Source organism: Pelobates fuscus, chromosome 10 (genome assembly GCF_036172605.1).
Source record: "Pelobates fuscus isolate aPelFus1 chromosome 10, aPelFus1.pri, whole genome shotgun sequence".
Classification (NCBI taxonomy): Eukaryota; Metazoa; Chordata; class Amphibia; order Anura; family Pelobatidae; genus Pelobates; species Pelobates fuscus.
The window spans coordinates 8024161-8168339 of NC_086326.1; the positions used below are offsets into that span (position 1 = coordinate 8024161).

Here is a 144179-nt window from a genome sequence, read left to right on the forward strand (position 1 = left end):
GAGATAGAATCCATGATGGTGGGTCTAGATGTCCCCCAGTTTACCTTATGGGTCCCGAAGGACAAAAGGCCGATGATAAGGGTAACATGCCCGGCCATACTTAATTCCCTTTACCTATGGGATGCTAACAGCGTCAAATATGGGCTTACTTCATCCCCCTCCCCTATGGCTCCGATACTCAGGAACAGAGACTTTCCTCCTGGGATGTCCCCTAGAAACTTCTGAAACATTGAAAAGACTGGATTACAACGTATCCACCAACTATATAAAAACGGGGAACTTATACAATTCAAAGAACTTCAGCAAGGCAACCACTTGACCCCAGCAGACTTTTTTCGCTATATCCAGATACGAGACTTCGCTAGGAGACCTTGCATTAAAGCAGCAGCCCAGTGTAAGCTGTCTTTCTACGAAAGATTATGTCTAGAGGGTACCACACCCAAGGGCATGATCATGATCCTATACGCTCACCTTAGCACTGAAACTAAGGAATGGGGCAGATTGAAATACACTGATAAATGGGAAGCAGACTTGGGGGAGGAATTGGAAGGCATAGAGTGGCAGGAGATATGGGAAGCAAACAGAAACGTCTCCATCTGTGTTACGATGCAAGAACAGGCATGGAAGACCATGTTCAGATGGTATTCTACACCGGTGACCCTACACAAAATGCGGAAAGTAGATACAGACGACTGTTGGAGGGGATGCGGATTAAGAGGCACTTACATCCACATGTGGTGGGAATGCCCCAAAATACAAGGCTTTTGGAAATCAGTAGAAGGTCTGCTGAAACAAACATTCGGTAAGCCTTTGGTCATGAACCCGTGGATCTACCTACTCAACAGGTCCATCGAGGGATGGACGAAGAGAGAACAGAAACTGGTGCAGAGCGATAGCTACGGCATGGCTCTCACCCGAGGGACCAGAGTTCCGAGGGGTCATATCCAGGATACGGGAAAGCAGAGTCATGGATGACCTGACCGCGAGATTGAAGGGGATGGCTATATCTTTCCAGAGGACCTGGGAACCATGGGATAACAGTCTGGTGGGCTCCAGTAGCGACTGAAGGGATACGAACGAGTGAATAACTGGGCGCCAGGGCCGCGGGATACTGACGGTGTCCCGGACTCTGTCGGCCTTGACCGGCCCTCCCCAGGCCTCCCCCCCCCTCTTTTTTCTTTCCCTGCCTACACCTGCTTTTTCTCTTTTTCCTTTTCTCCCTATTCTTCTTCTCCTAGTCTTCTCTCTCTTCTTCTAATTTAATCCTATTTCAGGCCTTGATCTGGCCTGTATGGGCTTCGGCCCATTAGTATATAGGGGTATATTTCCTTTTTAGGTCTCATTCTTCTTAGTATTTTTCCTTTTTTTTTGTATATTATTTTATCTGTCTCCCGGGCATGTTTCAACAAACGGAGAAACGAGGATGCCTAAAGGTAGACCTGGCGCATACAGAGTTAGAGCTCCATATTCAGCTGCATAGCCTGGAATAATTATAAAACCCTAGATAGGTAGCAAAGAACAAAGAAACCAAAGAGAGGCTTATTTATATGTACTCTTGTGCACTACATCACTGTAAGATTCTCTTCAAAGAGGGCTTCTGCGCTAACCTAAACATTACTAAAATCTTGCTGCTCATATTTTGGGTAAAAATTAAGAATTAAAAAATTAAAAATCCTCGATGGGAGGCAAGTGATGTAGGAAGTATAGAGTGGCTTGTCGGGTGTGCTGATGTTAATCGTTATGGTTACACTATTGTTCTTTGTATTTCGGCTTCTGCGCAAGCCACACGGTTGTATTCCTCTTGCCTTACCTATCGTGTGCAAAAATAAAGAATAAAAAAAAAAATAATAATATAAATTGTAGGCTGCAAACTGCTCTGTGTATTACCTTGTTTGCATCTACTGATAAAGCATGCATATAAATACGTGTGGATATTGTCAGAAGGAGTGTAGCTGTTTATTTGCGATTTAGTGTTTTAGTATCCGAGTGCGCATATGGACAAATATTTGTGTGAATAATGAAAGTTGTAATTGTATGCATATTTGTATATAACTTAACTAAGTGTGCATGAATGTAGGAGTGCAGCTGTGTATATGTGTGTGAAAGATGCAATGTCAGGATGCAGTAATGTAAGAAGTGTCAGTGTGTGTATATGAAGGCAATTATTTGCATGGACTGTGAGAGTTTGTGAATGCAGGATTACATGTTAGTCTGAGTTTGTGAATGCAGGATTACATGTGTTAGTCAGAGTGTGTGAATGCAGGATTCCGTGTGTTAGTCAGAGTGTGTGAATGCAGGATTCCGTGTGTTAGTCAGAGTGTGTGAATGCAGGATTACGTGTGTTAGTCAGAGTTTGTGAATGCAGGATTACATGTGTTAGTCAGAGTGTGTGAATGCAGGATTACATGTGTTAGTCAGAGTGTGTGAATGCAGGATTCCGTGTGTTAGTCAGAGTGTGTGAATGCAGGATTACATGTGTTAGTCAGAGTGTGTGAATGCAGGATTACATGTGTTAGTCAGAGTTTGTGAATGCAGGATTACATGTGTTAGTTAGAGTGTGTGAATGCAGGATTACATGTGTTAGTCAGAGTTTGTGAATGCAGGATTACATGTGTTAGTCAGAGTGTGTGAATGCAGGATTACATGTGTTAGTCAGAGTGTGTGAATGCAGGATTACATGTGTTAGTCAGAGTGTGTGAATGCAGGATTACGTGTGTTAGTCAGAGTGTGTGAATGCAGGATTACGTGTGTTAGTCAGAGTGTGTGAATGCAGGATTACATGTGTTAGTCTGAGTTTGTGAATGCAGGATTACATGTGTTAGTCAGAGTGTGTGAATGCAGGATTAAGTGTGTTAGTCAGAGTGTGTGAATGCAGGATTACGTGTGTTAGTCAGAGTTTGTGAATGCAGGATTACATGTGTTAGTCAGAGTGTGTGAATGCAGGATTACGTGTGTTAGTCAGAGTGTGTGAATGCAGGATTACGTGTGTTAGTCAGAGTGTGTGAATGCAGGATTCCGTGTGTTAGTCAGAGTTTGTGAATGCAGGATTATATGTGTTAGTCAGAGTGTGTGAATGCAGGATTCCGTGTGTTAGTCAGAGTGTGTGAATGCAGGATTACGTGTGTTAGTCAGAGTGTGTGAATGCAGGATTACGTGTGCTAGTTATCTGAGTTTGTGAATGCAGGATTGGCAAGATATTTAGCAGTTAATTAGCATTGTTCGGGGACCGTATTTGGCAGGTAATTAGCATTGTTCTGGATATTTAGCAGTTAATTAGCATTGTTCGTGGTATTTTCCAGGTATATAGCATTGTTCGGGGGATTTGGCAGTCTAGTGACAGTACTTTTAGGATTCCAGGGTCCGCAGTCACTTAGTCTAGCACGCAGTCATATCGATGATGCGCATGGATCGAAGACGGCTGAATTGTTCCCTTGTAGAATCATGAAGTGACAGCCAATATGCCTGTTGTGTGCATTTACTGGCAGTAGATAAACGCAGTGTTTCCAATTTACGACAAAGAGCCACTGTGCCCTCATTGCATTATGGTGCTCCTGGCCTCCAGGGTGCACAAAGCAGCTGTAGCACATATGTGGTTAATGGTCACAGATTATTTACATTGGCACAGTGTTACAGGATCATTGCACCAGTGCCAAGACAGACTGGCAATCATGGGTGCTAAACAAGAGAGGTCTCTCCGCTCTTGGCTCTGATACACACACACAATGAGTTGGCATGAAGAGTCACTGATTAAATGGATGCTCTAAACCAACCAGTGTTCTCCAACCCAGTCCTCATGGACCACTAACAGTCCAGGGTTTGTCAGTATCTCCTTTGGAATAAAACAGAGAAATACACAAATCCTGGACTGTTGGTGGTCCATGAGGACTGAGTTGGAGAACACTGCTCTAAGCAACATGCTGCCGTGATTATAGTAACATTTGTTTAGTTTCACTTTATTTATTTTCACATTTCAGTTTGTTTGCTGTTAATTTTAAAAATTGGGACACACATTATTCCCTTTTGTAGAGTAAAGAAAGGAAGCAGTCATAAAGTACCGATTTAGGGAGTTATCTGCTAAACTGCTGAACAACTTTTTTTGTTGGACTTTTATTTAATGAATAATGACCTATTGGGCATTATTCTATGGTTCCCCCAACATAAACACTAATAACGCTATAACATTAACATTAACTCACCCAAAATCATTCACTACTAAATGGGATCATTCACTGTATTATAGGGGGGGTCATTCACTGTATTATAGGGGGGATCATTCACTGTATTATAGGGGGGATCATTCACTGTATTATAGGGGGGTCATTCACTGTACTATAGGGGATCATTCACTGTACTATAGGGGGATCATTCACTGTACTATAGGGGGTCATTCACTGTATTATAGGGGGTCATTCACTGTATTATAGGGGGTCATTCACTGTATTATAGGGGGTCATTCACTGTACTATAGGGGATCATTCACTGTACTATAGGGGGATCATTCACTGTATTATAGGGGGATCATTTACTGTATTATAGGGGGATCATTCACTGTACTATAGGGGGATCATTTACTGTACTATAGGGGGATCATTCACTGTACTATAGGGGATCATTCACTGTACTATAGGGGGATCATTCACTGTACTATAGGGGGATCATTCACTGTACTATAGGGGGATCATTCACTGTATTATAGGGGGATCATTTACTGTACTATAGGGGGATCATTCACTGTACTATAGGGGGTTCATTCATTGTACTATAGGGGGATCATTCACTGTACTATAGGGGGATCATTTACTGTACTATAGGGGGGTCATTCACTGTACTATAGGGGGGTCATTCACAGTACTATAAGGGGATCATTTACTGTACTATAGGGGATCATTCACTGTACTAAAGGGGGTCATTCACTGTATTATAGGGGGATCATTCACTGTACTATAGGGGGATCATTCACTGTACTATAGGGGGATCATTCACTGTACTATAGGGGGATCATTCACTGTATTATAGGGGGATCATTCACTGTACTATAGGGGATCATTCACTGTACTATAGGGGGATCATTCACTGTACTATAGGGGGATCATTCACTGTATTATAGGGGGATCATTCACTGTACTATAGGGGGATCATTTACTGTATTATAGGGGGATCATTCACTGTACTATAGGGGGATCATTCACTGTACTATAGGGGGATCATTTACTGTACTATAGGGGGGTCATTCACTGTACTATAGGGGGGTCATTCACAGTACTATAAGGGGATCATTTACTGTACTATAGGGGATCATTCACTGTACTAAAGGGGGTCATTCACTGTATTATAGGGGGATCATTCACTGTACTATAGGGGGATCATTCACTGTACTATAGGGGGATCATTCACTGTACTATAGGGGGTCATTCACTGTATTATAGGGGGGTCATTCACTGTACTATAGGGGGATCATTCACTGTATTATAGGGGGGTCATTCACTGTACTATAGGGGGATCATTCACTGTATTATAGGGGGATCATTCACTGTTCTATAGGGGGATCATTTACTGTACTATAGGGGGGTCATTCACTGTATTATAGGGGGATCATTCACAGTACTATAGGGGGATCATTCACTGTATTATAGGGGGGTCATTCACTGTACTATAGGGGGAACATTCACTGTATTATAGGGGGATCATTCACTGTACTATAGGGGGATCATTTACTGTACTATAGGGGGGTCATTCACAGTACTATAGGGGGATCATTTACTGTACTATAGGGGATCATTCACTGTACTAAAGGGGATCATTCACTGTATTATAGGGGATCATTCACTGTACTATAGGGGGGTCATTTACTGTACTATAGGGGGGTCATTCACTGTATTATAGGGGGATCATTCACTGTACTATAGGGGGATCATTCACTGTATTATAGGGGGGTCATTCACTGTACTATAGGGGGATCATTCACTGTACTATAGGGGATCATTTACTGTACTATAGGGGATCATTCACTGTACTATAGGGGGTCATTCACTGTATTATAGGGGGATCATTCACTGTATTATAGGGGGGATCATTCACTGTACTATAGGGGGATCATTTACTGTACTATAGGGGGATCATTTACTGTACTATAGGGGGGATCATTCACTGTACTATAGGGGATCATTTACTGTACTATAGGGGGATCATTCACTGTACTATAGGGGATCATTCACTGTACTATAGGGGATCATTTACTGTACTATAGGGGGATCATTCACTGTATTATAGGGGGGATCATTCACTGTACTATAGGGGGATCATTCACTGTACTATAGGGGATCATTTACTGTACTATAGGGGGGATCATTCACTGTACTATATGGGATCATTTACTGTACTATAGGGGGATCATTCACTGTATTATAGGGGGGATCATTCACTGTACTATAGGGGATCATTCACTGTACTATAGGGGGGATCATTTACTGTACTATAGGGTGATCATTTACTTCTAACGGGGGTCATTTACTGTATTATAGGGGGATCATTTACTGTACTATAGGGGGATCATTTACTGTATTATAGGGGGATCATTCACTGTACTATAGGGGGATCATTTACTGTACTATAGGGGGATCACTTACTGTATTATAGGGGGATCATTCACTGTACTATAGGGGGATCATTTACTGTACTATAGGGGGATCATTTACTGTATTATAGGGGGATCATTCACTGTACTATAGGGGGATAATTTACTGTATTATAGGGGGATCATTCACTGTACTATAGGGGGATCATTTACTGTACTATAGGGGGATCATTCACTGTATTATAGGGGATCATTTACTGTACTATAGGGGGATCATTTACTGTACTATAGGGGGATCATTCACTGTACTATAGGGGGATCATTTACTGTACTATAGGGGGATCATTCACTGTATTATAGGGGATCATTCACTGTACTATAGGGGGGATCATTTACTGTACTATAGGGGGATCATTCACTGTACTATAGGGGGATCATTTACTGTACTATAGGGGGATCATTCACTACTAAAGGGGATCATTTACTGTATTATAGGGGGATCATTCACTGTACTATAGGGGGATCATTCACTGTATTATAGGGAGACCATTCATGGTATTATAGGGGGATCATTCACTGTACTATAGGGGGATCATTCACTGTATTATAGGGGGATCATTCACTGTATTATAGGGGGGATCATTTACTGTACTATAATGGGATCATTCACTACTAAAGGGGGTCATTTACTGTATTATAGGGGGATCATTCACTGTACTATAGGGGGATCATTCACTGTATTATAGGGGGATCATTCACTGTACTATAGGGGGATCATTCACTGTATTATAGGGGGATCATTCACTGTATTATAGTGGGATCATTCACTATACCATAGGGGGATCATTCATTGTATTATAGGGGGGATCATTCACTGTACTATTGATGTGGAATTATTAAAAATTATTATTGTACTTGTATTGAATTATTGTACTAACTCCATTTTAACTTTATACTGTGACTTCCTCCTCCATTTTGTCCCCCTAACCTGACTTCTTCAATCCTCCATTTTGTCCTCATGACTTAACTTGTTCATTTTAAAACTACCTTACGTGACTGAACTTCTCAACCCAATTAGTATAGTAGACAAAGACTGTGTTTCCTGCAAGGACAAGCACCAGGAGGTGCTGGCTACTCCTTAAACCTTGCTGGCTACTCCTTAGAACTTGTAAGATAATGTAGTTTGAAGGCCACGAGAACACAGTAGTAATGAAATGTTCTATTCATAAGAGACCTTGCACCTGGACATGAAGCCTGATATCATTGACCGTGTAAAATGACGCTCAAGACCCCCTTATCCCCACCCGTGTCCAGAATAATCCCACCTCTGATGGGTGGGCACGGGACTAACCTCTTAATTTTTCGAACCAATAGGTAAGACACTAACCCCGACACTTAACAATTAATCCAATTGATGATGTTTATTTGCTGATATTCTAATAATCAATGATGACGCAAAATGCCTCTTAAAAGGGCCTGCGCGCCCGCTTTTACTCCACTTGCCAATAAACTTTCTCGAAGTTATTTTAACCTGAACCTTGTGTGTCAGACTTAATTACTTCAGCGTATATACGCAATTTAATTTTATTGATTTGGACAGGAACAGATAGACATTTGAACATTTTGGTTTACTTTCAAAAAGTACCATAACAATCTTGGCGCCCAACGTGGGGCATCGGGCTATGTCCGGCCGGTGAGCCGTCCTAAGGAAGACAAGGGTGGACGGAGGAATCCGGGGGGAAGGAAAGGAGATTGATCACCTCCAGGTACACGGTAGAGACTTCTGCAGAGCCACCGGTATGTTCCGGCCCCTTTGATTGACCCGTCCACGTGTCTGTGACTGCTTCCCGGGAGGACATCAAAGACAGGTAATATCTTGCCCGGTGCCTCGTTACTCACTTGTTTACCTGCATTTTAGTCTATCTGTTGCCTGGGTGTGTCTGAATTGTTTGCCTGTTTCCCCATTTTGGGATAAAGGGGGGCGGACCTGAGGGGACTTGCCTGGGTCTTCAGTATATCTGTCTATCTGTTTGTATTTTACCCCTTTTGGGATAAAGGGGGGTTGACCTGTGGATGTGTTCCTGGGGGTCTTCTGTTGCCTGTTTACTTCTTTTAGGAGCCTCGTGGCTGTGGCTGTATGGAAAAAGAAGTTTGTGGAACTGTGGGATCTGTGTAGAATCATAGTTTCCTGTGATCCAATTTTGTGTCACTTTGATAGCCTAGCTAGCTTCACTGTGCGCTTTCGGACCATCCAGCTCTAGTTGAGTTGGGGACGTCCTGACCCGGACCATCCAGCTCTAGTTGAGTTGGGGACGTCCTGACCCGGACCATCCAGCTCTAGTTGAGTTGGGGACGTCCTGACCCGGACCATCCAGCTCTAGTTGAGTTGGGGACGTCCTGACCCGGACCCTTCGGCTCTAGTTGAGTTGAAGGTCCACTGATTATTTAATTGTGGTAGGAGACTTAGCCTTGTGGCAGGGGACTCAGTTTCCTGGGGGGATTCAGGCAGGCATTGCTTGTTTTCCGCATCACGTGGTAGTGAGACTTATAAAGTGGGTTTTATAGGGGCACTACGGGAGTGAGGGTGGCGCGGCCACTTTATGTGGACTGCTGTAACGAGGGAGGCTAGAAAGGATTTCGGACCGGTGTTAGCTGTTATCCTTGGCCGCTGGTAGTGAGACTTGAGGAAGTCATTCTCCGAGCGGGGACACTACGAGGTTGAGGGAGGTGACTTTGGAGTAAGCACATGTAAAAGGAAAGGGATTATTGTTGATTTCATTCGAACTGTAATGCATGCATTGTATTTCAACTGTATTGTTGTCCTGTTTGTTTAATAGGAGTCTTATGAACTCCTGTGTCTGTCTCTAAGAATTTTCCTTGCCTTTCATCTTTTCTGTACTTCCTATATTATTATACTATCCACTCCCATTCCTCTTAAAAGAGAAGTGATTGGTCACACACTTCTCACCTCGCTCCAATCCGTGTCTACCACCCCGGGTAGGCGGATTCAGTGACTAGTCTACGTTTTGGGAAGACGCATCTGAGAAAGTCCCACGGTTCTCAGGTGGCAGTCGAGCATTGTAGACGTTCTTGTTCAGTTTTCTCTCTCTCTCTCTATATCTAGGACGCTGGTATAGGGGTAGGGGGATTATGGGGCAGGATTTGGGTAAGCCCAGTAAGGGCTGGTTAGCATGTGATTTGGTAGAAAACAGAGAGGGTGAGGAGATGGTTAAAGGTGTTGTAAAGATTGCAAAAGTATGTAAAATTACTGTACCAACGGGTGGAAGATTGCAACCAGAAAGTTGGCGTAAGTTACTGGCAGAAATGAAAGGCAAGCTTACAGATAATGGTTTATTAAAGACTGCTGAAGCATGGTACAGAGTAGCGAAGGCTATTCAGCTAGAAGGTTGGGTTGAGGAAGAAATAAATCACAAAGGTGTGAAATTGTTTGTGTATCATAATAATTGTGTTACTGGGGTTTACCCTCAGCCAGCGCCCCAAAATGGCACCCAGGGGATATTTATCCCCAAGGTTCAATCAGCTATAAGTGATAGTCAGCTGACTATGTTCCCCACTCCCAATCCTCCCAATACCCTTCCCATCACCTCCCCTGTCTGCCCGGTCCTGAATTCTGACGGATCTTTCTTTTCCCCTTCCCCGTCTCTAACATTCCCATCATCCTCATCCATCCCTACGCTACCTACTGTACCTTCCCCTAACATTTCATCTGCCATTCCTTCCCTACGCTCCCTCTCCGTTCATGATCCCCTCCCCTCCTCATCCGCCCAGCTAACCACCTCTTCCACCCTCGCCCCGGCTCCTCCCTCTACACCCACCCCTACCAATCCCTCTCCGTCCCCTCCCATCTCCACCCCAGTCCAATACCCCACCTCCTTCCCCTCCCCAGCCTGGCCCTACCCCTTCCCGTATCCCATGACCCTGCCCTATCCCGGATATCCACTACCCCTTCCCCAAGCCACTCCCCAGGTTCCGGTCATGCCCAGTCCGACACAGTCTGCTCCGGATGTGCCCACATCCAACATGGCCACCACTTTTTCCCTTAACCCTAATACAATACCCTTTCCGGCCACTAATATGGCGGCCCCCAGTACAGCCCTGATGCCGGTAATTCCCGGTGACTACCTATCCCCCGGTTATGACTCGCTAGCCACCCCCGCATCTGGGACCCCCGCTCATCCTCCGGTCCTGTCACCTTACCCGGGCCCTGCACGAAAGAAAGCTCAGATCATAGAATTAGATGAGAGAGATGAGGATAGTTCATCCCAGGACTCGTCGGAGGCTGCAGGAGCCGCTGCAGGAGCCTCAACTCATCGTTCCATCGATGATCCCTTTGGACACAAGGGCCGGGGTGAACGGACCCCTCCTAAATATGTTGCCTTTAACCCCACTCAAGCTAGCGCATTAATGAAATCGCTCCCTGACCCAGAAAAACAGCCTATGCCTTTTTACCGAGGGATAGTTCAAATTCAAAAGACCTATTCCGCCGCATGGCGTGATTTGCTGAGCATTTGTGCTATTAAAGCAGGGGATGCATACTGGCCGAGCATGGCCCGTCACCTCAGTACAGATCTGCTTTCCAGTGATGTTGATTACCCCTCCGGGGTAACCTTTTGCACCCAATTAAGAGAATGGGCTAAAGACAAACTTGCAGATCAGGCTGCTGGCCTCACTGATGTTATTCAAGATAAAGGAGAATCAGTAGAAAGGTTCCATGCAAGACTGTATCAAATGTTTACAGATTTAGGATTTGATCTTACTGACAAAATTCATTCACAAATGCTGTCAGGTGCGTTTGTCCAAGGTGTTAAAGATATACGTAAGGGAATCATTGCTGCACGCCCTGAATATAAGGTTGTTCCCCTGGATACCCTGCTTTTAGTTGCTAGAGGTTTGGAATCTGTTCAGACCCCAAGGAGACCCAATCCAGCTCCCCTCATGGTGGCCCGCGCTACCCCCATCACCTCTGGCACCAAGGGAGTCAAGTTAGAGGATGTAATTTGTTTTAATTGTGGGGCTCAGGGACACTACAGAAGTGACTGTCCGGAACCTAAAAGGGAACCAGGGGCACCCAAAAAGTTCTCCAAGCCTGCCCCAGGCCCCAAGACCGAGAAAAAGGTTCCAATTGTTGAAGAACCAGATGATTAGGAAGCTGGCAAGCCTGTGTCTGTAACCCCTGTAATGGCAGTGTCTACAGGGGATAAAGGGGGGCCACTTGCCACAGTGACTTTGCCCATTGAAGGCCACCCTACCGCATTCCTTGTTGACACAGGTGCAGCCCGTAGTGTTCTGCGAGAACAAGACCTGCCAGACCCATCTTTTCTGTCAAATATTGATGTCTCTTGTGTTGGAGTGGATGGCCAGCCGAGACATAGCCCTCTAACAACTCCACTACGAGTTGGTTCTAGCCTGCTCGCTCGCTTTGTAGTATCCTCCACATGCCCAATTAACCTGTTAGGTGCTGATGTTCTCTCACGCCTGCAAGCATCCATCACCTTTACCCCGGATGGACAGGTAGAAATGTTTACACCTCTATCTGTATCAGACACTTCAGCCCTGTGCTCCTTGCCTCTGATGCTGCATTTAGAAAAGCCCCGTGAGGAAGCAGCAGAATTAAGGTCTAATTTCCCAGAGGAATTAAAAACACAGGTGCCCGCCAAGTTATGGTCCTCAGGCCCAGAGGACATAGGTCACCTAAATGTTCCCCCTGTGGTGGTAAAGCTCATTCCAGGAGCTAAGCTACCAAGAAAACCACAATATCCCTTAAAACCAGCACAGTCTGCTGCCATTTCTATCCACATCAAGGCACTCTTAGAGAAGGGTGCCCTGGTAAAATGTAAATCTGAATGCAACACCCCATTATTTCCTGTGAAAAAGAAAACTCCAAAGGGTGAGCCAGAGAAGTACACGATGGTCCAGGATCTCCGTGCTGTCAATGAAGCTACCGTCCTGGATACCCCTCTTGTACCAAATCCCCATACTCTGCTCTCTGGAGTCCCACCATCTGCAAAATTCTTCACAGTCATTGACCTGGCCAATGCCTTTTTCAGTGTCCCCCTGGACCCTTCCTGTCAATACCTGTTTGCTTTCACTCATGAGATGCAACAGTATACCTGGACTGTCATGCCCCAAGGGGCACGAAATTCTCCAAGTCAATTTGCAAAGGCCATGGGTACCATCCTTGATCCATGGCAAGCCGAGCACCCAGAAGTTGTTCTGCTCCAGTATGTGGATGATTTGTTACTCTGTGGAGCTGATATACCCACTACTGAAAATTGCTCAATTAGTCTCCTTTGCTATTTGGCAGAACAAGGATGCAAAGATTCGCTCATCAAGCTACAATTCTGCCAACCTTCAGTAATTTTCCTCGGGCATTGCCTATCTCAAGGTACCAGACATCTTACTCGGGACCGGGTGAGAGCTGTGCTGGACATTCCGCCTCCAAGGACTTCAAAGTCTCTTCATGCCTTCCTAGGCCTCATTTCCTACTGCAGAGCATGGATCCCAGAAGCCTCTCTGCTTATGCAACCTCTCTATGATGCTCTTAAGTCTGACCCATTCTGTCTGACCAATGAAGCTCTGGACAATTTCAATGCTCTCAAACGTGCCATTGCTTCTGCTCCTGCCTTGGGCCTACCTGACTACTCCAAACCTTTCAAATTATATGTCTCTGAAAGACAAGGCCATGCAACAGGAGTTCTCACCCAAACTAATGACTTAAGAGGCCGCCAGAGGCCTATTGGATATTTCTCATGTCAACTGGACATTGTGGCCAGAGGGACTCCTTCCTGTCTCAGGGCTGTTTTTGCTGCGAGAGAACTCATAGAAAGAACCTCAGACCTGGTCCTTGGCCACCCTCTGGTTGTTTTGGCCCCTCATGACATTTCTGCTATTATCAACCAAGTCCAGCTCAAGCACGTGTCTCCAGCCAGACACCTGCGCCTACAGTGTCATCTTCTTTTGCCTGACAACATTTCCATCCAAAGATGTCAAGTGCTTAATCCGTCCACTCTTCTTCCACTCCCTGAGGGGGGTATCTATTATGGATTTATCACAGATGAAACCTACATCTACCTGCTCTGTGGATGTATCAAGAAAGTCATGCATCCACATTTGTCATTTTATGAAGATGAGACACCTCTTTGTGAAGGCCCGGATTACGCCTTCTGCACCATGTGGTACAAGCCGAACATTACTCCTGAACCTTGCTATGAAGATGAGCTTTACCACTGGACCGATGTAAAGCTCACTGCACAAGACTTCTATTGTGACTCTGAAGGCAATAGCATGGTCTTGGTCCAGCTACCTCAACAACTTAACTACCTTTACCGTCATTGGGATACCGCTATCCCACATATTCCTGTTACCAAGTTGAAGACAAGGTCATGGAATGATCTTGGGCCCATGGCAAAACTATGGGCCACCATGAATGAAGAACAGCTACAGGAAAATGGTATTGTCAAATACCCAACAACTGACCTTCTAGAAGCATGGCCACGCCATTTCCTGGAAAAGGAATTTCAAGATCTGGTCATAAAGAATGATTATGACCCAGAAACACCTCATGACTGTTTTGAACAGATGAAAATGGAAACAGTGCACTTACCAACTGTGCATGAGAATCCATTACCAGATCCGGATTTTACCCTGTTTGTGGACGGTTCAAGATATGCTGATGAAGAAGGAAGATACCATACAGGATATGCCGTAACCACAACAGATGAAGTTATCAAATCATCATCCTTACCGCCAGCAATGTCTGCGCAAGAAGCTGAATTACAGGCTCTGACCTCAGCATGCAAAATTTCCGAAGGAAAACGTGCCAACGTCTATACAGATTCAAGATATGCTCTGGGTGTGGCACACGACTTCGGCCTAATTTGGAAGACAAGAGGATTCCTTACCACCGCCGGTACACCAGTCAAGCACAGCACTGCAATCAAGGAGCTAATGGATGCCCTCCTACTCCCCAAAGAGGTGGCCGTTTTAAAAGTCAAGGCCCATGGGAAATTGGATACAGATGAAGCAAAGGGCAACCATTTGGCTGATCAGGCTGCTAAGCTAGCGGCCAGGGATCTGCAGGAAGTGGACGAAGAAGTGTCCGGACAAGAAGAAGAAGAAGTTCCTATTTTTGCTCTGCAAACTCTTCCTACTGATTTACGAATTTTGAGAGAACAGCAAGCTGCAGTCACTCCTGAGGAAATCCAGAAATGGAAAAAGAAAGGAGCTGTCCAAAAGGACGGAATATATTACAACAACTCCAAATTTTGTCTTCCCAGAAATTTATACCCAGCAGTGGTCCAATGGGCACATGGGCCTGCACACCTGTCAAAAGAACTGATGGCCGCCCTCATACAGAAGTATTATGAAGCACCTGGAATTACAACATTGATCAGCAACTTCTGTAAAGCCTGTGTCATTTGTGCAAAATGCAATCCAGGAAGACCAGTCAAGGTGCCTGCAAAACACCTGGCAAAGCCCATGTACCCCTTCCAGCGAATTCAAATTGACCACATCCAAATGCCCAAGAGTGGGCCCCATGAATATGCACTAGTCATAGTGGACATGTTCTCAGGATGGCCAGAGGCATACCCAGTGGCCAATATCACTGCAAAAACAACCGCAAGACGCCTACTTACCGAGATAGTATGTAGGTTCGGACTTCCAGAAGTCATTGAAAGTGACCAAGGCCCAGCCTTTACAGCAACAGTGACTAAAGAAATTTGGACTGCTCTAGGGGTGACTCTAGCCTTCCACACCCCTTACCACCCACAAAGTAGTGGTAAAGTGGAGCGCATGAATGGCACTCTAAAAACCAGAATGTTAAAAATGTCACAAGAAACAAAGATGCCCTGGCCAGAAAGCCTGCCAATAGCTTTATTTAGCGTTAGGCACACACCTAGAGGGAAGCATTCACTGTCCCCATATGAAGTTCTATTTGGGACAGCACCCAGACTAGGTTGTTATTATCCGCAACAGTTGCAGCTCCAATCAGATGTTTTAGTAGATTATGTAACTGAACTTGCAAGTGCCTTAAACAAAATACATGCCCAAGTTTTCTCTTCAATTCCAGATCCCGAATTGGATACAGGTTCCCATAACCTGCTTCCCGGAGATTGGGTCCTGGTCAAGAAGTTTGTGCGGAAAAATACCCTGGAACCAAGATTTGACGGTCCATTCCAAGTTCTTCTGATTACCGCAACCTCCGTCAAACTGGCCGGTAGGCCAAATTGGATCCACGCTTCCCACTGCAAGAAATCTCCTGCCCCAGAGGAAGCGAGTACCGCACAAACATGTATCTCTGGTACACCTTCTCCCTAATTAGCCTTATAAAGGCCCAGCAAGTAGCCATTACCAAAGATATTAGTGGGTACACCTTCTGGTATAATTCATCGTGCACCCAGGTGGCTACTTATACCTTTGATTACTGTGATATTGTAGAATGCCCATTTCCCACACCACAAATCCAGAGCATCTATAGAGATATCCCTCATTCGAAAGACCCATATGTTTGTGTAGTTGACAAGCAATGGGGGCACAATTGTGACCATTGGGGGGCGGCGGGATGGAATGCCGGGCCTGCCTGGGGTTACAAACCAAAAAGTGCCGTAGCTAAAGTAGATGATCATGGTAGATCTCTTCTCCAGAGAATGACTTTGAGAAAGCCTGGGGGGAGTACACCAATGAAATTAATCCTTAACATTGAGCATCCAAGCCCAACAGATGCAGACCAGTATGTGATGGGAATGTATTGGAAAAAGGGTTCCTACCAAAAATTAGGGCATTTCTACCTCAAAGATATGTGCAACTCTTCTGAGTGGCAAGGGGCCACCCATATGGTCCCTAACCCATTAAAACCTCATATCCAGACCTTTCAAGACATGATGGCCATTGCTAACCCCACCTTTGAAGATACCATGGCCGCTGAAACAGGTTTTAATGATGTAAATCTATGGTTAGAATGGATGAAATATAATGCTAATAAGCATAATAGAACTGCATGTTATGTGTGTGGCGGTGCCCGGCCTCACCTGGGTACTGTGCCTTTAATCCTGCCAGTAGATATAGAAGAATGTGTTTTAAGCCTTTTTGCCTATCACCATAATTTTAACAGGTCCATATGTATTGCATGGACAAAAGAGTATCCTCTCCTAACCCAGGATGTCAAACCCCCAGATGGTATTACTGTGTATAAAGGTAATTACACTTGTTATGCTAATTACGATGGAATAGGTAAATTCTTGGGTAACTTCTCTAAGGGGTATTGTGCTACCTACAGAAATGTCTCTATGGACTTGTTGCAGTTTCACACCAGGTCATTAGGGGATATTTACTGGTTGTGTGGGGATTTACAGCTAAGATCCAGAATGGACAAGCAGTGGTGGGGGGAGTGTACTCTAGCTAAAGCTATTATGCCTATACATATCATCTCTGACACACACCTCGTCACCCATGGGTCCAAACACACTAAGGTTAAACGTGACGCCCCAGTGAAAGGAAGTTTTGATCCTCATGTGTATATTGATGCCATTGGAGTGCCTAGGGGGGTGCCCAATGAGTTTAAAGCAAGGGATGAAGTTGCTGCAGGATTTGAATCAATTTTTACCATAGTTACCGCAAACAAGAATTTAAATTGGATAAATTACATTTATTATAACCAACAGCGTTTTGTTAATTACACTAGAGACGCCCTCCAGGGGTTGGCCGAACAGTTGCAGGCCACATCCCAAATGGCCTTCCAGAATAGAATGGCCCTAGATATGATCTTAGCCGAAAAAGGAGGGGTTTGTAAAATTTTGCCCGACACCATGACATGTTGTACCTACATCCCAGAAAACACAGGCCCTAATGGTAAAGTTACATTAGCCATAGAAAAATTAAATGACCTGTCTGAAGAGTTAAAAAGGAATTCTGGGATAAATGATCCCTGGGAAAGATGGTTTGGTTGGATGACAGGATGGCAAAAGGCTTTAATGCAGATTGGTATGGCTATACTAATTTTCCTTTTTATTTTTGCTCTTCTCTTTTGTTGTATCCTCCCCTGTCTGAGAAAATCCCTCATGAAGACTGTTGACCAAGCGGCACCCACTTTCACCCATCTCGAAGTTGATGACCAAGAATCCCAAGACATCAACTCACCCTGTCTGCCGCTGCAAACATTCCCTTTTGTTGATAAAGTGCAGGAATTCTAGGAAGGGACTAGCTTAGGGATAGCATCTGTCAGTGAATGGTAAAGGCCCCGTGTGGAGAAGTGGTGGGTTAGCTGCCGTGGGACACCCATGGGTGTGAAGTGTTCGAGAGCCATACTGACGGATGAGTTAGCCTATTAGGATCAGCTCTAGGGACAGACTTGCACTTTGCATTAACACCTAGATAGCGGCCACGGGGTTTCTGTGCCTTTGGGTTAACACGTCTTCTGATACTAACATAATAAAGTTTTATCTCTTAGAATCTAACATTTCATAGGGGGGACTGATGTGGAATTATTAAAAATTATTATTGTACTTGTATTGAATTATTGTACTAACTCCATTTTAACTTTATACTGTGACTTCCTCCTCCATTTTGTCCCCCTAACCTGACTTCTTCAATCCTCCATTTTGTCCTCATGACTTAACTTGTTCATTTTAAAACTACCTTACGTGACTGAACTTCTCAACCCAATTAGTATAGTAGACAAAGACTGTGTTTCCTGCAAGGACAAGCACCAGGAGGTGCTGGCTACTCCTTAAACCTTGCTGGCTACTCCTTAGAACTTGTAAGATAATGTAGTTTGAAGGCCACGAGAACACAGTAGTAATGAAATGTTCTATTCATAAGAGACCTTGCACCTGGACATGAAGCCTGATATCATTGACCGTGTAAAATGACGCTCAAGACCCCCTTATCCCCACCCGTGTCCAGAATAATCCCACCTCTGATGGGTGGGCACGGGACTAACCTCTTAATTTTTCGAACCAATAGGTAAGACACTAACCCCGACACTTAACAATTAATCCAATTGATGATGTTTATTTGCTGATATTCTAATAATCAATGATGACGCAAAATGCCTCTTAAAAGGGCCTGCGCGCCCGCTTTTACTCCACTTGCCAATAAACTTTCTCGAAGTTATTTTAACCTGAACCTTGTGTGTCAGACTTAATTACTTCAGCGTATATACGCAATTTAATTTTATTGATTTGGACAGGAACAGATAGACATTTGAACATTTTGGTTTACTTTCAAAAAGTACCATAACACTATAAGGGGATCATTCACTGTATTATAGGGGGATGATTCACTGTATTATAGGGGGATCATTCACTACTAAAGGGGATCATTCACTGTATTATAGGGGGATGATTCACTGTATTATAGGGGGATCATTCACTGTACTATAGGGGGATCATTCACGGTATTATAGGGGGGTCATTCACTGTACTATAAGGGGATCATTCACTACTAAAGGGGATCATTCACTGTACTATAGGGGGATCATTCACTACTAAAGGGGATCATTCACTGTACTATAGGGGGATCATTCACTACTAAAGGGGATCATTCATTGTATTATAGGGGGGTCATTTACTGTACTATAAGGGGAACATTCAGTACTAAAGGGGATCATTCACGGTATTATAGGGGGGTCATTCACTGTACTATAAGGGGATCATTCACTACTAAAGGGGATCATTCACTGTACTATAGGGGGATCAGTCACTGTACTATAGGGGATCATTTACTGTACTATGGGGGATCATTCACTGTACTATAGGGGGATCATTCACTGTACTATAGGGGGTCATTCACTGTATTATAGGGGGATCATTCACTGTATTATAGGGGGGATCATTCACTGTACTATAGGGGGATCATTCACTGTACTATAGGGGGATCATTTACTGTACTATAGGGGGATCATTTACTGTACTATAGGGGGATCATTGACTGTACTATAGGGGATCATTTACTGTACTATAGGGGGATCATTCACTGTACTATAGGGGATCATTCACTGTACTATAGGGGATCATTTACTGTACTATAGGGGGATCATTCACTGTATTATAGGGGGGATCATTCACTGTACTATAGGGGATCATTCACTGTACTATTGGGGGGATCATTTACTGTACTATAGGGGATCATTTACTGTACTATAGGGGGATCATTCACTGTATTATAGGGGGGATCATTCACTGTACTATAGGGGGATCATTCACTGTACTATAGGGGGATCATTCACTGTACTATAGGGGATCATTTACTGTACTAAAGGGGGGATCATTCACTGTACTATAGGGGATCATTTACTGTACTATAGGGGGATCATTCACTGTATTATAGGGGGGATCATTCACTGTACTATAGGGGATCATTCACTGTACTATAGGGGGGATCATTTACTGTACTATAGGGGGATCATTTACTACTAAAGGGGGTCATTTACTGTATTATAGGGGGATCATTTACTGTACTATAGGGGGATCATTTACTGTATTATAGGGGGATCATTCACTGTACTATAGGGGGATCATTTACTGTACTATAGGGGGATCATTTACTGTATTATAGGGGGATCATTCACTGTACTATAGGGGGATCATTTACTGTATTATAGGGGGATCATTCACTGTACTATAGGGGGATCATTTACTGTACTATAGGGGGATCATTCACTGTATTATAGGGGGATCATTTACTGTACTATAGAGGGATCATTTACTGTACTATAGGGGGGATCATTCACTGTACTATAGGGGGATCATTTACTGTACTATAGGAGGATCATTCACTGTATTATAGGGGATCATTCACTGTACTATAGGGGGGATCATTTACTGTACTATAGGGGGATCATTTACTGTACTATAGGGGGATCATTCACTGTACTATAGGGAGATCATTTACTGTACTATAGGGGGATCATTCACTGTATTATAGGGGGGATCATTCACTGTACTATAGGGGATCATTCACTGTACTATAGGGGGGATACTGTACTATAGGGGATCATTTACTGTACTATAGGGGGATCATTCACTGTATTATAGGGGGGATCATTCACTGTACTATAGGGGGATCATTCACTGTACTATAGGGGATCATTTACTGTACTATAGGGGGGATCATTCACTGTACTATAGGGGATCATTTACTGTACTATAGGGGGATCATTCACTGTATTATAGGGGGGATCATTCACTGTACTATAGGGGATCATTCACTGTACTATAGGGGGGATCATTTACTGTACTATAGGGGGATCATTTACTACTAAAGGGGGTCATTTACTGTATTATAGGGGGATCATTTACTGTACTATAGGGGGGTCATTTACTGTACTATAGGGGGATCATTTACTGTATTATAGGGGGATCATTCACTGTACTATAGGGGATCATTTACTGTATTATAGGGGGATCATTCACTGTACTATAGGAGGATCATTCACTGTACTATAGGGGGGATCATTTACTGTACTACAGGGGGATCATTTACTACTAAAGGGGGTCATTTACTGTATTATAGGGGGATCATTTACTGTACTATAGGGGGATCATTTACTGTATTATAGGGGGATCATTCACTGTACTATAGGGGGATCATTTACTGTACTATAGGGGGATCATTTACTGTACTATAGGGGGGGATCATTCACTGTACTATAGGGGGATCATTTACTGTACTATAGGGGGATCATTCACTGTATTATAGGGATCATTCACTGTACTATAGGGGGGATCATTTACTGTACTATAGGGGGATCATTTACTGTACTATAGGGGGATCATTCACTGTACTATAGGGGGATCATTTACTGTACTATAGGGGGATCATTCACTACTAAAGGGGATCATTTACTGTATTATAGGGGGATCATTCACTGTACTATAGGGGGATCATTCACTGTATTATAGGGGGACCATTCACTGTATTATAGGGGGATCATTCACTGTACTATAGGGGGATCATTCACTGTATTATAGGGGGATCATTCACTGTATTATAGGGGGGATCATTTACTGTACTATAATGGGATCATTCACTACTAAAGGGGGTCATTTACTGTATTATAGGGGGATCATTCACTGTACTATAGGGGGATCATTCACTGTATTATAGGGGGATCATTCACTGTACTATAGGGGGATCATTCACTGTATTATAGGGGGATCATTCACTGTATTATAGGGGGATCATTCACTGTACTATAGGGGGATCATTCACTACTAAAGGGGATCATTCACTGTACTATAGGGGGATCATTCACTGTACTATAGGGGGATCATTCACTGTACTATAGGGGGATCATTCACTGTACTATAGGGGGATCATTCACTACTAAAGGGGATCATTCATTGTATTATTGGGGGGATCATTTACTGTACTATAATGGGATCATTCACTACTAAAGGGGGTCATTTACTGTATTATAGGGGGATCATTCACTGTACTATAGGGGGATCATTCACGGTTTTATAGGGGGATCATTCACTGTACTATAGGGGGATCATTCACTACTAAAGGGGATCATTCACTGTATTATAGGGGGATCATTCACTGTACTATAAGGGGATCATTCACTACTAAAGGGGATCATTCACTGTACTATAGGGGGATGATTCACTACTAAAGGGGATCATTCATTGTATTATAGGGGGATGATTCACTGTATTATAGGGGGGATCATTTACTGTACTATAATGGGATCATTCACTACTAAAGGGGATCATTCACTGTACTATAGGGGGAACATTCACTACTAAAGGGGATCATTCACGGTATTATAGGGGGTCATTCACTGTACTATAAGGGGATCATTCACTGTACTATAGGGGGATCATTTACTACTAAAGGGGATCATTCACTGTACTATAGGGGGATCATTCACTGTATTATAGGGGGGTCATTCACTGTACTATAGGGGGATCATTCACTACTAAAGGGGATCATTCACTGTACTATAGGGGGATCATTCACTGTATTATAGGGGGGTCATTTACTACTAAAGGGGATCATTCACTGTACTATAGGGGGATCATTCACTGTACTATAGGGGGATCATTCACTGTATTATAGGGGGATCATTCACTGTACTACAGGGGGATCATTCACTGTACTACAGGGGGATCATTCACTGTATTATAGGGGGATCATTTACTGTACTATAGGGGGATCATTTACTGTACTACAGGGGGATCATTTACTGTACTATAGGGGGGATCATTTACTGTATTATGGGGGATAATTTACTGTACTATAGGGGTGTCATTCACTGTATTATAGGGGGATCATTCACTGTACTATAGGGGGATCATTCACTGTACTATAGGGGGATCATTCACTGTACTATAGGGGGTCATTCACTGTATTATAGGGGGTTCATTCACTGTATTATAGGGGGATCATTCACTGTACTATAGGGGGATCATTCACTGTACTATAGGGGGTTCATTCATTGTATTATAGGGGGATCATTCACTGTATTATAGGGGGTTCATTCACTGTACTTTGCAGCATTGTGATTGGCTCAGACCAACACTACTGATGATGTCAGCAGGCAGGTCAGAGGCAGAAAGGGGCAGAGCCAGCAGCTGCAGACTTGAATACATGTTAGATTTTACTATGTTTAGGGAGGCAAGTCGGGATCAGGGGGCTAGATGGTGGTTTTAACACTATAGGGTCAGGAATACATGTTTGTGTTTCTGACCCTCTAGTGCACCTTTAATAGATTATATTTATTCCCAAAAAAATCTAGCACTAATACAAGATAACACTTTTAATTTATGTTGGAGATGTCATAACATAGGCTCAATGGGACACATATGGTGGAAGTGCTCCAATATAGCTAACTTTTGGAAATAAATAAAAAAAATTTATTAAGATTTGTACCAACATTATTCTCCCTTACAAACCGCAATCCTTCCTCCTACATTATTACCTGCAAAATGTGACACGTGCAGATAAATACTTAATTTACGCCTTTACAAGAGCGGCTACAAGTAAGAATTGGAAATCTATTCATACATCAACAATGATTTTCTGTATATAAAGTATCAACCAGTCTAAAATGTACCAAAGTAAGGATAGAAATACTCAAAAAATAAACCCCTACTGGTGTAAAGCATGGGAACAATGGGAAAACCAGTATGATAAATGATAATCTACAATTAGTTATTATAAAGCAGACGGTGTCCGACAGCCGCACTCATAATGTAAAAGGCTTATATCTGAAGTTTGTGCAATTGAAAAGAAACATGATAAACATGTTCTATTAAGTTATTAATGAATCCTAAACCGGAGTCCAGCAGAAATGAATTAAAACACGATTTGCCTTTGATCATAACTCTTCTACTTGCGGACTTGTTTACTTAAAACACTGCGGGTATAATATAATTTAGATATACAAATTCAAGGAATTCTTAATTGCAACTGAAAGCACTTTTCCAACCCACTTGCAGTATAATCATTTATCCGAATGAATTGAAATGGATGGTTTCAGCTTCTTTTTCTCATCCTACTTAACTCTTTCACGTTAGTTATTATTTGTTACCTTTCTCCTTTTTGTTTGTTTTTTTTTAAATCTCTTTTCTTAATCTAAATAAAAGAAAACAAGTTGACACATGTATGTCAGACATATAGACCAGATAAATGAGCAGGAGGAAATCATAATACAATCTGTTCTTTGAATTAAGATATTATATAAGATGTGTCTAGGTATGATGTAGTAACAAACCTGTGAACTATTTAAAGCTGAATAATAAAATAAATTTTTTTAAAAATCTTTAAACAAAATTTACAAGAAAATGGAGCATTGTACGCAGAAAATGACACAAATGATAGGTGATTTTCAGTGTTATATTCCATGGTGTAATTTACAGCGACAGGAGATTCCTCTGAGCAACACCATATTCCATAGCGCAGTACAATGCTTACACGATATATGAGGTGTGAACACGCACGGCTGGATTTATTGTTCCCCGACGCATTTCGCTTCACACAGATTATCTTAGTTATTAAACCAGCTATTTTGGGGACTGTCGATACAGTGTAATAATTGTGCGGCTCGGTATCTGTGTGTGCTTACACCGATTCCCAGTTTAGCGAATGGACGGATTGTGAAACGCGTCGGCTGTGAGTTCAATGGCTTTATTATTGCTCATTGTTACAGGCACTCAAAGGGTTAACTGTCTTTATGCAGTCAATCCTCCTTCCTGTTGGCTGTTAAAGGGTTAACCCTCACTCCTCCAGGCCTGGGCTCGGTCAATGAAGGGTTAACTGCTCTCCTGACTCCGGCGGTCACAGGGTTAACCCCTCCCCCTCCCCTCCCCTTTCCAGTCACCTTGGAGGACTCGCAAGGTGCGTTCTGACGTCACGCCGCAGCCGCGCTCTGATTGGTGGAGGCGGAGCTAGAGCTGACGGCACGGCCGCCATCTTTGTTGATGTGTCAGTGAGAGCGGAGCCCGAGCTTCCCGCAGGTAAATACCGATACCGGGGGGATACCGATACCGGGGGAGGGGGATACCGATACCGGGGGATGGGGATACCGGGGATACCAATACTTGGGGATACCGATACCGGGGAAACCAATAGGGGGGGATACCGATACCGGGGAAACCAATAGGGGGGGATACCGATACCGGGGAAACCAATAGGGGGGGGATACCGAGGGATACCAATAGGCGGGATACCGATACCGGGGGATACCAATAGGGGGGGATACCGATACCGGGGAAACACTTCATGCTTCCTTCCACAGACGAGGTTTATGGGGATGCTGACTTCATTTTCCAGCAGGACTTGGCAACTGCCCACACTGCCAAAAGCACCAAAGCCTGGTTCAATGACAGTGGGATTACTGTGCTTGATTGGCCAGCAAACTCACCTGACCTGAATCCCATAGAGACATGAGACTGAACAAGGCAGAAGAGCTGAAGGCAGCTATTGAAGCATCCTGGTCTTCCATAACACCCCAGCAGTGCCACAGGCTGATAGCTTCCATGCCATGCCTCATTGAGGCAGTAATTGCTGCAAAAGGGGCCCAAACCAAGTACTGAGTCCATATGCATGCTTATACTTTTCAGAGGTCCGATATTGTTCTATGTACACTCCTTGTTTTATTAATTGTATGTAATATTCTAATTTACTGAGATTGTGGATTTGGGGTTTTCAGGAGTTGTAAGCCATAATCATCGCACTTATGACAAATCACGGCTTGAACTATCTTGCTTTGCATGTAATGCGTCTATCTCATATATTAGTTTCCCCTTTTACGTTGCATTACTGAAATAAATTCACTTTTGCACGATATTCAAATTTTTCGAGTATCACCTGTACAGAATAACACCGTGCTACATACATAATAATTGTTGTATGGAGGGTAATACGGGGGGGTTGAGGGGCGGGCGCCGGGGTGTTGTTGTATGGGGGGGTAATATGGGGGGAGCGGGGGGGATGTTGTTGTGTACCTATGTATCTGTATTTGTGTGTGACTGTGCTTTTTCTGTGAGTCCATCAGGGATATTCGTTAAGTCATGAGGACTGACCAGGAATTTGCAAATTTTAGGGAAATTAGCAAAGCAGGAAGGTTTGCCAGGTTGAAGAATTTTTAAAATTGTAATCGTTATCTCAGATGTTCACATTTTCTACTTCTACATGTAACACAATTTAATTATTAACGGTGTAAGTGTAGTGATTGGGTTTGTTCACAAATTTGCCAATGGAATTGAAACATTTAGACCCTGACTTGCACAGGTTGTGTGTCTGTGTCAGTAATTGCATGTCTGTCTGTTGCAGGGTTCTGTAGCTTTGCATGTTAATGGAACTCGGACCAGAATAGATTACATTTAAACTGGAGCATCCGTTTCAGTTTTTTGGCTACCACGTTGCACTTTTTGTAATCGTAGTGTAATAGTGGGGGTCATTATACAAAGACCATTGATAGGGAAAGTGGTGCGATAAAGAATTGATTGAAACAGAGCCTTTGTTTCCATAGTAATTGCTCTGACCTTTTGGTTTCCCCTAGTTGCCATTTCCATACACATTCTCTGGGTGATAGATACTCGGAGAGTCACGGTGATAATACATAGCAAAGAGAGTCCCAGCTACAATTCAATGTGAATTTCTAATTTAATGTCAAAATAACGGAAATGGAAAGATTCTGTAAAATCACTCTGCTTTCCGTCCTGACACTCTGGGCTTACATTTCACATTCCCTTTTAGTAAATTGCTCTGGATGTTCTTGAGTTTAGCAATCGTAGCCGTTTTTTTCATTATGTAGAGTCTCTATATAATAACTCATTTACATCTATATTTATATTTGCGTTTTGTAATTTAGAACCTCCCTTTGTCCATACCCGTGATGATTTAGTCCACCCATTAATTTACTTGAGGGAGGGAAGGTGTGTAGAGTGTAATGGAAACATACCTGTATGTCTAGATCTGTTATAGACATCGTTTTCTATTGACAAATACTGGCTACTATACAAGATAGTGACCGTTTATCCAGGAGCTTACTTAGTAGTGTTGAGTGAAATAAAATAAATAGAAAATTCGTCAAATTTAACTGAAAAGTGAAAAAGTAGTGATCTAGAGTGCAAATTACGTGACGTCCTATGATATGTTTAAAATGGATGTAACCCTTAAATTGGATTATCCATGTTAATCCAATTTAAGGGTTACATCCATTTTAAACATATCATAGGACGTCACGTAATTTGCACTCTAGATCACTACTTTTTCACTTTTCAGTTAAATTTGACGAATTTTCGATTTATTTTATTTCACTCAACACTACTAAGTAAGCTCCTGGATAAACGGTCACTATCTTGTATAGTAGCCAGTATTTGTCTATATATTCTTTCATAGGTTTTTTGGTGAATCCCTATATCTTTCCAGTTTCAGAGCTTTCTGTCTAACAGTCTGACTCCCTCTTTTCTGTTTTCTATTATAGTTAACATTTGTGTTCCCCATCGTTTTCTATTGGTTGGTTATTCATGTTTTGTTTTATAAATTTGAAGAATTATTACAGAATTAGCCCACATTATCAATATGGCTTTTGTCTAACTTGGGCAGCATTGATTGGCTAAGACGGTGGTTCCTAAACTTCTTAGATTCAAGGCGCCTTTAATAGTTCAATATATTTTTTAAGACGCCCCAAGTCAAAACAAAATTCTAGGTTGTGTATATGTGCAGTGCTGCGGCATAAACTGGGCCCCTGGTCTGCAGAAATGTTTCCCAGTCAGGGACGGATCCAGAACTAAATCTTGGGAGGGCCACTGTATGTGGGGTACAGCGGCACACCGTTAGGGAACCGCTGGGCTAAGATTAACATGCTCAGCACTCAGCCAATCACTGTTTAGATTGGATGAAACTGATGCTAAATGTAATAATGTGGTCATTTGGTATTAACAAGCAGCCAAGATGACATGGTCCCGCAGTTCTGAAAACTGTCCAAATTGTGTCAAACGACTCTTAAATAGTTTGATACTAAACTTGGTTACACTGTGAGAGACTATTTGGGCACACTACTACTAACGTGATCTCTAGTGGTATATAGAGTTATCCTTTACCAGCCCTTGGCATGGACCTCATACTTGATATTCAGTCTTGCAGTATGCCATGGCACTTCTTTTACGTACCACCTACCGATCATGGCACTTACTGGGGCTACTGCTGACATATTGACTCCTGTATATCGTTCACAGTGCAGTATGTGTATTTTTATGACAGGACTGTATTGGTGTAATGGAAACAGTCCAACCCTTTCTTATGTAGGGGTTTGATTGTTCAAACAGTTCCTGAAGAGCTAATTACCAAAGAAGTTTTATTTTGTTCTTTTCCCACAAGCAGATTAACTTACATTCTCCTCTTCCTGCCCCCTGGTGTGAATCTGATCCGTCCTATCAACTTTTTGTGGTTGCACTTGTGTGAATTACTCTTTACGCAGTGAGAAACCCAGTCTGCTCTAAACAAATCTTGGTCACTGTGGTAATTTACACTTGGAAAGGGTGTCGGAGTGCTTTGCTACAATGTATTGCTTTTACATGGACCGTACACTAGAAGTTGATTGTCCGCTTGGACTTACTTTGGTTCCATAACCTCCGGCACTGATGTGGTTTCTCTTTGCTTTAATGTCAGATGCTGTTTTTGGACACGCTTGTAACGCTGTGTATTCCCTGCCAAGCATGCTCTCTTCTAAGTAATAAATATGGATGTTTGCATGATCCTCTGTCTGAAAGGTTCTTGTATCTATATTTGCTTAGCGTTCCATTAAAGCATGCGCAGCATTGGTGAAATAGCTGATGTATACATTAACATGCATCCCTATACACAGTCAGTCAGATGTTCCATTGTGGCAGAATAAAGTGCAGGCCTTGCCGTCACGTGCCATCTCGCCAGTTCTGCTCGATGTTTATGGCATCTTGATTCTGTTATGTGTTTTAATACTGAATGGCTCGCCTTTTATTAGAAAATCATTTTAAGACTGCACTGCTATATTTTAACATTAGTGTTTCTTAATGTGTTTTACTCCTGGCATGCCCCTCCCCCTCAATACAACACCCCCAGGGTCAGATCAGACTCTGTTCCACCGACGGTGAAATACTCATATCTGTATACCTTTTGTACAATGCTACTTTACTTATAGAAAATCTTTGGAGCATAGGGTGCATGTGTGTCAATCGCATAGACGCATTTTGTATTCTCGTACACTGTGTGTTGATGCCAAATGTGAAGCCTTCATTGAGGAAGTGCCTCTGCTTGTTGTCAGCCTGACGGCCAATAGAACTGTGTTATCTGACAATTGGAAACATTGCTTGTTCTCAGAATTGTTTTACGTGGTAAGATAACAAGAGGAGCATCTATACACAAAAAACACTTTAAGATGAAGCGGTTTTGGTGGTTTGTTTTTTGCCGGAGACGTATAGACGGTAACTGGCTATGGTAGAGTCTGAGAGCCCTGTCCACAGATATCATGATGTGCCAGTGTGCCCAATCGTCGCAGCCTTAATGTTGATTTTATTTTAATCTAGAATGCGGATCTTGTCTGTTTGCATACAAAGATAATCAGGTTTGTGGTTTTATGGTTTTAACACTGCATTTAAAACATATACCCTCCCATCAGTAGCAATTTGAGATACTTTGAAGTCTCACATGCAGCTTTAACTTTGTATCTTGGTTTGTGTTTTTATTTAATTTCTTGCAATGTACTGTTATTTTTGTATAAGTTTGCAGTGATCGTTACAGGGTATTCCCAACACCATATCCTGTGTTTGTGCTTTGCTCGTGCCTTAGCGGGGTCTTATGCAAGGTTTGTATGTATGTGTTTATAAACTTGATTCTATGATTTCGCTTGCTAGCTGCTCTGAGGCCAGCATGCATTTTACTTTCTGTTTTTACTGTTTATAGCTGTTAATAATAGCAGGTAAAATTGCACCTGATATGCCATTTAATTTCCCAAGCATTGTGCAAAGCCTTCATTTACTGTAAGAAAATGGCTCTGCTTGTGAGCTCGGTTACACAGGCGTTAAGGGATCCTATAGTGCCAGGAAAACACACCCGTTTTCCCTGCACTATAGGCTCCTGGAGTGCCCCCCTCCTTCAGCGTTGAAGGGGTCAAAATCCCTCCATCCACTTACCTGAATCCAGCGCCAATGTCACTCTGCGCTGGGTCAGGCTACGCACACGCTCCTCCCCCACCATCAGCCGGCGGGGGAGACCTAATGCGCATGTGTGGCAATTGCCACGCATACATTAGACCTCCCCCTAGGAAAGCATTATTGAATGCTTTCCTATGGGGAAAATCTGACGTTGGAGGTCCGTGAGGACCAAAAGTCCGTTTGGATTCCGGAAGCCCTCTAGCCCACAGAGGGCAGACTTAGAGCTGCAATGTAAACATCACAGTTTCTCTGGAATTACAATGTTTTACATTGCAGCACTAACTGCAAAAGGGTCACAGCCCCCAGACCACTTCAATTAGCTGAAGTGGTCTGGGTGCCTACAGTGTCCTTAGTGTGTGACATGTTTTAGTAAATATCACAGATTCTCCTTTTTTGTTTTGTTTTTTTAAATCTAATTGTTTTTCAAAATAAAAAGGATACATCAAGCACTGATTACTGTAGAAATTGTAGGATGGGGATTTTTTTATTTTTTTTTGGTGAATTATTATTATTTTTGTAATTTTATTTTTTGTGTGCAAGAGATTACAGCACTGCTTGTATAGCCACAATAGCTTTTACAAGCGCGGTTGTCATTGAATATAGCATAAACATGGCATGCAGAGAACTTGCACTTTTTTTAGTGTTTTATATATCGTTTAAACTAGCTGGACTATTGGATCTCCGTATGGAGGTTTGCTCTGTGTGTGTAGCTTATAACAGGTTTAGCTGTTGTGTGAGGGTTGGCAACGTTTAATGCGTAGTGTATAGATCTCATTCCCGCTATTGGTTTCCATTGGGTTACGCTAGGTGTGAGAAGGAGAATCACTTAGTGGTCCTAGATCATGCCTGTTCTAGCATATTTGCATTTAAACAAAATAAAAAATATGAGTTGATCATGTAACAGATCAAACGCTGACAGTTTAGGCGTATGCCTACTGATTGCTGTGTAGTTTTTAGGACCTTAAGAGTGCAAAGACCTATGTCAGTTCGCAGTGATGACACAACAGGCTAGCAAGTGAAGGTGCGCTAAACATTCATTGGAACGGTAGTGTATCGATCGGCTGAACTGCTAAAGTCAATAGTCTGTGTACACAATGGTCATCATAGAAAATATAACTGGGTAGCCTGTGTACGGAGCAGGGTCGCTGGCTGTGGGCATTACAATGAATCAGTCCAGACTGCTTCAGCCAATGCCCGTTCTGGAGGCCTTGTCGGCATACCTAGGACGGTGATCAGGGCTTTTCTGCGGACACAGTCCGTGAAGGTAGGTGATCGTGCGGATGTGGTGTGTATGGTTACACCCTCCCTTTAGCTTGTATCAGTATCATAGCCTCTCTGCCGTGTCCTCGGTGACCGCTGGGGTGCCTCCTCATTCCAATCTTGGGACTCTCGCCGGGGCTCCATCCCAGCCGGGTGGAGTCGTGGCGTCTCGGAGTTGGGTCCCCCCTTCTGCCCCAGAGCTGTGCGAGAGCGGGCGCTCTCCTGCCACTGACCTGGGAACCATCGTGGTTCTGGGTCTTCCCTTTTGGGGTTAAGCGGTGAGTTGTGGTAACCATGTTAGGCTGTCGTTTTGCTGCTCTCCGCATGTGTGGCCAGCACCTCTGGGGTATACTCTTTGCTGCTCTCAGCCTGGGAGGGCCCATGGTGTGAGTTGCTGTAGTGCGGGGCTTAGTTGTGCCCTGAAGAGGGGTCCCAGACCTCTGCTCGCCATCGGACTTGTTCCATGGGAACGGTTTGTGGCGAGGTGCCGTTGGCTGTAAGTGCTCCATCAACTAGGCCCAAAAACGATCGAAGATTGCTGCAGTGGAGTCTCCGGCGTGCCCCCTCGTGTCTGATGTGGCCATTTGATGTGGTCGCTTGTCTTGTTTGGTCGGGTCTGATAGGTCCGCAATTTTGGAGGCCTCCGGTCCCACATTGCTTAGGGAGGTTGCGGGTCTTGTCGAGTGGCGTGGGGTAAGGGGCACTCCGCCAGACTGGGACCGGCATATCCCCCACCAGTCCACGGTAGGGGGGAAAGCCGTTCCATGCTTGTGTGGGACTTTCAGCATCAGGCGGGAAGGCGGCTGTCCTTCCCCCATGCTTCTCCCGGTAGGCCCCACTGTGCCTCTGCGGTTACCGGTCGAGCCGGTTGTAAAGTGTGGTGTTGGTAGGTTCCTGCCTGCTTCCCCAGTCCGATGGGCTGTGTTGTGGGTACTTCACAGCACTGTACCCCCAGATATCGGCAGAGTTTGGGCTGTACGGCAGGAGCTCATGCTGGATGCGCATTGTTTGTTTGCCAATCAGACTCCGCCCCCTTTTTTGGTGAATTTTGATGGAAACCTTAAAATGAGACGATCCTTATACCCAAACCTGGGCCTTTGCTGCCCCACACAGAATTCTTACATTTGACTTCTATATCATCTGTCCCAGTCCGTCAACCTTGGCAGGTTGTGACAGATTGCTAGTGATGGGCTGATCTATCCTCCAGAGCTTACAGTCTATGATCATTACTTAACATTTGACATAGGATGTTACAATGTCTTCGCTGATTATTAATTTTTTCCCCCTCAAAGTGCTTAAATGCTTTGACACATTTTCTGCTGCCACAAGCCAGAAATGTCGCAACTTTCTTGTGTGGTTAATGCTGCAGACGTTGGAAATCGTTATCTACCTTGAACCAGCTTAACTACAGTTGTCATTGACCATATCTATTGTTCCCATTAGAGAAAGTTACCAATATAAAAAGAAACCAATCAGAACACCATTTTCCCTCATTTTCACTGATTAGTTCCTAATAGTGTACTGTGAAGGGATGTAGAAATTCCATGGTTAACCTCAGATTGCCCTATAATACAATGTCTTATAATTCTATGCTATTTCAATAAACGCCAGTCCAGGCTAGCCATTCGAGAAGTAAAGACAGATACCAGCTTGCAGCAATCTCCCCTGTACTACGTGGGCATGACCCACAGCTATCGCTTTTGTAGTTATGTAATTAATTGGGCCAACCACATCAGACAAAAGATCAAAGTTTCCGTCTCGTGCCAGGTAAATCATTTATTTAATTTGGTAAATGTTCTATTCAGCAATAAACCTATTGATCGATTGAGCATATTTACAGAGTGCTGGACATGTGCTGTCTTTAAATTTCTTCATGATTTTTATGCAGACAAAACCACTTTCCTGTTTTTCTTTTGCGTCCTCAGACCTAATGGGTGTATATTTACCCAGATCGCTTTCCTGGGAATTCATACTACTGTTTCATGTTTGAGGGGGTGTATAGCTTTAACCTGCCAGAAAATAACTACATTCTTTACTAAAAGAGACACTCATTGAAAAGGTTATTTTTTGGTACCAGCTTAGTAGATATACACCAAAGAAATCAAGGGGTCTATGGAAAAAGCAGCTTCCTAAAGATGCAGGCCTGCTGTCTGCAGCCCGTGCAAGCTCTTCCCTTAGCACCAATCAGAAACTTCTCTTTGAGAATTCTCTGTGCTGGAGCTGTGAGCGTGTGGGCATGCAATCACCACTTTCGAATGCTTCTATGGAAGACCGCTCGTTGAGAAGGGGGCACCTCTGTCAGCTCTGTGAAGCTAATGGATAAGGATGAATTCTTCCCCCCCCCCCCCCCCCCCCCCCCGTCGTGCTGTCTAACAGCTTGGGAATCATTTCAGCAAGTTTTATAAAAGTGCTGATTTATTTGGAAATTTACATTTTTGAAAATTGGCAAAAATGTGACAGACTCCAGACAGATAAAGCACCTCAGATAGTGTCCATTTCAAATGTACAATATGTAAAGTACATACCTCCCAAACATTTAAGTAGAGTGTGATTCCCTTGGTGGCATTTTTCTTGGTGTGCTGATAAAGGATGTTCCTTAGGAACAGTAGGTGGAGTTAGTCGAGAGTTGGAGCGATATGGATTCATATGGGTGAACCGTGTCACAGGAGGCGGGTTCAGAGGTTAACCAAGTGATCGGGATGGGGCTCAGACTATTTTAAATTGGTGTTTTATTGCACATGATTAAGAGTTTTTGAGCTTCATTTGTTGTAAACTCAATATTTTAATGTGTTTTTTAATCCAAGGCTAGACAAATCCTAGGTCGCCATGGTGACTAAGAATGTTGTCCCGGCACCTGTATTTGTAAGCCCCTTCCCTCCACCCCTGTGTAACTCTCTGTGCGCCGGGAGGAAGAAAATAACTAATTATTTCCTCCCAGCACTAAGGCCGTGCAGAGGAATGGTAGCTTCACAACAAATGAAGATCCCACAAGCTGCACAGGAATACAGAGTGGTGGGGGGTCAGGGGAGTCTGGACCAGGAACAGCCCACTCCCATCAGCCGCAGCAAGCTCCACTGTCGCCTACTGTTGCCTAGTTCCACTGGACCCCAGGGAAAGCCTCCCTTCTGTACCCAAAAGGTAGGAAACAGGAGGGTGGCTAAAAATATGTATTTAATTTTGTTTTATTTCTGTGACAGTGTGTCAGTATGTGTATTTGTGTGTATCTATGAATCTGTGTGTGTATCTATGAATCTGTGTGTGTATTTATGAATCTGTGTGTGTGTATCAAACAATCAAATAAACAAATACTTTGTAAGTGTGTGAGAGAATGTGAGTGTGTGTTTCGGTCACCAGCCTCCCTCTGATCGCATGGGAATGGTGTTTTTACTTGCCTTTTTTGATCATCATGCCGGTCTTGCCGCGGCTGGCCTGCCTCCATAGCCAAGGTTTTCAATCTTGATTTCATATAGGAAAGCATTGGGAAGATATTGAACGTGTGCTGCAAAATGCAGCACCAATTCACAACCCCTCATAGAGATGCATTAAATGAATGCATCTCTACGGGGAATGTTCAGTGCCTCCATGCAGAGGGTGGAGACACTGAATGTAGGTGCTGCACGATAGGAGAGACTTTAGTGGCCGGTTGAGTGACTGCCACTAGAGGTGTAGGTAGGCAGCAATGTAAACACTGCCTTTTCTGAGCATATAGACACCAGAACCACGTCAAGCTGTAGGGGTTCTAGTGACTATAGTGTCCCTTTAAGACTTTTATTTTTATTTTTTTTGTGGGGAAAAAAATGGGCTCCTAACTTTTTTACCTGGCTCCTAGATTCAAAGCAAATTTGTCATTCCCTGTTCTAACTGCACATTTGTAAATATGTCAGGCATGCATACTTTTCCGGTATTCCTAGGGATTGGATACTGGTTAGATAGGTGTACCAGCTGGTATTGTGGTGCAAAGAAGCTAGTAAATATAAAAAAAAAAATCCTGCTTACCTTATTTTTATTTTTTTCAGCCTTCATAGTGAAGTAACTATCTCATTCAAAACTGAAGCTTGCATGTCTCTTTAAATCAATTTGCATCAGCTCTATGATGGTCTAAGATTCCTAGATCCAAAGAACTGATCCTACTGCATGTGTTTACAGGTGCACAATGAGAATGGTTTCTGTTAAATGCTGACTTTCAACCCAAGTTTGCTAATCTCTCACAATCCCTTTGTAACATTTATCTTTTTCTTTATAGACTTACATTTTACAAACAGTATGGACAGTTGTCCTCCAGAAGAGCCAGGAGGTCAATCTCCAGAGATTGATACATCGACAGATGAAACGCCTGAACTCCTGTCTACAGATGGACCTAACCTTGGAGCAGTAGATCCCATTTTGGAAATAAAAGCGGTAACTGGGCCTGATTCTCCTGTAGAAGAAGACAATGACTGTGAAAATCAATCCCTGTTTGATAAATTGGACAATGAACACTCAGACCCTGATCCAGCAGAGGCACATAGCGTATGTGAGGGGCAACCTGTGTTTTACGATTTGACTGACGGAGGTAACGTTTGTTCTAATAAACCTTTTGATCCTCCACTGGAGGCTGCAGCTTGTTGCGATGGCACCAAGCCCTCGTCAGATATTAATGGACCTAAAACGCTCATCACAGAACAGTTAGAGGAACTCTGTTCACCAGATGTCATGGGAAGATCCGTTCCAGAGCTGAACACAGAAAAGCAATGTGAAGTGGTTTGCACCAAAAATGAACTTACTGGAACCCATGTTTCACCTCCAAATGAGAGTTTACTGGACGAACTAGAAACCGAGCTTTCTTTGACCGAAATGGATTGTAAACTGCCTAATGGATTGAATAAAGGGGAATGGACTCTAAATATGTTGGAAAAGTGTGTCCAAGATAAATACTTGTTGCAGGAAGACACCATTAGGAGGTAAGCATATATTGTATCTGTGTTGTGGGATTATTGCACCAGCAGCAGTAACCATACGCCGTGATAGTGGTCCTGTTAACGAGAGAGCTGCAGGTGCTTATCATGCGATATCCAAAAACCATCCCAGAGAACGATTCCATCTTATTTATTCCCATTGTTTGTGTCAGTATAATACTGCTTAAAGCGGCACTGTCATGCCGAACTTACCTTTCCTCAATCTCTTCCTCTTCTCCCCCTCTCTCAGGATCTGTTATTCTTTTCTTCCTGTCTTCTTTAGTTTTCTTTAAAACCATAAGACAAAGTAGGGACTCTTTGTCTTATGGGATTCCTCCGCTTGACCAGCTCTGACCAGCGGAGGAGCAAAGTGTGCTTCATTTCCGCTGGTCAGAGCAATTTTCCCATGATCCCTAGCTTTCCTCCCAGTTCCCACAATACTTCCTGTCAGTATTGCCGAAAGTCCTGTCACTTAGACAGAACGCCGGCAAAACTGCCGAATTGCATCCTAACAGAATGAGCACCGTTTCTCCATTGGTGTTAGGATGCAATTCGGTACTTTGTTCGGATCGGAATTTCATTCAAATGAATGAAACTCCGATCCTATTCATTGCTGTGGCTGCATCTTGCAGCCGCTTAGTAGATAACTCCCTAATTCCCACGGTATCAGGGAGCTATCTACTAAAAGGCTGAAAGACCTAAATTGGTCTTTCAGCCAAATTTACTAACACCAAGTAAAAATGACTTGGTATTAGTAAATAATATGCCCCTACTCGCTATACCGCGAGTAGGGGCATGTCTAGTAAGCAGTGAGCAGCCTGTGGCTGCTCACTGTAGAAAAAAAATAAAAAAAATATTGCCCCCCACCCCTAAATGACGGGTGGGGGCCGTAAAGTAAAATAAGGGAGGGAGACCTATTGTCCCCCCCCCGCCCCCACCCCTGAGCGGTGGGTGGGGGCCATAAAGATAATGAGGGGGGGGGGGACCTACTGTCCTCCCCCCCGGCCCCCACCCCTGGGCGGCGGGTGGGGGCCATAATAGTAGTAGGGGGGGGGGACCTACTGTCCTCCCCCCCGGCCCCCACCCCTGGCCGGCGGGTGGGGGCCATAATAGTAATAAAGGGGGGGGGGGACCTACTGTCCTCCCCCCCGGCCCCCACCCCTGGGCGGCGGGTGGGGGCCATAATAGTAATAAGGGGGGGGGACCTACTGTCCTCCACCCCCCGGCCCCCACCCCTGGGCGGCGGGTGGGGGCCATAATAGTAATAGGGGGGGGGGACCTACTGTCCTCCCCCCCCGGCCCCCACCCCTGGGCGGCGGGTGGGGGCCATAATAGTAATAAGGGGGGGGGACCTACTGTCCTCCACCCCCCGGCCCCCACCCCTGGGCGGCGGGTGGGGGCCATAATAGTAATAGGGGGGGGGGACCTACTGTCCTCCCCCCCCCGGCCCCCACCCCTGGGCGGCGGGTGGGGGCCATAATAGTAATAAGGGGGGGGGACCTACTGTCCTCCAGCCCCCGGCCCCCACCCCTGGGCGGCGGGTGGGGGCCCTAATGGAAAAAAGGGGGGGGGGGACCTACTGTCCTCCCCCCCGGCCCCCACCCCTGGGCGGCGGGTGGGGGCCATAATAGTAATAAGGGGGGGGGGACCTACTGTCCTCCAGCCCCCGGCCCCCACCCCTGGGCGGCGGGTGGGGGCCCTAATGGAAAAAAGGGGGGGGGACCTACTGTCCTCCCCCCCGGCCCCCACCCCTGGGCGGCGGGTGGGGGCCATAATAGTAATAAGGGGGGGGGGATCTACTGTCCTCCCCCCCCACCCCTGGGCGGCGGGTGGGGGCCATAACGATAATGGGGGGGGGACCTACTGTCCTCCCCCCGCCCCCACCCCTGGGCGGCGGGTGGGGGCCATAATAGTAATAAAGGGGGGGGGGACCTACTGTCCTCCCCCCCGGCCCCCACCCCTGGCCGGCGGGTGGGGGCCATAATAGTAATAAAGGGGGGGGGGACCTACTGTCCTCCCCCCCGGCCCCCACCCCTGGGCGGCGGGTGGGGGCCATAATAGTAATAAGGGGGGGGGACCTACTGTCCTCCACCCCCCGGCCCCCACCCCTGGGCGGCGGGTGGGGGCCATAATAGTAATAGGGGGGGGGGACCTACTGTCCTCCCCCCCCGGCCCCCACCCCTGGGCGGCGGGTGGGGGCCATAATAGTAATAAGGGGGGGGGACCTACTGTCCTCCACCCCCCGGCCCCCACCCCTGGGCGGCGGGTGGGGGCCATAATAGTAATAGGGGGGGGGACCTACTGTCCTCCCCCCCCCGGCCCCCACCCCTGGGCGGCGGGTGGGGGCCATAATAGTAATAAGGGGGGGGGACCTACTGTCCTCCAGCCCCCGGCCCCCACCCCTGGGCGGCGGGTGGGGGCCCTAATGGAAAAAAGGGGGGGGGGGGACCTACTGTCCTCCCCCCCGGCCCCCACCCCTGGGCGGCGGGTGGGGGCCATAATAGTAATAAGGGGGGGGGACCTACTGTCCTCCAGCCCCCGGCCCCCACCCCTGGGCGGCGGGTGGGGGCCCTAAGGGAAAAAAGGGGGGGGGGGACCTACTGTCCTCCCCCCCGGCCCCCACCCCTGGGCGGCGGGTGGGGGCCATAATAGTAATAAGGGGGGGGGGGATCTACTGTCCTCCCCCCCCCCGGCCCCCACCCCTGGGCGGCGGGTGGGGGCCATAACGATAATGGGGGGGGGACCTACTGTCCTCCCCCCGCCCCCACCCCTGGGCGGCGGGTGGGGGCACTAAGTAAATTCCCCCCCCCCCCCCATCAAGGTGACTAGGGGTGCCCAAGCCCCTAGTCACCCACCCCCCACCCAAATAAAAAATGCCCCTACCTACCCCCCTCACCCTAAAAAATAGTGAGGGGGGAATAAAATTGCTAACCTGTAAAGTAAAATTAAACTTACCATTCGACGTCTTCTTTTTTCTAAAATCTTCATTTTTCAGCCCCAAAAAAGGCCAAATAAAAAACCATCATAGCCGTCGAACTAAAAATAAAATAAAAAACCCGAGCGCAAAAAAAAAAAACCGACGAAAAAGAAAAAACCCGAGCGCACAAAAAAATAATCCATCTTCACCCATGGAGGGCTCCGCGCAGACTGAGCGCCGCAGGGCGGGGCAAGGCTTATAAAGCCTTGCCCCGCCCTGCAATTAGCCTAAGAACACTCTGATTGGTGAGTTTAAGCCAATCAGAGTGCTCTTTGTCATTTTACAAGCGTGGGAAAGTTCTTTGGAATTTTCCCACGCTTGTAAAATGACACAGAGCACTGTGATTGGATGGCTTGAAATCCATCCAATCACAGTGCTCTGTCATTTTACAAGCGTTGTAAAATAATCCATCTTCAACAAAAATAATCCATCTTCACCCATGGAGGGCTCCGCGCAGACTGAGCGCCGCAGGGCGGGGCAAGGCTTATAAAGCCTTGCCCCGCCCTGCAATTAGCCTAAGAACACTCTGATTGGTGAGTTTAAGCCAATCAGAGTGCTCTTTGTCATTTTACAAGCGTGGGAAAGTTCTTTGGAATTTTCCCACGCTTGTAAAATGACACAGAGCACTGTGATTGGATGGCTTGAAATCCATCCAATCACAGTGCTCTGTCATTTTACAAGCGTGGGAAAATTCCAAAGAACTTTCCCACGCTTGTAAAATGATACAGAGCACTGTGATTGGATGGATTTCAAGCCATCCAATCACAGTGCTCTGTGTCATTTTACAAGCGTGGGAAAATTCCAAAGAACTTTCCCACGCTTGTAAAATGACACAGAGCACTGTGATTGGATGGATTTCAAGCCATCCAATCACAGTGCTCTGTGACATTTTACAAGCGTGGGAAAATTCCAAAGAACTTTCCCACGCTTGTAAAATGACAAAGAGCACTCTGATTGGCTTAAACCCACCAATCAGAGTGTTCTTAGGCTAATTGCAGGGCGGGGCAAGGCTTTATAAGCCTTGCCCCGCCCTGCGGAGCTCAGTCTGCGCGGAGCCCTCCATGGGTGAAGATGGATTAATTTTTTGTGCGCTCGGGTTTTTTCTTTTTCGTCGGGTTTTTTTTTTTTGCGCTCGGGTTTTTTATTTTATTTTTAGTTCGACGGCTATGATGGTTTTTTATTTGGCCTTTTTTGGGGCTGAAAAATGAAGATTTTAGAAAAAAGAAGACGTCGAATGGTAAGTTTAATTTTACTTTACAGGTTAGCAATTTTATTCCCCCCTCACTATTTTTTAGGGTGAGGGGGGTAGGTAGGGGCATTTTTTATTTGGGTGGGGGGTGGGTGACTAGGGGCTTGGGCACCCCTAGTCACCTTGATATGGGGAGGGGAATTTACTTAGTGCCCCAGGGGTGGGGGCGGGGGGAGGACAGTAGGTCCCCCCCCATTATCGTTATGGCCCCCACCCGCCGCCCAGGGGTGGGGGCTGGGGGGGGGGGGAAGGACAGTAGATCCCCCCCCCCCCTTATTACTACTATGGCCCCCACCCGCCGCCCAGGGGTGGGGGCCGGGGGGAGGACAGTAGGTCCCCCCCCCTTTTTTCCATTAGGGCCCCCACCCGCCGCCCAGGGGTGGGGGCCGGGGGCTGGAGGACAGTAGGTCCCCCCCCCTTATTACTATTATGGCCCCCACCCGCCGCCCAGGGGTGGGGGCCGGGGGGGAGGACAGTAGGTCCCCCCCTTTTTTCCATTAGGGCCCCCACCCGCCGCCCAGGGGTGGGGGCCGGGGGGTGGAGGACAGTAGGTCCCCCCCCCCCCCTATTACTATTATGGCCCCCACCCGCCGCCCAGGGGTGGGGGCCGGGGGGTGGAGGACAGTAGGTCCCCCCCCCCCCTTATTACTATTATGGCCCCCACCCGCCGCCCAGGGGTGGGGGCCTGAGGGGAGGACAGTAGGTCCCCCCTCATTCCCATTATGGCCCCCACCCGCCGTCCAGGGGTGGGGGCCGGCGGGGGAGGACAGTAGGCCCCCCGTCCCCCCCTTATTACCCTTTTTTTTTTTACAGTGAGCAGCCACAGGCTGCTCACTGTTTAGTGGACATGCCCCTACTCGCGATATAGCGAGTAGGGGCATTGGGGAGATTTTAATCTCCCTTGTGCTATTATGGGGGTCATATTGACCCCCATAGAGTGAGGGGGGGACCTGGGGGGCTTATGAAGTGGTGGGGAGCTCTGCTCCCTGCCGCTTCTATAGTTACATATTACAAGGAGGGAGCTGCACGCCGGTAGCTCCCTCCTTGTAATAAACTGAACGAACAAACTAACACTGATACACAGTGTTAGTTTGTTCGTCTGATTTTTTCTATTCATTCATTCGTCTGTCTGATGAATGAATGAATAGGTGAAATTCCCGTTCGCATGTCCAGGTGTTTCACTGGGCATGTGCGGGAATCTCAGGGCTATCTAGTGTGGGTAGATGACGTGTCCCACAGGGACTTCACCTACCCACACAAAGATGGCGGCGCCCTGAATAAAGATCGGGGCAGAAAATAAAGAATAAAAAATAGGTAATGTGGGGGGCATAGGGGCATTTGGGGATGACTAGGGGGTCGATTGGATGTAGTTGAGGCGGGAGGGGGGTTAAAAAAAAAACGGAATTCGGCATGACAGTGCCGCTTTAAAGCTTCCTACAGACAAAATCTGCCATAGAAATAGTCAGGAAAACCGGGAAAGCTTGCCGTATTCTTGCAAAACGAACTCTCCGAGGCATGGCATTCTCACGCTTTTTATATGTGAGAAAATTTATAATCCATATTTGATTATTCTTTTAAAACCAGCTTGCATTAGGAAGAAAACCAACCTTTTTCCACCTGACCGTTTGCTCATTTGATCAATTTTCTGATATACCCAACTTCACAAAGATGGATTTTTCAAATGGTACAGTTTGCAGTTGATTCAGTGTTGGCTAGGTTTAAATGTCAGCTCAACAATAGTGGCTTGTATGTATTGGTAAAAGAGTAAATACACTTTGAAAACTTGTTTAGTTACTTTATTAGAACACTTTTGAAGTTTTGAGAAAGCATTTTTAAAATACATTTTCTCCCAATTCCTGAATCACGGTTGTTAAAGGAGCACTAGAGGGTCAGGAACATAAACATGTATTCCTGACCCTATAGGGTTAAAACCACAATCTAGCTACCCTGGTCCCCTCATGCCTCCCTAAATATTGTAAAATCTTACTTGTATTCAAGTCTGCAGCTGCTTACTTTGTTCCTGTTTCCTGTTTTTTGACCTGCCCACTGCCTGCTGACCTCATCAGAAGTGGTAGGCTGATCCAATCACAATGCTTCCCCATAGGATTGGCTGAGACTGACAAAGAGGCAGATATGGGGCAGAGCCAGCATGATTCAAACACAGCTCTGGCCAATCCGCATCTCCTCATCGAGATGAATTGAATCAATGAATCTCTATGAGGAAAGTTCAGGGTCTGCATGCAGAGGGAGGAGATACTGAATGTTTGGATGCATTTTAGGCAGCCATGACCCAGGAAGGATCTCTAACAGCCATGAGTGGCCAGTGAAGTTATCACTAGGCTGTAATGTAAACACTGCATTTTCTCTGAAAAGACCGTGTTTACTGCAAAAAGCCTGAAGGTAATGATTTTACTCACCAGAACAAATTCAATAAGCTGTAGTTCTGGTGACACTAGTGTCCCTTTAATGTGTAGGCGAGAGCTTAGTATCTGAGAGATTGATCTTCTCTCATTACCCCAACACAATGAAATTCTCATCATTTTCAAACCTTAGTCTATGGACTTCAAACTGAAGTTAGCGCTTTTTAAGAACATTTTTTATAACATTGCATTAAAAAATCATACGCAAAAGCGTGAATGAAAAAGAATTTACATTAAATATTGAACAAATAGAAACACAGAATGTGCCTTCAGATAAGAACCATTCGGCCCATCTAGTCTGCCCAATTTTCTAAATACTTTAATTAGTCTCTGGCCTTATCTTATAGTTAGGATAGCCTTATGCCTATCCCACGCATGCTTAAACTCCTTTACTGTGTTAACCTCTACCACTTCAGCTGGAAGGCTATTCCATGCATCCACTACCCTCTCTGTAAAGTAATACTTCCTGATATTATTTTTAAACCTTTGTCCCTCTAATTTAAGACTATGTCCTCTTGTTGGGGTAGTTTTCCTGCTTTTAAATATAGTCTCCTCCTTTACTGTGTTGATTCTCTTTATGTATTTAAATGTTTCTATCATATCCCCCCTATCTCTGCTTTCCTCTAAGCTATACATGTTAAGATCCTTTAACCTTTCCTGGTAAGTTTTATCCTGCAATCCATGAACCAGTTTAGTAGCCCTTCTCTGAACTCTCTCTAAGGTATCAATATCCTTCTGGAGATACAGTCTCCAGTACTGCGTACAATACTCCAAGTGAGGTCTCACCAGTGTTCTGTACAATGGCATGAGCACTTCCCTCTTTCTACTGCTAATACCTCTCCCTATACAACCAAGCATTCTGCTAGCATTTCCTGCTGCTCTATTTCATTGTCTGCCTACCTTTAAGTCATCAGAAATAATCACCCCTAAATCCCTTTCCTCAGATGTTGAGGTTAGGACTCTACCAAATATTCTGTACTCTGCCCTTGGGTTTTTACGTCCAAGATGCATTATCTTGCACTTATCCACATTAAATGTCAGTTGCCACAACTCTGACCATTTTTCTAGTTTACCTAAATCATTTGCCATTTGGCTTATCCCTCCTGGAACATCAACCCTGTTACATGTCTTAGTATCATCAGCAAAAGACATACGTTTCCATCAAGACCTTCTGTAATATCACTAATAAAAACATTAAAGAGAATTGGTCCAAATACAGATCCCTTAGGTAACCCACTGGTGACAAGCCCAAGCTTTGAATATACTCCATTGACTACAACCCTCTGTTGCCTGTCACTCAGCCACTGCCTTACCCATTCAACAATATTGGAATCCAAACTTAAAGATTGCAGTTTATTGATTAACCTTCTATGTGCAACAGTGTCAAAAGCCTTACTGAAATCTAGGTAAGCAATGTCTACTGCACCACCCTGATCTATTATTTTAGTTACCCAATCAAAAAACGCAATAAGATTAGTTTGGCATCATCTCCCTGAAGTAAACCCATATTGTCTCTGATCTTGAAATCTATGTGTTTTTAGATGTTCAATAATCCTATCCTTTAACATGGTTTCCATCACTTTCCCCACTACTGAAGTAAGGCTTACTGGCCTATAGTTGCCCGACTCCTCCCTACTACCTTTCTTCTGAATGGGCACAACATTCGCTAACTTCCAATCTTCTGGGACTACATCTGTTAACAATGATTGGTTAAATAAATCTATTAAGGGGGGGCGGGGCCTGACAGCAGAGCTGGCCAGACATACTTGCAGAGAGCTCTGGCACAGCTAAGTCTAAAAGCAACGAAAACTCGTCATAATTGTGTTTTTTACAGACCAACATAACGGAGGCTCATTGCTGCATCGAGTGGGAGCTCGTGGACACCAAAAAAGTGACTTTCCGTCAAGATCTGCCACACTCCATACCTAAGGCCTAGCATGACAGGCAGCCTGATGGCTGGGAGAAACAGCAACATGAGAACCAAACCGAGCAGCAACTATACCAACACCCTGCATCCCCCCCCTCTGGACCGGTGGGGGTCATCCCGGTCCCAGTTGGAAAAACCCTCAGACCTACAGCAGGGGAGTATCTGGCCGGAACAAATCTCGCATTCAGTAACCAAGATGGCCGCCGAGCCACAACCTCATGAGACCCTGCAGGCCTGGAGAGAGGGCTTTGAGGCCAGGTTCAATAAGATCTGTGAAGACTTTTGGAGGCGATTAGAGCGCAGACCCAAAGCGTTTCACTCATCCGCCACAATGCCACACGAAGTGGAAACGGCAGCCCCCCGAGACGACATAAGACAGGGGCCAAGTAAGGAGAAGCGTCCACCCTGCCGCCCGCCTTACCAGCGGTCTCCCCGTACACCCAGACGTAAAGCAGCACCACATCGCCACAAACCCGCCTTACCGCACAGCCGGCGCTCCGCCGTGCGACACCTCAGAGGGGCACCAAAACGCACCTGCACACTGCCCTACCAGGAGAATCTCACTAGGCAGCACTGCTTACGGGCGCTGAGAAGGCTTGAAGACCATAGCCCAGATAATCAACTCTGCTATTTGCTGGTGGACACAGTGAAGGAACACACAGGACTTTGGGGCTGGAGGGGCCCGAGCATACAGAAAGGTGGACTCAGGACCCCCAGAGCAGACAGCCCAATTCAATGCCCACCATCACGTTCCTGGCTCTTCCAAAACAGGGGAATCGGATGACTGGTGACTTACTGAAAAAGCTCTAGATAGCCATTACTGGCTCTGATTTATACTAACTTTATGTTATAGGCCAGGCTTATGAGCTCCTGTCTCCTTGTTTGTTTGGTTTTTTTTTTATTTCCTAATTGATTCTTCTCTATTTCCTAGCTATCATAGTGCAGGGAACGGCAATAGGGCAGACATATAGCTCCAATAATAACCGACATTGAATAGACATAGCCTGTTCTCATCCTGCATTGTCTATAACGCTCAGCTCTCCAGGCATAACACGTTTCATGTATATCGGAACTTTAATTAAAACATATGTATAGCTCATTGTCGACACACATGGCCACAATACAGGATAACGCTACTATTTGGTTTCAAACAGAGGCGAGGGTGGCTTACTTGATCGTTCTCCGAAGGCTACCATACCGCTGCTCAGTAAATGCACCTCTAGACACACGGCCTATTGCTTTAAAGTTAACCCTCTTTGCTGAGGCCTGCATAGCATAGCACTACTGTCCCAAGCTCTAAGGGTCACCGGCCTGGGGCATCCCTAGGGATTTACTCATATCTCCAACTGCTACTTACTACTCTTATAAAATGTGCTGTTTTGATCTGCCATTAAAAGGTTATGTTATTGAAACGCTCGCATCGGCACTAAAAGTTGAAGCATGTTATTACCATTACTGTTTGACTATTATAAATTAGCATGACTTTTATTACTAATCACACTTGCTTATCTTCTGGCATTCATAGCACCAACCTGTTAACATATAAAATAGTGCAGCTCATGTGACATTTTAAGCAAAGCTTTGTCTCGTAGGTTGCATACTCCTGCCGAAATGTCTATATAATGCCTATAATCATACAAAACGTACAAAGCCAAGTCATTAACCCTGTTGTCATACCTTTTTAAAAATTGTGCATGTCTTTCTCATTGCTCTACTACATGTAAGCTATCTATTGTGAATCTATTGTCATTGGCTGTTGGGGCATGACTAAATTGTATGTATTTTTTCTGCACTACAAAAATAAAGAATAAAAAAAAAAAAAATAAAGCCTGGCTGGAATTAGCTCCCCACAAGCCAACGACATGCAGACATTACTGGGAGGCAGAGGCGGAGACTGAGCTAACTGATGAGGACTGGCTATCAGCCCTAAATGGTCTCAAACAACGGACCAAGTGCCACTCCCATATAGTGGAACACCGTAAGCTGCTTTATAGGTGGTATATGACCCCCGATAGGCTGCATAGGATATACCCTGCGGTGCCGGCCGAATGCTGGAGGTGTGCTACCGAAATAGGCACGCTACCACACGTCTGGTGGCACTGCAGAGGCATACAGCCGTTGTGGAGAGACATTAAAGACATACTAGACGCCCTGGGAATTAGAGAATTCCCCTTAAACATTAAGACCTGTCTCCTCCTATTGTTCCCCAAAGAGACACACGAGAGCCAAAAACAACTGCTCCTGCTAATCTTTATGGCAGCACGCAACCTAATAGCGCTAAACTGGAAAAAACATAGCTGCCCATCCACACAACAACTGAAAGACAAAATACAGCAGTTTTACATATATGAGAAAATGTCCACAGACACTACTAAAGCCACCGCAAAATTCAGGGAAACATAGGAGGGTTGGGAGACATGGCACGAAAGGGGTATTGTTATGGATAACAAAACAGCATAGAGAGATTCCTAAACAGTCCAGAGCCATGTGAGGGGTGGCCTGCCACTTCGACTGTGGAAGGGAGTAAAGGGAACTGTCAACTACTTCATTTTTTATCTCGCCTGCACACCTGTTTTTGTATATACCTTTGTTATGTTCAATAGATTCTACACCACTAAGGTTCATGCATAGTGACTACCCCCGAATGTTATCGAGGGGCTACATTAGGAATTCATTGTAACACAGAATGTATATTTCATGAGACTATGTACTGAATTCATAATTGTAAAAACTTCAATAAAATACAATTGATAAAAAAAAAAAAAAAAAAAAAAATCTATTAATGGGTTTGCTAGTACACCACTAAGCTCTTTTAATAACTTTGGGTGTATTCCATCAGGTCCTATTGACTTATTTGTCTTTACTTTTGACAGTTGAAATAGAACATCTTCAAACTCACATGTAACAAATGACTCATTTGTCCTTTTTCCTAACTGAGGCCCCTTTCCTCCATTTTCATCAGTAAATACTGAACAAATATATTCATTGAGGCAGTCAGCTAGACCTTTATCCTCTGCTGCATACCTTCCTTCTTTTGTTTTTAATCTAACTAATCCTTGTTTTACTTTCCTTTTCTCGTTTATGTATCTAAAAAATGTTTTGTCCCCATTTTTTTTACTGACTGTGCTATTTTCTCTTCTGTGTGTGATTTGGAAGCTCTTATAACTTGCTTAGCCTCTTTCTGCCTAATCTTATAGATCATTCTGTCTTCCTCACTCTTGGTTTTTTTATAATTACTAAATGCTAAATTTTAGTTTTTTACTATTTTGGCCACATCTGCGGAGTACCACAGTGGTTTCTTGAATTTTTTGCTTTTACTGACAAGCCTAATGCAATTTTCTGTTGCCTTGAGCAGTGCAACTTTTAAATAATCCCATTTCTCTTGGACTCCATTTAAATTTCTCCAGAGCTTATAACAATGATTGACAGGGAGCTAAGATGGAGGTGGCTCTCTCTATGCTGACTGCCAGGTGTAAAGGGCGGAGCTTATAACAATGATTGACAGGGAGCTAAGATGGAGGCGGCTCTCTCTATACTGACTGCCAGGTGTAAAGGGCGGAGCTTATAACAATGATTGACAGGGAGCTAAGATGGAGGTGGCTCTCTCTATGCTGACTGCCAGGTGTAAAGGGCGGAGCTTCTAACAATGATTGACAGGGAGCTAAGATGGAGGTGGCTCTCTCTATACTGACTGCCAGGTGTAATGGGTGGAGCTTATAACAATGATTGACAGGGAGCTAAGATGGAGGTGGCTCTCTCTATGCTGACTGCCAGGTGTAAAGGGCGGAGCTTATAACAATGATTGACAGGGAGCTGAGAGTGAGGTGGCTCTCTCTATACTGACTGCCAGGTGTAATGGGTGGAGCTTATAACAATGATTGACAGGGAGCTAAGATGGAGGCGGCTCTCTCTATACTGACTGCCAGGTGTAATGGGCGGAGTTTATAACAATGATTGACAGGGAGCTAAGATGGAGGTGGCTCTCTCTATACTGACTGCCAGGTGTAAAGGGCGGAGCTTATAACAATGATTGACAGGGAGCTAAGATGGAGGTGGCTCTCTCTATGCTGACTGCCAGGTGTAAAGGGGGGAGCTTATAACAATGATTGACAGGGAGCTAAGATGGAGGCGGCTCTCTCTATACTGACTGCCAGGTGTAATGGGCGGAGTTTATAACAATGATTGACAGGGAGCTAAGATGGAGGTGGCTCTCTCTATACTGACTGCCAGGTGTAATGGGTGGAGCTTATAACAATGATTGACAGGGAGCTAAGATGGAGGCGGCTCTCTCTATACTGACTGCCAGGTGTAATGGGCGGAGTTTATAACAATGATTGACAGGGAGCTAAGATGGAGGTGGCTCTCTCTATACTGACTGCCAGGTGTAATGGGCGGAGCTTATAACAATGATTGACAGGGAGCTAAGATGGAGGTGGCTCTCTCTATGCTGACTGCCAGGTGTAAAGGGCGGAGCTTATAACAATGATTGACAGGGAGCTAAGATGGAGGTGGCTCTCTCTATGCTGACTGCCAGGTGTAAAGGGGGGAGCTTATAACAATGACTGACAGGGAGCTAAGATGGAGGTGGCTCTCTCTATACTGACTGCCAGGTGTAAAGGGCGGAGCTTATAACAATGATTGACAGGGAGCTAAGATGGAGGCGGCTCTCTCTATACTGACTGCCAGGTGTAAAGGGCGGAGCTTATAACAATGATTGACAGGGAGCTAAGATGGAGGTGGCTCTCTCTATACTGACTGCCAGGTGTAAAGGGCGGGGCTTATAACAATGATTGACAGGGAGCTAAGATGGAGGTGGCTCTCTCTATACTGACTGCCAGGTGTAAAGGGCGGAGCTTATAACAATGACTGACAGGGAGCTACGGTGGAGACGTTCAGTTACAGGATTGAGGTGTGGACTTCATTACATTTTTCACATCACAAATATTAGTTAAAAGGAAACTATAGTGCTAGGAATACACTATATTCCTCCTTCGGCTTCGTCAGCCGTCGGGGACCTAAAGTGCATATAAGACCGCTGCGTTTGAATTACAACTTCTCCTTAGGAAATGCTTTACTATAGGGCTCTAGCTGACGCCGGATGTCCTCATGCAAAGTGTGAGGACATCCAGCGTCATATAATGGACCAAAAGTACAGCTAAGGACCTGGAAGCGCCTCTAGTGGTGGAGTTAACACTAAAAGGTAATTATTGCAGTTTCTCAATAATTACAATTGCAGGGTTAAACTGACAGACACTGCACCCAGACCACTTCAATAAGCTGACATGGTCTGGGTGCCTATAGTGTCCCTTTAAATTTAGGGTTAAGTAAATCAAGGTTTGACAAATCCCTTTGTCAGCCCTTTAGTTATGGTGACCACCAGCGGGAGCATTGGGAGCCGGCGGCCCGCGGGTATATTATAGGAGGCGAGCGAAGGAGCATGGTTCTTCCTGGAGTTCTTCTCTGCTCCCTCGTGCTGTTTTGTGATGCTGGGAGCCGGAATATGGCGTCACTCCGGTCCCGACATCACAGCAGAGAGCTCGCATGGGCTGGGTGGACTCTAATAAAAATGTCAACTTGTGAGTGTGTGTGTCTCACTGTCTGTGTGTTTTGTATGAGTGCATCTCTGTCAGATAGTGTCTGTGCACGCATCAGTGTGTGTGTCTGTCTGTCAGTGAGCAAATATAACAATCCTGAGAAATGACATGCGGTTTAAGTTTCTATATTTGTATCGTGCTCTTTTCATAAATGCCCTGCTCTTTGTCCTTTCTCTTTGTTTCTGCTTTCTATAGATGAGTTATGACTCTCAGAAACCAGCTGCGATGTTCCATTGTGCAACGTTGTGCCCTCTTACCTGGGTCCTGTAATGGCTGGTGATGCGCAGAGCCTGTCGGCCATTCATTAACGGAGAGCGTTAGCGGATTGCTCTCAGCCTTTGAATGACCCTCTGTGCATAGAAATTTGCTCAAAATTTACATTAACTTGAATTCCTCTAATCTTGCCAATGACACGGCTGGAGATTCAGTTACATTTCTGGCACCATGACCACTTCAAATCCCTGAAGTGGTTATGGTTCTCAGAGTAACCCTTTAAAGGGGCACTGTACGTACTATGACCACTACAGCTCTCTGTTTTTTAGCTCATTATTTTATTACAGCTTAATGTGAAGGTTATGGTGCACAGTTTCACTTTTTTGAGCGAAGCTTGTCAAAAATAAGGGTATCTCCTAGCATTCGTAGACCACCATGCCCTTGGCTTTTTAGACTATGCACATTTTACATGCCCCACGATCGCTGTTACTTCTGTCCAACCTGGGCACCATTGGAAGAATGCCAGCACAAGGGACCTGTTCGGCTCATAGGAAAAAAAAGCCCAATTCACTTACTTTTTGTTTGTGCAGGTTAATGGAAGAGAATCAGAAACACCAGCAGATGATCGTGGATATCTGTTCAGAAAAGGATAACTTAAGGGAAGATCTGAAAAATCGAGCAGAGATGGAAACAAAGCATGTTGACACAATCAAACAGGTGAAATAATAAAGCTGTGCATGTTGCTTCAAAAGCATTTCAGATTTATATTATTTGACCATCTGTGCAAACCAAGTTAATCTCGGGCCTTTCATTCCGCTTGTCCTCCTCAACCCGATTAACTCCTTGCTGTCTGTGCTTCTAACACACAGTAGGAGCGTGGACTATGGGCCAAGCTGTAGGCAATTTACTAAATATAGTATTTTTTACCTCAAATGTGTGAAGGGATCTCTAAAGGCACACAGATTGCTGTATCTCAGTGGCCTGGGTGCAGCGGCCCTTACGTTTAACCCTGTAATGTAAACATTGCCATTTAGTACATAGAGCGATGTTTCCGTTGCAGTGTTAAACACACCTCTATTCCTGTCTTCCTGACGGCCACTAGAGGCACTTTCACTGAACAGTCAGACTCTGCTCTCAATCACTGCTGATCCTCCAGCGTATTTGATCTGTGCAGCTCGGCAGTTTGTGGAACGATCATTTCTAGCTTCCCATGGGGAAAATAGAGCCCCAAAATGTGAGCTGTGCCTTAAGATAAAAGTATGTGCAAAAAGTGTATCAGATTTTGTTTTACTTTAAATTGCTTTTTTACTGTAAAGAAATTTTTTTTCTGATGCACGTTTTGCCCTTTGTTTTATCTTAAAGGCACAGGGCACCTATTTCGAGTTATATTGATTTGGAATGTTTTCTGAGCTGTTACTTTTTAATGTGCTGCTGCCTATTAGAATCATTTTATTTTATAATTGTTTAAAAACCATATACACGTATTTTTTAAAATCTTCCCTGAAATCCAGCTCTGGGACGTTCCTTCAGCTAGCGTGCTAGAAAGTACACTGATCCAGCTAGCGCGCTAGAAAGTACACTGATCCAGCTAGCGTGCTAGAAAGTACACTGATCCAGCTAGCGTGCTAGAAAGTACACTGATCCAGCTAGCGTGCTAGAAAGTACACTGATCCAGCTAGCGCGCTAGAAAGTACACTGATCCAGCTAGCGTGCTAGAAAGTACACTGATCCAGCTAGCGTGCTAGAAAGTACACTGATCCAGCTAGCGCGCTAGAAAGTACACTGATCCAGCTAGCGCGCTAGAAAGTACACTGATCCAGCTAGCGTGCTAGAAAGTACACTGATCCAGCTAGCGCGCTAGAAAGTACACTGATCCAGCTAGCGCGCTAGAAAGTACACTGATCCAGCTAGCGCGCTAGAAAGTACACTGATCCAGCTAGCGTGCTAGAAAGTACACTGATCCAGCTAGCGTGCTAGAAAGTACACTGATCCAGCTAGCGTGCTAGAAAGTACACTGATCCAGCTAGCGTGCTAGAAAGTACACTGATCCAGCTAGCGTGCTAGAAAGTACACTGATCCAGCTAGCGCGCTAGAAAGTACACTGATCCAGCTAGCGCGCTAGAAAGTACACTGATCCAGCTAGCGTGCTAGAAAGTACACTGATCCAGCTAGCGTGCTAGAAAGTACACTGATCCAGCTAGCGTGCTAGAAAGTACACTGATCCAGCTAGCGTGCTAGAAAGTACACTGATCCAGCCAGCGTGCTAGAAAGTACACTGATCCAGCCAGCGTGCTAGAAAGTACACTGATCCAGCCAGCGTGCTAGAAAGTACACTGATCCAGCTAGCGTGCTAGAAAGTACACTGATCCAGCTAGCGTGTTAGAAAGTACACTGATCCAGCTAGCGCGCTAGAAAGTACACTGATCCAGCCAGCGCGCTAGAAAGTACACTGATCCAGCTAGCGCAGTAGAAAGTACACTGATCCAGCTGGCGCGCTAGAAAGTACACTGATCCAGCTGGCGCGCTAGAAAGTACACTGATCCAGCTGGCGTGCTAGAAAGTACACTGATCCAGCTGGCGTGCTAGAAAGTACACTGATCCAGCTGGCGTGCTAGAAAGTACACTGATCCAGCTAGCGTGCTAGAAAGTACACTGATCCAGCTAGCGTGCTAGAAAGTACACTGATCCAGCTAGCGTGCTAGAAAGTACACTGATCCAGCTAGCGTGCTAGAAAGTACACTGATCCAGCTAGCGTGCTAGAAAGTACACTGATCCAGCTAGCGTGCTAGAAAGTACACTGATCCAGCTAGCGTGCTAGAAAGTACACTGATCCAGCTAGCGTGCTAGAAAGTACACTGATCCAGCTAGCGTGCTAGAAAGTACACTGATCCAGCTAGCGTGCTAGAAAGTACACTGATCCAGCTAGCGTCCAATCGGATGCCTCTCATAGAGAAGCATTGAAGACATAGGATGTGTTTATCCAGCCTAGTGTTTCCCACGGAGAGAACTTGAATCTGTTGCCTCTCTGTTAAAAGCGTTCAAACATTTAGTGTTGTCACGTGTTGCCTGGTGACGCCTAATGTGAAGACGTTTGAAAATCAAATGTCTTAAAGTTGCTCTGTCACCCAAAATAAAATCTTGAGTATTTCATAAAAGATAAAATCCTACTGATATGCTCATAAAGATTGTTTGAATTTCAATAAAATTGCAACGCAGCCGGCATGATACAACACAAACTAGAATTGCATTGTCTTATGGTAAATGCGTAAACTGACATTGGGCTGCGTTACATCAAACATGTCTCTTCCCCCTGCTGTCGCCAGGGATGGCTGTGGGAATAAGGCTTTATCTCCTTAAATGCAAGATATCAATGGAGGCTCATAAGGTGACGATCAATATGTAATGCATGGAAGTTGTATCTTGTATCACCTACTCATTGGAAACCTGAGACTGGGAATTGTGCTGCAGGTGATATTGATTTTTTAATTTTTTTTATAACCATCCAACACCAAACAGGCGACACTGATAAACTATCATAACTGGTATTTATGGAGAGACAAAGTCCAGCTTGTTTCATGCTGGTGATATCTGATTTCTGGTATATTAATCGCTGTCCGGCACTGTGACTTAAGATTGTCTGGTTTGGCATTTAGAATAAAGGTTTAATATCTGTGTTTTCCCAGGCTAATACAAGCAGTAAATGTGGCCGACCTGTCACTGGAGGCTCACACCGTATTATCGTATTGGTATTATATGAAGGTATTAGGGGAGAGATGTCCTGGACGACGTCATTTTAAATTCATTTTTATGACCTTTTTTATTTGCATCGTCTGGCACCTGGAATAAAATATACAGCCATGCATGTTCTTCTGTTTCTGACTAAATATTGAACCATTGTATATAATTGGCCAGGCCTCCGATTTATTGCCTGGAGTGTCCTTTTAAAACGTGTTTTTCTAGTAAGCAATCTGACTAGGACAGTGCAGTTTTATTGGTTTTGTCTTTAAATAACTTATTACTTATTTGTAATATATTCCCAAAAATATCAGCTTTATGGACAAAATATGGCTTTAAGAAAACTATAATCATATACTGTTTTGCGAATTTAAATAATACTTTTTTATTTTTTGGATGCGAGCGAGGTACAGGGTGATTGCGTGACGTATTATATCATGTTTCTTATCTTTTGAGAATTAAAACCATTGCTGGAGTTGAATGACGTTAATATTTGACATTTGGGCCTTTTTTATTTGCAACTATACAGATTGGAGCCTTGGGCTTATTCAGCATTTTTCATTGTTAAGGTCTCTTGCATCAATAAAGATCGGATAGAAAAAAAATCTACTTCCAAAAATAGTCTGCTCCGTGTAAGGCAATACATGGTCACGCCTGGTCTTGGAGAGAGCAATCTGATGACACAGCGAAGATCTGCACACTCTCTATAGTCACGGCATCTTAATTATTACTCTGAGCATAAAAATAATCCCGTGTTCCGTTCAAAAGAGAGAATATATCACAATAGGTTTCATTCATAAGTATTTTTGCATGACCTGTTAATCTTAATAAGGAAGACAGGAGATGATGGAACATCAAATGTTATATTGTAAACGAAATCTAAAATAAGAACGATAAGGAAACGGTGGGGAAACACATAAAGAAACAAAGTGTGTAATGCAGAGGGGTAGAGATTATGGTGGCTTGGGGTTTCCTAATATTAAATAGTATAGTGGTTAGTACCGCGTTTTGTTGACGTAATCTATATAGTGATTGATCTGGTGCTATATGATCTACCTCGCGTGACATTATCTAAGCATTCTGATCATAGTGATCAATATTCTGTTATATATTGGTTTTATTAATATCTTTTGATGAATTGAAAGATAAACATAACTTGGGAGAGAATTAGTGAGAATTTTGTCATGTGATCTGTTTCCTTTATTCTTCATATGTGGACTGTTATTACTGTACTGACCGTGTACTCGGTAGGTGTTGTATCCAGTGCTGTGCGTGTGTTTTAGATATGGTACAGATATGACATGATCAGTGTAGAGCCGCTCACATTACAGTCATGTCATGCCATGCAAGTGCCACATTTACTGCAGAAAGATTATTAGAATCAAACTCATTCTTAACTCCTGCTGGAGACAAATCGTTTATGGGACTTTCTCCTACAATCTGTAAGATCGACCGCACCATGTTTGGAAAATCAGAAACCGATTCACACAGCGATCACTTTCTGGGAACTTACTGTAACAAACTCAGATGATATTTTTTTAGATTTATTTGTATAGTGATTTGTTTCCCTCTAACTTAGTATATGTGAGATAGCTCAGTTGTTATGGTTCCAGCTGGCGAGATGCAGGTTCAGTTCTTGGCATGATCCACATCCATCCCAGATTTAATTAATTCAATAGAGCGAAGTTGTGTTGTCTTTTATATAAAATGTTTGTGGAATGTAAATAGAAAACTGGTCTTGAACAGATAGAAACAGACTTTATTCTTTCTGAATTAGCACCGTATGTATTGAAGTGACTCACTTTAAAATTGGCTTTCTCCAATTGTTTTTTCTTTCTTTTTCTTCTCTTTCTATTTCAGAATCTGTTCTTCTTTTCTTCATTTCTGATCTATTTCTCTTTTAAACAGACGATAAAGCAGGAACTTCTTTGTCTCCTGTATTTAATTTTTTCTACACTTGTCGCATTTGTCAGGTGTAGGAAAACCTCTTAAAGCAAAGTAGTCCCGACTTCGTGTTGTGTTTTAAAGAGAAATCGATCAGAAATATAGAATAGAGATTGTGAAAGAGGAAGAGAAGGGAAACAATCTGATAAAAGTACGTTAGCGGTGACCGTGACACTTTAATGAAAACAAAGGAAGTCATCAAGTCTGATGTTTGTAGAGTAACAATGTCAATAAAGGCAGCTACACCGTGTTAACAGAATAAAAAGCGTATCCCTACTCTCCTAGCCTTTATCCTTACACTTCAGCCTCCTATTATTTAGGTCACATTTTCAGAATGTCTTTGACACGCCTAATTCAGCCTCTGTTATCACCAACACAGCTTTCACTGCGAGCAAAGATCAGACTCTAATGAAATCCTTTCTGACTTGCACTGTAAATGGTTTTCATGGAAGGAGAACCACATAGTCCTCTTATTGCAGAGATTTACAGTCAGAGCTTGGCTATTGGATAACAGATTTATTAGAGACCCCTGTATGTGATCTCGGATATCTAATCCAGTATTGAGCCACAAGTTTGACACTGAATGGGAAGGCTGTGTGTCCTTACACTAGCCGTGCTCTGACAGTCACATTAGTATTTTATAATGTATTACCTTACCTGCTTTCCTAATCCTTACCTGCTATATCAGTGCAGTCTGCTTTTACTTTCTGGAATATATTCTAGCTCCCTCCATCCTGCTCTATTCTGACTTCTCTTTTAATGGTGCTGTCTCTTTAAATCAGCACCTTGAAAAACGCAGTCATTCATATTTACTGTGACCTTTATTACCAGTTGTATCTGTAACAGATTTCCCTGATTTATTTCAAACATATAATCTTTGGTTATTTCAACAAACCAGCCCCTTTGCAAAGAGAAGTCTGTCCTATGCAAGTTTACCAACTGGCTCCCTGTAGACTAAAACCAGATGCATGTTGGGAAATATTGTGCAGGTAACATTCTCTGCAGACAGGCGGTAAAGAAAGAGTATGTATCCGATGTATCTCTGTAAGGTGTGCAGTATGGAACACGGTGGATACATCGTTTTTACATACCAGCTGGGCATGTGCAATGCGCTTAATATGGCCTCAGCAGCCAGGTGTGATTTTATATTATTACTCGGATATATAACATTTTATTTGCATTTATTAAGTTAGTTACTTTTTAATATGCGGTACATTTTATCTTTATGTGAAATAGAATGTTAAAAACGGAGTCATGAAATGCCATCCTGCTGCGTCCTGTATTAGCCTAGGACATGCAAGCTTTGTGATTAGCTGTGGAAGTGTTTGGGAAGGTTAGTGTGGACACGGGTTGGGTGCTGGTTTTTCTGCCATCTTTCTCCCATCATACACCTCTTTGTCCATTTTGTGCCTCCTATCTTTTCCTGTTCCGGATTCAGTGTAGATTTATTCTCTGTCCTGGGAGTTATAGTCCGTTTCTTTCTTGTGATTTGTGTGGAAACACATGGAAGGTCCTGAATATCCTTCTGTAAGAAATGGAGGGGCTTCTCTGGAGGAATTCCTGGAGGATGGAGACCCTACCGTGTTTGTCCCTCTTGCTTTGTCTGCATTACACAAAAGTTATCTCTTGATCATGGGGATACAAATTTCGTGTCTCTATCATGGTGTGGCACTGTTATGTAGTGTTATAGGGAATTCCGTGCACCACGTGCTGGCACAGATACGTCTGAGCTTCATTAGAGCAAATTAAACTGAGACATTGGGGTTCTGGAACGAAGGACCCACAAACCAGAACACACCATTGATGTCTTGTTTCAGGGTGAGAGTCTTTTCATAGTCTGGAAGTTTATTATTATTATTATTATTATTATTGCCATTTATATAGCGCCAACAGATTCCGTAGCGCTTTACAATATTATGAGAGGGGGATTTAACTATAAATAGGACAATTACAAAAAACTTACGGGAACAATAGGTTGAAGAGGACCCTGCTCAATTGAGCTTACATTCTATGCCTCATAGTGCTGAATTCTTTGTCCCCTTTCTTAATTCATTACCCCTTTCCAAGCTTCCTATTTCTTAAACCATAGTGCCTCACGCTATAACCTAACCCCGTGCAGTATTCCCTAACTGCACGTTTATTGACACTGTTCCCAAACTGATCCCTGAAATGTTACATTACCGTTTTGGTCATCGTTCCATTCTAGAAATCCAGCTATGAAGAATATACAAAAATTATAAAAACACTTGTATTGGATGCATTAAAAGTATTCTTGGCTCCGAGGTGACAGGTTCAGTTTAATGAGAAGCCTCCAGGTGTACAGCAGGTTTATTGTTACCTAGATATAAAGGCCATGTCGTGCCAGGAAGACCATGCTGGTTCAATGGATCTCCTGAAACCTTGTATTTAATGTAATGGATAGACCGTAGGCAACGACATGTCTCACAAAACAGAAATAATGTGTATTCAGTCTTATTCAATCTAATATAATTAATGAGATGTAGGCATGAAATTAACTACTAAAATTTGTCAGGGACGTAGCCTGATGTCAAGCAGACCTTTATGCTTTCTTTTTTATTTGAATGTAATTTGTGAGGAGAATGAGCTCTTTGTTCTATGCAAATGGCTGAACAATGAAGTCTTGAATCCTGGAAGTCTAACTCTCTTCTCCTTTTTGTTATTTCAGCTAGAAAGAAGAATCGAGGAGCTGAATAAAGAACTCAGCAATTCGAGAGAGAGACTTATGGCCCAGGATACGGCTGCCAAAAATGCCATCCAGCAGCTGCACAAGGAGATGGCATTTAGAACAGAGCAGGTACTGTGCCCTGCACACTCACGGCTCTGTCTCGTGTTGTCTGAGAAGCAGTTTGATAAGCAGGGGTCTGATATTAAGATGAGAATTCTGGGGTACACACTCACCTGCGTGGGGGTCCTAACAGCCAAAATGTAAGAGCCGTGTCAAGGCTTAATGGGGGTTCTTCATCTTGGGGATGTTCCCCAATGTATTGCTTTAAAATAAAATATGCGTCTGAAATTGCTGACAATCCACACAGTTTGCAGAATCTTGAAGAGCGCCGTGGCCAGACTAGAAGGCATCTGACAAGTGTTAGCCAGTCGCTTAACATATCCCATAAACACATCCTAAGCAGTAGCTTATGGAATGTGTAGTTCAGTCGCCAGCAGTAGGTACATGCATGGTTTAATGAATGAGGTTTTAATAGATGTGACTGATCTAGGAGGTAGCTACAAACTAAAAGCTACATTTGTTACTGAGCTAGCAAATCCTCCCGCCACTCTAAATACACTCATTCTAAATACACATTGTCCATTTTATATTGAATGTTTCATGCTAATACTGAGCTGGAATAGACCTCCCCTGAAAGTAAGACAGGGATCAGGAAAATCCTGCACCATAAGCTGTGCCAGGTGTGTGAGTGTGGGAACTCCCTCTAAGTAATAAAAACACCCACAGACAGGAACTAATTCCACTTTTTAATCATTTTAGGATATCCATTCATCCTTAAAGGATCACTATAGGGTCAGGAACACAAACATGTATTCCTGACCCTATAGGGTTAAAACCACCATATAGCCACCCCAGGCCCCTCATGCCTCCATAAATATAGCAAAATCTTACTGTATTCAAGCCTGAAGCTGCTGGCTTTGTCACTGTTTCCTTTTGACCTGTCCACTGCCTGTTGACCTCATCAGAAGTGGTAGCCTGATCCAATCACAATGCTTCCCCATAGGACTGGCTGAGACTGACAAAGAGGCAGATCAGGGGCAGATCAGGGGCAGATCCTGCATGATTCAAACACAGCCCTGGCCAATCAGCATCTCCTCATAGAGATGAATTGAATCAATGAATCTCCCTGAGGAAAGTTCAGTGTCTGCATGCAGAGGGAGGAGATACTGAATGTTTGGATGCATTTTAGGCAGCCATGACCCAGGAAGGATCTCTAACAGCCATCTGAGGAGTGGCCAGTGAAGTTATCACTAGGCTGTAATGTAAACACTGCATTTTCTCTGAAAAGACAGTGTTTACAGCAAAAAGCCTGAAGGCAATGATTCTACTCCCCAGAACAAATTCAATAAGCTGTAGTTGTTCTGGTGACTATAGTGTCCCTTTAATAGGCATATGTTGGTTGTGTGTTTATTTGTTACAGCAAACGCTAAACAGAAATGTGCATGAAGTCCGTTTATCACTGCCCCTGGCATCAGTGTTGTGTGACTCGATATCAGTCAGCTCAGACAGAAGTGTTATTACTGTCTGGGGGTGTATGTCTTGATATCAGTCAGCTCAGACAGAAGTGGTATTACTGTTTGGGGGTGTATGTCTCGATATCAATCAGCTCAGACAGAAGTGGTATTACCGTCTGGGGGTGTATGTCTTGATTTCAATCAGCTCAGACAGAAGTGTTATTACCGTCTGGGGGTGTATGTCTTGATATCAATCAGCTCAGACAGAAGTGTTATTACCGTCTGGAGGTGTATGTCTTGATATCAATCCGCTCAGACAGAAGTGGTATTACTGTCTGGGGGTGTATGTCTTGATATCGGTCAGCTCAGACAGAAGCGGTATTACCGTCTGGGGGTGTATGTCTTGATATCAATCAGCTCAGACAGAAGTGGTATTACCGTCTGGGGGTGTATGTCTCGATATCAGTCAGCTCAGACAGAAGTGGTATTACCGTCTGGGGGTGTATGTCTCGATATCAATCAGATCAGACAGAAGCGGTATTACCGTTTGGGGGTGTATGTCTTGATATCAATCAGCTCAGACAGAAGCGGTATTACCGTCTGGAGGTGTATGTCTCGATATCGGTCAGCTCAGACAGAAGTGTTATTACCGTCTGGGGGTGTATGTCTTGATATCAGTCAGCTCAGACAGAAGTGTTATTACCGTCTGGGGGTGTATGTCTTGATATCAATCAGCTCAGACAGAAGCGGTATTACCGTCTGGAGGTGTATGTCTCGATATCAATCAGCTCAGACAGAAGTGTTATTACCGTCTGGGGGTGTATGTCTTGATATCAGTCAGCTCAGACAGAAGTGGTATTACCGTCTGGGGGTGTATGTCTTGATATCAATCAGCTCAGACAGAAGTGGTATTACCGTCTGGAGGTGTATGTCTCGATATCAATCAGCTCAGACAGAAGTGTTATTACCGTCTGGGGGTGTATGTCTTGATATCAGTCAGCTCAGACAGAAGTGGTATTACTGTTTGGGGGTGTATGTCTCGATATCAATCAGCTCAGACAGAAGTGGTATTACCGTCTGGGGGTGTATGTCTCGATATCAATCAGCTCCGACAGAAGTGGTATTACCGTCTGGGGGTGTATGTCTCGATATCGGTCAGCTCAGACAGAAGCGGTATTACCGTCTGGAGGTGTATGTCTTGATATCAATCAGCTCAGACAGAAGTGGTATTACCGTCTGGGGGTGTATGTCTTGATATCAATCAGCTCAGACAGAAGTGGTATTACTGTCTGGGGGTGTATGTCTCGATATCAATCAGCTCAGACAGAAGTGGTATTACCATAACAGAATACCCTGCACTCGGGTCCTGCACATATGCCAAGGGAGCACTCTATGTGTAGGATGGACACCGCTGAATCCACCAATGTAGTATCAAAGAAGTGAAACACAGGCAGCACTCCAGGATATAGAAGGTGAATTCATTTGTGGGTTCACCACCTCACCAAAATAAGTGCGACTTTTCGGCTCCTAAAAGCCTTAATGATACATCATTAAGCTGAAGTGGTCTGGGTGCCTAGAGAGTGGTCCCTTAATCATGCATCATTAAGGCTCTTAAGAGCCGAAACGTCGCACTTATTTTGGCGAGGTGGCGAACCCACGAATAAACTCTCCTTCTATATGCTGGAGTGCTGCCTGTGTTTCTCTTCTTAGCAGTGGTATTGCCGTCTGGGGGTGTATCTGCTTGCCCAGATAAATACTGGAATACGGCAATGCTCATTATGATTGTACTTGGTTATAGAGCTATAGATATTTACTGAAGCTTCTAGTGCGCATTGTGTGTCCCATTTAACTTACCTGACTGTGGCCCTTTTTATCTCCCTCAATGTTCATTAAAGGCAAATAAAAAATGTGAGGAAGCACGGCAAGAGAAAGAAGCCATGGTGATGAAATATGTCCGAGGTGAGAAGGAATCTCTGGATCTGCGCAAAGAAAAAGAAACGATTGAACGCAAGTTGCGAGACGCTAACAAGGAGATTGAGAAGAACAATGCAAGAATCAAACTTCTTACTCAGGAAAAGGGGCGGCTGCACCAGCTTTGTGAGACAAAGGTAATCAGTGAAATCCGAGATCCATCCAGGATTATAAAAAACATTACAGTGTCATGAAAAAGATGAAGTAAATAGATGTTTAATACAGAGGAGAGAAAAGGCTTTATTGCATGAGCCTTCCAGTCCATGGTGAGAGATCTGGAAAATGAATACATTTTAAAACCCATTTAAAAATATGCTCTCTCTGCTCACCTGTCAGACCTTGGTGGCAGCTGAGTTACAGGGGAGCAGGGAGCAGGAGACCCTTGTGCAGGTGGTTCTCCAGCTCAGTCACATGTATTGCACTAGCGATTTGTGTTTCATTCTAGCAGGGCAGTATAGGAAATGGAATGAAAGATCTTGCTCTGTTCTGAAGCTGTTGTAGTGAAGCCAGTAACCCTCAACAGATCGATCATATTGGAGCGAGGTGTAGGTGTAAAAGGTGTAGAATTGGAAAGGTTCAACATGTTATAAACATCAAGTCAACCATTTAGTGCAATATAAAACAACCAAGCACTCGATGGGCAACCGAGCAGCCAAGATGGACGACAATAATGATGTACTATGCTTATGCTATTAAAAGAAAAAGTATATGCAGGTCTGTCGGTCAATATTTTGGTCATAGACCCTTTGAGAAGAAATGAGATACAGCTATAATAGGAAAAAGCCTAACAAAAGATGTGGCTCAGTGATATGTTTTACCCACTTTTCTGGCACTGGAAGGGCTAAACTTTAACTCCCCTGTTCATTGGGGCCCAGGGCCACCCCTCTATTTGGCACATGTCTAGAGGTGATAAATAGGTCATTCTAAACACTGTTTTAGAAGTGGTTGTGGGTTGTGCACTCAAGTCATGGCTTCTATTTTAGTTATTAGATTATGCAGAGTTTTTCTGATGAGAAAGAATAAAGAGCATTCTAAACACGTCAGGGCGAGTGTGGCGAATACAGCCACCAAGTGGAAGACAACAGCATGTTCATCTCTAGCCTAGTACATCAGTTAAAATGGATTTTTTTCCACACGCCAATATTAGTGCTTAAACCCTACTAAACGTATTTTGTTGTGTTTGTAGGTTATATATATTAAATTCGTGGTCAGGGAAATAGGCCAAGTAAGCGTTAATCATGATATTTACTAAATTCAGTTGTGGTGTGCCCGATGTTCGGGCAGGCCTGTAAATAAAGAGCGACTTTGATACGTATTTCACTGTTAATAAGGCTCGTGCAGATATGTTTTTTTTTTTTTCCCCCCTACATTATTTGGTTACGTCTCTGAACACTTTTCTGAGTTATTTTTCCGGTTGGGGTATATACTGGTTGTATGCTGACTTCCTCCATTGTCCTAGTCTTTTGATAATGTGTACTGGAATATTATGACTAGATGCGGCTGTTGCTGTGCCTATGCGGAATGAATGATTGGTGAAAGCTGATGGATCGCACCCTAATTTTGAAAAGCTAGTACGTATGTTCCCCCGCGAACATGGATGTTGTTAGAGGGTTACCGTGTAAGCTTAGTAGGGTGGCGTTTTTGTCTTGACCTCTGAAGTTCGAATAAAACTGGTCAAATAATTGCACTGAGCACTACATGTTGCCTGTGGCGTATATGGGTATGTCGACAGGTGGCCCTGTTTGATTTGTTTTGGATTGCCGAAGTGTCAGGACGTAGTGGTCCCCCATTTTGTTTTAAATATTTTTATTGTTATCACAACATAAAAGCAGGTTTCATGTATAAAACAGTTTTTAAGCAGGTAGTCGCCTTCGCAGAGGCGTGCATATTAAAGTTTCAGTTAGCATGGGGCAAACATAGTGCAGATTCGTCTGAATATCATGTATTTGCCTACGCAGAGGCGTTTGAGTCATTGTAGGCATGTATTCACAAATATTAAGTGTATAACAAGAACATTCTGTACTGAACTAGTATAACAAAGGTAGCGAGTTAAGAAGAGGAAAAATAAACAAACTATTAACTGAAGAGTATATCTTTGTTATGCGTTTTAGACCATTGCACATTTGTGTGCTCCAGCATATTTCCGGTTGCATGTAAACAGTTGGTCGTGCTGTCTGGTATTTAACGTAGTTGGCCTGCTGACATGGCTAGCGTCTTAGTGTGCGTTCTGTGGAGGTCTATGTGTGTGCCCCAATCATGTGGGTCGTATTTGTCGGAGAGTTCGGTTTGGAGTCTGGTGTCTGTACGTGTGTGTGTGTTTGTTTAGAGTATTGTCGTAACGTATTTGCGTGTAGCCTTTTTGTATATTTCTCTCTGCGTCTCGGTTGTTTGTTTATCTAGGCCTGGACGTGGTCTTTGTGTCCTCGTGTTGGGTTGTGCCGTGTGTGTAGTGTCTCTAGTCCGACATGTTCAGTGGGGGGTGTCCCTCCCCTGTCTGTCTGTCGCGTTTCTCTGCCGTGTCCGTCTTGTGTGACATGGTAGTGGGTCTGGTCCAAGTTTGGTGGGGGATGGTGGGTTGGTGTAAGGGTATGGGGTCATTTGTGGCTCCTTCCCCTGCTGCTGCTCCACTCCGCCGCACCCCTCCGCCCCCCCTCTGGTTTCCCCTGCTGCTCACTCCTTCCTCTCGTCTCCCCCGGTTACTGCTGGACTAGGCGTAGTTGAAAGTCGTTCGATGTGGTTATCCTCAGCCAGTGAAACCAGCGTGAGATGTAACGGTCTCTGAGCTTCGGGGTGTTTGCCTTTATATCTTCGTACTTCCTGGTGGTTTCCACCTCTTCCACCCACCGCGATATCGGGGGTACGTTTCCGTGCTTCCAATAGATGGGGATTATAGCTTTGGCTGCGTTTAGCAGCCGCGGTACAACGGACCTGCTGTATGTTTGCACTGCCATGTTGGTATGATGGAGGAGGAAGGCTGCCGGGGTTCTTGGGAGCATCTCGTCTGACACCTCGCGTATGACGTCCCTGACCGTGTCCCAAAATGGCGTTAGCCGTGTGCATGACCACCAGATATGTAAAAATGTGCCTGTTTCCTCCCCGCATCTCCAGCAGGTGTCTGGCATGTCTGGATTCCTAGCGTGTAGTGTTGTTGGTGTCAAATACCATCTGGTGAGTATCTTGTAGGAGTTTTCTTGTAGGCGTGCGGAGCTAGGCGTTTTTTGTACTAGGGTGAGGCATTTGTCCCAGTCTGCCTCTGTCATGGGCTCGTCAAGGTCTTCCTCCCAATTCCTTATACAGGGCGGCGCCAATATGTATCTGCTGGTGATCAGTATGGTATATATCTGTGAGATAGCTCGGGGTGTTTCCTTGTCTTGCATGCAGATTCGTTCGAATTGTGTCGTCTCCCTCGTCAGGGACGGTTTTTGTGGAATCGATCTGGCGTACTGGGAGAGCTGCGCTCTGGCCAGCGTATGGGAGAATGTGTGTAGTCTGTCTGGGAAGAGTTCTGTTAATGGTCGAATGTTGAACGGGTGCACAAGGACGTCTTTCATGCGGGGGATAGCCGTGTGGTCTGGGACCAAGGTCTCCCGCTGGGAAGTCCGGGTTGCCCCTCAGTGGCAGCAGCGGACCTGGGTCTGTCGTTAGGTATTGTTTCAGCCCCTGCCTGTGCCAGATCTTCATGGTTGCCGCCACAAAGGGGTTGGTGAAGCGTTTACTTCTGTATGCCGCCGCGGGTATCCAGGGTAGCGTCCGGAGGTCGCAATTGATGGTGTCAGATTCCAGTTGGGTCCATGGTTTTGTGCCGCTGGCTATCGTCCAACTGGCCACTCGTGTTAGGTGTGTGGCGTGGTAGTATTTTTCAAAGTCGGGGAGTGCCAGGCCTCCTCGAAGTTTAGGTAGGATTAACTGGTTGTGTGCTATGCGTGGGGACCTGCCTTTCCATATAAACTTGCGGACCTCGGCCTTCAGTGCCTTGAAGAATGTTTGGGGGGCTGGGATCGGTACTGCCTGGAACACAAACAGCAGCTTGGGCAGTAGTGTCATCTTAACCGCATTTATCCTCCCTAGCCAGGAAATGTAGAGGGCATTCCATCCGTGAAGTTCCTCCACCGCTTTTTTTAATATAGGGAGATAATTTTGTGCGTACAGGTCTGCCGGGTTGGTGGTGAGCCAAACCCCTAGATATCGCATGCGGTGGTCGCACCAGCGGTATGGGTGTTGTCTCTGGAGGGTCAGTCTATCCGCGTGTTTGATGGTTAAGTTCAGTATCTCTGATTTTGAGTAATTGATTTTAAGGTTGGAGACCCGCCCGTATTCCTCGAATTCTTTCTGTATCGCTGGTAGGGAGGTTTGCGGGTTCGTGACCACGAATAGCATATCATCTGCATATGCTAGTGTTTTGTGATGTGTGTCCCCTATCTTGATCCCCTGGATGTCCGCATTGTGCCTGATCCTGTTCAGGAATGGCTCCAGCGTCAGTGCGAATAGTAACGGCGAAAGCGGGCAGCCTTGTCTGGTCCCATTGTGGATCTGGAACGGGTCTGTCAGTGCGCCGTTGATCCTGATTCGTGCCGTTGGGCAGGTGTATAGTGCCCTCGTCCAGGTGCTGTATTTCGGTCCTATTCCTATGGCGTGGAGGGTTTCCATCAGCAGATCCCAGTCCACCCGGTCGAACGCCTTCTCCGCGTCCGTGGACAGAAGAAGGGTTCCGTGCTGCTGGGTCCTGACGTGTGCTATGATATTCAGGGCCCGGATCGTGTTGTCCCTCACCTCCCTGCCTGGGATGAATCCAGTTTGGTCCGGGTGGATCGTGGCCGGCAGTAGTGGCGCCAGCCGCGACGCCATGACACTGGCAAGGAGTTTAATATCGGTGTTTAGTACCGATATCAGGCGATAGCTTGGGCACACTGTCGGGTCTTTTCCTTCCTTCGGCAGCAGGGTGATATTCGCCGAGGTGAACTGCGCCGTTGGCGTGGCCCCCTCTTGAATGGAGTTCAGGGCTCGCAGTAGTTTCGGAACGACCTCCTGTGCGAAGACTTTGTAGTATTGAAGAGGGAGCCCGTCTGGCCCCGGCGCTCTGCCCGTCTTCGCCTTCTTCATCGCGTACGCCAGTTCTTCCGATGTGATGGGGGCTTCCAATGCTTCTCGGTCGGCCTCTTGTAGTTCCCGCATGTGTGCCGAATTCAGGTATCTGTGTATGGCATCAATTTTGTTCGGTTGTGGGTTTCCCTGTTCGTCTCGCCGGAGGTGATATAGGCCCTGGTAGTAGGTGTGGAATTCTGTCGCTATCTGGTCTGGGAGGTGCTTAAGTCGTTGCTGCGTGTCTTTTATCTTGGGGATGTATAGTTGAGTTTTTCGTTGTTTCAGAAGGTTTGCCAGCAGTCTCCCGCATTTATCGCCATGTTCATGTATCATGTGTCTGTAGTGTTGGTATGAGCGTTGGATGGCTCGGTTGAGGTGTGTTGTAAGTTGGGTTCGTTTGGCTGTTCGTTCGGTCTCTGTACGTCTGTGCGTCGAGGGTTCGTTTGTGTCTGGCCTCCAGGACCGCTATATCTTTGCTGAGTTCGAGCGTCTCCCGCATCGCCGCCCTCTTGCGGGCTGCGCATATGGCGATGATCCGGCCTCTGACGACCGTTTAATGCGCTTCCCAGCACGTCAGCGGTGTCACTTCCTCCGTTTCATTGGTTTGGAAGTATTCTCTTATGGTGTTACTGATCTTGTCTGCTTCCACCCCATCCGAAAGGATCGATTCATTTAGTCTCCATGACATTTGCCGGGGTCTGTATAATGGCGATTTGAGCCGCATTCGTATTGGGCTGTGATCTGACCAGGTCATTGGTAGGATCTCTGCGTCTCGGAGCAGGTTCAGGTTGTGATGTGTCGTCAGGAAGTAATCCAATCTCGTGTATGTCGAGTGTGTCTGTGAATAGAAGGTGTAGTCCTTGGTTGTTGGGTGCAGTGCTCGCCAGCAGTCTGCTAATTGGTGGGCATGTAGAAGGCGAAGTGTGTTGGCGTGTTTGTCGTGTGGTGTTGTTCCGCGCGGTGACGTGGAGTCCTGATCTGGGTGTAGTGCCAAGTTCAAATCTCCCCCGATGATCAAGGTGCCCTCCGTGAATTTCATCAAGGTGCTTAGGGCGTTCCGGAGGAAGTAGTGCTGTTTCGTGTTTGGAGCATACAGGTTGGCGAATGTGTAGGTCTGATCTACTATTGTGCCTTTAGTGAAAAGGTATCTGCCTTGTTTGCACCTGAGGGTGGCTATCTCCTCTTATGGGGTCCCGTTTGAAAAGAGAATGCAGACTCCTAGTGTTCTTTTATCCGGGTTGTTACTAAAGTACCCTGTTCGAAAGTTGCGGTCTTTCAAGGCTGGCGCCCTGCCTTCTTGGAAGTGCGTTTCTTGGATAAATGCCACCGACGCCCTGTAGTGTTTCAGGTCTCTCAGGAGCCTTGTGCGCTTCTCTCTGACGTTGAGGCCGTTTACATTGTAGGAGAGTATGCTCAGGTCTTCCCGGGTGTACCCGTCGGGGCTCGGGGTCGGCATCGTCAGGGCAGCCGCAGGGGGTGGATAGAAGGGTAAAGGTAGGAAGGGGCGGTGAATGAGGTTGTGGTTAGTATGCTTGTATAGTGTGGTGCGGTTCTGTGTTTAGTCTCTTCTTGTGCTAGTGCTGTGTGGGTCTACGTAATCCGTAGAAGTACTGTGAACTTTAGGTTAATGGACAATCGTCCCGGTGGATTGACCGTGTAGCTCCACTAGTTGGTGGGCTTGGGTCGGTTCCGGGAGTTGTATGGCCCCCTAGTATCGGGGGTTTCTGTGTCCCACACCTGTGGGGGTGTCGGGTAGTTCGTCCGTGGTGGGTTATCCCTCCGCTTGTCGTAAATAGTAGTTAGTTCTAGGAGTGGTCTGTGATCCTTCGTCTCCTAAGTGGCTGTGTATCGGTAGCGTCTGCTCGGTTTCTCTGTGTGTGTTGGATTTTATTCTGTGTGTGCGCGGTGCGCTGTGCCGTGTGCGTGTTGTTACTGCCGCGCTCTTACAGCTTTTCTGATACTGAGTTGTATTGCCTTGGGTACGGTGTGCCATGTGGGGTTGGGTCTTGCGTGCTGTTGAGTTTAGGATCAGTCTGGGCTGGGCTGATCGTTGTTGTGGGGTGGGGGTGTGTCGCTATTCTGTAGTCTGCTGGTGGTGTGTGTCTATTCGGAGTTAGGGGCTTGGACACCATGTGACATGGGGGGGCTATATTGTTTCCTGGCCTGCGTCTTAATGTCAATTTCTGCTCAGCGTGTGGGTGGTCCGACATCTATGTGTTGCTTCTCACGGTATGGACTATCCCTCTGTTGTGGCTATGGTTCGTCTGGGTCTCTGAGTTTTACGCTTTGTCATGTTCGTCTCCCTAAGCTTGTGTTGCGTCCCGCTTTGTCATGTGCGTACGTCGTCTGGTGCTCTGGGTTACCACATTTTTGTCATGGACATAACGTTTCGTTCAGTACACCTTAAAGCAATGTCACACAATTTATATACATAACATATACACCATTCTCAGTTTCCCTCTTTCTGCTTGTAAGTGACGTGGGACCTGGGCTGTAAGGATCGGGTGTCTGCCTAGATTCTTGCTTGCCTCTACATTCTACCCACTTGCGTGGTCTGTATCCCAGTGTTCAATGGCTGAGCGCATGTGGGTCAACTTTTTGTACTTCCCCCCCTCCTCCTCCCTCTCCCCCCCCCTCCCCCCTCCCCTCCCCTCCCCCCCCCGTGTGTTTGGGAAAGTTTTGGAGCTTTTATCTTGTCGTTTCCCCCCCCTCCTTCACCTTTCTTCCCCCTCCCCTCCTTCCCCCTATCTCCCCCAGTTGTTAACCTATATGTCTGTATTATTGTTTCTTCCCCCTGCGCCAACCCTCCCCCCTCCCCTCTGCCTTCCTGCGACCCCCCCTTCTGCCACCCTTTCTGTCTCGAGTGCATCCCGTCTTCCTGCTCTTGCCGTGCTTCCTTCATTCCCTTCCCTGAACCCTTCCTATGCTCGACTCAGCTTTTGTGCCCCGTGGGTCCCGCTCCCCCTCCATCTCAGGTGCCGTCCCTCAGGTTCCAACCCCTCTCCCTCCTCCTGTGGGTTGTTAGTTGGTATTGCAACATGAGGTGGGACCCGAGCGTCTGTCTGAGTTGCACCTCAGGTAATAGTTTTGCTGGGATGTTTGCGTATCTGTTTGTGCGGCTGCTCGCCATCTTCGTTGCCCACTGTGGCTGGTCTGCCCGTCCCCCTCCCCAAAGTGTCCCGTCTGCCCCCCCTGCGCCTTATCTGGCGGTATAGTTGTTGCCATTTGTTCGTCTTTATGCAGGAACCCCCACTGTGTGGAACTGATGTGGCTGGTGTCCCCTGCGCCCCTTAGCTCCCCCGTCCCCCTCCCCACGGCTTGCTGACAAGTGTAGTATGAATTGGTCTGTGCCCACTGCTTGTACTCACGGTTTCGTTGAGCTGTGTAGTGATTCCCATGTCCCCATACCCGTTCCCCGGCTGCGCTGCTTGGTGTTTGGTTACCGCTCCCTCCTCACTGGGTCCTGGTTCCCGTCTCGTTGTTGCTGTTGCTGGGGTCTTTGCTGGCCTGCGTTAGGTCTGCGTGGTGGTTGTGGTCCCGGTGGTTGCTGAAGAAACGATCTCGCCAACCAGTCGGGTACCTGTTGTGGCGGGAGGCCTAGGCTGCGTAGGAATCCTGGGACGTCCCCCGGCTTTCTTATGAACAGTTGGTCCTGACCGTGTCTTGCAGAAAGTGAGAACGGGTAGCCCCAGCGATATTGGATTCCCGCCTGTTGGAGGGCTGATGTCACTGGGCGTAGGGCTCTCCTGGCTTGTAGAGTGTACCTGGATAAATCTTGGTATATGGAGATAGTTTGGCCTGCCATGCGGACATTTCCCATGCGGCGGGCTGTGCGTAGTATTTCTTCTTTGAGATGATAGTTGTCGAGGCAGCATATTATGTCCCTGGGTTGTTCTTCCGGTGCTGGCATGGGTCTCAGAGCTCTGTGCGCTCGGACCAGACCTATTCGGGGCGTGTGTTGGCCGCCCAGGACTTGGGCGAAAATCTGCCTCAGTAGTTCCGGTACGTTCTCCGAGGGGCCTCCCTCCCGTACCCCACGGACTCGCAGGTTCAGTCTGCGGCCACGGTTGTCCAGGTCGTCGACCCATGTTGTAAGGTATGCTATATCGGCCTCCTGGTTCATCACTGCCGTGTTTGTCTGCTCGACGTCTGTTCTCAGCGCCTTGGTCTCGGTTTCTGTTACCGCCATGCGTGCCTCCATGTTCACTAGGTCGGCACGCAGTTGGGCTACCTCCTCGCGGACCACACGGCCCAGGCGGTCTGATAGGGCTTCAAAGTCAGATTTATGGAGCAGATTAGGGAGAATGTCTCTCCACTCACCCCCTTGCTGCTGCTGCTGGGGCTCTGACAGTGTTGGGGAGAATCTGGCTGGTGTGGATGGGAGTGATTCGTCTGCCTGACCTGCGGCCTCCATCTCCCGTTGCGGTGACTGTGCGCGGGTTGCAGCCTGGAGGTAGGACCGGATTGTGTGGTCTCCCCCGGGTCCCGAGGGTCTTGGGGTGCCGCCGGGGTCTGCCTGCCGTTTTGTGCGGCCCATCTGTGGTGTGAGAGTGTGCCGGTTTCGCTTGTTGAGCGGTATTATTGCGGGCGCCACGAGGAGCTCTGGAACTAAGCAGCCATCTTCGTCGGCTGCCGGACACGCCCCCGGTCCCCCATTTTGTTTGTCAGCCATTTTTAGCATTTTCTTGGTATCATTGGTCTTTTTTTACCGTGAATTCGTTTGGTCGTATGAACCCATAGAAGGCCAGATAAGTAGCGATTTTTATGGTGTTGTTTGTTTCGATTTCGAACGGTTGTGTATCCAATGTGTCGGGTAATGCTTGGAATTTGTTAGCGTCTGTGTTGTCGGTTTGTGACCTTCTAGTTGTAGGATACCTTTTTAATATTTTTTTATTTTTTTTTTAATCAGGTTTGAAGACATGAAATGGCTAGGGTATGTGTTTGACATAGTATTGTAGTTTTATCGTATTGTGTGCTAGTTTTAGATTCAAGTTGCAAAAGGATGTAAACGCCACCATAATATCTAATGACAACGGGTTTGTGATCTTGTATTCTGTAATGAACCTGATGAAGATGGTTAAGGTTTGGTTGTATGATCGTCTGGTGCTGGCTGAGAGTGTCCCAGCATTCTTGTCCCAGCATTCTTGTCCCAGCATTCTTCCATGAGCCATGAGTATAGCTAGTCTAGGATGAGTTTCTGGAATAGCAGCGGTCTGTTTGGGGTTTCCTCGGCCGTGGGATGTACTTGCTAGAAAACCTGCAGGTTAGAACTAGAGATCGCATCAACTGCTGTGTTGGGGTAGCCCGGTACGTGTTCGTAAGTGAAGTGGAAATGTTGTCTTGCTGCCAACCACACGAGTCTTCTGAATAGGCTCATGATGGTAAGGGATGAGGACCTGCCTTTGTTAATTATGTTGCATGCTGCTGTGTTGTCTGTATAGCATTTAACTGCCTGTCCTTTCCAAAGGTGTCCCCCACACTTGGGCTGCTGCCACTATTGGGTAAATCTCGAAAAGGGCAGAAGTGTTGTTGAATGATGGCAACGTTACTGTCTCTATTGGCCATGCGTCTCTGAACCATTTGTCTCTGAAAATGTCCCTGTGGTCCAGTGGAGCTGCTGGGGTCCAGTGGGACTGCTGAGCGGCTGGCGTGCGGCACAGTGCGGGCGGCGAGGGAGCAGTGATCTTGCTCAGCTCCCTCTTGCGTCTCTTTGTGGAGCTGGAGTTACGTCATATTCCGACTCCGGCATCACTGCTGTGCGTGCGAGGGAGTTAAGCCATGTAGAGTGCTCCCTCACCGCCCACGGCCATTTTGTTTTGCAAATTTTTGGCGGAACCCCAATTGGGAAATGCTGATGTAGAGGATTGTAACGTTGAAACAACCTAACGGAAAGTAATTTCAACAATTAGAAGGTGAGAGTGGCCGTAGGAGGAATCATCTATGTGAACCACTGTTGTATGGGGGGAATGAAGTGCTTATCGGTACATAAGTTAATGTGTATCGTGAGTTTACAAGTAACATTCCACAGTGATCGTGCACATGCGTCGCTCATTCGGTATTTGTACTGCATTATATTTTTTTTTACTCACTGTCACCGGGTGCTTGGAAGCCGACCCGGATGTTTAGTGGAGCTGTGTGCGAGCGTGTAGTCGCGGTATGTAGCTGGCATCGGTGAACGCTGTGCGCAGCCTGCAAGTTTGATCGGCCAATGTCCTGGCTATAGCTAGGTATGGCAAATCATGTGGGGAAAAAAACCTCTCCTCCAGCCTCCGCCTTCCCATATATATATATATATATACACTTGATATTCTGTATCTTGTCATTACCATATCTCATTGATGACTGATTTACTCAATAGGGTCACCCAACACACCATCACATCTCTGCATGATTGTTGTATGGGCAGGCAGCTGAAATAGCTGAAATACTTGGGTGTAGTTCTGGATATAAAGGAGTCTGTTTACAAAAACGTTTGTAATTGTTTTGCCAGTGGTAAAAGACTCATGCTTTAGGCAGATATAAATATTAATCAGAATGTGGTACCTGCAAAAACTTACTATAATTATCATTTTATTCATGAACAACCTATAGTGTTTTAGTCTAAACAGTACTGTGAGCCTGCAGGTGGGTAACCGTGCCGGCTTCCAGTCAAGAGTATATACTTTCTTTGGCATTACATCACACCTCCTGCTAATTTCCACCCATTTCATATTTCGTGGGCTTGCTCTGTGCAAATGAGCGGACAGATTAACCATATAATCTTATACCTTCCCTGCGCTGTCATCATCCGTGTCATGGACGTCAAGATATTGGTTTCACACATAGCACTCAATAATATGTAGCCATCGTTTACCATAATGCATTATTCTTAATTATTTGTTACAATATACAATGTGATGCAGTCATCTGTTAATAGGACTATTTCCCCCTCCCCCTCCACTCCAATATTTATTTAGGAAACTGAAACAAGTCGTCAGAGTCGAGAAATTGAAAAACTTAAAGAGGAAGTCAATTCTTACGCCATCAAAGTGAAGTGGGCTCACAACAAACTCAAAACTGAGCTGGATACACACAAGGTAAGTGGTATTAGTGTCTATGGTCAGACCATAGATTATAAATCTCCAGAAAGATGGACTGACAAATACCTAACCATATATTTATATCTGGGTCTAAATAAGAGGGGTGTGTGTGTGTTCTTTCAATGTATTAACAATAAAGTTTTTATATTGCGTCATTTGCAGATTGCATCCCCAAAAACGTTAATGCACATCACACGTAATCTGTCCAATAATAAGAAAGCAGGGGATTGTGGGGGCTGGTAACATACAAAACATACAATTTGCTAAAACGGTTAGAGAATACAAGTTTTTGATACATGCAGAGAAAATGGTAAACGTTAGCTCAAAAGGTTTTATTTTTAGCATTCACATATTCATTGCTTCCTCTTCCGCGTACTAAAACAGGAATCCACCTGTTTAAAAATCATTTAGAATTATTAAAAGAGCCTGAAATATGTGTAGCGAAAGCCACTTCGCCACTGTGGTTTGGAGGGGGCTGCTTGCCTGCCTCTTACCCTGTGACTACGGTCCCTGGGCGATTTGGCCCTTTATGCACGGTATTTGGGCATACTGTGGGTTATTGGGCTGCCCCACGATTATGGGCCCTCTCATCAGCCCATACGAAACTTAAACCCCATGGCGTTTGAACTGTGTTTGTGGCATCTAAACGCTGTTTGGATATGTTGAGCGCTCAGATCCAAGCCATCTGGGGATGGGTTGAATGTGGGGGTTCTGTTTAGTATAACAGGAGTTATGTATTTTTATGTCTTTTGGTGGTTGCTGGTAACATGTGCTTAATGGAGGCTGTGTTTGTCCCTGGATATAATTAAATCAGCTTCTCCATTGTCTCCAGGATAGAGGATTCTGGGGAACTAGTTTGAGCTTCTAAAAACCATGCTTCCAGAAGGTCAAATGCACATTTGTAATAACTTTTGAACCCCTGGTCCAATTCGTATGATTTTTGAGTATGTTGTTCCCCCGAATGGATTGATTGTGTATATGTATTTTTATGCGAATGTGATGTATATTTTGGGAGTTATGAATGTTGTGTAAAAACTGTATTTTCCCTACCTAGGATAATTGTATTTTCCTGTGTGTACAGATAATTAGTTTACAGTTAGAGGGGAGGGCTATGTGTGGGATGTAACTATTGTGTGATTGGTTAATGTACGTTACTGTGTGTGTCCCTCCCCTTCATGGGAGCACCTAATAAAAAGGGCTGCAAGCTAGCAGCCAGAGAGTTCTATTTTTACCCTCAACTTGAGTCCTGTCTCTTATTGGGGGAATCTGCTACAAGGGATTGCTATGCTAGGCATATTCCCTTGCTATAATCACTGAGCTCTTGTTAGAGCTTGTTCCTGCTTCGTTCTGAAGGGAGATAGCTGCAGCCTGCGGTGCTTATGGTGTCTGGTGGAGTGCTTGGAGTCCTCTGGAAGCGCTAGGAGCATCTTTCAACGGAGGTACCCAGTCGGGGTGCCAGTGGATCCGTTACAATATGCTCTTGCATTTCTATTGTATTCTAGCAAACTGTGATTTTTCAGTAAGATTTCATTGTCTGATAGAGTAACGGTATTGCTGCTGTGAACGACCATTCAAACATCACATTTCTCCCATATATTACTATAGATACGAATTCAAGGTTTATATTTACAGTTAAAGTAATCATTATTTTGTGCTATTAAATGGACACTAAGCACCAAAACCACTGCATCTTAATGGACTGATCACTGCAGTGTGACAAAGTTAAACATTGTTGTTTGTAAGAAACAGCGTCCGCATCTGTTAGTCAGGACGTCGCTAGTGGTTTACCAGTGGGATGCTTTTGAATTTTACCAGTGGGATGAGAAGACATATACTCTAAATCCGGGGTAGTCAACCTGGTCTAGTCTAATCCTGGTTTAGGATTTCAGGTGGGTGGTGGTGGGTTCTACAGAAAATGCCCGATGAGCCTCGATGGCCGTAAACCAAGGCTGGCAGGGGTCTCCCCTACCTGCCCATGCAGAGCCAGTCTTGCTGAAAGCCCTCTCGGGCTGGTGAGGAGATCAAATATCTCCCACACTGGCCAGCTGGTACGTAGTTCCAGCAGAGGGTGGGAAGGGCCGTGAGGCTCTGTGCTCCTCCCGCGAGCAGGCTGTCCATGGCAATGCTTCAATACAATGCTGTGCTCGCAGGAGGACAAGAGTCAGCCTGCAGCCGGAGGAGTTGCAGGGTAAAATGAACATACCACCATGGCTTGTAGCATTATGTCCCTCTCCCTGGTAAAAGGTAAGAAGAAGGGAGGAGAAGACATTAAGATAGATTTTTCACATAACCCTCCCACCTACACACAGCATAGACCCTATGCACCCTTCACACAAACACATACTACACCGTTCACACACATTAAACCCTCACACACACATGCACACACACACTGCCCCCTCACACACACACACACTATACCCCCAAACAGATTGCCCCTTCACACATACTGCCCCCTTACACACCCCACCCCTCACACACTCCACACCTCACACACACTGCTTCCCCTCAGACACGCAATGCCTCCTCACACATATACTGCACCCCTCACACACATACAGCATCCCTCAGACTCCGCACACTGCCCCCTCACACACTGCACTATTCACATACTCTGCACCCCCCACACACACTGCACCTCACAGACACACATAGAAAATAAAACACACTTGCACTATAAAATTAGTTACTGCGCCACTGGTGGGCAGTAAGGAAATTTTACCATCAAAAAAGATACAAAAGTGGACGCGAGGTATTAAAAGGTTGACTACCTCTGCTCTAAATAATGAACACACCAATATAAAAATAATTTAAATTCCTTTTTTATTTACCAGTATTTTTTTAATTAAACTTTTACCATTTTCATCTTCTGCAGGATACCAAAGACCGTCTTCGTGAAACGACCACAAAGCTAAATCAGGCCAAAGAGGAAACAGAACAAATACGACGAAATTGCCAGGAAATGATTAAAACATATCAAGTACGGCATGTGCCATGTAATACTGCGCTGTGCTTCATGCAACGTGCCTTATGTACAGATATCTCTATGTTCAATAATATGGCCAGCATTTCCTTTATCTGCATAACCCAATATATCTTACATCTATCTTACACTCTACTCCTAGAATATTCTGTGAGCTAGAGGAGGGACACATACACTCTACACCTAGAATATTCTGTGAGTTCCAGGAGGGACACCTACACTGTACTCATAGAATATTCTATGAGTTCCAGGAGGGACACATACACTCTACACCTAGAATATTCTGTGAGCTAGCGGAGGGACAAATACACTCTACTCCTAGAATATTCTGTGAGTTCCAGGAGGGACACATACACTCTACACCTAGAATATTCTGTGAGCTAGAGGAGGGACACATACACTCTACACCTAGAATATTCTGTGAGCTCCAGGAGGGACACATACACTCTACACCTAGAATATTCTGTGAGCTCCAGGAGGGACACATACACTCTACACCTAGAATATTCTGTGAGCTCCAGGAGGGACACATACGCTCTACTCCTAGAATATTCTGTGAGCTCCAGGAGGGACACATACACTCTACACCTAGAATATTCTGTGAGCTCCAGGAGGGACACATACACTCTATACCTAGAATATTCTGTGAGTTCCAGGAGGGACACCTACACTGTACTCATAGAATATTCTATGAGTTCCAGGAGGGACACATACACTCTACACCTAGAATATTCTGTGAGCTAGCGGAGGGACACATACACTCTACTCCTAGAATATTCTGTGAGTTCCAGGAGGGACACATACACTCTACACCTAGAATATTCTGTGAGCTAGAGGAGGGACACATACGCTCTACACCTAGAATATTCTGTGAGCTCCAGGAGGGACACATATACTCTACTCCTAGAATATTCTGTGAGCTCCAGGAGGGACACATACACTCTACACCTAGAATATTCTGTGAGCTAGCGGAGGGACACATACACTCTACTCCTAGAATATTCTGTGAGTTCCAGGAGGGACACATACACTCTACACCTAGAATATTCTGTGGGCTAGAGGAGGGACACATACACTCTACTCCTAGAATATTCTGTGAGCTCCAGGAGGGACACATACACTCTACTCCTAGAATATTCTGTGAGTTCCAGGAGGGACACATACACTCTACTCCTAGAATATTCTGTGAGCTCCAGGAGGGACACATACACTCTACACCTAGAATATTCTGTGAGCTCCAGGAGGGACACATACACTCTACACCTAGAATATTCTGTGAGCTAGAGGAGGGACACATACACTCTACTCCTAGAATATTCTGTGAGCTAGCGGAGGGACACATACACTCTACTCCTAGAATATTCTGTGAGTTCCAGGAGGGACACATACACTCTACTCCTAGAATATTCTGTGAGTTCCAGGAGGGACACATACACTCTACTCCGAGAATATTCTGTGAGCTCCAGGAGGGACACATACGCTGTACTCCTAGAATATTCTGTGAGCTCCAGGAGGGACACATACACTCTACACCTAGAATATTCAGTGAGCTCCAGGAAGGACACATACATTCTACACCTAGAATATTCTGTGAGTTCCAGGAGGGACACATACACTCTACTCCTAGAATATTCTGTGAGTTCCAGGAGGGACACATACACTTTACTCATAGAATATTCTGTGAGTTCCAGGAGGGACACATACACTTTACTCATAGAATATTCTGTGAGTTCCAGGAGGGACACATACACTCTACTCCTAGAATATTCTGTGAGTTCCAGGAGGGACACATACACTCTACTCCTAGAATATTCTGTGAGTTCCAGGAGGGACACATACACTTTACTCATAGAATATTCTGTGAGTTCCAGGAGGGACACATACACTTTACTCATAGAATATTCTGTGAGTTCCAGGAGGGACACATACACTCTACTCCTAGAATGTTCTGTGAGTTCCAGGAAATGTAGTGTGTGGTGCTATGCTCCCTTATCATGGCATCTTTAAATAGATGCCCGAGCTGCCAAATATATCCACAAGATTTTACGTGGAGTTTTTAAAATCATGTTTTCCATTGGTTAGTTATTTCAATGCTCCGTACCAAAGACGTGCTGCCTGCAATTGATTATTATTTTTTGCATTTATCTTATTGGCTCTGTATCCGCTGCTAACATGTAAACACTATATTTGATGTGGTTCTTTTTGTAACCAAGTTGTAGCTCTAGCAGTGGTTACTCTGCCTGATGGGGGGGTATTTGTGTGTGATTGGAATGTCCAGTTATTTAATTACAATGCCCAGGGCTCTGTAAGGGGTGGAAGTTAATTTTATTTTGTTCCTCCCTAGGAAGCTGAAGACATAAAATCCAATGAACTTGATGCAAAACTCAAGGTAACTAAGGTGGAGCTCGAGAAACAGATGCAAGAAAAAACCAACCACTTGGAGGTAAGTTTAGCATCAAATCTTTTATAGTTAACAAGGTTTGTTTCTTCATCAGTCGGCCATCATGGCTCTACCTTACCGTGTGTTAAAGGACTCTGTATAAACATCTGCTGTACGCGCAAACTCCTGCAAATCAGAATGAACTGTTGAATGTAAGATGTTACTGTAATGTCTGACCTGAACTGGTCTTCTAAACAAGAATATAGCCGTATTCTCTAAATCTAAGTTTATTAACCGGTGCATTTTAGGATAAAACTAGATTAATTCTAATTAAAATTGGGATTCAGTGCTTCTTTAATTTTGTGGAGTGTTGGTAGCGGTTAACACTTGGTATGTTTATCTATTTTTAGGTGCATCAAGCCAAAATAAAGGAACTAGACGATGTAAAAAGGGCATTTACTGAAGGAATGGATGAGCTTCGAACGCTTCGTACAAAAGTATGTACTATATCACAGCAGTCACTGCGTTCTCTGAACTGGAAGTTTTGTTTCCGTAACTGACCAAAAGGACATTTTATAGAGCCTACAATTGTACATCTTTAGTATGCTTACTGATTGCTGAAGCATACATAGATTCAATATTGTGTTTACTTTCCTGTTGGCGAAGAAGTAGAACAATAACTATGGATGTTGCATTAGTTTGTCCACGTCCTCTACGTGGCATTCTGTATTTTAGTGATTATCCAACATCGGCTGGGCCTGATGTTCTGTATTTGTAGTACAGGGTATCAGTGAACACGGTTTATATATAGCCCGCACTGTGTAGAATGTGTAGTACAGGGTATCAGTGAATACGGTTTATATATAGCCCGCACTGTGTAGAATGTGTAGTACAGGGTATCAGTGAATACGGTTTATATATATAGCCCGCACTGTATAGAATGTGTAATACAGGGTATCGGTGATTACGGTTTATATATAGCCCACACTGTGTAGAATGTGTAGTACAGGGTATCAGTGAACACGGTTTATATATAGCCTGCACTGTGTAGAATGTGTAGTACAGGGTATCAGTGAACACGGTTTATATATAGCCCGCACTGTATAGAATGTGTAGTACAGGGTATCAGTGAATACGGTTTATATATAGCCCGCACTGTATAGAATGTGTAGTACAGGGTATCAGTGAACACGGTTTATATATAGCTCGCACTGTGTAGAATGTGTAGTACAGGGTATCAGTGAACACGGTTTATATATAGCCCACACTGTGTAGAATGTGTAGTACAGGGTATCAGTGATTACGGTTTATATATAGCCCGCACTGTGTAGAATGTGTAGTACAGGGTATCGGTGATTACGGTTTATATATAGCTCGCACTGTGTAGAATGTGTAGTACAGGGTATCGGTTGATTACGGTTTATATATAGCCCACACTGTGTAGAATGTGTAGTACAGGGTATCAGTGAACACGGTTTATATATAGCCCACACTGTGTAGAATGTGTAGTACAGGGTATCGGTGATTACGGTTTATATATAGCCCACACTGTGTAGAATGTGTAGTACAGGGTATCGGTGATTACGGTTTATATATAGCTCGCACTGTGTAGAATGTGTAGTACAGGGTATCGGTTGATTACGGTTTATATATAGCCCACACTGTGTAGAATGTGTAGTACAGGGTATCAGTGAACACGGTTTATATATAGCCCACACTGTGTAGAATGTGTAGTACAGGGTATCGGTGATTACGGTTTATATATAGCCCACACTGTGTAGAATGTGTAGTACAGGGTATCGGTGATTACGGTTTATATATAGCTCGCACTGTGTAGAATGTGTAGTACAGGGTATCATTGAACACGGTTTATATATAGCTCGCACTGTGTAGAATGTGTAATACAGGGTATCGGTGATTACGGTTTATATATAGCCCGCACTGTGTAGAATGTGTAGTACAGGGTATCAGTGAACACGGTTTATATATAGCCCAGACGGTTTATTCGTTCGTGTCACTTTGTTACGCAGGTTAAATGTCTGGAAGCGGAGCGTTTGAGGACTGAAGAAGAATTATCAAAATACAAAGAACTAATAAACCGTCAGAAGGCTGAGATTCAGAACCTGCAGGACAGAGTGAAGATTGTAGATGAGCAAGAACAGCAGCAGCAGAGGTATTAATATATCATTATTTGTAACAATGCACAGTTGTATATTTTTTTTTTTGGACTACCTAAACATTAATTCACTACCTTGATCAGGTGTTACTTAACTTTTACATAATTGAGATCAAACTCCTTTTGTACTTGATCTATAACACTGCCGTGTTGGTTGTGTGTTTGTGTTCGTTCTGTTCGTTCACGTGTGCATTCATTGAAGATTTATTCTGACAATGAGAAGGTTGCAAGGTTAATGTCCCTAATCGATAGGCAATGTGGTTTCCGTGGCAGTAGATGCAATCACATTAACTGCAGCAGAGCCTATAATTTAATTAAGGAGGCTTCCCTTTAACAAGCAATGCCAGATCAGCAGCATTAATGTTCACTAATGAAATTACTCTTAATTAGAATCTCTCTCTCTCTCTCTCTCTACATAGTCATCTTCATGCATTTTAGCAAGTTGTTGTTCATTGGTTGGAAGGTCCGCACTATCTGGAACAGACGTTCTGGAAATATCAGACGTTCGTTAACTTTATCATACCCTGGCTAAACCCGTTACGGTGGCTGCAGATAGATCACCTGCTTTACAGAAGATTTAAAGTCGTGCTTTGAATTGAAACAATAAATGTGCCGCTGACTTTAAATAAGGGAACGCCCTCTTAGGAGCAGCCAGTAACATTAATTTACTTTTTACCTAAAACAGCCCATGGAATAACCTCTGAGTTCAGCCACGACTCTTTGTATTACATTGATCTGCCATGCAATAATTATAGAAAATCTAAAGAATGATGTTTGGCACATACAGGCATTACTAATTACTCACCAATGTGGCAATCTGTACCTATCCTTCCATCTGTATCTGGCCGTACAATCTATACCTGCCCTGGCATCTATACCTACTATGAAATTTACAAGAATACCGTTCCAGGTTTTTATTCATATGTACATTGAGGTGTATTTTTATTCTTATGAGTATTGTTTTCCTTTTTTCTGTCAAGGGACCGGCAAGCGATTGAAAATTTGCAGGAAGATGTTCGCAGTCTGAACTCTGTCATCTCTGACCTGCATAGTGACATCGATGGCAGCCGGAGCCGGGAGTCTGAGCTGCTGCTGTTCACGGAGAAGCTATCCAGTAAAAATGCTCAGATCCAGTCTGAGAACAACTCGTTACTGGTGCAGCTTGACCGACTGACGTTCAGCGAGAGGGAGTTACAGACTGCGCTGGAACAGCTATCACAGGCCAACGGTGAACTGGTAAAGAACTGACACAATCCTCTGCGTCTGCTGTTAAATGCACACACAACTTGGATAACATGACCACAGACATACTGGGGTTAATTATTTATGACGCTGATGTAGATTAATTTAGAAATAAACAAATATGTTTAAATGTCTATCTGTTCCTGTCCAAATCTGAGATGATTAAATTGCGTATACGCAGAAGTAAGCTCACACTGACACATGGAGTTCAGGTTAAAAGCACTTCAGAAAATTTAATACAATCTGGTTGGAAAACAGTTGTGCAGATCTTTTTAAAAGCAAAATGACATCATCATTGAATATCAGATAATAACAAATAAACATCATTGATTGGATTAAACATTATGTGACTAACTTCGTGTCCACCCACCAATATTATTAATTGGCTCAGGGGTTTGAGTGACCAGCTAGGTGTCCTCCCACCGGGAGGTGGTATTGTTCTGGACAAGGGTGTGGACAGAAGGCTCAGGCGCCATCTTTCCCAGCATGAGGTTTACTCGGTGGAAAGGGGGGCTTGAGCGTCATTTTACACAGTCAGTGATATCAGGCCTCATGTCCAGGTGCAAGGTCTCTTATGAATAGAACATTTCATTACTACTGTGTTCTCGTGGCCTTCAAACTATACTATCTTACAAGTCCTAAGGAGTAGCCGGCAAGTCTTAAGGAGTAGCCAGCACCTCCTGGTACTTGTCCTTGTAGGAAACACGGTCTTTGTCTACTGTATTAATTGGGTTGGGAAATTCAGTCACGTAAGGTAGTTTTAAAATGAACAAGTTAAGTCATGAGGACAAAATGGAGGATTTGAAGAAGTCAGGTTAGGAGGACAAAATGGAGGATTGTCACAATATAAGGTTAAAATGGAGTTAGTACAATAATTCAATACAAGTACAATAATAATTTTTAATAATTCCACATCAGTCCCCCCTATGAAATGTTAGATTCTAAGAGATAAAACTTTATTATGTTAGTATCAGAAGACGTGTTAACCCAAAGGCACAAAAATGACTGGAGTAACGGTTCTCAAAGTCTTCTTAGTTCTTCAGAGGGACATCATAAATAGACAAGCTTACATTACCATATGGACTTGTGTTATCTGGAATATAGGCACAAGTAGTCATGGTGACAGGTAAACGTTGTTGGTTGCAATAGATATAATAAATGCAAATCAAAATATTATTATTATTATTAGCAGTGACGGTTGGGAAAATGGACTCAAACTTTCCTTTTACTGCAAAATCATCTGGTACCCCCCTTGGCACACCTATGGCATCAATATATATATATCAATCAAACTTTCCCTTTAGAGGGGTGCTCCTCTTTATGTTCTGAAGCATGAATGTGGTGTGTCAAGAGTACCTTGTCATGTATTATGTGTATGGACATAATAACCTTGGCTAGGGCGCATTTGCTTATGCATTGTAGTATTAAACCTGTCCCACGCTACATCAGCGTAGGTGGACTCGGATCATTTAGTCAATATTAATACCACCACAAACTCAGGATGGGCAAATAATCCTGAGGGAGCTTGGCGTTTGGATCTCTTTAGCTTCACGAGGTCTCCTTTTGGGGTCCTCGGCTTTCCATCGATGGCAGGTGGTCAGGCATTATTATGGCCATCAAACACCTACTTGCTGGTATCTTTTTATTTAACAAGTCATTTTTTCTTTAGAGTCAAAAGTGTGTCAAAATCAACAAATGTCACTTCTCATGTTGCAGAGAGAGTCTTGAATCTGGAACAATGAATCCACTGAGTGATCTCTGCAACTTTCACAATGCACTACTGGGTATATGGTCTTGGATGTCACATTGATGACCGGCTAGACTTCTGGCCATCCTGACAAAATGTCTATGATAACTAGTGCATATTTGACCCAGTAGCTCTTTGTCATCTGGATTCTTGAAAGGGATATTAAGAGTTAGCTAGGTGCTTAGGAGTATTTTAGAGATCAAAAAGTTCATGAGGGTCTTGGATAGGTATAAAGTTCCATGGGCTCACTGCCCAGTACATGTTTTTGGGTAAACAGAGCTTAAGAGCGTTGGAGTACAGCCCGTCTTCAAGGGTTGCCCCTTTCTGTTTTTCCAGCTTTGTATTTCTTCAGGGTCAGTAGCTGCTTGTCATTCTTTCAGAAGCTTGAGATCTGTAGGTAGGATCTACATGGTGAGTATAGAAGTTTCTTTAGCGGACACCATTCTGTCCACTTCCCTTGGTGCACTTGTGGCTTGGTTGGCAGCTTTTAGTCAGCTGAGTGGTGCTTCTTATCTTCCAGATTGATCCAAAATAATGTGCTGCACCCAGGGCATGTCTTGAGTCAGTGTAGATATTGGCATGTCTTCCTTCAGGCATTTTGTATGCCACTGAGAAGGCTGTCAATTCAGCGTCTTGAGCAGATGTGAGTGAGGAAAGTGAAGGTGCTTGACGTACCTGATCTTCTGTAGCAACAGCAAATCCAGTATGGTACCTTTCCTCTTTATCCGCAAACAGAGTGGAGTCAGGATCTGGTAAAGCTACTGCATGCTCTGTTGAAAGGTGTCTTGTTTCTTCTTTCATCTGTTCAAAGCAACCATGAGGAGCAGTAGAAGAGGTTTCCTCACCTATTTCTGTGTGAGATTGGGGGGTATTTGTCTTTCTATTCACAGTTCTCTTGCTGACCCCCCTCTGTAGAGATCTGTAAATTGAATGTTCATGTTTTGTTCTAATGAGTCAGGTTCCTTTCATGAGATTTCTGGGGACTTAGTGTAGAAAAAACATGAGGGACAGCCACCTCCCTTACAGGTGTCTTACTTCCATGGGAATCTGGGTCAGGACCGCACTATTTCTTTGAGAGTGCCCAAAACAGTTCTTTCATGTCTGAATAATTTTAATTTTTCGTTAGTGTGGTATTCCCCCCTGGGAAGTGGCGGAAGAGTGGCCAGAGCAACTTTTCTTCAAAATATAATGTTGTCAGGTAGAGGCAGAGTCGTCTATGAGTGGAGGAAATTGGTAAGGAATAAGAAGGGAGGAAGCATATAAAGGATACAGATATGGTGGTGGGGAGATGGAAGAATGAGTAGCGGATAGAGTGAGAGGGAAGAAGGTGGAGTAGGAGGAGGAGAAGGAGGAGTAGAGGAGAAGTAGGAGGAGAGAGGAGAAGGTGGAGTGGAAGGAGAAAGTGGAGTAGAGGGAGGAGTAGGAGGAGGAGTAGAGGGGAAGTAGGAGGAGAGAGGAGAAGGTGGAGTAGAGGGAGGAGTAGGAGGAGAAAGTGGAGTAGAGGGAGGAGTAGGAAGAAGAAGGAGGAGTAGAGGGGAAGTAGGAGGAGAGAGGAGAAGGTGGAGTAGAGGGAGGAGTAGGAGGAGGAGAAGAGGAGAAGTAGGAGGAGAGAGGAGAAGGTGGAGTAGAGGAAGGGGTAGGAGGAGAAAGTGGAGTAGAGGGAGGAGTAGGAAGAGGGGGAGGAGTAAGAGCAGGAAGGAGGAGTAGGAGGAGGAGAAGGTGGAGTAGAGGGAGGAGTAGGAGGAGGAGTAGAGGGGAAGTAGGAGGAGAGAGGAGAAGGTGGAGTAGAGGGAGGAGTAGGAGGAGAAAGTGGAGTAGAGGGAGGAGTAGGAAGAAGAAGGAGGAGTAGAGGGGAAGTAGGAGGAGAGAGGAGAAGGTGGAGTAGAGGAAGGGGTAGGAGGAGAAAGTGGAGTAGAGGGAGGAGTAGGAGGAGGAGAAGAGGAGAAGTAGGAGGAGAGAGGAGAAGGTGGAGTAGAGGGAGGAGTAGGAGGAGAAAGTGGAGTAGAGGGAGGAGTAGGAAGAAGAAGGAGGAGTAGAGGGGAAGTAGGAGGAGAGAGGAGAAGGTGGAGTAGAGGAAGGGGTAGGAGGAGAAAGTGGAGTAGAGGGAGGAGTAGGAGGAGGAGAAGAGGGGAAGTAGGAGGAGAGAGGAGAAGGTGGAGTAGAGGGAGGAGTAGGAGGAGAAAGTGGAGTAGAGGGAGGAGTAGGAAGAAGAAGGAGGAGTAGAGGGGAAGTAGGAGGAGAGAGGAGAAGGTGGAGTAGAGGAAGGGGTAGGAGGAGAAGGTGGAGTAGAGGGAGGAGTAGGAGGAGGAGAAGAGGAGAAGTAGGAGGAGAGAGGAGAAGGTGGAGTAGAGGAAGGGGTAGGAGGAGAAAGTGGAGTAGAGGGAGGAGTAGGAAGAGGGGGAGGAGTAAGAGCAGGAAGGAGGAGTAGGAGGAGGAGAAGGTGGAGTAGAGGGAGGGGCAGTAGGGGAAAGTGGGGGACTGCAGATGAAGGGGAGGGATCGGTGGGAGGAATAAGTGGGGGTGGGCAGGTAAGGGAGCAGACAGGTGATGTAGCAATGGAGGCTGCAAATAGCCCATGTACAACAACTATTAACTGGCCCTATGCTTTCCCTAGAGAAAAATAATAAAAGGCTAACATGCTCATCTTGTCTCCACAAGCCTCGAACGTTTCACTCCCATGGGTGGCCCATGATGGCTTGCCCACCACTTCTCCACACGGGGTCTTGTGCCCGCGGAGACAGACGCTATCCCTGACTCTAGTTCTTAATTTAATAATTTATATCTAACATCTCAAAATGTAATTTCTACTTATATCACAAATATACATTATCACAATTTTATGTCTCGTAAATGGGATAAAATTTATTCTACTCTTCACTGATAATGTATTTTTAAAACATACAAAATAGACAAATAACATTGCCTTCTGCAAAATAAATGGAAAAGATAATGGAGATTTTGTTAAGCTTATAAATGGCTATACATTAATTCACATTTCTTGTTCTCCAGTTTCTGGCTGTTGATGACAATGTACAATGTAATAGAGCAGCGGAAAATGCTAGTAGAATGCTTGGTTGCATAGGGAGAGGTATTAGCAGTAGGAAGAGGGAAATGCTCATGCCATTGTACAGAACACTGGTGGGACCTCACTTAGAGTACTGGATACAGTACTGGAGACCATATCTTCAGAAGGATATGGATACCTTAGAGAGAGTTCAAAGAAGGGCTACTAAACTGGTTCATGGATTGCAGGGTAAAATTCACCAGGAAAGGTTAAAGGATCTTGACAGGTATAGCTTGGTGAAAAGACGAGACAGGGGAAATATGGTAAAAGCATTTTTAAATACATAAAGGGAAACAACACAGTAAAAGTGGAGACTATATTTAAAAGAAGTAAAACTACCATAACAAGAGGACATAGTCTCAAAAATAGAGGGACCAAGGTTTAAAAATAATATCAGGAAGTATTACATTACTGAGAGGGTAGTGGATGCATGGAATAGCCTTCCAACTGGAGTGGTAGAGGTTAACTCAGTAGAAGTGTTTTAAGCATGCGTGGGATAGGCATAAGGCTAAGCACTTGCTGCTAGTAACAGATCTAGAATTAATATACTATAATGCCCAAAGTCTCAATTCCTACGCATATGCAATAATAAAATATCTGGGCTTACAACAAAAATTATGTTAGTCAGTCTTTAAACTTGGCTTATTCATTTGTTCAAGAAATCTTGGTTTATTAGAACTTTCTTTTAGTAAATGTTCTTTAAGATAACCCTTCTTTCAGCATGTTATCAATCTTTGTACACAAAGCTAAAACACACTTGTTACTTATACGTGAAACGATAGACATATATATTCTATCTACATATTAACCAATACTTGTCACAGACACCTTCCTGACACAGGGAAACTAATAGCAGGATAATCCTAGTAACCGTAACCTTTTTGTTCATAATATATGGGAATTAAGGAAGACAGCATGTCTTTAAGATAGGATGAGCATGACACAATACACGGGCGGAAAATAAATAAATAAATAAAATAAATAAATAAACTCACGGAATGCAAACAATATACCTACAGCCATTAATCACTTTTCCTCTTCACAATCTAGCTTAACAACTTTGCATATTCCCTCTATCCACATTGCATAGCAATGCAACAAATCACACTTGCCTTTACATTTTTAACTCGTCCAAATAATTCTCTATTCCTGCATCAGATTCACTTTCCTAACCTTCGTAATAAACACTGAGCTACATCCCTGACTCCTTATCTTATACAACAGTCTTGGAGAAAATACTTTGTTCCATTGCTAAATCTTATTAGTTTCTGAATAATTTTACTGAACGCAGAACTGAAAAACCAGGAATGTCACCCCTCCCTCTCCCCCCTCGCGTCTCACAGAAGGCAAGGAGAGAGCCAGCATGAAGTTTTTTAACCATGTCAGCGCTGGAAAGACAGTTACGTTACAATTATTGCAAAAGCAAAGAGACACAAAAACACAACATTTAATAATACTCTTCAGTGAAACTCAATACAAAACCCCCACCCTCTACCAGGGTAATGGCTAACACAAAATACAAAAACAATTATTATAATATACATACATTCTTAACCCTTTGTGATCTAGTTCTTCCTCAACCCTACCTTCCTGCTGAATAGCATTGCTACTCTGTACCAGTAAGCTTGCTTTCTTCTCTGTCAGTAATCTACCACATGAAGGCACAGCAATTTTACACACTTTAGCAATCTCTATCTTCAACTAGATCACACGCGCTAGCCAGCCCTTATTGGGCTTTTCCTAACCCTGTTCCATTCCCCTCCTATACAGGCATCCCAGATATAGGGGAAAGAAGATTAAACAGATTATCTACAATGGTCAGCTGCCACTCAGAAAGGGTGGGTCCCTCCAAGTGCATCTTCCCAAAACGCAGACTAGTCACTAATTCCGTGTACCCGAGGTGGTAGCCACGGATTGGAGTGGGGTGAGAAGTGTGTGACCAATCACTTCTCTCACAAGAGAAATAGTAGAGGATAGTATAATAGTATAGGAAGTGTAGAAAAGATAAAAAGGTAAGGAAATCCTTAGAGACAGACACAGGAGTTCATGAGACTCCTAATTAAACAGACAAGACAACAATACAGTTGAAATACAGTGCATGCATCACAGTTCAAATGAAATCAACAGTAATTCCTTTCCTTTACTCGTGTGCTTACTCCAAAGTCACCTCCCTCAATCCCGTAGTATCTTACTACCAACGGCCAAGGATAACAACTAACACCGGTCCGAAATCCATATGCCTCCCTCGTCACAGCAGCCCACTAATAGTGTCTGCGCTACCCTCACTCTTGTAGTGCCCCTATAAAGACCCACTTTATAAGTCCCACTACTCCGTGGTGATGAAGACAGCAATGCCTGCCCGAATTCACACACCACAAAATAAAAATTGGAATGGCTCCAGCTCAGCGCTCAAAGCTGGAGGGTACCACCACTCTGCAAGCAGAGTAACGTGCACAGAGAAGCTAGCTAGGCTATCAAAGTGACACAAGAAGGATCCCCAGGAAACTATGAGTCTACACAATCTCCACAGATCCAACACACCTCTTTTTCCCTACAGCCCCAGCCACGAGGCTCCTAAAAGAGTTAAACAGGAAAAGATGACCCCCAGGAACACATCCACAGGTCAACCCCCCTTTTTCCCTACAACCACAGCACCGTGGTTCCTAAAAGGGGTAAAACAGGCAACAGAAGACCTAGGCAAATCCCCTCAGGTCCACCCCCCTTTATCCCAAAAGAGGTAAAATACAAACAGATAAACAGACAAACCGAAGACCCAGGCAAGTCCCCTCAGGTCCACCCCCCTTTATCCCAAAAAGGGGAAAACAAGCAAGACAGAACCCCAGGCAAATCCCCTGCAGGTCCACCCCCCCTTTATCTCAAAATGGGGAAACAGGCAAACAATTCAAACACAATTCAAACACACCCAGGCAACAGATAGACTAAAATTGCAGGTAAACAAGTGAGTAACGAGACACCGGGCAAGATATTACCTGTCTTTGATGTCCTCCCGGGAAGCAGTCACAGACACGTGGACGGGTCAATCAAAGGGGCCGGAACATACCGGTGGCTCTGCAGAAGTCTCTACCGTGTACTTGGAGGTGATCAGTCTCCCTTCCTACCCCCAGGATTCCCCCGTCCAACAGCATCTTCCTTAGGACGGCTCACCGGCCAGACATAGCCCGATGCCCCACGTTGGATGCGCCAAATTGATGTAGATTAATTTAGAAATAAACAAATATGTTTAAATGTCTATCTGTTCCTGTCCAAATCTGAGATGATTAAATTGCGTATACGCAGAAGTAAGCTCACACTGACACATGGAGTTCAGGTTAAAAGCACTTCAGAAAATTTAATACAATCTGGTTGGAAAACAGTTGTGCAGATCTTTTTAAAAGCAAAATGACATCATCATTGAATATCAGATAATAACAAATAAACATCATTGATTGGATTAAACATTATGTGACTAACTTCGTGTCCACCCACCAATATTATTAATTGGCTCAGGGGTTTGAGTGACCAGCTAGGTGTCCTCCCACCGGGAGGTGGTATTGTTCTGGACAAGGGTGTGGACAGAAGGCTCAGGCGCCATCTTTCCCAGCATGAGGTTTACTCGGTGGAAAGGGGGGCTTGAGCGTCATTTTACACAGTCAGTGATATCAGGCCTCATGTCCAGGTGCAAGGTCTCTTATGAATAGAACATTTCATTACTACTGTGTTCTCGTGGCCTTCAAACTATACTATCTTACAAGTCCTAAGGAGTAGCCGGCAAGTCTTAAGGAGTAGCCAGCACCTCCTGGTACTTGTCCTTGTAGGAAACACGGTCTTTGTCTACTGTATTAATTGGGTTGGGAAATTCAGTCACGTAAGGTAGTTTTAAAATGAACAAGTTAAGTCATGAGGACAAAATGGAGGATTTGAAGAAGTCAGGTTAGGAGGACAAAATGGAGGATTGTCACAATATAAGGTTAAAATGGAGTTAGTACAATAATTCAATACAAGTACAATAATAATTTTTAATAATTCCACATCAACGCCAACATATTGCGCTCTAATTGAGGAGAATTGATCTTGATAAGCGTGATCGCTCTGAGGGCTGGGTTATAACTGATTTATCCATTCCAATTGCTCCAGTTCTAAGTTACAGAATGACTCTTTAAACCTCATCCTATGTATTTACCCCTTTCCCCATATTTGTTTTGCTTGTCTCTCCTCTGCTGTACGGTGACCGCAAATCTGAAAGAAGTGGTCAGTCTGACAGCAATAGTCAGTGTGCATGATTCCAGTTAGGCTGTGGTCATATAGTGGGAAATCACATTGATTTTTATAAGCTTACAGAGATTTCATGTTGATTTATCAATGTATATACACACACACACTCACACTAAATGGACAAAAGTATTGGGACAACACACCTCCTAATAATTGAATTCCTGTCTTTCAATCACACATAGCAACAGGTGTATAAAATAAAGCACCTCATACCCATGAAGGTCTGCATTTACAAACATTTGTGACAAAAATGGGTTGTTCTGAAGAGTTCAGTAAATTCAAACGTGGTACAGTAATAGTATGCAACATATGTAAAAAGTCAATTAGTGAAATTTCATCCCTGCTAGATATTCCATGGTCAACTGTAAGTGATATTATTGGAAAGTGGAAGTGTTTAGGAACACTGCCTTGTGCCATCTGTAAAGTTTGGTGGCGAATGGATGCTGTTAGGCTACTTACTTGCATTGAAGGGAAATCCTAATGCTTCAGCATACCAAGACGTTTTGGACAATGCCACGCTTCCACTTTGTGGGAACAGGTTGGGGAAGGCCCTTTTTTATTCCAGCATAATTGTGCCCCAGTCCACAAAGCAAGGTCCATTGAAAACCTTTGGGATGGAATGGACATTGTGAGCCAGGCCTTCCCATTTATCACCAGTGCCCGATGTCACAAATACTCTACTGAATAATTGGGCAGAAATACCCACAGACACACTCCACAACCTTGTGGAAAGCTTCCCAGAAGAGTGTAATCTGGTATATCTGCAAAGAGGGGACCAGCCACATATTAATGTCTTTGTATTTAGAATGTGATGTCCTAAAAATCCCTGTAGGTGTCTGGTGTCCCAATAGTTTTGCCCATATGATGTATATAGATCTATAGAGGGTGAGGTGTAAGATATACACATATGTATTGAGATAGAGATAGGTTTCTAACCATTTCTCTTTTTGGTAATTATCTTGTAGGATAAGAGACTGCATGCCGAGGAAGCGATGCGGCAGCAAGAAGTCCAGGCTCTCCAGACAGAGATAGAAAGTCAACGCACACTCATCGCTTCGCTAAATACTCAAATAGAGGAGCTGAAGGACGAGCTAACTACGCAGAAGCGCAAACATGCCATTAATATGAAGGATCTCACTAAACAACTCCAGCAGGGTACGAGGCGTGTGATCTAATCGCATGTATGACTGCACTGCATGCCCTAACACACAATAAAGGAGACCCTAGGAGTTCTGTAACTGCCTTCAAAGTTCTTGTTAACATTCTGAAAAACAATGTTGCAACACCAATATGCAGAAATGCCCAGAAAAAAATCCTGACAAACGTGACAAAGGTAGCCATATTCAATCAGCACATGGTGGGTAGAATGTCACATCATCCATCACCCAGTGGGCCACTGCTTGGCGTCTAGCTACCGGCTGGCTACCATCAGAAGATTAAAGGACCACTCTAGGCACCCAGACCACTTCAGCTTAATGAAGTGGTCTGGGTGCCAGGTCCAGCTAGGGTTAACCCAATTTTGTATAAACATAGTTTCAGAGAAACTGCTATGTTTATAAATTGGTTAAGCCTTCCCCCTAATCCTCTAGTGGCTGTCTCATTGACAGCCGCTAGAGGCGCTTGCGTGATTCTCACTGTGAAAATCAGTGAGAGCACGCAATCGTCCATAGGAAAGCATTGTAAATGCTTTCCTATGAGACCGGCTGAATGCGAGCGCAGCTCTTGCCGAGCGTGCGCATTCAGCCGACGGGGCGGAGAGGAGGAGGAGAGCTCCCCGCCCAGCGCTGGAAAAAGGTAAGTTTTACCCCTTTTCCCCTTTCCAGAGCCGGGAGGGAGGGGGACCCTGAGGGTGGGGGCACCCTCAGGGCACTCTAGTGCCAGGAAAACGAGTATGTTTTCCTGGCACTAGAGTGGTCCTTTAAATGGGGATTAAACTCCAATTAAAACAGAGTGCACCGTAGCAGGACCAGCAAATCCAAAACACGTATAATAAAACAGGAAAAAATCTTCAGGCACTCACGGAATTAAAGCCACAGGCATATTTTTTTAGATAAAAAAGGAAACCACTTTCAACATACTAATAGGTATTTATTAAGATTGATAAAGGCCTATTAGTATGTCGAAACGTTGCTGCCTTTTTGATCCAATAAATCTGCCTGTGGCTTTAATTCAGTGAGTGCCTGAAGATTTTTTCCTGTTTTATCAGAATTTTGCACAATGACTGATCATGTTAAAGATTCCCTCAAGTCACTTAATCTCAATGAAGCGGTGTAGGTGCAGTAGGCCTGTAGTTTTAGTCCTTCAATGTAAAGGTTCAAGCACGCCTCTAGAGGCGCTTCGATCTTTATAAGGGAGTATAAAACTTGGTTCTTCAATCAAATGCTGCTTTTTTGATTGGAGGAGAGCAATGTTTTACCGCGTTAAAAACATTGTGTTCTCCAATCCAGTGCTTATCTATGAGAAGCTTTGGATTGAATGAGTTTGCAAGTGACGTCCGCTTCAAAGCTGATGTCAACAGAGGCGAAGCTGGATGCTGCACCAGAGTAGTCTCAACGTTGGAAACCAGGTGAGTATATGTATTTTTATATTGTAATAGTAAACTGCTTAATGTACAAATCGCCAAAATAATATTTTTTTTGTTTAAATATAAAATAAAAAATCACTGTTTAGTTGGTATTCCCAAATGAAAACATGCAATGCAATTATTTGTGTATTTTTTTCATTGGGGAATATTTAAAAGCAGCCTTTAATTGCTGCAGATCTCTTGTCTGCCGCCTTTGCACGCCCTCCCCTACTAACCCCGCCCAGACTTTCTGTGTCTGTCCAATCACAGACTTCCTCATGCAGCTCAATGAGACGTTTTTGCAAGGCAGGTGCTCTGAGCAATTGCTGCTTTCCTGCAGCAATCCGGAGTGCCTGGACCTAATTTATTTTATCTACTAAACTGAGTTTTGCCAGCCTTGGGCCTGATAAGCACCTGGATTTGTAAGTGTTAGTGCAGTATCCTCCATTTGTGAATTACTACATATTTATGTTTTGTCTCTTCATTGCTGCAGCACGTAAAAAAATGGAGCAGATCGAAAATGGCAACTACGAGAAGGAAGTGAGCAGTATGGGCAGTCGATCCAGTTCATCAGGTAACTTGTTATAATGAAATGATCTATCATTAAACACACAAAAGTCAGAATCGCTGAGAATTACATAGTTACTTGGTTACATAGGCTGAAAAAAGACGTGTGTCCATTAAGTTCAGCCTTCCTCACATTTGTTTTTGCTGTTGATCCAAAAGAAGGCAAAACCCCCAGTCTGAAGTGCTTCCAATTTTGCAACAAACGCAGAAAAAATCCCCCCACACACAAAAAAAAACCAATGAATTTCAAATGTAAGGCCAAACTAGGAAAATGTATTTTCTATGCTTGTGTTTGGCTATTTTGACATTGAAATGTTTTATTACAAAACACATATTTTGAGATTTCATTCATGGATGTTGAATCTGCAGGATCCCTTAATGCGCGAAGCAGTAATGAGGACCGTTCCCCCGAGAACACCGGATCATCATCAAATGTGGACAACTTTCCTGAAGTGGACAAAGCTGTGCTGATTGAGAGGATTGTTCGACTCCAGAAAGCACACGCTCGGAAAAACGAAAAAATAGAATTCATGGAAGATCACATTAAGCAACTGGTGGAGGAAATTAGAAAAAAAACTAAGTATGTATGAAACTTTCACCCTAATATCAGTGATTCCCAGATGGCCATAGGTGTATAGTAACCAGCACTGTTTTCTACCACAATTTGCTTTTATCTTGCTATAGAATTTATACATAAAGGGGGCAAGGTGCGTTAATGCCCCAACTCTAAAGTATTCCATTAAGCCAGGAATCTCTGGAAATTCCAACCAGTGAGGGGTCCGACATTTTACATTCCAGTTTGTTCTCACTGCTTCCTACTGTCCACTTCCCTACGCACAGTGTGAACTCACTATACTTACTGAGCCACTGTCTGTGCTCACTGTACTAATCTACCCACAGTCTGTGCTCACTGTACTAACCTCCCCACAGTCTGTGCTCACTGTACTAACCTCCCCACAGTCTGTGCTCACTGTACTAACCTCCCCACAGTCTGTGCTCACTGTACTAACCTCCCCACAGTCTGTGCTCACACTGTACTAACCTCCCCACAGTCTGTGCTCACTGTACTAACCTCCCCACAGTCTGTGCTCACTGTACTAACCTCCCCACAGTCTGTGCTCACTGTACTAACCTCCCCACAGTCTGTGCTCACTGTACTAACCTCCCCACAGTCTGTGCTCACTGTACTAACCTCCCCACAGTCTGTGCTCACTGTACTAACCTCCCCACAGTCTGTGCTCACTGTACTAACCTCCCCACAGTCTGTGCTCACTGTACTAACCTCCCCACAGTCTGTGCTCACTGTACTAACCTCCCCACAGTCTGTGCTCACTGTACTAACCTCCCCACAGTCTGTGCTCACTGTACTAACCTCCCCACAGTCTGTGCTCACACTGTACTAACCTCCCCACAGTCTGTGCTCACACTGTACTAACCTCCCCACAGTCTGTGCTCACACTGTACTAACCTCCCCACAGTCTGTGCTCACACTGTACTAACCTCCCCACAGTCTGTGCTCACTGTACTAACCTCCCCACAGTCTGTGCTCACTGTACTAACCTCCCCACAGTCTGTGCTCACTGTACTAACCTCCCCACAGTCTGTGCTCACTGTACTAACCTCCCCACAGTCTGTGCTCACTGTACTAACCTCCCCACAGTCTGTGCTCACTGTACTAACCTCCCCACAGTCTGTGCTCACTGTACTAACCTCCCCACAGTCTGTGCTCACACTGTACTAACCTCCCCACAGTCTGTGCTCACACTGTACTAACCTCCCCACAGTCTGTGCTCACACTGTACTAACCTCCCCACAGTCTGTGCTCACACTGTACTAACCTCCCCACAGTCTGTGCTCACTGTACTAACCTCCCCACAGTCTGTGCTCACTGTACTAACCTCCCCACAGTCTGTGCTCACTGTACTAACCTCCCCACAGTCTGTGCTCACTGTACTAACCTCCCCACAGTCTGTGCTCACTGTACTAACCTCCCCACAGTCTGTGCTCACTGTACTAATTTACTCTCTATCTGTGCTCACTGTACTAATTTACTCTCTATCTGTGCTCACTGTACTAATTTACTCTCTATCTGTGCTCACTGTACTAATTTACTCTCTATCTGTGCTCACTGTACTAATTTACTCTCTATCTGTGCTCACTGTACTAATTTACTCTCTATCTGTGCTCACTATACCAACTTCATTCAGTCTTTTTGTGTTTGCTCCACCAGTTGCCTGTGGGTCTTGGTTTTCTGTAGTTCTATATATGTTCGTTATTGTTCTGTCAGCACCTGTTCTGCATTTACTGTTTAACCCCTTAAGGACCAAACTTCTGGAATAAAAGGGAATCATGACATGTCACACATGTCATGTGTCCTTAAGGGGTTAAAATTCTCCTGTCATCTAAAAATCCTTCTGTGAACGGTAGTCGAGAGGGAAAAATGTGTTTTGTTTAGCAGCAGGTTGATCTGTTGTCACCTTCCTTCCAGTCTGCGTGGGCTGAGGATCTTGGGAGTTATAAGGCTCTTTATAAGGAATGTTAGAATTCTCTAATATTCACCCAGCGGTAATTATTTTATTGACAATTATTTTGTTGATTGAGCTGTGTGTACTTTTTCTATTATTTTTATATTATATCAACACACTGTTACACTGCCCTCTTCTGTCCCACAGCATTTCCCAGCATGCACCTGGCATTTCCACGATTGCTTGCACATTTGCACATTGCCATAGGTTTTCCTGTGTTTTTTATTTATCTATTTGGGCTGCCTCTAGTTTCTAAGATAACATAGTGTTTCATCTCTCTCCCTATATTCTCTGTGAACAATGAGCCATTTATCTCAAATAACTATATGTGACATACTGCAGTGTCTTGTATTAAATGGATACGAAAGAGAGAATTTGCACACAATTTGTACAGAATGTTGGTAGATGCTGTGTTCACAGGAGGGTTTTATCCAATAACCTGCAATATAATTCTCTATTTCTATGTCATAAACTGGCAATATTTATGGTCTGTATAATACTGTCTGTACATTATGATTGTATTTATTTTTGTTTGTGAAATGTAAAAAAATCCAATTACTTTATGTGACCCATCTCTGCCGCTGACCATAACCTACTGTTAATATGTAATATTTGTCAGAGGCAAAGTTTGGTTACATCATAGTTTGTGAGATTTTAATGCACAGTTATGAGACAAGAAGTTCCGTTTAACATTGTTTAACTTTTGCCTCTCATTCCTGGATCCCGGGGGTTGCTACAAAGCATTGTGTGGGGTCCCCTCCTCACCTACTATTCCTTCCCCATCATTTTCTGTTTTTCATAGCTTTTCCCTGCTTAACAACCTTTTTTTGCACTTCCCACGTGTTTCTGCAGATATTTTATTTTGCTCTCCCATATTCTTTCTGCTTCCTCCCTGTTCTGCGGATTATTTTTCCTGCTCCCAATCGCTCTTTACATTGTAGTGATTATATTCCATGTGATCAAGTATCGATAAAGACTGCGTTGGCATTTCATTAAAATGTAAACGCAATTCAAAGACGACAAAGTCGTGGCCATTTGTCTTATGGTAAACCTGAGCTTTGGAAAAGGCGGGGCTCTGCCATCAACCTTCATCCAATCCTAGCAGTCATCACAAATACTGGGGGATTCAGGCTTTATCTATGGAGCGACTCAGGTGATCCTCCTTAGACTTCAGTATTGAGAGTCATCACTCTGTCACATCATCTTACTGAAGTACCCTTTCTCGGATCCTCCTCCTGGTTGGAGAGCTCCCTTCCCCTTTACCTGTCTCGGATCCTCCTCCTGGTTGGAGAGCTCCCTTTCCCTTTACCTGTCTCGGATCCTCCTCCTGGTTGGAGAGCTCCCTTTCCCTTTACCTGTCTCAGATCTTCCTCCTGGTTGGAGAGCTCCCTTCTTCATTACCGGTCTCTGATCCTCCTCCTGGTTGTTAGAATTATCTCACATTATCTGCCACTAGCAGGAGGATGATCTGTGACCGGTAAAGGGGAGCTCTCCAACCAGGAGAGGAATCTGAGACATGTAAAGGTGAAGGGAGCTCTCCAACCATGCAGATGATCTTTAAATTGTCTCAGATTCTCCACCTGGTTGGAGAGTTCCCTTTCCCTTTACCTATCTATGATCCTCCTCCTGATTGGAAAGCTCCCTTGCCCTTTAACTGTGTCTGATCATGCTCGTGGTTGGAGAGCTCCCTTCCCCTTTACTGGCCTCAGATCCTCCTCCTGGTTGTAGTGCTCCCTTCCCCTTTACTGGCCTCAGATCCTCCTCCTGTTTCTAGAGCTCCCTTCCCCTTTACCTGTGTCTGATCATCCTTGTGGTTGGAGAGCTCCCTTCCCCTTTAACTCAGATCCTCCTCCTGGTTGGAGAGCTCCCTTCCCCTTTACCAGTCTCAAATCCTCCTCCTGGTTGGAGAGCTCCCTTCCCCTTTACCAGTCTCAAATCCTCCTCCTGGTTGGAGAGCTCCCTTCCCCTTTACCAGTCTCAAATCCTCCTCCTGGTTGGAGAGCTCCCTTCCCCTTTACCAGTCTCAAATCCTCCTCCTGGTTGGAGAGCTCCCTTCCCCTTTACCAGTCTCAAATCCTCCTCCTGGTTGGAGAGCTCCCTTCCCCTTTACCAGTCTCAAATCCTCCTCCTGGTTGGAGAGCTCCCTTCCCCTTTACCTGCCTCAGATCCTCCTCCTGGTTGGAGAGCTCTCTTCCCTTTTACCAGTCTCAAATCCCCATCCGGGTTGGAGAGCTCCCTTCCCCTTTACCAGTCTCAAATCCTCCTCCTGGTTGGAGAGCTCCCTTCCCCTTTAACTGTCTCAGGTCTTCCTCCTGCTAGTGGCAGATAATGGGAGATTCTAACTGTTGGTTGCTTTACCATATTGCGTCTCACATCTCTCCACCTACAAACTGCATTCTACATTCTGATTTTTGCATCTCCTAAGCACCATAATCACTACAGCTCACTATATTATTACAGCTCTTGTAGCAGTTACTGTGTGTGATTTCTGTTGCCCTTGTCAACTGTTTTTGGTCAGTTTACTAAAAACTGTGGCTTTCCCAGTGACTAAAACTGGCCCCTCTGTTACAGCACACCTAATGCAGAAATTAAAACACTCATTCACTGTCCAACCTCGTACGGAATTATACACTGGGATTGCTGGACTAACCGGCCTGCCAGCAGAGCGCCAGCTCACACTTTGGCAGAACCAGGGAGAGAGACCGCAAAGACTCTGCTTCATAAACATTACAATCAGGGGTACAATCAGGATTGCTTAACCCCTTAAGGACCAAACTTCTGGAATAAAAGGGAATCATGACATGTCACGTGTCCTTAAGGGGTTAAAGGAGAAAAAGGAAGGTACCTTCTCTGGGCATAATCTGACAATGCACGGACACATTGAAGCTTCCTTAAAACGTGGGCTGTCCGAGTCTGGCAGAAGCTGTCCGGCACACTACCTGCTGTTACGTAGAATCCACACGCAGCTCTTTAAAAACATATGGAGAAACAAAGTGATAAAAGTGCAAAAGGGATCTTGGGCTAATAGGCGCAGCTGATTGGCTACAAATATGTTTCAGGCCGCGTGCCCCAGTCAGTGTAGGCTGTATGTGCAAAAATACACAGGCAGGCTTCATTGCTAAGGATATCGTCTACCACTGAGGCAGAAAATTAAATAAACACGTTTAATCTGGGGGGAAAAGCTGGTTTTTTTTATTAAGGAGAGCAAATAACAAGTAGCAAGAGTGCTGAGAACGAACAGCTCAATTAGCCTGCCCTTCGGTGGATCCACACTCAGTTCTTAAGCTGGTTTTAGCTCATCTTGTGCCATAATAGAGAGAACCAGGCCATGCATCTCAGACTGATTCCACCCAAAAGGGCAGAACAGATCCAAAATACAGGCCGTCTCCCTCTGCATGAGAGATACGGCAACCCCAGACGATCGTTTCAACCTTGTTAGGCATCATCAGTGATGTACAGCCAATATCCCTCTAGGCACCGTGAGCAAGGGGTCCACATCTGGATAACCCTTTAATCTTGAGGAGAGAAGAAAAAGAAGTCGCAGGCGTGTTTAATTCTTTATTTTTGCAGTGCATATAGTCATCACAGGCATACATATGGTACCCCAACGGCAATCCATATGCAGGTTACAAGACATTAGTTACAGTGGGGAATAGATAGACAATGCACTTTTTTTTTTATATATATGGTTTGACATCAGGTTGGATATAAACATAGCTTAGGAATAACTCGCTCATTCTTGCTATATAACATGCTAAAATAATTATGCATTCAACTTTGATAATCGTAGGTTGAGCACACTGTTGCTCATAGCAAAGATTGCAGGTCCCTTGTGATACATAGGAGGAAAAAATAAGAACCTAAAGGGAAAATAGCAAAATATTCAAACATTGTACGTTTGTGACAGATTAAACAAGTAAACCAGGCGTGTTTTTTAATGTTCCTTTTTGTTTTTTGTGAATTTATTGCTCTGTGTGATAAATGAAATCGCAGACACACATGGTGCACACGCATCAAGGAAGTGTCAGGCACGGTTCATGGCTTCCTACCATGGAATAGATACATCTTTGCTGTTTGTTTCCCTTTATGTCCTGCTCGTTTTCCTTTTATTATCCAGTAGCATGTGTAGCGACCTGTTTACCGATCTCAGGGAGTGCGCAATATTAAAATGCCTGAAATGGAATGAATTGCATGTAATACCAATAAAATGCTAAAGCCATGGTTCTTTTTTCCAGAATGTTTTGTTTCATTTCATACGGTAGGAAAAGCTACATCCAGCAATTTACATATTTATGGTTTTTATTTTCTACATTCTCTGTTTTATGCTTTGATTTGCGGCCCACATGGGACGTTTAGTAATGAGAACTCATGGGGGTAGATTCTCAGCATTGGGGATTCCTATTTTTCCCAAACATCAGTAGCGGTTTATTGAGGCTAAAGGGGAATCCATAATGGAGCAAGCACTGACAAAATTGGTGTTTATTTGCATCAAATGCCTTGTGTGCTTTATAAGCCCATCGTCAAATCATAGTGTACCTGCATCCTGTATAACATGAATAATGTGTCTAAACTCGTTTTAAAACACTTTCATTTCATGTGGTGTCTGTGTGGCTCATAGAATACATTTGTTTATTCTTGATAACACACACAAATATCTCTGATTCTCTGTATTCCCCGCTTGGTTATTTTAGTATAAATTCTCTCTTTTTTTTTTTTCTAATCATTGTTTAGTGTGTAAACCTTTAGTGTGTGTCCAATTTAGTCACGCGATTTGTGTTTGTGTTCCATTACTTATTGGCTGAAGATCCAATAGTTTGAAAGGAACTTTTTGTTAAGCAATATTACAAAAATGTGTGCTAATTAGAGTTTACTTAGCTAATACTTTCCTACTAAATAAACAGAATGAGTCCCCTACATAAACTGCAATAGACGTTGCGCAGAGCCCATCGCACTCTAATGTAGCAATTGTCCTTTTATTTTTAGCTCTGATATAGCTTTAAGGCTTTCTCTCCATAACCAGGGAGCTCTGATATAGCTTTAAGGCTTTCTCTCCATAGCCAGGGAGCTCTGATATAGCTTTAAGGCTTTCTCTCCGTAACCAGGGAGCTCTGATATAGCTTTAAGGCTTTCTCTCCATAACCAGGGAGCTCTGATATAGCTTTAAGGCTTTCTCTCTGTAACCAGGGAGCTCCGATATAGCTTTAAGGCTTTCTCTCCGTAACCAGGGAGCTCTGATATAGCTTTAAGGCTTTCTCCCCATAACCAGGGAGCTCTGATATAGCTTTAAGGATTTCTCTCCATAACCAGGGAGCTCTGATATAGCTTTAAGGCTTTCTCTCCGTAACCAGGGAGCTCTGACATAGCTTTAAGGCTTTCTCTCCATAACCAGGGAGCTCTGATATAGCTTTAAGGCTTTCTCTCCATAACCAGGGAGCTCTGATATAGCTTTAAGGCTTTCTCTCCGTAACCAGGGAGCTCTGATATAGCTTTAAGGCTTTCTCTCCGTAACCAGGGAGCTCTGATATAGCTTTAAGGCTTTCTCTCCGTAACCAGGGAGCTCTGATATAGCTTTAAGGCTTTCTCCCCATAGCCAGGGAGCTCTGATATAGCTTTAAGGCTTTCTCCCCATAGCCAGGGAGCTCTGATATAGCTTTAAGGCTTTCTCGCCATAACCAAGGAGCTCTGATATAGCTTTAAGGCTTTCTCTCCATAACCAGGGAGCTCTGATATAGCTTTAAGGCTTTCTCTCCGTAACCAGGGAGCTCTGATATAGCTTTAAGGCTTTCTCCCCATAGCCAGGGAGCTCTGATATAGCTTTAAGGCTTTCTCCCCATAGCCAGGGAGCTCTGATATAGCTTTAAGGCTTTCTCTCCATAACCAGGGAGCTCTGATATAGCTTTAAGGCTTTCTCTCCATAACCAGGGAGCTCTGATATAGCTTTAAGGCTTTCTCTCCATAACCAAGGAGCTCTGATATAGCTGTAAGGCTTTCTCTCCTCCAGTTTAATGGCTTGCCTTGCCTTCTGATGATAATGACATGGGGTTAGTGTAGGAGTTCTGTAGTCTATAGCCTGTCCCTGCAGGTTAAGCAATGAAAACACTGCCTTTTCAGTGAAAAGGCAGTATTTATTTACATTGCTGGTTAGTGACACCTCTAGATACAGTCTCTCAGACTGCCACTAGAGGTGCTTCCTATCTGAGTGTTGCACAGAGTGATGCAATGCATCTCAATTAGTGCAGCGCAACATATTTCCGTTCATGCGCAATAGCCTCCGAATGCTTTTCTATCGGAAAATTCGGAACCAGTCAGAGTGAGAAAAGGTAAGTAAAGCTACTTTTAACTACTTACTGGGGATGTGCGGGATCCTAAACTGATACTCCACCACTGTAGTGTTCCTTTAACAAAACCTCTGTATGGATTTTAATTACATATCCTAGCTTATTTTCAAGGGATGCTCATAATAATAAGCCCTACCATGAAAATAGCACATGCTTGCTAGTGTTTTTCCCGAAAATTAAGACAACCCCTGAAAATAAGCCTGAATGCGTTTTTTTCAGGGCAAAAATGAATATAAGACCCGGTCTTAATTTTGGGGAAAAATGGTATTACATGTGTAACAATGTATCTAGAACACATTATATAGATACATTGTTATATGTAACAATATATCTGTAACCGTACTGTATATGTCTGGGTCTATAATTATACTGTATAATAGACATATACAGTACAGTTATAGATACATTGTGACACATATAATACACACAGTACAGTTATAGATACATTGTTACATATATAATAACATAGTACAGTTATAGATACATTGTTACACATATAATACGCACAGTACAGTTAGATACATTGTTACACATATAATAGACACATGCAGTACAGTTATAGATACATTGTTGCACATATAAATATATATACACACACTACAGTTATAGATGCTGTACACAGATAATAGACACAGTACAGTTAGATACATTGTTACACATATAATACACAGTACAGTTATAGATACATTGTTACACATATAATAGACACATGCAGTACAGTTATAGATACATTGTTACACATATAATAGACACGTACAGTTATAGATAGATTGTTACACATATAATACACACCGTACAGTTTTAGATACATTGTTACACATATAAGACATATACAGTACAGTTATAGATACATTGTTGCACATATAAATATATATATATACACACTACAGTTATAGATGCAGTTACACAGATAATAGACACAGTATAGTTATAGATACATTGTTACACATATAAGACACATACAGTACAGTTATAGATACATTGTTACACATATAAGACACATACAGTACAGTTATAGATACATTGTTACACATATAAGACACATACAGTACAGTTATAGATACATTGTTACACATATAAGACACATACAGTACAGTTATAGATACATTGTTACACATATAAGACATATACAGTACAGTTATAGATACATTGTTGCACATATAAATATATAAATATACACACACTACAGTTATAGATGCAGTTACACAGATAATAGACACAGTATAGTTATAGATACATTGTTACACATATAAGACACATACAGTTATAGATACATTGTTACACATATAAGACATATACAGTACAGTTATAGATACATTGTTACACATATAAGACACATACAGTACAGTTATAGATACATTGTTGCACATATAAATATATAAATATACACACTACAGTTATAGATGCAGTTACACAGATAATAGACACAGTATAGTTATAGATACATTGTTACACATATAAGACATATACAGTACAGTTATAGATACATTGTTGCACATATAAATATATATATATATACACACACTACAGTTATAGATGCAGTTACACAGATAATAGACACAGTACAGTTAGATACATTGTTACACATATAATAGACACATACAGTACAGTTCTAGATACATTGTTACACATATAATACACACAAAATGTTATAGATACATTGTTACACATATAATAACATACAGTACAGTTATAGATACAGTGTTACACATATAAGAGACATATAAGGTACCGCTATAGATACGATAATAAATCAGGGGTGTTATACACTCACAGACATAAGATGATTGGAGGCCGAAAGCTAATAAATAGACTGGACATTTCAATGGTATTTTGAGGGGAAGAAGAAAGGAAAGAACAAAGTGCAAACTTGTATATAAAAGAACACACTTTTGATATAAATTGCACTCGCAAAATCAAAGTCAATAACTGACGCATCAAAATCACGCTATATAGTTCTCCAGTTAGGGTGAATTCTTTCCAGGAACGCAATAAAGCAGAAGCGATGACGTAAATCCATAAAATAAATTACAATAATTGTCTCAATGTCCTAGACAGGGACATTCAGATTGTGACATAATCTGTAAATACCATTGAATAGGGAGTCAGAAGATAGAAGGTGCGGTCTATATATATATTAACTTTCTACCTGCAATCCTCTTATGTCTGTCAGTGTATTACACTCCAGATTTATAATGGCGTCTTAAACATATTACACTGTGTGTGGTCCTTTCGTTTTTATTTTTTGTAAATAAAGTGTTTGTATATTATTGAAGATACAGAGGAGAGTCTTTTTATTATCTGTATTTTATGTGGAATATTTTACTGTATCCCCACCTTTTCTCACTGGTGTCCTTATTCTGTGTATATTTACCGGATCTTGTTTTTGCAGAATAATACAGACCTACGTTTTACGGGAGGAAGCTGGGACCTTATCAACAGAGGCTTCAGATTTTAACAAAGTTAATCTGAGCAAGCGAGGTGGGATCATGGCTTCCTTGTACACATCCCATGCAGCAGACAGCGGCCTTACTCTAGACTTGTCCTTAGAAATCAACAGGAAACTGCAAGCGGTGCTGGAGGATACTCTGCTAAAAAATATTACCCTGAAGGTAAGACCGTGTAAGATCACTGTGCTAGCCCATGTGCTATCTGAGAAAAATGATCTAACATTGCAGAATGATTTATTGAAGGTGGCACACTCATTCCTACCGCTAGGTTTGCTATCCCACAATGCTTTGCAGTCAGTCATACAGTGAATGCACGCCATTATAAATACGTGCGGTCATGAAAAATAAAGCTCACATTGATTTTATTGACAAAAATGTCTCATAGTTACTTATTTTTTCTATCATCAAGCATCCCGTTGTTTAAATAAATCTATAGGTAGATGGTATAAATCAAAGCTAAACATTAGTCACACCTTGTGTTTTGTTTTCATTGGTGCGTTGACCTACATAGGGTTTGAAACATGAGAACAGCCGTCCCATCACGGCACCGATTATTTTTCTTCATTTTACATTCGAGCAGAGGCTGTTAATTTATTGTCTCTTTATCGTTTTCATCCTCAGGAGAATCTTCAAACTCTAGGGAGTGAGATTGAACGTCTTATTAAGCACCAACACGAGCTGGAGCGACGACTGTAGCTGCATCATCTGTACAAATACCCGTCGAAGGAACCGTATCAGACTTTTTACAGAAAACTTTATTTTAGCATTAAGCATGAAGATATCCTGACACTCAATACTATATATAGATATATTTTTTTTTATTCCTGAAAATGCATCTTCAAATTAGCAGGGATTTGGAATTTATTTTTCTCTACTCGGTCGACTCAAGTTTAGTTTCAGTCTACCAAGCACTTTGCTCTCGTCAGAGTTAATTTATTATCCTGAATCCAGACACTCCAGTCTTGTGCTTTACGCTGGGGCCATTTTATTTCCTGCGAAGTATCCTTTAAATGAATGAAAGAGAAATTGCACTAACCAGGAAAAGAAATTCCTAGCAGAATTGAAATTATTACAGATTCCGCACTCGTTCTTCCATTCAGATGCTCAAAACACTTAGGTCATTACATTGTAATGAGAATTATCTGTATTTTGAAGGGAGGGAAGGATTATGAAATGGACTCCTGTGACCTTGTAAGTTGAATCATGTTAAGTTGAGTCTGCTGCAGCTACAGGGTTGCAGGTAATTGGGTTACACAGTGTGTAGTCTGATCGCTTGCTCTCCACCTTGTTATATTTTAGGGACCAACAACTTAACCCTTGCAAGTTATTTACCAGGTTTTTTTTTTTTTTTTTAAATGTTTTTATTTCTTTGCTTGCTTGACTGTGAACCTCTTTTTATCATTTTATTATCGGTAGATATTCATGTTTCATAGTATTTGGAGGCCCTGCTATTTATTGAACGTGGATATCCCACCGGTCTGCCACTGATCATTACATGTAACTGGCCACACCAACACACATTGCCTGTCTTGGGTCCAGACCTAGCCAGCATCACTAATCATCTTTTTAAGCTAGTTCACAGAAGATCTGTTTAATGCTAGCTTTATATTACAGGATAGATACATGCCACAGAACATGTTGGGGTTATATCCGCTGAGGAGATACAAGGACCACGTGTCAATTTATTATTCTGAAACTCCTGTTCCAAGATCAAAGGGCGGCATTTCATCATTTACTATGATTTAATTATGGAATGTGCAATACTTAAAATCCTTGCTTATGGGAGATTAACCCCTTAAGGACCAAACTTCTGGAATAAAAGGGAATCATGACATGTCACACATGTCATGTGTCCTTAAGGGGTTAATATCTTACAGATGTGCCCTTTCATTTCTTGGAGTTGATTGAAAAGTCACAAAATCACACCCTTTTTACACACACTGCAAAACATGTGAGCAAGACTAATGGACAGAAGCAGGTATAAATTCCCATTACATTTTATCCAATGGTTGAACGAAATCTATATCTGAGGGATATTGATTTTTATCCCATTACCCACACCACCGAGAGCAATTTCAAACTGAATGAGAGCTGTGTGCTTTATTTTTTCTATGTTAACATTTATGTCTGCTTTTTTGTTTGTGTCTTGTCTTTGTTTTCTTGTAGTAATATAGGAAAAGCACTTTAATAATGTGTTAATAAAACAGAAATGTATTCCCATGTCCAGTTAAATATAACCGGTGTTAAAGAGCCTGCAGTGAGGATGTTTAATGGCATATTAGATGTGCAGGCGATTTCCTAATTTCCCGTTTGCCCCGTCCTAATGAGAGCAGTCTTGTTGAATGTAAATGTTCTGCACACTCTGGCTGTAAGAACCCATGTATATTTACTGGTCCTGCTAGGGAAACTCGGTGACTAGATCATGTGCCCAAAGTTGCACTGTTGCTCCCATAACCCCCAGCCAGTCAGAGTAAATTGATGGAAGCTCTCTGTTTGACGAGGGGATTCTGTGACTAATTTAGGGCTTTGTGAAGTTGGTGATGAGGGTGCAGGACTGTTCTAGAATAATGTGGTGGTCCAGTTGTGATTCTGAGCCTCCTGGTCTGAATACCTTATCTTTCTGTTGGGGGTGCCACAGTTAATCTCCATCTCCCATCCTCTTTGCTTGGTCCTGTAGATGGGAGGGCCTCTTATTAGGAAGGGGGGGGATCTCAATGTGCCTAATTGTTTGTGCTTCCAGGTCTGTAGAGTGAAGCTCTAACTATAGACACACCGAGGGAGATTATTCCCCAGTGAGGCTGTCTCCATTTTTTTGAGTGGAAGTGATTTTGTGTTGAACGGTTGTGCTGAAAATTATTTTTATTTATTTTTCTTATTTTGTTTTTGACCTTTTTGAGAAAACCTAACATTAAATCACTTTGATTTAATTTGTATTTCACGGAAATCTCCAAAAGGTACACTCCTGTGAGTCTCTTGCATCCTGTATTGCATTTTATTTTGTTTTAAAAATTTTATGTTATATCTCCAAGAATAGATTCTCAATAATGTCGGTATGCAGCTCAAATTGCTGTTTTTATAATTCTCCTCCTAGACCTAGATGGACTCAGGCTATACCTTTATATCCCAAGCAAACTGCCTGCCTTGGATTCTCTCCACTGTATTCCCAGAATGCCATGCTACATATGCAAATGAACACAGAGATTAAGCACTTTTTAGACTTTAGCTCACATATCGGTTTGTCTCGTGGCAATGGCTCACCGTTTTAAAACCGTTTCTTATAGCAATGTGTGAGTCATGATCCAATTGGTAGAGAGCCAGCCATAGACCACACAATTTCTTACTATTAGGACTCCCCAGCATGGTAGTCGTCTGGTCCAGTGGTGGAAATCTGTCAACAGAGAACCAAACGTAAATAAATTCTCCTCACTTTGAATATGTATATGATAACTGTCCACCTGTGAAGTGGCGTCAGATTATGGGCGCTCAGGGGCACGAAGGCGCGTGTCATAAACTTTTTAACGCAACAGGGGACCACTGAAGTGTGCAGTGCTGAGTTTTTATCACTTTGATTGCACTATTATTATATATTAAGAAGTTATAGTTGTAAAGTGCCAATATTTCGAACAGTGTGGTTCGTACCGGCATTTATTATAGTCTTGCATGTGAGCAGGACATTATTTGTCCTGTGTCTCTGAAAGATTGGGCAGGTCCGGTACGGTTCAAAGCCTTTGTGGAGCTATCTTGGCAGACATGTCTTCTGGGATTTAACATCCTGTAAATAATATTCACTGACGTCCTACAGATGTGGTAGCATACTTTATCAGCATTCGGTCATGTGTGTTTTATTGAGCCATCGAAAGCATCATCCAAGTGTTGGTGTTGGCTTCTGCAGGGATTGCAGCAAATGCATATTTGTTTATATTGCCCTGGGGAGGGAGGGGAGCGGGTTGGATAGGCGCTTGTGAAGTCTGTGTGTCCGATATATTGGTCATTTTCATTCCTGCTTTTCAAAAATGTAAGCTTGTCCCTTTTTCCAAAAGTGTCCATTACCCCAGCATGGAACCCGTCCAACCCACCGCGACTATATATGTCAGATTCCGCTCTTTAAAGATTAAAATCATTTTGTGGTCAGTGATTTTTATAAATTATTATATTGCACCCATTTGCAGGCTGGAATAAATGGCTTTTCTTTTTATTTTTAAGTCTTCTGATCTATTCAACGTATGTATTTTTATTTATTTTTTTATATTTATTTGCACCATGTAAAGGATTTTTGAGGAATGGCCTTTAATTAGATCACGCAAAGTGTTTATCCATAACGTAGCGTGATATTTAAGATTTGCGGTTTCTAGCATCAGCTGGGACATTCTTGCTGAGCGGGCAAGTTGGCGAGCAGGTCCTGTGTTAGCAAGGGGGGATTGTGTTGGAATGGGAAGATAAGATAAGCAACGTTCTGTGCCAAGACCTTGTTTATTGACCAAACGTCCTACGTTCTGTGTCTGTTAGTATGGGTGTATAAATCCGTAGTCTAGAGCACTAAGCCTTTAGCCTCTCTGCCTCTTTAACCCCCGTCCCTTCGTGACAAAATCCTGGGGTCTGGGCCAAGTATTAAACACCATCCTACATTCCCATAAATTAGATTAACGTTTGGGCAAACTGTACAAAATATGAATCAAAACGAAATCATTTCCAGAAGCCATGTACCGGTAACTGCGTATTATAGAAAATGGATTTCTGGCCTAAAATAGAGCGTTTCGTGCCGCCTGGTAAGTTAGTGAATAGTTTGTCATTGATTATTTTATTCTAGAAAGGAAATCAACCTAAGAATGTTTCAACCTAATTGTGTAGAAAATTGTATATTGCAGATTTTATTTTTTCACTTCTATTTATTGTATATAGCTGAATGCGGGGACGTTACACACCGTTCCAAGCAGTTTAACAAACATTAAACTTTGTTCCTTGTTTTGTGCTAAATTGCACATTATGTTCAGAGATGTGGTTACAGTTGTAATTACATTTTTATTTGTTTGACAATAAAAATAGGATTATTTTTTTTTTTCCATTTCAGGGGTTATTCTAAACTTGTGAAGAGTGGGCACCGCTTTTATTTGCGTTTAATCACTCGGCGTGTGTTTTTGCTTTTGTAGATCGGTTTTAATAGCTTTCCAAACCAAGTCACCACTTCCTACATCAGGGGGCACATTTCTGCCGTCATGTTAAATAGGGGGCTTACAGCCAGTTTGTCAGTTTAGCTACTGACAACGCATTGTGCTTTGGGCTGACTTTTAACTCTTGATTTACATAAGACTGGGTTTTTTATCAAAGTGGGCGATTCCAGAATCCCAGGCCACTGTTTTAGACCCAGTGGACTGTCCTGCTTTGGTTCACAAATAAAAACTGTGCCAAATTAGCACCTTCAGTACAGTACCTATCCAGCGTTTATTGATGGCAATTTTACAGACCGATAAGTCCCTGCTTGTAACATGATCAAAAGCGCTTATTGTAACTCGTTTACTTCTACATGGGATGCATTAGTCCCATCCTTGTCTAACACAGTTAACCCTTTCACTCTTAAAGGATTGGTTCACCAAAGAGACCTGCAGACGATTGTCTGAAATATTTGCATAATATACAGATATAAACCATTCTAAAAATGCTTAATTGTTACAGAAAATCAACTAGCAGTCACTTTTGTGTTCCTTTCCTATTACTATGAACACATCTATAATATGACATATCGGAAGCACTCCATATTTACTGAAATGATTAACCTGAACGATTTACAGTGTAAATTACTTTATAAACTGCTAACTTTGTATAAATTATTTGATCTGGTCAATGAATGACTTGGTTATGCCATATGTATATGTTGTAATTTTCAATAAATTATGTACAGATTAACTGAAAACCTTATTTGTATTTTATATTTAATGATGAATGGGCTGATTGTTGGGGATCCAGGGATAATGACGTCTGACAGGTGAACATGAGGCGTGATCAGTTCCTGAGAGTGGATTAGCAGGTTCCCTGGGAGAGGAACGTTACCTGTCTGCGTCTATAAATGTACATATATTAAACTAATCGATACCTGTTTGGACTTCCAAGCCTTTCTAGTAATTAAAAAATAAAAAAGCAAAACCTATTTTCACCAGTTGGTTCATCCTTTGTTATAAACACCCTGACTCACTAATAAACCTGCAACTTTGATGGTATCTGATTAATTAGATTGCATTGGTTTAGTTATCACTTCTCACCAAGATGCAATACAGTATAAGCAGGCACGGTGCCTCAACAGTAAATTCTAGAATTGCGGATTTCTTTTTTTATTTTAATTTTTATATTGAAATCTTCACTTTTATAAATTGAATAGAAAATGGCTCTTTCTTTACCTTTTGTGTTTGGAGAATTCCTTGAAATTTGGCAGTCTGTAAGCACTCCACTAAGTCGTGGCTGGACGGCAAAACTTCGTAACATGATTGGAAATGAGCCCTTAGAGACTCCTGAATTTGTGCACCATTCCCACTCCCCACCTGCTGGGGTGCCATAAGGTGGCCCCCTGTGCTGCAAATTACAGACTGACCAGGAATCACAAGGAAAGTTTTGAACTAGAATATATTTGTCTAGCTAGTGTTAATATTTTAAACGTGATGTATTTTTTTTTTTGTTTTTTTTTACTCTGTAAGATTTTACAATTCAGATAAGGCACCGCCATTGACTCAATGCAAATGAGGATACAATTTTTTTTTTTTAATTTCTCCTCCTCTGTCTGCTCTCTCTATACTGACTGCCAGGTGTAAAGGGCAGAGCTTATAACAATGATTGACAGGGAGCTAAGATGGAGGTGGCTCTCTCTATACTGACTGCCAGGTGTAAAGGGCGGAGCTTATAACAATGATTGACAGGGAGCTAAGATGGAGGTGGCTCTCTCTATACTGACTGCCAGGTGTAAAGGGCGGAGCTTATAACAATGATTGACAGTGAGCTAAGATGGAGGTGGCTCTCTCTATACTGACTGCCAGGTGCAAAGGGCGGAGCTTATAACAATGATTGACAGGGAGCTAAGATGGAGGTGGCTCTCTCTATACTGACTGCCAGGTGTAAAGGGCGGAGCTTATAACAATGATTGACAGTGAGCTAAGATGGAGGTGGCTCTCTCTATACTGACTGCCAGGTGTAAAGGGCAGAGCTTATAACAATGATTGACAGTGAGCTAAGATGGAGGTGGCTCTCTCTATACTGACTGCCAGGTGTAAAGGGCGGAGCTTATAACAATGATTGACAGGGAGCTAAGATGGAGGTGACTCTCTATACTGACTGCCAGGTGTAAAGGGCGGAGCTTATAACAATGATTGACAGGGGGCTAAGATGGAGCTGGCTCTCTCTATACTGACTGCCAGATGTAAAGGGCGGAGCTTATAACAATGATTGACAGGGAGCTAAGATGGAGGCGGCTCTCTCTATACTGACTGCCAGGTGTAAAGGGCGGAGCTTATAACAATGATTGACAGGGAGCTAAGATGGAGGTGACTCTCTCTATACTGACTGCCAGGTGTAAAGGGCGGAGCTTATAACAATGATTGACAGGGAGCTAAGATGGAGGTGGCTCTCTCTATACTGACTGCCAGATGTAAAGGGCGGAGCTTATAACAATGATTGACAGGGAGCTAAGATGGAGGTGGCTCTCTCTATACTGACTGCAGGTGTAAAGGGAGGAGCTTATAACAACGATTGGCAGGGAGCTAAGATGGAGGCGGCTCTCTCTATACTGACTGCCAGATGTAAAGGGCGGAGCTTATAACAATGATTGACAGGGAGCTAAGATGGAGGTGGCTCTCTCTATACTGACTGCAGGTGTAAAGGGAGGAGCTTATAACAATGACAGGGAGCTAAGATGGAGGCACCCAGTTACAGGATAAAGATCTGTCAATCTACAATTAATTTTATTTATTTCAATCCATTCATTGTGATTGCTTCTAGAACACCTTGATCTCAGGGTGACAATTTCACTCAGGTGTAGCTAAAAAAGGTTATGTACTTTTTTTTAACCCCTTAAGGACCAAACTTCTGGAATAAAAGGGAATCATGACATGTCACACATGTCATGTGTCCTTAAGGGGTTAAAGCAGTTTTATGATGTCTGCGTGTGTTTATATTTTAGCTATAATACGAACGACATGGTAATAGATCGGGTGTTAGACATTGTGTTCACTAATGGATCCAACTTTCCCACTTACACATTTTAATCAGATTCCCCTTAATCAGTGTAAGATGGAAATTCTCTGTAAAGGGGACTTTGTTATCCACAGTTGCTGATCGGTTCACTGAAAATATTTAATATATTTTTGTGATACAGATTTATTGTAACCCCACAAGCAATTAAAACTGTAAGTGTTTATAAATAGTGACCTACATCAGAAGGGAGTTTAAAACATCCTAATGATGGGGGAAATTACAAGCCACGTGTGTCTAATAACTGAGCTTTAAATCAAGGATCTGCTTATGCAATAAGTATTATATACAGCTCACTCCACCCAGCCAGGGCTCCGGGGAACGCTTGATAATTAGGGGACAGTGGCACTCTCCAGGGCTCTCCATTATGTGAGTCAATGGCTGCTGGGAGTTACCAGTCACGGACTCGGAATAGATTCTAAATGAGGTAACGTACAAGGTGTCCTGGTACTTAATATGGAGTAACTATTACAAGGTAACATGTTAATAGGAAGGATCGATTACCCAACTATCTGTCGGTGGTAACCCAGCATTTAAATGGCAAAAAGTAACTTCTGGATAAAATGTTTGATAATCCATAAACTTCTCTTATCGAGGGAACTTATAAAAAAAATGCATACTGCAGGGGAGTTACTTTGGATTAAAACCCTGAATTATATACAACAAATATCTCCACCTATAAAGGGTTTTCATACTCTCCGATAGTTGTTGGGTTGCGCCACAGAAAGGTTAAAATGATTGTATTCTTAAAAATATAAATTGTACTTACAGTAAGAAGCCAAACAGAATAGTTATAGTCCAAAATTATAAATAATAAGTCCAATATTTGAGGTACTGGTGTAGATCTGTATCGTGAAGGTCTTGAGATAGTGGTGTCTCTTGATCCGGTTAGGACATAAAGAAAAGAACTCAAATGTGAAGTACGTCACAGGTACGTTGGGAAGTGTAGAATATATTTTAATCACACTCACCTATTTTTGAGCTAGTACAAGCTCAGGTATGATTTGCATTCAGTGGCATTGTTCCTCCACTGGTAGGATATAGGTGATGGTATATTTCCGTTGCCTCCTCAGGGTAGAGATGTACCGGTAAAGGAGAGAGAGAGGGCAGACATAGTGCTCTCTGTATTAAAACTTATTTTTAAAAAGTATAGTAAAAGGTCTTATACTCACATTTAAGTGAGCAGGTAGCACTGCTCACTTATATAGGCATAGGTGGTATAATCCCCACCTGGGATTCTTTAGCAAGTAGATCCGCGTGGATTCTTGAGGACAAGGTTAAGATAAAATAAAAATGATTTTATAAGAAAGTAAAAAGAATATATGGCACAGGAAGGGTAAGAAGGCCAATATTCCTTTATTAATACAAACTAAAGGTATAAAAACAGCCAAAACGCGTTTCGCCAACACGGGGCTTTCTCAAATGGCATTAAAAACATTAACCTGGTGCATAGGAGTATATATAGGTAATGCAATCAATTACACTTTGAATTTTGGTGCCATAATGACGTCATCAGCATAAAACACAAAGTTTTGCTATACATTACAAAGAAATTGAATGGATTAAAATAATATTCATTGGAAATACTCTTTAAAAATATGTATGTTTGGATGCTGTCGGCTACGCTACGGAACTGAACGGTTGCAAGCTCTAGGTGCTCCGTGGCCAGAGGCCTATTAACCGAGTTTTACCGACCCCAACCCCCATCAAATCAACCCAAACCGGACCCCCCGGCAACACACACGGGCATGGGTCGAAAAATCAAAAAACAGAGGCCAGACAAGCCGAAACCAGGCACCAGCATCAGCGACCTATGGCGGCAGGCACATGGCGCCACGATGCCTAAGATGGCCGCGTACATGGGAGAAAGTTCCGACTTTTCGGACGATCAAAGTCTGGAACCTGTGGACATTCCCCCACCTGCTCCTCGCGAGCCGACCCGGAATCTGACACCCGCGACCCCGAAACTGGACTCTGCACCGGTCACCAAGGCCGACATGCAGGAACTGCTGGCGGGCCTGCGGAGAGATATCCATTCAGATATGGCGACGTTCCGTAAAGAATTACAGGGGCTAACTGGCCGAAAAAGGAAACTGGGGAAAGCGACAAACACAATGCAAAGGCACACATTACCCAACTGCAACACGAGATTCACGAGCTGCAGAGACAACAAGCCGCAACAGAGCACCGGTTTGCAGCAATGGAGGACTCCAGACGCATCAATAATCTGAAAATCAGGGGAGTGGCGGAATCGGTCCCTGACGCGGAGCTACCGCACTTCATACGACGGCTGTTTGCTGCAATTCTACCCTCCAAACAGGCGAAAATGGTGATACCACTGGATATGTACCGGATCCCAAAGCCAACAAAGGCACCCGCCACAGCCCCGAGGGATCTGATAGTCCGATTTCAATCAGGCCAGGACAAAGCTGCGGTTCTGGGAACCCTCAAAGGAAAAACCCCTTACAACTTTGAAAGCCTATCGCTATCCTTTTTCATGGATTTATCAGGCAGCACCTTGGCATGGCGCAAGACACTGCAGCCATTTACACTGCTCCTTAGGGACAGAGGCATAACCTATAGGTGGAAAGGATCACGTACCTTAGCTATCCTCCACGGTACCACCTCCCACCTTGTCCAGTCCTTGGAAGAGGCAGCGGCCATAATAGAGACTTTGGGTCTCCCACGAGACGCCTTAACCAGCAGGGTGCAAAGGACGGCGACTGCGACACATGTATGGGACCCGACTGGCACGGTACCATTTGTACCACGAGGTCCTTCAGATGATCCCTACAGAGCAGCCACTACCTGATCTACAGCTGCCGAACTTTGGGGGGAACCCCATGCCTATCCCATGCTGCAATACTATGGACACCCGCAGTTGAACTTTAATTTTCCTTTTATTTTAAGTTACTTCATGTGCCACTTTCTATTGTAGGTCTCCCCACCACTAGGTCACCCTCACCAGGAACAGTCATAACGCCCATGGCACACCTCTTAAATCACAGGGGGTCACATCAAGCCCTTATAGATGCGAGGCACCATTACTTTAGAACCCCAACCCAGGGATGCCACTCTGCACTGCCTCATAGGGACCTATGCATTAGCACAAGCCTGTAGGCTGACATATATACATATAAACTGACCTACCTGACTTAACCAGTCTAACATAACGTCACGCAAAGGCAATGTTCTAGCCTTTATACAATACACCTCTGCCCAGCAACCCCATCCCAGGGCCAACAAATGTCCAGCAAGTTATCTAGTGTACATAGTTCATTGCTCATCGGTTAGTTCTCTACCTGCATACCCTCCGATGTCAACCAAGCCTTACCATTTTACACTAAGAGCTCCATAACACACTAAAACCAAGAGGCACTGAAGTTAACCGAAACGGGTAACCCACGATTACAGAGCTGTCTTTACGTGAAGTTGAGACTTAAACACCCGTAGCTAGGCAACACACCATGGATACCTAAAATATACAAGTTATGCAAAATCATACCACACATTACGCAGATACCATAGACAGCACACGTAACTACTTACTTACGGTTTAATGATGAGAATAATGCTGTACACACGACACCCAACCACTTTAACTAAGACACACGCTAGGAATCCTAGGCTTGTTCATAACTTTAAAATGTGCATACTTTTTCATGCCAATGTTATAATTGTTTACAAATATGTACGCTGTTGTGGCGTTCTGAAACCGTTGTGTAATCACCTGCACTACAAAAATAAAGAATTAAAAAAAAATATATATATATGTATGTTTGGTTCAAAACGAGGTTTAGAATTGTGTGTACATTGTTTTAAAACCTTTATTATTATTCTTGGTCCGACCATGTGACATGCATGGATAGTGACGTATTGAGTCACCTGGTTGGACGCAGTACCTTATGGGAATTGTGTGCCTGGCATGGTTAGTCTGTGATGGCTCCATAATAGAGAACAGAGGGAGTGGGTTGTGGGAGGTGCGTGAGTATGTGCACATCCCACGACTAGGATTTCGGGACATGTCGTTTTTTGGTGCAAGCGATTAATTAGAAAAGTGACAGCATTCCTATAGGATCAACAAAATACATCACAACATGTCAAACAAGATCATAGAATTATATCATTGTAGTTATTAGGAAGGTTTTTTAACAAGAAGAATACATTGAGATTTCACAAACAATACAATATCATTACACAATGGACGCACACAGAACATAAACCTAGAAAATCATCATCACTTACATGTTTGGTTGGATATAAGACCAGATCATTCAATTAAAGGGACACTGTAGGCACCCAGTGCCTTCTATGACCCAAACCAGTATATAGTGATAATAGTAAGGAAAAGGATATGCGGATCCTGCACCAACAGAGCTTGCAATCTAAAATTGTTTTATTATTGGGTGATGGTGTTTTAAATTGTAATAAAAGTGTTGACGTGCCACGTAGCTCCCTTTATGGATTTAGTATGCATACACTACAGCAAATGAATTAATTACTCTAAAATAAAAACAGCGTGGAAACTCTATAGCAATCTGCTCATTGACCAGTAGATGGCAGCATCTCTATTACTTGCCAAGCACAGCCAGACAATGGTCTGTGGTCCTAGTCTCCATCTAACACAATCCGATATAATAAGATAAACCATTTAAATACATTAAAAGGTTACTCCACCATAACCACTTCAGTGGAGTCTGTATATGCCCCCATTACCAGGAAACCGGGCCACGGTCCTGGAGGCATCCTAATCACACTGCGGGGTGCTTGTAATGCTGGGAGTAACCCTTTAAGTACTGCTAATCTGTGATTACGGATTGTCCTGTAAATTTAATAATCGAGGATTTTATGTATTTATCACGCATTCTATCTTTGTGTGTCTAATCATATTTTGCTGCTTGTTTAAGAAGATTACACCAGATGACGACAAGACATCTGGAGGCAGGTTGGAGAGTTTTTCACATTTATGCAATTCTCGTCTTGAAATTTATGTATTTTACATTTTAGGCCAATACATCTGAATTGAACAGAAAGCAGCTGGCTTAGAGAATTACACGTTGGCGAATAAATCTGGCAGGAAAGCCTAGATTTATATTACTGTCAGTCTGCTGGAAGCCAAAGGCTAGCAGGGAATGATGGGAATTGTAGTCCATCAACTTTTGCATCCCGGCTCTGAATGTCTGTTGCAGTTTCCACTTATGATATGGAAACAGTTCAGTTTATTATCACTATGGGGGGCTTGTCCCCCTATTCCATGGCTTTCACTGCCCTCCTCTCCTCCCCAACGGAGCCTGTGAAATGTCACACTCAATTCTAAAATGTATCATCGGCCAGAACCCTGCAGGTGACACTCCATTATTCTTACTGGAACATCTGGATAAACGGTTTGGATTCCCATGAAATAGTTCTGGCATAATAACCTATCGTGAAAATCTCTCCGCAAAACAGAAAACATGTTTAATGCAGCCTTAAATGGCTACAAAACGATGAAAATGAAAACGCTTGTCACCTCCTATCACTTTAATGGGTTTTAGGTTTTATTCTCTTTTGTTTTGAACTTGGCGTATGATCCCTTTTTGTCTCATTTGCTGCTGTTGTCCACTACGCACATTGACAGGGATATTCATTAGTCCAAATTAAAGTGGTTTAATTCACACCCGACGGATGAGTCCATTCGCCCGGGTTTTTACCTGTGTGCTTTTATGCAGTGGTTAGGAGTCCGCAAGTAAATCCCAGACCAATCGATTAGCTCTCGTGTGGATTAAAGGAATGTGATTCAGACAAACTAATGTTTGCGTAAGTCTATTATTGATTACTGTGTGAATCGTTGAGAATTCAAAGTGAATTTCAGATTTTATATAAAAGTAGCCCAAATGAAAACATCACTTACTGGGAGGATTTTTCCAAATAATTTATTAGGGCCTAAAATTTTATTTTAATTTACATTGAATTTCCCGACAGATTTTTACTGTTCGTGAAATATCAGTATATTCTAAACCTTTACTCCATGTAAATCCCTCCGGACTGACCATTCATTATACAGTACTCCCGAATATGTTGGAATTACTTACAATAGTCAATCATTATAGGACAGTAATTATTCCAAACTGGGCAATCGTGTGCAAACGCCTCACATCATTGTATCCCAACGATTGAGTGGTTCTGCATACATAACCAAGATGGTTTGTTTATCAATAACCAGACACCCCGATATCTCCTCCCAGCACCGAGGCACGTCCTACACGTCTTTATTGTGTAAGACGCGGCCATTTCTAGGAATGTCTTATCTCAATGAGCAAAGAGGAGGCTATCAGAAGCCACAACAAGCTCCCAGGACAGATTGCTGCCTGTTTGTGTTACCAGATGTTTAGCTTTCTATTTGCAGGAGGTTGGTCGCACGTCTTACTTTGCCAACCATGAAGAAACCCAGAAACAATTCAACAGTTTGAAGACATTGGCCAAATATATAGACGCACGCACTGCATGCCTACACTCAGTGTGCAGCCTATACAACATTGGCAGCCGCAGCCCCAATACAACTAGTGGGTGTTCATATACATAACATAAAGATTATTTATATGGTTGTATTAAGCCCATGCTAGTGTCATCCCCTACATCTTAATATTACTACAATGTCTTTCAGACAATGATAAGTAGATGACTGAATGAAAAGAGTCAAAATGAGCTTAGACGAGTACGTTGGGGGGTCTGCTTTTTAAAAATATACCCTTTAGACTAACTAACTATATAGGATTTAGTGAATGTTATTACCAAATGCTAAAACACATTAATATAAAACAAATAACGTGATCTTTAATTGTAACGACACTTGTTATGTTGCAAACTATACTAAACAGATCAATGAGTTGGACTCAAATTCTTCCATAAAACAAGTGAAAATAGTGAAAATAGTTTAGAACTTTTATGTTTGTTGCATATTTTAGTACTGTGATCATTTTCCAAGAGAATGGGTTGAAATGGCTTATCAAAAAATGTCTTAAACCTAGAGAATCTCTTTATAGTAAAACAACATAAAAACAAGTTGTAGTTCTCGTACACGGAGAACGAAAACACAATGTCTTCATCAATGATTTATGTAACATTCTGTGGGCGAAGCATGTTTTTGGCCTGGACTATAATTGAAAGAAAGTTACAAAACTCTAACTGGCATGATCGAGAATTTCGTAATGATTACGCCAGCTGCCACTCAGTGATATGAGCTATCCCTTATAGATAATGGGGCGTATTTACTAAACAGTACATTAAGGGATTGCAAACTGAATTGTACAAAAAATACTTTGAATCGGCTGATATTCCAGCTCGATTATCATATCTTAAATTCTGTAAATCAACAGAAATCATCGTTAAATCAGCCACAAATATATCTTTCAGATTTAGAATGTAGAATCTCACCAGAAGTAAGTTTATCCGTACGAGTGTCCTGATTCAGGCTGGACAGTCACAGCTTGGAACTTGTGACCACCTCTGCTCACTTTGTCAGTGTGAGACCCTTGGGGTGCCCAAACGGTAGATCCCCAGATGTTGTAGAACTACAACTCCCATGATGCCGATTTTTGATCAGTTAAAACATTTAGCGCTCTACTAACTGATAGGACTTTGTGTTGCTGTTGTCATTTGTAAACGAGTTTGCACACACTGGGTTGTTGACTGAAATGAGAATTAAAAGTGAATTTAAAAGTTAAGACCAGAGTAACTGAACTGATAGCTTAGCTAGCTTAGAGAACTTTTCCAGTTCAGCTGTTTTGACCTTAAATTTGAAATTCTCACTTTACTGAATAATCCTGATAGAAGTTTATTGCCGGATCTCTCAGGACTTTGCTCTGCGAGGTCCCTAACTCAACGTGGCCCCCTTTATGTTAACAATATTTAGTGCCTTTGCCAATGACAAAAATTATGCTAACCAATTTCTTTTATATTTATTCCACAGAATTTGCTCCATAGATACCCGAATTACAGCTCCCATAATTGCTCCAACCTCTCTCCAGTGTTCACTGGTAAGTTCTGGTTTGCGCTACCTCAGTGGCTCCCGGCCCAGTCCTCAACGTCACCAACAGCAACAGGCCAGGATTTAGACAGCTGCTACCTGTTCCAATGGGGATGACAAAACTGTACCATGCTTGTGCTTTGAGAACTGAATTCTGAAATAATGAACTGCGAGACAGCTGCATTTTATGGGTGGTATGGCTGTTGCCCCCCTCCCGGCTGAGGATATCTATAATTAAACAGGGTGTCCCTTACCCGCTCTGATGGAAAGCAATTCCATGGATGTACTACCCATTATTTGGAATTACCTCTCAGACTGCACCCTGTATCTTCCAATACACCACCTTGTTTTGTTTAATGGGTCATTGTAGAATGTTATGTAAGCCAATCATTTATCTGAAGGTTTTGGCCATATCTTTGGGCCGTGCAATAAATACATATAAGGCGATGGAATCTCTCTGGATCTGTGTTTGCCAGTGTTTTCTCTTCCTGTCCTAATGTGTTTTACACCCCACCTCCTATAGAATGTAAGCTCGATCGAGCAGGGTCCTCTTCAACCTATTGTTCCTGTAAGTTTATTTGTAATTGTCCTATTTATAGTTAAATCCCCTCTCATAATATTGTAAAGCGCTACTGAATCTGTTGGCGCTATATAAATGGCAATAATAATAATAATAATAACACAGAGCTATGTGCTCACTGATCTTCTCATCGTGATCGTATATGTTTCCATGATAGATAAGGACCCGTCATAACTCCATACTGGACCTGGGACCTTCCTAGTCCCAGATAACGACTAATGCATGTTTTACTGCTCGGTCTACATGTGAAAGTCTACATGTGATCTAAGTCTGTGGGACCTTTCATTAAATCCATGTGGTTTCTATTTAAATGTTTTTCTCTCTACAATTAAACAACTTAGAGAATAATCACGTTCCTGTCGTGAAAACCATAAATCAGTTTGTGACTCACCGCAGGCGTGTTGTCTGTTTTGTTCTCGTTGCTATAGGTTGGAATAGATACTTCCAGAACCTGTATTGTCTGTAGATAAGAAGGCAGGGTTTATTCCAGGGGCATCCACACCTCTCCCTCCAGATGTCTTCGGACTACAATTTCCAGAAATGGTTGGCAGAGGATTCTGTGTAATATAATACATGGGAAACAGATGGGCCAAGACTGGACACATTTTAATGTGTAAAATAATGTCAATCATTCCAAAACACATCAGGATTTAATAGAAAGAAGGCATATTCAGAAATGTTGGCTTCTCTCTCTGCACTGACCCTTCCCGTAGTAAACATTAAGAGACTTATTCACATAACTTGGAACCAGATAAGTGCACATTTTAGGTCATTGGGTTTCAGTTCATTACAATTCATTGTTTAGTGAATAAAGCTCTGTATCTGTTTCTGCCTTTACCAAACTGCGTGTAACTGCGTGTTACGTGGTCGCTTTCCAGATACGTCTGATACCGCACGCTTTTACATGTTAATAACGGCTGCCCTGCAGGGATATTGCTATAGTGCCAGAAGGATCAATGTATCAATTAAAGTGGACGTAAAGGGTCCGTCCTGATTGCCAGGAAAACAGCTTAACATATTACATGGCCGAGCTTTCCATGTCGAGGACACATGGTTACATGGAATATTTAGGGGGTAATAACATGCCGAACGTTGCTCTGTGTGTTTATTGAAGGGTTAAATTCACAGTCTGGATGGATAATATCAGTTAATAATATTAATAATTAATCTGTCTCTGCTGTAGCTCGGTGTTCTGTTAATGACAGATTAGATTTCAAATCTGTCTTGTTTCGGGTGGTTGCGTGGCTGTAAGCATGCCACGTTATGGTGGATACAGAGCGAGAAAGTCTCTCTGTTTGGGCAATGACACAGCTCATTTCAGTTTTTTACAGTAAACCTTTGTACGGACGGTGTGCTCACTGGGAGAAATCTTGCTTTGGGTCAATTTTTGAATTAGTAGCATTAATCTCCTTAACTGACAATGATAAAGGGGGATTTATCAAAAATATTCCCCGCTACGGCCACCACTTCACTCAATGACAACTATTTGCTTTTTAACCCAGAATGTGATATTGATGTCACATACAAGATAACACAGAAATAAAGCCAATGGCTCTGAAAAACGTGGCACTCACAGGTGTGCAATGCACATAGACCTAATTCAGGGCAAGTTTCACCTCTTTGTCCCACTTTATATGCGTTTGGGTTAGCTTGTTTTGTTAATGTCAATTCGGACGAATTTCTGGCAATTCGGACTTTCGGATACCGAATGTCCGAATTGCCCGAAATTCGAATTGCCCGAAATTCGCCTGAATAGCTGAATTGATGTAGTTCCAAATTGCCCAAGTTCCGAAATTGCCGAATTTCCAAAGTGCCGAAGTTCTGAAGTTGCAGAAGTTCAGAGTGTCGAAGTGCTGAAGATCCAAAGCACAGAACTGCAGAAGTACTAATATACCCAGTGGAAGAATAAGGAATGTTACAATGTATACTATACTAAAAACAAAATATACAAACATAGCCAGGATTCAGCTGTAAGCATTTGGAACACTTACAACAATCACGTAACACACATTCATATAAAATGTAAATTACTTAGCCAGTCAATGGAATGCCAGGAATAAATAAGTAGATAACTCCCTAATTCCCACGGTATTAGGGAGCTATCTACTAAAAGGCTGAAAGACCTAAATTGGTCTTTCAGACAAATTTACTAATACTAAGTAAAGATTACTTAGTATTAGTAAATTCTGCCCCTACTCGTTATACTGCGAGTAGGGGCATGTCTATTAACCCCTTAAGGACCAAACTTCTGGAATAAAAGGGAATCATGACATTTCACACATGTCATGTGTCCTTAAGGGGTTAAACAGTGAGCAGCCTGTGGCTGTAGGGGTAGGTAGGGGTTCATTCCTTTTTTTGGGAAGGAGTGACTAGGGGTTTGGGGACCCCTAGTCACCTGGGGGGTTACAGTTTTTATTTAGCCCCCCCCCCCTTATTGGTATTTAGGGCCCCCACCCACCACTCAGGGGTGGGGGTCAAGGCGGAGGACACTTATTCTAATTTAGTGCCCCCACCCGCCGCTCAGGGGTGGGGGCCGGTGGGGAGGACAAAAGGTCCCCCCCTTATTGGTATTTAGGGCCCCCACCCACCACTCAGGGGTGGGGGCCAAGGCAGAGGACAATTGGTCCCCCACTTATTCTAATTTAGTGTCCCAACCTGCCGCTCAGGGGTGGGGGCCGGGGGGAGGACAATAAGTCACCCCCCTTATTTTACTTAAGGGCCCCCTTCCTGCCGCTCAGGGGTAGGAGCCGGCGGGGAGGACAACAGGTCCCCCTCCCTTATTCTAATTTAGGGCCCTCACCCACCGCTCAGGGGTAGGGGCCAGTGGGGAGGAAAATAGGTGTCCCCCCACATTATATTACTTTAGGGCCCCCACCTGCCGATCAGGGGGAGGACAATAGATCCCCCCCTTATTCTTCTTTAGGGCCCACACCCGCCGCTCAGGGGGGAGGACAATAGGTCCGCCCCCTTATTCTAATTTAGGGCCCCCACCCGCTGCTCAGGGGTGGGGGCTGGGGGTAGGACAATAGGTGTCCCCCCCCCTATTTTACTTTAGGGCCCCCACCCACCGCTCAGGGGTGGGGGCCAGAGGGGAGGACAATAGGTCCCCCCCCCTTATTATAATTTAGGGCCCCCACCCACCGCTCGGTGGGGGAGGGAGGGGGACAATAGGTCCCCCCCCTTAGTCTTCTTTAGGGCTCCCACCCGCTGCTCGGTTGTGGGGGGCCAGGGGGAGGACAATAGGTCCCCCCCTTGAAGTAATTTATGGCCCCCACCCACCGCTCAGGGGTGGGGGCCGGGGGGAGGACAATAAGTCCCCCCCATTTTTCTGATTTTGGGTCCCCACCCGCCGCTCAGAGGTTTGTTTTTTTAACAATAAACATGCCCCTACTCGCGGTACAGCGAGTAGGGGCAGAATTGACTAATACTAAGTAATTTTGACTTAGTATTAGTAAATTTGTCTGAAAGACCAATTTAGGTCTTTCAGCCTTTTGGTAGATAGCTCCCTACTATCGTGGGAATTAGGGAGTTATCTACTAAGTGGCTGCAAGAGAACATCCGAAGTGCTGAAGTTGCGAATTGCCGAAGTCCCGGATTTCGGATTGCCGGACCGAATATTTTCCCCATGCACATCCCTACTGGGAAGGTCTTTCGTGTTCTGACAAGGTCCCTCATTTACAGGGAAGGTCCTTTTTGTTTTGACGAGGTCCTTCTTGTTCTGACGAGGTTCCTCGTGTACAGGGAAGGTCCTTCATGTTCTGACGAGTTCCCTCATGTACAGGGAAGGTCCTATGTGTCCTGACAAGGTACCTTATGTACAGGGAAGGTCCTTCATGTTCTGACAAGTTCCCTCATGTACAAGGAAGGTCCTTCTTGTTCTGACGAGTTCCCTCATGTACAGGGAAGGTCCCTTATGTACAGAGAAGGTCCTTTGTGTACTGGAAAGGCCATTTGTGTACTGGGAAGGCCCTTGGTGTTCTGACGAGATCCCTCATGTACAGGGAAGATCCTTCGTGTTCTGACGAGGTCCCTCATGTACAGGGAAGGTCATTTGTGTACTGGGAAGGTCCTTTTGGTTCTGAAGAGGTCCCTTGTGTACTAGGGAGGCCGTTTGTGTACTTGGAAGGTTCCTCACATGCTGGAAAGGCCCCTTGTGTATGGGCTGAGGATTCTGTTATATTTTTTTACATTTCTGCTCTGGTTCCTTTTTGACTCTAACCTCGCCTCTTTAGTTCCTAAATCCACAATAATTGAAGGATAGCTTGAGCATATTTAAAGAGTCATTAGTCTGTCTATTTCTGTTGGTCTATCATTAACTCATTTACTTGTTTAAAACCACAAGAGCGTAGGACTCCCATTGACTGAGCATATTATGTAATGTATTAAGTGCACATTTAATGAAGATTTAACAGAGGAGACTCTGAATATTTATTGATCTGAACACATCCGATTTCATCAGAAAAGTTCATAAATCAATACTTTTACTGACATCTCTCCTTAAATCGGAATTGGCTAATTCTACCTTGTTTGAAACCACTGGTGTGCTGGTTGTTATCAGATTAAATAAAATTATCCAAACTCTGCCGATCAAACATGTAATTGTCAGGATCGGGACAGGGATCCAACACGCAGAGTACAAACAGTAGCCAGATACGTATACCGGACCTTAGAATGGCCGGACTAACGTAAGTAGTACAGTATAGAATGGTCAAAGACAAGCCGAGGTCGAGGGTAACAGAAGACAGGTAAGCGAGAGACAAGCCGAATCAAGGGTAACAGAGATAAGCAGAGTAAGGTAAACAAGCCGGGTCAAAACCAAAAGGGATAATAGAATACACAAGCACTGAGTGACTAGAACAAGCTAGAACCACGACAGGGCAATGAGCTAATGAAAGAAGCTCTGTTAAATACCCTGTTCAGAGCAGTAACCACGCCTCCGAGGCGTCCTGATTGGTCCTGCAGCAATTGACTGACAGGTCGTTCCGGGGGAGTGTCCTGATGACTACTTCCTGCCTAGATGCTGTAAAAGGCAGTCACTCCCTCGCGGCCGGCCTAGCATGACCGGATAGACCGCGGGGAAGGGAGCCATCAGACCGTCTGGATGGAGGAACAGCTAAGTCTCTACCTCTTTCGGAGGTAGAGACCACAGGTACCCTGACAGTACCCCCCCTCTCAGATACGCCCACCGGGCGGAATGAACCGGGACGAGATGGGAAGCGAGAGTGATACGCCCTGCGGAGACGGGGAGCATGAACATCCTCCTGAGGTACCCAACTCCTCTCCTCAGGACCATATCCCTTCCAATCAACCAGATATTGTACTCTCCCCCGGGAGATTCGAGAATCAATAATAGAGTTAACCTCATACTCCTCCTGACCCTCCACCTGAACGGAGCGAGGAGGGGCTATTGTGGAGGAAAATCTGTTACATATGAGTGGTTTCAGCAATGAAACGTGAAACGAGTTCGGAATGCGTAAGGTATTAGGAAGAGCTAAACGATACGCAACTGGATTGATACGGGTCAGCACCCTGTAGGGTCCAATATAACGAGGAGCGAACTTCATGGAGGGCACTTTTAAACGGATGTTCCTCGTGCTCAGCCATACCCTCTCACCTGGAACAAAGACCGGAGCCGCCCTTCTACGTTTATCAGCGTGTTTCTTGACCAACATAGAGTTGTGCACAAGGATTTGTCGAGTTTGATCCCACAACCTCCTCAAATTGGCAACATGAACATCAACCGACGGCACCCCCTGGGAAGGAGAATCCGAAGGAAGAATAGACGGATGAAAACCATAATTCCATAATTCATGAAGAAGGGGCTTGAATGAGTAGAATCGCAAACGAGATTGTTGTGTGCAAACTTCGCCCAAGGAATCAAACCGACCCAATCATCCTGGTGTTCAGAAACAAAGCAACGTAAATATTGTTCAATTTTCTGGTTGGTACGTTCAGCAGCTCCGTTAGACTGAGGATGATAGGCAGAAGAAAAGTTTAATTTAATACCAAGTTGAGAGCAGAAGGACCTCCAAAAGCGGGAAACAAATTGGGAGCCTCTGTCCGATAATTTGAGAGGGTATCCCATGTAGGCGAAAAATCTCCTTAGCGAATATCTCTGCCAATTCGGGAGAAGACGGGAGTTTAGGCAGGGGAATGAAGTGTGCCATCTTAGTAAACCTGTCAACCACGGTGAGGATAACAGTCTGTCTTTTAGAGATAGGTAGATCGACAATAAAGTCCATGGCCAAACAGGACCATGGTTTTTCTGGAACCTCCAAGGGGTGCAGGAATCCACATGGAAGCGTATGGGGTTGTTTGGTTTTAGTACAAACTTCACATGCAGCGATGAACTCCTCAATATCCCTCCGTAAAGCAGGCCACCAGAAGTCCTTAGAGATTAACGCGTAAGATTTGCGAATCCCAGGATGTCCCGCCATCTTGCTATTATGTAAACACTGTAAAAGTTCCAGTTGAAGAGCAGGAGGAACGAAATGACGGCCCGCAGGAGTCTGTTTAGGTGCTAGATGTTGCAACTTAATGATCTCGGCCAGTAATGGAGAATGAATCCTGAGATTCGTATTAGCAATTATATTGCATTTCGGAACTATAGAAGAAAGAACTGGTTCAGGTACAGTAGAAGGTTCATATTGGCGAGATAATGCATCGGCTTTAGAGTTTTTAGAACCAGGTCTGTAAGTCAGTACATAATTGAAGTGAGTCAGGAATAAGGACCAACGAGCTTGTCTAGAGGATAAGCGCTTAGCCTCCCCAATATAGGACAAGTTTTTGTGGTCCGTCAAAATCGTAATAGGGTGTAGGGTCCCCTCCAACAAATGTCTCCACTCCTTTAAGGCTTTAATGACTGCTAACAGTTCCCTTTCCCCGATGTCATATCTGCTCTCAGGCCCAGAAAATTTCTTAGAGAAGAAACCACAAGGGTGTAACGGTTTATCCACCCCTAACCTTTGAGACAGAACAGCCCCAACTGCTGTCTCAGAGGCATCGACCTCGAGCAAGAAAGGCAGAGTCGTATCAGGATGGACTAGAATGGGAGCCGAGGCAAAAAGTTCCTTGAGAGTCTTGAAAGCACCAAGAGCTTCCTTAGACCAGAACTTAGTATCAGCCCCTTGTTTGGTCATATTGGTAATAGGCGCAATGATAGAGGAGTATCCTTTAATGAAGCGCCTATAGTAGTTGGAAAAACCAATAAACCTTTGGATAGCCTTGAGTCCTTTGGGCAAGGGCCAATCTAAAATAGATTGGAGTTTTACAGGATCCATTTTAAAACCTTCCCCAGAAATCACGTATCCAAGAAAGTCTACCTGAGACTGATCAAAACTGCACTTCTCCAATTTGCAATATAGACCATGTTGCAGCAGCTTGTGTAATACCTTTCTGACCTGTCTATGGTGAGTCACAATCTCCTTAGAGTGTATTAGTATGTCGTCCAGGTAAACAATAACACAATCGTGCTGAAACTCCCTAAGTACCTCATTAATCAAATCTTGAAATACTGCAGGAGCATTGCATAGTCCAAATGGCATAACAGTGTATTCGTAATGGCCATACCGGGTATTGAATGCCGTCATCCACTCGTGACCTTGCTGGATTCTCACCAAATTGTAAGCCCCTCTGAGATCTAACTTGGTGAAGATTTTGGAGCCCTTAAGACGATCAAATAACTCGGTAATCAGTGGGATAGGATAGGCATTTCTGACAGTTATTTTATTCAAGCCTCGGTAATCGATACAAGGTCTCAGCGTGCCATCCTTCTTCTTAATGAAAAAGAACCCAGCCCCGGCCGGAGAAGAAGACCTCCTGATGAATCCCTTTTCTAAATTCTCCCGAATATACTCCTCTAGAACCGAGTTCTCCTGAACAGACAAAGGATATACATGGCCCCTCGGAGGCATAGTGCCGGGTAGAAGCTTAATCTTACAGTCAAATGACCTGTGTGGAGGCAAAGAATCGGCATTCTTCTTGTCAAACACTGCCCTTAAGTCTAGGTAAAGGTCTGGTATTTGTCTTTCTGTGGACTGAGTAGGATTCTCCGGTATGTTAATATTAGCTAATGGAGAAACCTTGCACAAACACCGATCCTGGCAGCCCTGGCCCCACGAGAGTATCTCTCCTAACTCCCAATCGATAATAGGGTTATGTTTTTTCAACCATGGGTACCCCAGAACTATGGGAACGGAAGGAGACGAAATGAGCATAAGAGATAAATTCTCCACGTGTAGGATACCAACATTTAAATCAATGGGTATGGTCTCACGAAAGATAACAGGGTCTAGTAGTGGTCTACCATCTATGGCCTCAACGGCCAAAGGTGTCTCCCTTAGCTGGGATGGGAAATTGTTCTTACTAGCAAAGGCTTGGTCGATAAAATTCTCAGCAGCACCGGAATCTATCAATGCCATAGCCCTTACTACTTCCTTCCCCCAAGTTAAGGAAACTGGTAGCAGAAGCCTGTGATCTTTATAATTAGGAGTAGAGGACAAAATAGAAACACCCAAGGCCTGTCCTCTAGAGAGACTTAGGTGCGAGCGTTTCCCGGGCGGTTAGAACAGTTCGAGAGTAAATGACCCTTGGCTCCACAATACATACACAAACCCTCTCTTCTCCTGTGCTGTTTTTCCTCCTCAGAGAGGCGGGTATACCCTATCTGCATAGGTTCAGTAAGCAAAGATATCGTGGAGTCAGGACTTGGAAAAGCGGGAGCTAACCTAAAAGAAGGTCTCTGGTTCCTCTCTCGAGTGTTCTGTCTCTCTCTTAGACGTTCATCTATACGAGAGATGAACGAAATTAAATCCTCTAAATTCTCAGGGAGTTCTCTGGTAGCAACCTCATCAAGGATTACATCAGATAGGCCATTCAAAAATACATCCATATACGCCTGCTCATTCCACTTGATTTCTGCCGCCAGAGACCTGAACTCTAGTGCATAATCCACCAGTGTTCGGTTCTCCTGTCTCAGGCGCAACAGTAATCTGGCTGCATTAACCTTTCTACCTGGAGGGTCAAATGTTCTTCTAAAAGCAGCTACAATTGCGTTATAGTTATAAACTAATGGGTTATCGTTCTCCCATAGTGGGTTGGCCCATCTCAGCGCTTTCTCAATGAGTAGGGTGATAATAAAACCTACTTTTGCCCTATCTGTAGGATAAGAGCGAGGTTGCAATTCAAAGTGGATACTAATTTGGTTTAAAAAACCACGACACTTCTCAGGAGCCCCCCCATAGCGTACTGGGGGGGTAATGCGAGAAGAAGCACCCACTGTGGCTACCTCTAGACCTGAACCGACAGGAGAAACAGGGGGATTACGTATCTCCTCTGGTGGGTTATTGGCACAAGCTAATAGAGCCTGTAGCGCAAGCGCCATCTGATCCATTCTGTGATCCATGGCTTCAAACCTAGGATCAGGAGCAGCCAGCTGACTGTTTGTACTTGCAGGATCCATTGGCCCTGTCGTAATGTCAGGATCGGGACAGGGATCCAACACGCAGAGTACAAACAGTAGCCAGATACGTATACCGGACCTTAGAATGGCCGGACTAACGTAAGTAGTATAGTATAGAATGGTCAAAGACAAGCCGAGGTCGAGGGTAACAGAAGACAGGTAAGCGAGAGACAAGCCGAATCAAGGGTAACAGAGATAAGCAGAGTAAGGTAAACAAGCCGGGTCAAAACCAAAAGGGATAATAGAATACACAAGCACTGAGTGACTAGAACAAGCTAGAACCACGACAGGGCAATGAGCTAATGAAAGAAGCTCTGTTAAATACCCTGTTCAGAGCAGTAACCACGCCTCCGAGGCGTCCTGATTGGTCCTGCAGCAATTGACTGACAGGTCGTTCCGGGGGAGTGTCCTGATGACTACTTCCTGCCTAGATGCTGTAAAAGGCAGTCACTCCCTCGCGGCCGGCCTAGCATGACCGGATAGACCGCGGGGAAGGGAGCCATCAGACCGTCTGGATGGAGGAACAGCTAAGTCTCTACCTCTTTCGGAGGTAGAGACCACAGGTACCCTGACAGTAATAAAACATATTAACTATCAAAACGTAATAAAATGTATTAACCATCAAACATATGATAAAATGTGTAGCGGATCACTAGTCCTAAGAGGGACTTGCCTCTGCTGGATAACCAAGAGTAGAATGAGGAACAAGATACTGCCAAGTAATATCATGAGAAAACAAGTGGCTACTTAAATGGGGTGCTGCTGGGGGCCAATAAGTACAGTAAAAATAGAAATCCAGCGCACTCACTTATCAACTAAACAGCTACTTTGCAGCTGACAGATTTTGTTAGTTTTATTAAAAACACCTAACCTTGGCAAAAAATAATGGGGGTTTAGTTATATTATATGATCATACGTTGCATAAGCCTGCCACAACGTCAATGTACCCCATTTTTGGCAGGTCCTACTCCAACTGTCTGCTAAATTAGCTACTCACTTGGGGAAATCCTTCCCAACGATGGGGTACATTGATGTTTAGTAGCTGTTTAGTAGATAAGGGAGTGCGCTGGATTTCTATTTTTACTGTAGTTATTGGCCCCCAGCAGCACCCCATTTAAGCATGTTCAGGTGAGTGCAGCCAACCCCTTGTTTTCTCCTATATGTATATAGTAAGGAGTCTAGCCAGCTCCTTGGTTTTGCACCCCTCCCTGTTACAGGTGCCTCATCTCAGGACCCTATTTAAGCCTTGTACTGCAGAGAACTCAAGATGGAAGGATTTCCCCAAGTGAGTAGCTCATTTAGTAGACAGTTGGTTGTTAGAGTAGGACCTGCCAAAGATCGGGTACATTGATGTTGTGGCAGGCTTAAGGGAGTGTGCTGGATTTTCATTTTTACTGTACTTATTGGCCCCCAGCAGCACCCCATTTAAGCATGTTCAGGTGAGTGCAGCCAACCCCTTGTTTTCTCCTATACAGGGAGTGCAGAATTATTAGGCAAATGAGTATTTTGACCACATCATCCTCTTTATGCATGTTGTCTTACTCCCAGCTGTATAGGCTTGAAAGCCTACTACCAATTAAGCATATTAGGTGATGTGCATCTCTGTAATGAGAAGGGTGTGGTCTAATGACATCAACACCCTATATCAGGTGTGCATAATTATTAGGCAACTTCCTTTCCTTTGGCAAAATGGGTCAAAAGAAGGACTTGACAGGCTCAGAAAAGTCAAAAGTAGTGAGATATCTTGCAGAGGGATGTAGCACTCTTAAAATTGCAAAGCTTCTGAAGCGTGATCATCGAACAATCAAGCGTTTCATTCAAAATAGTCAACAGGGTCGCAAGAAGCGTGTGGAAAAACCAAGGCGCAAAATAACTGCCCATGAACTGAGAAAAGTCAAGCGTGCAGCTGCCAAGATGCCACTTGCCACCAGTTTGGCCATATTTCAGAGCTGCAACATCACTGGAGTGCCCAAAAGCACAAGGTGTGCAATACTCAGAGACATGGCCAAGGTAAGAAAGGCTGAAAGATGACCACCACTGAACAAGACACACAAGCTGAAATGTCAAGACTGGGCCAAGAAATATCTCAAGACTGATTTTTCTAAGGTTTTATGGACTGATGAAATGAAAGTGAGTCTTGATGGGCCAGATGGATGGATTGGTAAAGGGCAGAGAGCTCCAGTCCGACTCAGACGCTAGCAAGGTGGAGTTTGAGTACTGGTTTGGGCTGGTATCATCAAAGATGAGCTTGTGGGGCCTTTTCGGGTTGAGGATGGAGTCAAGCTCAACTCCCAGTCCTACTGCCAGTTTCTGGAAGACACCTTCTTCAAGCAGTGGTACAGGAAGAAGTCTGCATCCTTCAAGAAAAACATGATTTTCATGCAGGACAATGCTCCATCACACGCGTCCAAGTACTCCACAGCGTGGCTGGCAAGAAAGGGTATAAAAGAAGAAAATCTAATGACATGGCCTCCTTGTTCACCTGATCTGAACCCCATTGAGAACCTGTGGTCCATCATCAAATGTGAGATTTACAAGGAGGGAAAACAGTACACCTCTCTGAACAGTGTCTGGGAGGCTGTGGTTGCTGCTGCACGCAATGTTGATGGTGAACAGATCAAAACACTGACAGAATCCATGGATGGCAGGCTTTTGAGTGTCCTTGCAAAGAAAGGTGGCTATATTGGTCACTGATTTGTTTTTGTTTTGTTTTTGAATGTCAGAAATGTATATTTGTGAATGTTGAGATGTTATATTGGTTTCACTGGTAAAAATAAATAATTGAAATGGGTATATATTTGTTTTTTGTTAAGTTGCCTAATAATTATGCACAGTAATATCACCTGCACACACAGATATCCCCCTAAAATAGCTATAACTAAAAACAAACTAAAAACTACTTCCAAAAATATTCAGCTTTGATATTAATGAGTTTTTTGGGTTCATTGAGAACATGGTTGTTGTTCAATAATAAAATTAATCCTCAAAAATACAACTTGCCTAATAATTCTGCACTCCCTGTATGTATATAGTTAGGAGTCTAGCCAGCTCCTTGGTTTTGCACCCCTCCCTGTTACAGGTGCCTCATCTCAGGACCCTATTTAGCTTTGTACTGCAGAGAACTCGAGATGGAAGGATTTCCCCAAGTGAGTAGCTCATTTAGTAGACAGTTGGCAGTGAGAGTAGGACCTGCCAAAGATGGGGTACATTGACGTTGTGGCGGGCTTAAGGGAGTGCGCTGGATTTTCATTTTTACAAGTAATAACATGCATAACTATAAAACAAGAGAAAGAGAAGAAGCCAAAAGAATACTCTTAACCCCTTAAGGACACATGACGTGTGTGACACGTCATGTTCCCTTTTATTCCAGAAGTCTGGTCCTTAAGGGGTTAAAGGTGTTAACCCGTACACACAAGTGATAAACAACGAAGAATGAGTGTTCTGTTTAATAAAATGTAACTTTTAATGATATTATTTAAAAAAATTAGTAACGAGAAAGAATAAATAAAAAAGTAATATCAAATTGCTAGAATGTATTATGTCTAATATTATTCGTCAATATATAAATGTACCAATGTATTAATCCTATAGTATCAGTTCTCAAAGGGTTAAATAACCTTAAATGAGGACTTCCAAAACTGAGGGAGTCCTAAAGATGAATGATGCAGTCCTAGTCTAAGTATTAAGTGGTTAAATGACCATAAGTAAGGACTTCAAAGGTTTAATAAGTCCAAACAGTTTTTAAATATAGTACTATGAATGCTAGAGTTCAAAGGTTAAGTAGCCATAATAAGGATTTAGAAAGAATGACTGTATTTCAAACATGGGAGGTTCTGTTTGAAAGTTTCCAGAAACCTATTACCAGTTTCAGACCCAAAGTTTCCAAGATTACCATTCCAACTTTGAATTTTCTATGGTCAATATTTTTATAGTTCTAATTTCCATTATAGATAGAAACGAGAGTAAGAGGGAGGAGATGCCATCTATGGTTTTTAAAGCGCTGACCGTATTCATTGAAAGAGTCATTCATTACAAAAGAGTTGTATTTTTGCCTCAGTTAGTTAACGGTCCCGGGATTTTCTATTATTTTGTAGATATGAAAGTATAGTATTTTATTAACAAAGAAGTTTGTTATCCGTGAGGTTCTCCCGTCATAATGGCGATAATACATCCACATACAAAAATCAGCTTTATTTTCTGCAATGAATGTGAAAAATTGCTCGATGATTTTTTGTGTTAATATCCTAAGTAGTATTAGATTCTTTTATTTAAAACTAGTTGAGTTAATGTTAAGGCCATTAGGTGTTAAGGTTTTAAAGTCATAGATCCATCTGGATTCTTTCTGTAGTAATATACGATTGAAATTCCCTTTTCTGGAATTGAGTGCGACCTTTTCCAGAGCTTGGAATGACAGATATTACATTCCCATCATGGAAATTACGGATGTGGTCAGCGACAGGAGTGGACTGGTTGGGGTTGTTAACAGAATTGATATGTTGCAGGATCCGTCTTCTGAATTCTTGATATGTCTTACCGATGTACTGCTTTCCACAAGTACAGGTAATGACATAAATTACTCGAGTGGTGCTACAGTTAATAAAATGGTTAATTTTAAATTCTTTTTTGGTATTTTCACATTTTACCACTTTAGAGGTTTTAATAAATGGACAGGCCTTGCAATGCCCACATCTGTGAACTCCCATAGGTGCAGTGAGCCAACTTTTTGTAGAGGGTTTTCTTTCTAGGTGGCTATGCACTAGGAGGTCCTTGAGATTTTTGGACCTGCGTGCTGTGATGTTAGGGTAGGCAATTGATTGTGGATTCAAGTCTTTGTCGTATTGTAAAATGGGCCAATGTTGGATAAAAATATCTTTGATAGGTTGCCACGGCTTATCAAAAGTACCAATACATCTTATCATCTGATTGGTGGAGATGGGTCTAGATGACCGAAGGCTATTGCTCCTATCTTGATTTAGAGCTCTTTGATATGCTCTTTTTAGGATTCTGTTGGGATATCCTTTATTTTTAAATCTCGTTCGTAATTTTTTCGCCTCCATTTGAAAGGTTTCCTCATTGGAACAATTCCTCCTTGCCCTCAGGGATTCCTGCCTTCAGACGATAAGGGTGGTGGCTATGCCAATGTAGAAGGCTATTTGTTCTTGTGCTTTTCCTAAATAGTTCGGTCTCCACCGTGCCATCCATGTTGAGTATAATTTTAAGATCAAGAAATTCTAATTGAGATTCATGGATAACATATGTGAGTTCCAGTCCTATCTGATTATTGTTGAGATCTTTTACCATCTCCAAGAAGTTTGTGCAGGAACTGGTCCAGAAAATGAAAATGTCGTCCATGTATTTTAGCCATTTGTAGATGAACTCCTCATATTGATTCGAAATAGTGTCTTTTAAAATAGTTTCTTCCCACCAACCTAAAAATAGGTTGGCATAGCTCGGGGCACATGCCGTTCCCATTGCATTGCCCCGTATTTGGAGGTAGTAAATACCATCGAAAACAAAGTAATTATGAGTAAGGACAAATTCCAATAGGGATACTATTAGAGCTATTTCTTCCGAGCTATATTTAGTGGACTTATTGAGGAAATAGGATGTAGCACATAGTCCCTTATCATGGGGGATGTTGTTGTACAAAGACACAACATCTAAACTTGCAAGAAGAGTGTATGGCGGAACCACAAGGTTTTCAAGTGTTAGCAAAGTTTCTTTTGTGTCCTGAACAATCAGCAAGCTCATAACTGTCCCCATAGCCATTATCGTTTCTTTTTCTACACAGATATTATTTTGCAGCACTTAACTGTTTATTAATGTTACACAGCGCACTTTAGATACTTTTTATAAGGGTAGTCCGTGTGTATTTTGTTGCTATAAAACTGTTGCACTGTTTTTGATAACGGACATTTCACAATGCAACATTGAGACTTTTTCGATATGACTGATACATTAGCAGCTATTGAATTGTAACCACTGTGGGTTGCAAACATTTGGTTTTGCAAACTCATCAGGTAATAGGTTTCTGAAAACTTTCGAACAGAACCTCCCATGTTTGAAATACAGTTATTCTTTCTAAATCCTTATTATGGCTACTTAACCTTTGAACTCTAGCATTCATAGTGCTATATTTAAAAACTGTTTGGACTTATTTAATTTTTTAAGTCCTTATCTATGGACATTTAACCACTCAGGACTCTAGCATTCATAGTACTGTATTTAAAACGTCTTGGACTTATTAAACCTTTTAAGTCCTTACTTATGGTCATTTAACCACTTAATACTTAGACTATGACTGCATCATTCATCTTTAGGACTCCCTTAATTTTAGAAGTGATCATTTAAGGTTATTTAACCCTTTGAGAACTGATACTATAGGATTAATACATTGGTACATTTATATATTGACGAATAATATTAGACATAATACATTCTAGCAATTTGATATTATTTTTTTATTTATTCTTTCACATTACTAATTTTTTTTTAAATAATATGAAAAGTTAAATTTTATTAAACAGAACACCCATTCTTCGTTAACTATGAAACAATAACATGTACTAATGGGGGTACTCTTTACTGAAATCAGAGCTAACCCCCTTTAGTGAATCAAATGGGGGGGCAATAGGAAATATACCACATATAACCGATATGCCATAGAAACGGGCGGTCAGAGCCTCGGATATGATGGGAATATATTCTGCAGGTGTTTTACCTGTCGGAGTGATGGCAGTGCGGCCGAGCTCCTAATCTCAGATCAGGCACCTGCTTGTGATTGTATCAGTTTGTGTGAAACACGTAATTACAAGCTTGCTAAAAGAGCAACCAAAGAGTATATAAGGAGATTAAAAGCAGTGATTATTCTCTAGAACTAGAGAATGCCAATAATGCCCCCGGCCATTAACAGTAAGTACAGGCTATTGTAAGCTCTGCTTCTATTGTATAAACTCTTTTCTTGTTTTAAGATTTTGTTTAAATTCTGTTATCTTCCAGAAGTGGATCAGTTGATTATAGGATCATGTAACTAAGCAGGGTGTTGCCTTGCTATGTGTGTGACAATTCGTCGTAAAATTAGCTTTCCTCGTTATCCTTTATCCCACTTCCTTTCAAGAATCAGGACACAACATTGAAACTATCCAGTCTTTGCCTTTCACTAAACAAGTCTAGAAACGGCACTGAGGGATCCGGCCATCTAAATCAGACCCTGGTGGACATTAGTGGTACTGCATGGGAAAAAAAGCGTTACTCCCCAAAATATACATCGCCCAGATCAAATTCAAATTATTGTGTAAAACATGGCGAACACAAAGGTCTGGCTTTTAAATTCACTTTGATTTCCCAACAATTCACACCTTAGTAAATGACTCTGGATTAGAACATAACCCTTTTACTCTACACTTTCCATCCCATCCATGTATGGCCTGTCCTGTCCATGTATGGCTGTCACTGTGTTGGGGATCTGCCTGTCCTGTCCATGTATGGCTGTCACTGTGTTGGGGATCTGCCTGTCCTGTCCATGTCTGGCTGTCACTGTATTTGGGCTCTGCCTGTCCCATCCATGTCTTTCTGTCACTGTGTTGGGGATCTGCCTGTCCCGTCCATGTGTGGCTGTCACTGTGTTGGCTGTGCATGTCCCATCCATGTCTGGCTGTCACTGTGTTGGCTCTGCCTGTCCCATCCATGTCTGGCTGTCAGTGTGTTGGGGATCTGCCTGTGTATGTATGACTGTCACTGTGTTTGGGCTCTGCCTGTCCCGTCCATGTATGGCTGTCACTGTGTTGGCTCTGCCTGTCCTGTCCATGTCTGGCTGTCACTGTGTTGGGGATCTGCCTGTCCCGTCCATGTCTGGCTGTCAGTGTGTTGGGGATCTGCCTGTGTATGTATGACTGTCACTGTGTTTGGGCTCTGCCTGTCCCGTCCATGTATGGCTGTCACTGTTCTGGCTCTGCCTGTCCTGTCCATGTCTGGTTGTCACTGTGTTGGGGATCTGCCTGTCCCGTCCATGTCTGGCTGTCACTGTGTTGGGGCCCTGCGTGTCGAGCAGCGAGATACGAAGGATGACGATATTTCCCGGTATCGTAATGAAGGAATCGTTACATAAATATATAATTACATTCATTAAAGGGAATGTATAGTCACAAAAATAGCAATCTTTTTTGGGGGGGGCGGGGGGCTAAAAGTTCCTTCCTGTTACTGTACACACTGTCTATCCCGCCTTTTCTGAAAGAAATGAAGTTAAATAAAGATTATTCACATTATTCCCAGCGTCAAGCTTTCTCATCGGACTCGTTATCAAAGTGAAGCATTGGATTGAGATACGCAATGCGCAGCCCAGCGCCTCTAATGGCCACCAGGAAGACAGAAACTCGAGCTAGATTTAACCCTTCCCTGTCAGTGGTAAACGGTAGTGTTTACAGGATTAGGAGGACACGACCCCTTCATTGAGTTGGCGTTTTCTGCCGGGTGACTTTATTGGTTCTTTAATACAACTAAGATTATTCTGTGAATTAAAATGCCATAACTGAATTTATTTTCCATGTTTCCTTCTCTGAGACCCATTGTTAGAGCCGATACAATCCCCCCAACATTTCACATAGTCCGTAGCAGTGAGGACTAGTTATGTTTCAGAGAATGTGGCTCAAAGAGTGGCCCGTCGTAACGTTCCGAGCTGCGTTAGCGTGAACCAGGGGTGTATTTACTGCGAGGCTGACAAGGCATTTGCATAGGGCAGCACAAAACCAGGATACACCACTGGCGTGAGTGGTATCTTTCTGTGATTGTTCAGGTTAGTGTTCCTACTTAGCTCGAGCTCTGAGATTAACTGCCCTGATGACAGCGCCATACGAATCCTCTGTCATATAATGGCATCAGATTCTGCGATCTGTATTAACCAGCAATTGACAAAGGATGGAAATCTGAAGCGTTATTGGCAATGTTTGTGATTATTCAGTTACAAAACCAGCATTCCTTCAAATAAAGCACTGCCTGTAATTGGGTGTCTAACTACACAGTAAATAAATAATACCCAGCGTATAGAGCCGTGCCTGCGCTGGGGGAGCTGGGAGGGAATCAGTAACACCGGTTCTGGAACAGGGCCGGACTGGCTCACCGGGATACCAGGATTTCCCTCTGGGCCGTGGCACCTGGGGCTGGGCTGTAAGTCCTAATCATCAGGCACATCATGTAATTTAAATGATCTTACCCTCGGACTGTGCCAGCTTGTGTCAGTCTGAGGGGAGTTATGAGGGAGGAACTGGGGGCTGGTGTGGCCGCAATTACTCTGCCAGCGGCCAGAGGGAGAACTTTCAGTCTCCCTGCACAGTGTAGAGCAAGCACAGCCGCATGCCCCGCCCCGCACTTAAGTCCCGTCTCCCAAACACAATCCCCTCCCCCAGACGGAAGCTGCGGACCTCGCTGGAATGAAGAGGCCAGACATTGACACCTTCACCAACCAGTGCCAGGTAAGCTTTGTGTGTGTGCCAGTGAGTGTGCTTCTGTGTGTGTGTGTGTGTGTGTGTGCGTGTGTGTGTTTGCATCTGCTAGTGAGTGAGCTTCTGTGTGTTTGTGTGTGTGTGTGTACACCTGCTAGTGAGTGAGCATCTGTGTGTGTGCATCTGCTAGTGAGTGAGCTTGAGTGTGTGTGTGCCTGCTAGTGATTGAGCTTGTGTGTGTGTGCCTACTATTGAGTGAGCTTGTGTGTGTGTGTATGTGCCTGGTGCCTGCTAGCGAGTGAGCTTGTGTGTATGTGCCTCCTAGTTAGTAAGCGTGTGTGCCTGCTAGTGATTGGGCTTGTGTGTGCATGTGCCTCCTAGTTAGTGAGCGTGTGTGCCTGCTAGTGATTGGGCTTGTGTGTGCATGTACCTGCTAGTGAGTGAGCTTGTGTGTGTGCTAGTGAGGGAGCTTCTGTGTGTGTGCTAGTGAGGGAACTTCTGTGTGTGTGTGCATCTGCTAGTGAGTGAGCTTCTGTCTGTGCGCGTCTGCAAGTGAGTAAGCTTCTGTGTGTGTGTGTGTGTGTGTGTGCGCGTGTGTGTGTGTGCTAGTGAGGGAGATTCTGTGTGTGTGTGCGCCTGCTAGTGAGGGAGCTTCTGTGTGTGTGCCCTTGCTAGTGAGTGAGCTTGTATGTTTGTCAGTGAGCTTGTCTGTAGGGATCATGTGTGTGTGTTAGTGAGTCTGTCTGTAGTGAGCATGTGTGTGCAGTGAGCTTGTCTGTAGTAAGCATGTGTGTGACCGTGAGCTTGTCTGTAGTGAGCATGTATGTATCAGTGAGCTTGTCTCTAGTTAGCATGTGTGTGTCAATGAGCTTGTATGTAGTGAATCTGTGTGTTAGTGAGCTCTTCTGTAGGGAGCATGTGTGTGTCAATGGACTTGTCTGTAGGGAGAGTGTGTGCGTGTCAGTGAGCTTGTCTGTAGTGAGCGTGTGTGACAGTGAGCTTGTCTGTAGTAAGCCTGTGTGTGTATCAGAGTTTGCCTGTACTAAATTTGTGTGTGTACACCAGTAAGCTTGTCTGTGTGTGTCATTGTGATTGTCCGTCAGTGAGCCTATTTGTGTGCATCACTGAGCTTGTGTTTTTATGTCAATTAGCTTATGTATATCAATGAGATTGTGTCAGCCTGTGTATCAATAATCTTGTGTCAGTAAGATTGTCTGTGTCTGCATGTGAGTTTGCTTTACTGTATAATTTAATTACCCTGAAAGGACTAATATTTTGAATTAGAAAAATAAATATACCAATAATATATTTATACACACACACATATATATATATATAT

At 43.7% G+C, this 144179-nt stretch overlaps 1 protein-coding gene across 1 annotated transcript; it reads left to right on the forward strand.

Moving 5' to 3' along the window:
- The first annotated feature begins 25005 nt into the window (after window positions 1–25005).
- On the forward strand, window positions 25006–108475 carry CCDC186 (coiled-coil domain containing 186). Its single transcript, XM_063433735.1, has 16 exons — window positions 25006–25056; window positions 35741–36437; window positions 51402–51528; window positions 59177–59305; window positions 62586–62798; window positions 74700–74819; window positions 77698–77802; window positions 80150–80248; window positions 80596–80682; window positions 82216–82358; window positions 83342–83597; window positions 93652–93841; window positions 95743–95823; window positions 96186–96396; window positions 107072–107291; window positions 107751–108475. Exons 2-16 carry the CDS (start codon window positions 35761–35763, stop codon window positions 107823–107825), a joined length of 2733 nt encoding a protein of 910 aa, XP_063289805.1. The 5' UTR covers window positions 25006–25056; window positions 35741–35760; the 3' UTR covers window positions 107826–108475.
- The last annotated feature ends 35704 nt before the right edge of the window (window positions 108476–144179 follow it).

Coding starts and splice junctions, on each gene's coding strand:
- CCDC186 (XM_063433735.1), top strand. CDS start 35,761: ATGGACAGTTGTCCTCCAGAAGAGCCAGGAGGTCAATCTCCAGAGATT. Junction 82,359..83,341: donor CAAGAACAGCAGCAGCAGAG/GTATTAATATAT, acceptor TTTTCTGTCAAG/GGACCGGCAAGCGATTGAAA. Junction 83,598..93,651: donor CACAGGCCAACGGTGAACTG/GTAAAGAACTGA, acceptor ATTATCTTGTAG/GATAAGAGACTGCATGCCGA.